The sequence below is a fragment of the Papio anubis genome, chromosome 12 (genome assembly GCF_008728515.1).
Source record: "Papio anubis isolate 15944 chromosome 12, Panubis1.0, whole genome shotgun sequence".
NCBI lineage: Eukaryota > Metazoa > Chordata > Mammalia > Primates > Cercopithecidae > Papio > Papio anubis.
Window position 1 is genome coordinate 79,919,274 of NC_044987.1, and position 144,179 is coordinate 80,063,452.

General features: G+C 43.1%; 2 protein-coding genes across 4 annotated transcripts in view; both read left to right on the plus strand.

Annotated features, from left to right (window-relative positions):
• Positions 1-6,088: 6,088 nt before the first annotated feature.
• SLC6A5 (solute carrier family 6 member 5) lies at positions 6,089-64,092 on the plus strand. The gene is made up of 16 exons (XM_031653968.1): positions 6,089-6,286; positions 7,227-7,898; positions 10,496-10,634; positions 13,221-13,352; positions 13,693-13,866; positions 20,800-20,941; positions 23,860-23,992; positions 33,149-33,283; positions 34,422-34,525; positions 37,132-37,256; positions 42,771-42,883; positions 43,638-43,769; positions 44,940-45,039; positions 52,365-52,465; positions 57,101-57,268; positions 59,530-64,092. Exons 1-16 carry the CDS (start codon positions 6,089-6,091, stop codon positions 59,683-59,685), a joined length of 2,724 nt encoding a protein of 907 aa, XP_031509828.1. The 3' UTR covers positions 59,686-64,092.
• Positions 64,093-74,305: 10,213 nt separating this feature from the next.
• NELL1 (neural EGFL like 1) overlaps positions 74,306-144,179 on the plus strand; it is a 960,090-nt gene continuing 890,216 nt past the window's right edge. For 2 of the 3 annotated variants that reach the window (XM_017948552.3, XM_009186422.4), the window contains exons 1-2: positions 74,306-74,532; positions 82,789-82,917. In XM_017948552.3, coding sequence (XP_017804041.2) covers positions 74,478-74,532; positions 82,789-82,917 — 184 coding nt within the window. In that variant the 5' untranslated portion in view covers positions 74,306-74,477. Of the gene's footprint in view, positions 74,533-79,318; positions 79,403-82,788; positions 82,918-144,179 lie in introns of all 3 variants that reach the window. The other variant, XM_021926833.2, reaches the window with a different exon arrangement.

Below are 144,179 nucleotides of genomic sequence, written 5' to 3' on the forward strand. Positions count from 1 at the left end.
GGAAAGACATTAATGTTATCATTATGGAAAAAATAGAAATCAGGAATTTTCAGTTTGGTGTGATTTTAATGTAAATTACTTTATAGTTTAGTGTACATTATAAGGATAAGGGTAGGGGTAGGAGAGCAGCATCATATTTTCCAAGACTGTGTCCTCTGAAGGTCTTAATTATGCCCTGGTTCTACCCCAGCAGAGCTAAGAGATAGAAACATGAGGACCTGAGGAAGGAGGATTAGCCAAATATTGGTAGCTGGGATCCTTAATTAGTTGAATTCATTTTTCTGAGCTCTACTCTTCAGAGAAAGACAATAAAATAGGTGTAGGGGTAATACTTCCTATTGAAAGTAGCCTTCTTGGTGAATATCCTCATTAATTAAAGCAATAGCTTCTAGTGCTGAATTCTTTTCTTAAACTTTTTTATACATATTTTACATAAATTTATAAGTATGACTAGTAGAACTATTTTTGTTTAAGTCAATGTTTCTCACCCTCCCTCCACTTTTTCTACTTGGCTCTTCCCTTGTCTCCTGAGCTCACATCAATGCCCACATTTTCTGCCAGTAATCTTATTTACTAACTTATGTGTGTGCATTCACATTTTACTAGAACACATGTGTGTTCTAGTACACATACACACACACACGGAGAGACAGAGAGAGAGACCAACAGACATGGCATTTTAGTTACTGTTTATTTTATATAAGTAAGATTCTATTATACACACTTTAATGTATCTGGCTTTTCTCAATACGTCATGAAAATCTCTCCAATCTCTGTATGGTTCTAATTCAATTTTTTTAACAGCTACAAATCATTCCACACTGCAGATACTCTAATGATCTAATATGGCTATTTCTTTTTTCCGCAGGCTTTCACTTTATCAACTATGGTATAATAAACGCTCTGGCACTATGGTTTTTTATTTCTCTGGGATAGATTCCTAAGAGTGAGACTGCTGGATCAAAGGATAATATAGTTCTTTTTTCTTTCTTTCTTTTTTAAAGATATGCCGCTAGACTTTATTTCTAATTTGTCAAATGACCTTGAGTGCTCACTTTTCCTCCCTGGACCTGGAACTCTGCTTTCTCACTGGTAAGGCAGGCATGTGGGACTACAGATGACCTTGAACATCCTTTTCATCTTGTCATATACTTCTCTGCTTCTGCGCTAGCACCCACTGCCCTGTGTTTTGCTGCAGTGAAGTGAGAATCATCATTACTGCTGACTCAGGAACAAGCATCCTGCCTGTCTGAGTCTTGGAATTTTGGACCTACATTTTGCACAGACTGATTATTTAGCTGAACCACTGATTTCCAAGTATGAGCTCTTCTGAAATGCTATGATGAGGGATGCTTGCTTTGTTTAACTTGTGTTTCCCTGGCACCCCTGGGTTCAGATGAGAACTGAACGGTGAGGCTGATTATGAAACTTCAAGCTTCTGCCCTTTCTTTTTATTGAAATTTACCTTCATCTAAACAAAAGGTGCCTCAGGAAAAACTCCTAGCAGCTTCTGTATTTGAGCACTTTTCCAGGATGCTCCTAATTTTCATTTAGTAAAGGTAAATGCTTGATTATTGGGCGACCAAACACTGAATGAGGGAGAAATGTTGCACAATCATTACATATTTTGTAAGGTTTTCTATTCTGTGTAAGTCTACCCATATTAAACCTTCTGGCCCAGGAAGAGGGATTTGTCTTATTTGCTAATTCTGAGGGGCTTCAAACCTATGTTTCCTTTAGATTGAATGATATTAATAACAATAGTTTATTGAAAGTATGCCGGTAGCCAATCTCAATCTAGGCACTTTGCATGCATTCTTTCGTTTAATTCTCAGGCTACCCTTGAGGTTAGGTTAATTCTTTTCTTTTCTTTTCTTTTTTTTTTTTCTGAGACGAGTCTCGCTCTGTCGCCCAGGCTGGAGTGCAATGGTGCCATCTTGGCTCACTGCAACCTCCGCCTCCCAGGTTCAAGCTGTTCTCCTGCCTCAGCCTCCTAAGTAGCTGGGACTACAGGCGCGTGCCACCACACCCAGCCAATTTTTTGTATTTTTAGTAGAGATGGGGTTTCACCGTGTTAGCCAGGATGGTCTCGATCTCCTGACCTCATGATCCGCCCACCTCAGCCTCCCAAAGTGCTGGGATTACAGGCGTGAACCACTGCACCGGCCGAGGTAGGTTAATTTTTATTATGCTCATTTTGCTGATGGGGAATTTCCCCCTCGAGGTCACAGAGCTAGGAGGTGGTGCAGTGTATCTGCGGAGCCCACATTCTTAGCACAGAACAACACTGCAATGGAGCTGGGCAGTAGTAGACAAGTGGGACAAAAATACGGCGGCTTCTTGACTATCGGCCATGTCACCTGAAACCCACACTGAGCCCTCACATCCATCATCTGTGGAAGTTGTATGTGTTAACGACTCCCATGTTAAAATCACATAAACATAGACATAGGGGCTCATACTCTATCCCTCATGTGGCGGATGGAGAGGAGCCAACACAGACCCGGGCTCAAAGCTAGGCTCTGCCCGCTGACCCTGGACGCGTTTCTTCTCCTGTCAGTCGCGCTGGCAGCTCTTTCTCGCATGCTGCCCTGAGGACCAAAGAAGGCTGGTGCCACAGTGCCCTGCTAACGCCAGAGCAAGCGCTTGTAAAACACCGGTACCTTTCCCTCCTCTCTCCTTCCTTAGTGAGAAGGAGGGCAGCGACTTGAATGCCCTAGGCCGCCCTCTGGGCCCTCTCCTGTCTGGGTTGCAGCTCACTTTTCGGGTCTTGGCAGTAACACTGGCGTCAGGACTGTCACCGGATGGCCTGTTTTTCAGTAGGCTACCCCCATACAACCTAGTGGACACGAGTTTTCAAAAATATTTATTTGCTTATCTGCAAGGCAGGAGGGGAGGGAACAAAGTGATCGAGGACAAAATCAATTACTATTTTTCATCTTTGACAAAGTAATTAAGGCCGTAGTGACTGGCTAATTCAGACCGAATGGCTGCGCGGTGATGGATGCGGATTTACGACCTCCTTGGCTGCGGCGCACTGGGCCAGATTATCACTACAAACAGGCGTCCGCGGAGGGCGGGGGCGGAGGCCCGCGTCTAGAGGACTTGCGGCTGGCCTTTTTTTTTTTTTTTTTTTTTTTTTTAATACTGCAGTTCCATCCTCTGCGCTTCGTAGGCGCTGACACACACCCATACGCACCACCTGCTGCCCCAGAGCCTGGCTTCCTGCCTCAGCACGCTCTCTCCCGCCCCTGAACCCCAACCTTTAAGCCGGGCTTGTGCCCGCCCCTCCGCCCCCGCTTTGGCCGCATAGCGACACCTCCAGGCCTCTCCGCTCCAGACCCTCCCTCCGTTCTCCACGCAGCCCCTCCCTTCTAGAATTTTGCGGCTGAAAGTGGGGGGAGGCCTAGAGCCCTAATAGCACCTCTGCCAAACCCCGTAGCAGTTGCTGCGCGTCACCCGCCTCTGCAGAGCCTGACGCGCGGCAGGCCCCACGCAGGAACCCAAGTGTTCACTGGGCCGGGGAGGGCCAGCGGGCAAAACGTCAGGCCTGGGGGCCAAAGGGCGGCGCTGGGCGTCACTCAGGCCCAGGGCCGCAGCTGGCGGAAGTGAGAAGGCCGGCAGGATTCTGCCGCCTCTGCGCAGTTCTCCCCCTTCCTCCCGGGGCAGCCAAGTCTGTGCGCCCTGGAACGTCCGGGCGCCGCGTGGACGCTCCATTCTCACCTGGCCCTTTGCGGGGACTGCTCAAATGCAAATTGGGAAACTGGCCAGAACCTTCCAAAGTCGTGACTGTCCCTCGGGGAAGTCGGCCGGGGAACTGCAGAGGGAGGCCTACACCGATCTTTGGGCCCGCCTCTTGGTACCGCTCTGGCCGATCGCTCTCTGAGCCCGAGCCTGCCTGCCAGGCCTGCCTTTACAATTCTCGCATTCATTCGTCTTGAGCCCTCTCGGAAACTGGGGACTGTTTAGGCAGAAACACCCTTAGGTTCTCTTGGCCTCCCCCAAGATGCCAAGAGCCTGCGGGCTGCTTCTCAGCGCCAGCTGGAACTTGAGCAGGCACCCCTGCGGAATTCTCAGTCCCACCCACTCAGAAGACCCTCCTCCACCCAGAGTCCACCACAGCCCACCCCACCTCACCCTCTTAACCCTAATTCCCGACCTCGCCCTACGAGCTGGCCCCGGGGAGAGCGCGACTGACCCCAGAGACAGCCCCGCGGGAGGTGGTTGGGGATCTTCTCCAGGATTCAAAAACGACTTTCTGAGCCCCAGTTTCCTCAGCTTTGCAATTGTATAGTTTCTGAAAGGCCATTGCCAAATCTAACCGGGATAATTCATGGATAGCCCTTGCACAATGGTTGAGTATTGAGATCTCAATAGACGTTAGCTCAAAACTGCAATAAAAAGCGACCTGAAATCCTCAAGGCGTCTCAAAAGAAAGATCTCCTACTCCTGCCCCCACCAAAAGCAATGCAGACCGTGTGTCCCCAGCCAGTTGCCCTTTAGAGGGGCTAGGCGGGAGAGCCAACCAGCGGAGGCATCCAAACACTCTCGGGCTCTCCAGAGGGACAGGAGGGCGCCCCTCAGTGCCCCCGGCGCCCGCCGCAATCTGCCACTGCAGCCTACGCCTGCGGCCGCCGCCGCCCCGGCATTGTCCTCCTGCCGCGCGGGGACGGCCCAGCCGCTTGCGACGGCGCGCACCCTGAGGCAGTGGGCTGGGCTGTTGGCAGTGGGGAAAGGAAAACGTGCTGTCTGTGGCTCCTCATCCCCGAGGCCAGGGGTTCCCCAAGCTAGACCGGCAAGTAAGGAGAGGACGGAAGCATTTTGCTGATAATCCCCTTCTAGTCTCCAAACTACACTTTCTTTGTAAAGGCGTTTTCTCCTCTCCTGATTATAGCTATTGCATTGTACCAACAAGAAAGTTCATCTTTTTATCGCCACTGCCACCCCCAATCCCATCCCCGCCACAGTATTGTTGAACTTCCTGGTGCGGCTCCCCCCGCCCCCCCCGCACACCCCGTCCCCCCCGCCCATTGCTGGGCGTCTCGATTTGGACGGTCTCTAAGGTCTCACGCTGCCAAATCAGGCCTGGCTCTGGTAGGATTTTATTGAAAGGACTACAAAGAAAGAATGGGTTTCCCTTGACTTTGAAAGTGACCTAAGAACTAGGTCTGTGTTGGAAAATCTTCATTTTCATTTCTCTAAAACGTCTTCAAAAGAGCTTAAAAATGCAATGAGAACGGTCAGTTATACTCAGAATTTTCTCCTGATTGTGTTAACAGAAATAGGAACGGAAATACTAGATCCCAATTTTTAAGCAAAAAACCCAGGATTCGTCCAAGACTGACTGTCCGGAAGGGTAGGGATGTGAGAATCTAAAGTCCACACACATGCTAGGTAGGTACACCTTGATAAATGCAGGACCCATGCCTGCTGCAGCCATCGCAGAGCTGTGGGGCTATGCGCAGACCCTCAGTCTCTTTCGGAGTAATATTTTCGGCATCCCTGAAGATTGGGGGAGAGAGCAATGGAATATAGTGAAAGGGAAAGAGAAGACAGTGGTTTAGCTCCCTCCCCCTACCTCTACATCCCGATCCACTCTGCTGGCGACTGCGCCTTGCCTTGGGTGCAGTGGGACGTGTCCCTCCCATGTTTCCCTTAATTAGGAGGAGTCAAACTTCTGTCTTCCCCTCCTGCCGGTTTCGGTTTAGTAATCAGACCCACATGAGTCACGCCAAACACGCAGCCCCCTCCCGCTGGAGCGACAACTGGCCAGCATACTCTAGGCTGTTGTCCCTTTAAAACTTGAATCCAAGGGGGTAATGATTTATCAAACTTGTATTATCAAGAAAATGTCAAACCAAGGGCACCTTGCTTTGCACTGACGCAAACCCGGCCTTTCCCAAGGAGATATAGAAAGCGCCTCTCCTGTCGGAGCCAAACCCAGTCTTGTCAATAGCGGGTTTCACCCTCCACCAGTTCAATCTGTTGCCTGTGTCAGACATGGTGAGTGTTTGCTTTTGTTCTTTCAAGAGGAAAAGGGGCTGAGGGGATAGGAAAAGCAGATTCGTTTTGGCTATTTCTTTTGGAGATGTCTGTGCATTGGGTGGGGGAAAAGGGGGCGAGGAGGAGAATAATTCTCACAGCCCTAGGTATTTGTACTTGTGAGCGTCACCTGAGGTCGCAAAGAGGTTTCCTAGGTTGTAGAGCTGAGAGGTTGACTGTGGCTCCTAAAGACCCGATCCCGGGCACTGTCCTCGGTGCTGAAAAGCCAGACGCCGGTACAGAGGCGAGTTGCTCTGGGTCCTAGAGGCTATTGAGACAAATGCTGGCTGAAGCCGAGGTATTCAGATTTGTGGAAATTGAGGAGTTCTATTTTGCGTGCTTGTGAAAGGGGGTTAGACTATAAGAGTGCAGTGGAGGTGAAGATAATAGGATTATTACAGTGTAATAATAATTATTGGTGCTAATGTTTAGGAAGCCCTGAAAGATAACACGAGGGGAGAAAGTGGCTAGGAAAACCACCGCTGGCAGTTATTTTCATTTGAAAGTGAATTGGGAAAGAGAATAAAAATTAGCCATGAGTTTTGGTACTCAAGCCAGCGTAGGGTTGTGAAGGATATTAGACTCCTGTGAAGAGTTACGCAAAAACAAATAAACAAACAAAAGAACCAAAAAACTTTGCATATTATTTTACATGTCTGGGAATCTGGAAGTGAATACAAGTTGTGTAAGATAACAAACCTAGTTACTACTCTGTGTCTTAAATTTATAATCGTTGTAGGATTTTTTGTGGTTATTTTGATCGTGATTCTTAACATTTCTTTGCTACCTGGCGGGAGGAGGTGGGTTGTGGAGCGCTGGGACTCAACCAATTTGGCCTCAAGCACTCGCAGGTGCCAGGGCATCAGCTTTGTGGCCACAGCTTGTCTATGGGGGAAAAAGGCAATGTGCATTGTTGAATGACAAAGGAAATGGGGCGGAAAATTAAAGAATCTTTCTACAATGGTGATGGGGATGCGGGCACCCACAGCTGTGATGTGAAATCCAAAGAGGGAGGAGAGCTCATGACTCTAGGGCTATTTCCCCCCCTTTCCCCTTACAAAATTCCATTTCTGCCTCTTTTCTTAGTTCATCCTCCACTAGGGAGGAAATATTAGCTTCTTTGTCATCTGGTTATTGATGAAGCGGGCAAATTGAGAAATACTGATTGCAGTCTTTCTTAACAGAAAAAATTCAGATTCCAATTTGCTTCCCCAGATATTGTGTCTGGACCTGAGTTGCGAACGTCTCCATATGTAGATACAGGTATTTTTAATGCTGTTGTGACTTTGTTTTGCACGAACTTGACATTGTGTTTGCAGGATTGCAGTGCTCCCAAGGAAATGAATAAACAGCCAGCCAACAGCCCGGAGGCGGCGGCGGCGCAGGGCCACCTGGATGGCCCATGCGCTCCCAGGACGAGCCCGGAGCAGGAGCTTCCCGCGGCTGCTGCCCCGCCGCCGCCACGTGTGCCCAGGTCCGCTTCCACCGGCGCCCAAACTTTCCAGTCAGCGGACGCGCGAGCCTGCGAGGCTGAGCGGCCAGGAGTGGGGTCTTGCAAACTCAGTAGCCCGCGGGCGCAGGCGGCCTCGGCAGCTCTGCGGGACTTGAGAGAGGCGCAAGGCGCGCAGGCCGTCCCCCTTCCTGGGAGCTCCGGGCCCAGCAACGCGCTGCACTGTAAGATCCATGCTCTGCGAGGCCCGGAAGGGGATGCGAACGTGAGTGTGGGCAAGGGCACTCTGGAGCGGAACAATACCCCTGCCGTGGGCTGGGTGAACATGAGCCAGAGTACCGTGGTGCTGGGCACGGATGGAATCACGTCCGTGCTCCCGGGCAGCGTGGCCACCGTTGCCACTCAGGTAAGCGGTTGCATTCGGCCCGCACAGTGTCCTGCTCTCCAGCTGCGCGAGAGAGGCCAGCCGGGCCGTGGCGGGTGCACGTGTGCTGATGGGGAAACCGGTTGGCAGTGCCAGGTGATGGATGCGGGAGGCGGCTTGGGGCTTCGGAAGCTCGCACTGCGCTGGGGTCGGCAGTTTAGGGCGCGAGGGCTGCAGTGACCCTGCCAGAGGGGCCACGACCTGCCCCTTCCCAGCCTTGGCTGTAGTGGGAATCCAGGTCCGGATTCACAAAGCAATTGAGGCAGATAGATCCCACCCTTTTATGCAGACAGACTCCCTCTCCTGCCAATGACTGTCTTTTCTTTTCAAAAGTACTTTCTTAATTAAATAAAAAGAGGGAGAAAATTCAGAACAAAGCCAGGTGGTCGTGGCTGGGGGTGGAGGGGTAGGAGGATAATAGTTTAAGTTTTGTAGCCTTTACACTGCCAGTAATGCTTATTACATGAGAACTCATTTGATGCCAGGTGGGTTTACCTGAGGCTACTGAAGCTTAAGCTTTGGGGCCTGTCCTTTGCCTGGGTCCTTCCAAAACCTGGTGTCTACTTTTGCCAAAATTTTCTATTTTTTTCCCTAAAGTAACCTCCCTCAATTGTATAAGCTTCAGGCTCCACTAATCTGAATCTCCTCTTGCATTTGATCCTTTACCACTTAATTAGAGGCGTGAAAAACCCACAGAGCAAATCCCAATCCTTGGGTTATGAATAAAGGCAACTTTTGCTGGTGGCCCGCTGTCTCATACAGGCTTTTGTTCTCTTCCATTTCCCTCTGTCTCTCTCCTTCCTTCTCTGATCTCTTCTTTCTTCTGTCCTTTTTCATCCACTTCAGCTCTTCCCTTCTCACTGCCTGCCTTTCTGCTATCTTCTCTCCTTTCCTGGCCTCAGGGACTAGGCATATATCCAGCAGTGGGGCCTGGACCAAAATTTATGCCTGTGTGAGGTTTAGGATTTATACAGCCCTTCTGTCTTTAGTTACTCTAGTGTTTGCACACACACACACACACACTCACACTTATCCACAGGCCCACATAGCAGGAGCTTGTGGTGTCAGAACTAGAAATAAACATAGAATTTCCCACTTGCCTTTCCTTTTGGGGTCCACATCTGGAGAGTTTTTCTATGTGTATTATCTGCCTCTGACAGCATGTATCCCACAGTGTGACCCCAGGTGGAGCAGAATATTTGTTTCACTTGTCTTGCTTAACCTCCGCACTGCGGCAGAAGGAGCTGGAACTCCCACCCTTTGCAGCTCTGGAAGGATTGAAGGGTGGGATTAGGCGTGGAGGTGGTCTGTGTGTGGGAGGATGAGAGGGAGGATGTTAAAGATGTTTGGTTTCTGAAAGTACTTATTTTCAGCCCTGCCCATCTTTCTGATTGTGCCTTTCTGACACTCACCCTGGCTCTTTCTCCCTCCCCAAGACTTCTCCTGACAGCTGCTGCTGTGTCCCCCACAGCCTGTAGAAAAGTACGAGACCTAGCAAGTTACTACAATAGGAGGTGAAGGGTGACTGAGGAGGTGGAAACTGTGCAGTGGCCTGAGTCCCTGGAAAGCTTTGTGCAGTGTCTAGGTGTCCCGAACATTTTCAGAGTTTATTTGGGGTGGTCTCCCCCAATTTTTCCTGAGTATTAGTGAGGCATTCCATGACCAGGCACTGCCCCAAGAAAGCGTCTTAGTGTGAGCTTGAAGAAATGAGTCTCAAAGATTCATAGACTGCTGGGGCTGGCAAGGGCTTCAGGGGACAGTTATTCTAAGCTTCTTTTACAGATGAGACATGGAGGTTCAGAGAGAGCAAGTGGCTTGCCTGGGGTTGTCCAGCTGGTTAGTAGTAAAATTTAGACCAGAACTCAAGGTTGTAGATGGCTTGTGTCTTCCCATATCAATCTTTTTTTGTTTGTTTGTTTTCCCTCTTGTTTCATCTTCAAATCTGCCTCCTGCCCATCTCCCTTGCATTAGTCTTGAAGGATGCCTTCTTAAATTAGTTGACCAGGCAGGTTCTGTTTGGTCAAGAAAGTAAGGCAGGGGCTCCGGCTGGCTTCGGCATTGCAGCTCTCTTTCTGGTCTTGTCACACACTCTAAAGGAAGAAAGGGCTGAGGAGGGGGTGTGGTGAAGGCTTTTTTGTGGGAGAGGATTAATTAGGAACCTGCTTGCTGGGAACTCCAGGCATGATGCTTGCCAAATAAATTCTTGGTGAAGGGTTGGGGATGGAGGGACCTGCTTGCAATCACCTTACAGGTTCAAGGTTTGGGGAGAGCTGCTTGCTGGTGTGCCCTGACTGTATGATCTGGGAAAGAGGGGGTTTTGGGTCTGTTTAAGATGGATCTTCAGATCAGAATTGGGGACCTGCTTGCTGATTGACTCTCAGTGCAGGGTTGAGGGGTGTGGTCCCTGCTTGTAGATGCATCCTTTCTTTACATTTGGGGTCCTGCTTGCCGATGCATCCTCAGTTGAAAAGTGGGAGCCTGCTTGCTGGGAAGGACCCCTAGCCGGGGGGAGGGGTGGAAGGGGCCTGTTTGTGGACCTACTCGGGGCTGTTATCGACAATGTGCTTTTCCGCCCCCAGGAGGACGAGCAAGGGGATGAGAATAAGGCCCGAGGGAACTGGTCCAGCAAACTGGACTTCATCCTGTCCATGGTGGGGTACGCAGTGGGGCTGGGCAATGTCTGGAGGTTTCCCTACCTGGCCTTCCAGAACGGGGGAGGTATGGCTTTTCCGCTCTTTCCGCCTGCTGCGGGGCGGGGCGGGCACCTGAGGGTTGGGTGGGACAGGAGCCCTCAGGCAGGGTCGCAGGGCGGGGAGGCTCAGAGCAGCCTCCGCAGGCTCCAGCCCTACACCTCGTAGGCGTGAGTGCATAACCTGAGGGCGGGGACGACCATAATCGTTCGGCATTAGATCCCAGAGTCTCTTTTCTAGAGAGGGGCGCAGGGGAGGAATGAGGCCCCACAAACCCCCACTGACCCAGTTTTGGGGCCTGGGTCCAGAGCCACGTAAGCACGGGTGCTAGCGGTCAAGTGTTCAGAGAGCGGCGGCACTTCGGGCACCCAACAAGGTTACAGCCAGCAGCTGTACGGTTCTGGAGCCCTGATTCAGGGTTATATCCTGCCTTCCTAGGGCACTCCTTAGGTGAGCTGGAGGTGAGGGGCAAGGGGTGGGGGATGTGCTGTCAAAAACCTCTCAGAAGTGCCCGCCACCTCCGCCTTCTTGTTCTGCTTCTTGAAGCAGAACATATTTTGATTTTAGTAAAATCGTACAGCGAAAACAGGTTTCTTTCATCAGCCCTAAATGGGAGGAAGGTGCTGGTTTTGAAGGAAAGCCCTTTCAGAGATGGGGAGGACACTAGTTAGGCTTGCATCGGCTGCTGGGCCACTGTGCTCCCTTGTACCTCTTCTGTACCCACCGAGGAGGGACCTGGTACATTCACGATCCCTTTGGCCCTCCCGACGTTTAGGTGTCGCGGGGCCGGCCGCTCTCTAGCAATAGGAATTTGAACCTAGAGCCCCCTCCCACATCTTCTCAACTGGACGGAAGGGACAAACAATGCATTCCTTCAGCCCATAGGTCAGGCAGTTTGAGGGTTTTTGTTCTTTTGTTTTGCCTCTTGGGTCCGCTTCAGGCGGAATTTGGTGCAGCGGAACGGACAGGGGCTGCATCACCGGACGGCTAAAGCGCAAAACATAGGCCACTACTCCCCTCCTCTCCAGTTCCAAATTAGGACACTCTGACAAGTACTTATGAGAACCGCAGAGCATTTGCCATCTGGGGTGCCCTGAAAACAGACCAGGTACCGGCCACACTAATAGAGGCACCCAGATAGGTTCCCGTTTGGTTTTCCACAGGGCGCCCTCAGGCCAGGATGCTACAACAAGGCTTCCAGTGAATAGAAGGGAAGTGGGTACTCAGGGTAGAGGATGGGGAGGGAGTTCCAGCAAAAGGAGGTTGGCCCGCGCAAGTGCCCGCGCTCTGCTCGCCCGGGATCTGCGAAGAGCGGCGGAGCAGATCTCAGCGCTCCCGAGGAGCCAGGGGCTGCGATGGGAGGCAGCCTGTTCCGCACTGCGGCTCGGGGCCCCGCAGCCCTCAGCGTGGGGTGGAGGGCTCGCCGCTCCTTTTCAGGAGCTGAGGAGGACTGCACAATCCCCGTCTTGAGAGGATAAAGCAGGACCCCGGTTTTACTGCCCAGCAGCCCGTGGCTGCTCCTGGGCCTTCCTGGCTTGGAAAGCCCCGGGCAGGAAAGGCCCTGCCATCAAACAGGAAGTGCAGAGGGGCGGGAGCATGAAGAGTAGACTAGAGAAAGATTAGTTTTCCCTCCGCTAAGGCCACTGTTCTGCGCTCGCGCATCTCCAGTACCCTGGCCCTTGACTCTGGCCCATGCAGCAGCACGTTCTGGTCAAAACCTTTTTCAAAACTCATGACCATTCCCCAAGTCCCTCCCAAACAACCTCAAAGAACGTTGAAGGGAAAGAACCCTACAGAAGTCTCAGCGACTCTATGGAGACCTGCCAGACACTATTGCCCTAGACGGGGCATTTTGAGGAGTAAAGAGATGAAGCGCAAACAACATTAGGGGCTCACAGGCTGAATAAGACATTTACATAAAAATTAACAAGTGATTGGTGCCTGGAGCAAGGTACTGTGGGAGGACACAGATGGGAGACTTCTTGGAAGAGGAAGCATTTGAGTTGACCTTGAAGGATGGAAGGAACTTCTCACATGGAGGAGGGCATTGAGAAGTGTGTGATGCGGTGGGGATGGGTTTAGGAAGAAGGATGGGTATCCCCCAATGGCTTTCTGGCAGAGCCTGCCCAGCCCTGGTTGGTAGAAGCTGTTCAGGTAACTTACTGTAGAGGAGGGCTCCTGGAGTTTAGCTTAGAAGCTTTTAGGTCCTGGGAGGGCTGAGGCTCCGATAAGATTTCACCAATCTGAATCCAGTAGTGAGTCAAAGGCATGGACTGGTTGAGCTCTGCAGGGGCTTAATTTTGGGAAATTGAAGTGCTATAATAAAAAAAGAAAAGAATAAAACCCCATCAGCACATATCCCTAGCCATCTGCCAGTGGAGAATTGAAATAAGGAGTGTATTTGCAGCAGTACCCTTATACTTTTTGGAGGAGGGCTCTTAAATATCTGTGGGTGACTGTTGCTGAGACAGGACATCAAAGGGCTTCTTCAGGAATGGAGCTAAATTGTCCTTTAGTTCTTTGAGAGGGAGCCCAGCCCCCAACCCGGAAGGTGAAGGAGGGCAGCAGCCTGCTTTTGCCTCCCAGGGCTCTCACTCCCCACTCTCTTTCCAAGGTGCTTTCCTCATCCCTTACCTGATGATGCTGGCTCTGGCTGGATTACCCATCTTCTTCTTGGAGGTGTCGCTGGGCCAGTTTGCCAGCCAGGGGCCAGTGTCTGTGTGGAAGGCCATCCCAGCTCTACAAGGTGAGTCCAGCCTGCCTCCCAGCCTCCTCAGGCCCTTTCTGACTCTGTCCCCTCTGGCACCATGCAGCCCCAGGGAGGGAGACCTGCCTTTGTGGTTAATAGAACTAACTCTTTCCATCCTTTATTTCGTCCTTCTGAATAATAGCCCAAGATCACCTCTGGCATTGTTGAGTTCCCAGCAGAATGCCTTCATATCCCTGGTAGACATACAGTCCACTCTGCTATTAGTGCATCCATTCTGTACAAGAGAGCCCAGACCTAGGTCCCTACCCTATGCCTAACTCTAAGAATTCCATAGCATTTAAGAAGGAATGAACCCCTGGAATTTTTGCTTCTGCAGGCTGTGGCATCGCGATGCTGATCATCTCTGTCCTAATAGCCATATACTACAATGTGATTATTTGCTATACACTTTTCTACCTGTTTGCCTCCTTTGTGTCTGTACTACCCTGGGGCTCCTGCAACAACCCTTGGAATACGCCAGAATGCAAAGATAAAACCAAACTTTTATTAGGTAAGTTTGGAAATATCTGCTTTAGGTGTGTGTATTCTGAACTATCCATTTATTCAACAAAATAACTGAACATATATTATGCATGCTAGGACCTATACTATGTTCTGGGAACACAGAGATTACATTGAGCTATCAAATATACTTAATTCTAACATTTAAGGAGTTCCTGGCCCAGAGAAGGGCGTAATCAAGTTTTTGTTTGCTCACGAATAGCTAGAATCTTTGTTAAAAATGCAGGTTCACAGGCCCACAAGATAGTCTGATTTATAGATTTGGTTGGGTTCAGAAAATTTGCATTTAAACACGTCCTTGTAGAATCTTATTTTGTTTTATAGTGTTTCTTAGACTAGCAGCATTACCTGGATGGTGGTTAGAAGCCCCCCTCTAGCCTTTCTGAATAAGACTTGCATTTTAACTAGGTTCCCAAGTGACTTATCTTCATGGTACAATTTGAAAAGTGATGGTCTAATTCCTAGAGTCCAGGTGAGCGATCCTGGGGCCAGACTTCACAAGATACTGCTCAGTGCATGGGGTGAATATGAGAGTGAACCCTTAGACCACTCTGATAAAAATGTAGTGTCTAGAAGAGGGCAAGCTACTGGGGAGTCAGGGAGTGTTCCTGGAAGATGTTTCAGAGTGAAATAGATTGGGCCTTGAGGCCTTGGGGAAAAGGGTCAGCTTCTTGGGTCAAGGGCAAGAGAGTGAATATGAGGAGAAGTAGGGCAGCTATGTCAGGAAGTCTTTCTGGTCTATATCTCTGTCACTGACTATGTATGTCTGGGTCAGTTAACTTCTCTCTGGATCTGTTTTCCTTCTCTGAAAAATAGAAATAAAAATGTTCTTCCACTACCTACCTTATGGGGATTGCTATAAGGAGAAAAGAAATGAGGGGTGTGATACAGTTGCAGAAGTATACAACTCTACAGATAAAAGGTGCTAGTAGTAGTCACTTTGGAAGCTCTGGTCATTTAAAAGGGGACCTAGAAACAAGTAATTTCTTCTTTCCCCAGTAGATCTGTTAATTCTCCTCAGCTAGGTCTGTGCCAAGACCAGCTTTCTGTGATCTCTGTATGATTGGCTCTTAGTGTTGCCCTCCAAAACCAGCTTTTTTCATGATGGAAAGCACATTATTTAACCCTTCAAGTAGATTAAGGGCAAAAAGATGAATTCTTCCCTCTCGCAGACCCAGAGAGATGCCATTCTTTTCTGCCTTTTCTGCCATGAACATGTGTTTATTTTATAGTCTCTCTCGCTCTCTCTGTGGGGGGTGTGTGTGTGTCTGTGTGTGTGTGTGTGTTTAAAGCAGGCTGAGCATGTTGACTGGATCAGGCACATGGATGGAGGCCCAAGAGGCACAGAAGCCCCTGCCCCTGGCTTCCAGTTTGGCTCACCATCACCTGGGAGACATGAAAGGCAGAGCAAAGACATGACACAGCTCAGCTCCTACTCAACTGGTACAAAACCATTAAAACTATCCTAGCTCTGAGCGCAAGGAGACAATGCACATTTTTCACTCTGTTTCCTGCGAGTATATGACCAGGCTGAGCAGATCCTATTTCATTCTTACTCAGTGTTTTAATTTTTTTTTTTTTTTGGTGGAAAGAAAAACAAGGTGTCAGTCCGCACTCTTTCTTTGTGCAGCCCCTCCATCTGTCGTTCTCTGTGTTATCAGCACATGAGTGTGTTCTGTTCCTCGGGCCAGGCTATCCCTTCCTTGCAGGGGTATCGGTCCTTTGGAATTCGGGGGTGACTTAGAAAAGGTGATAGTGGCCTGATTTGCAGAGCCCCACGCTCTGCTGTACAAATCAGGAGTCTAGACAACGGATATTCCCAGGCTGTTTCGCAAATGGTCATATTGAGCAAGGCTTCCTTAAGAGATGGACAAACTCTTTCCCCCAGCATTTCCCATCAGTTGCCTTCCAGTTTCACCTTCTCTCTCGCAACCCCACAACTACCCACACCCTGTGACTGCTGGGCAAAAGGACTCACCCCAGGAGAAAGGGACTGAATGGCTAGCTATTGTGACCTTCATGTGCAGCTCGGAGCTGCCCCATGACGCTCTCAGTGCTGCAAGGGACACATTCCATGGAGATACCAGGCAATCATACCCACTCCCGCCCCAGAGGAAAGCCCTGGATCTGTGCGTGGGGAGAGGCAGCGTTTGTCACGTCTTTCTCTGATGCAGGTTGTAAGAGAGGCTGCTGTCTTTAGGGTGACTCAACTCTCCAAGTATCTGTAATGGAGAATGACTAATCTGTGCCCTGTCAAGTGAGACCAGCGGCTTTATGTGAAAATAGGAGCTAGCTGGGTCACGTAAAATAGGAACAACATAAATACCATTTCTATTTCCGGAATGGCTTCATTTTCATTAGAACTTTAATTAAATGATTCCTTTTCTCCCTGGTCTTTCATGTGCTTTCATTTATTAATAATTGCCCGAGTAAAGAGAATCCCATTCCACAGCTTCCAATTTAGCACGATCATTATCTCTGTTCTTTGTTCGGGGTTGCTGGGCCGCAGAGCTCTCTGATGAGATGGCCCATCATTCCTTCGCCGGTGGACCCGAAGGCGCCGGGCGCTGGGAAGTATGCTCCTGCCGCCCAGTGGTGGGAGGGGATATTGCAGGAGGCTTGAGACTGCGGAGCGAGCGAGTAGAGATCCTGGGAACCCTGCTGCATTGCTGCAGGAACGGTGACCTTGTGCTGCTGCGGCGGCAGTGATCTGCAGACATCCAGAGACGCTCTCTAGGGAGGCTGCCTGCGTGCTTCAACAATTGCAACTTGGGAAGCAAGAGATTTGGTGTTTGCCCTCGTGTTAGTGATCGCTCCAGTCTTGCGTGGATATAATGTTTGGCAGGAGGGCGAGAAATAACTTACATGCTTATTTACAGAACAGAGATATGGAGGGTTCTTTAATTGTCTTCATTCATGTCATCGCTGGGGGAAACAAAAGCTTTCCTGGTAAATGATTAGGTGGGAATCTTCCTGGAACTGTTATTCGATTAGACTAAAGAAGATACTTTGAACAGGAAGATATTTTTAGGCCCTGAAGTGGAGATTCTCAACAAGGGGAGATTTTGCAGGGGACATCTGGCAATGTTCAGAGACATTCTTGGTTGTTGCAGCTGGATGGGCTCCTGGCATTTAGTAGGTGGAGGCCAGGGATTCTGCTAAATATCCTGCAATGCACAGGACGGTCCCAGAGCCAATAATTATTAAAGTTGTCCTTGCAGGGTTAACAAGAATTCTAGACAGAAGTATTGTGATAATTAGCATTAATCAGGCTGTGCTTTGACTCACTTCCTTGAAACCAAAAGTTGAGTAACACTACATACATTTGCATCCCCGTTGTTCCTATAGATAAGATTTCTGATGTTAGAATCATAAGGCTTTTGTTTAAGAATTGCTTAAGCAGATCCTGAATTCCAGCAAAACAGCTGATGCCAACCAGTTTAAAGACTCCTACCAGCTTTAAGCAGTGGTTCATGCCTGTAATCCCAGCACTTTGGGAAGCCAAGGTGGATGTATCACTTGAGGCCAGGAGTTTGAGACCAGTCTGGGCAACATGGCAAAACCCTGTCTCTACTAAAAACACAAGAATTAGCTGGGAGTGTTGGCGCACACCTGTAATCCCAGCTACTTTGGAGGCTGAGACATGAGAATCGCTTGAACCTTGGAGGTAGACATTGCAGTGAGCAGACATCATGCCACTGCACTCCAGCCTGGGTGACAACTGTCTCAAAAACCAAAAAACAAATGAAAAAAGTTTCCCACAGAGGAACTGAATCAGTGTGAGAATACATTTCTTCATCTCTCTGTTCCATGACTTCACCCTGCACTCTTCAACCTACTCCAAAACCCTAGCCCCAAACTCTTTGGGGAGATGGATTTGAGGTTTCCTCTTATCTCCTTGTTCAGTGGCTCTTATGATTAAAGCTCTTTCTCTGCTGCAACCCAGGAAACTCTATTTGTTTCCTGCGAGTGTATGATCAGGCTGAGAGATCCTGTCTCATTTTTAGCCAGTGCTTTATTTTTTAATTTATTTTGGTGAAAAAAAAAAACAAGGTGTCAATCCCCAGTCTTTCTTTGTGCAGCCCCTCCATCTGTCATTCTCTGTGTTACCAGCACATGAGTGTGTTCTGTTCCTGGGACCAGGCTATCCCTTGCAGGGTATTGGTCCTTTGGAATTCTGGGGTGACTTAGAAAAGGTCCTCCTCTCTTAATTAAACCTCTTTCTCTGCTGCAATGCAGTGTCTTGGTGGTGTATTGACTCACTGTGCCCATTGGGCAGTGGACCTATTGCGGTTACTTTATCTGACCCCAAATGCCATTAGCCCAGCTATTGAGAAACCTTGGTCTAAAGAACTACTGAAAGGGAAGGGATTCTTATTATTGTTTCCATTTTTTACCCAACATTCTAAGAAACTCTGCAGTGTGTATGGGAAGCGGTAGGCAATTTATGGCAGGCAAGTGGCCTTGTGGGAGATGATGTTGAAGACTAGAGATACTCTCTCCAGAAAAAGCTATGACAATGATGATTGAGTTATAGCTAAAATTTATTGAGTGCCAGCTGTGTGCCAGGCATCGTGGGAAGATTTTTCATTTGTGATCTCTCTTCATTTAGTCCTTACTGCAACCCTGAACAACAATGTCCAGAAAATGGAGGCTTGGATAAATGGAACTCATTCAAGCTCTCAGTAGTAGTGGAACGCCTGAACTCACATTCTTGCCCACTTTGCTCTTCCACACACAGCATAAATTGGGAATCAAGCCTGCTTCTTAAAATTATTTATTTATTTTAGAGAAAAGGTCTCATTCTGTTGCCCAGGCTGGAGTGCAGTGGTGCGATCACAGCTCACGGCAACCTTGAACTCCTGGGCTTACGCAATCCTTCTCCCTCAGCCTCCTGGGTGGTTAGGACTATAGATGTGCAGTACTGCACCTGGCTAATTTTTAAAATGTTTTGTACAGATAGAGGTCTCGTTATGTTGTCTAGGCTGGTCTTGAAGTCTTGGGCTCAAGCCATCCTCCTGCCTTGGCTTCCCAAAGTGCTGGGATTATAGGTGTAAGCCACCCTGCCTGGCCACTTTTTGTTATTGTTGCTCATGGTATTTAAAGACAATTTTAACACATTCAGTATTTTTAAATGGAGAGATTTCATGTAAGTTTATAGATTTTCTGCATCTTTTGCCGCAACATCTGGAAAAGCTTGGCACTGATTGGCTGGAGTGCTCTCTGGTTGGCCACAGTCCCCACCTCTCTATTATTTTCCAATTTTATGCCTTCCTTATTTGAGTCATCATCCTGGCTTCTGTAGGTGTTTGAATTTATAATCCCTGCTCCCTATTCACATTGGAGTGCCTAAGTCGTTGACTCCAAAGAGAAAGCTTGTTTACATCCTGGCTTGATGTATGACCTTGGCCAGCCACTGCATCCCTCTGTGCCCCCGTTTTCCTTATCTGTAACATAGAGATAATAACAGTACCTTCTCATAGGGGGTAGTGTGAGGCTTAAACTAGTCAATGCATGTAAAGTACTTAAAACAGTGCTGTAAACGTGGTAACTGCCATATGAGTGTAAGTTGTTGTTATTGTTACTATGTGCTCCTTCGCAAAATAATGTCCTTTGGGATTAGTCCTGGTGGATTCTTTATTTAAGGTATTTGTCAGTTGATCTGTATTTTAAAATCTGTTAGAGAGGCATTGTAAAATGGTCAGAAAGACTTCAGATTCTTCCTATTTAAAATGACAATAATAATATATACCTCCTGGATTTTATGAGGATTTCATGAGATAATCATTAAAGTGTTCAACACAGAGCCTGACATACCAAGACTCACATGGTTAATTTCCTTTCTCCATCCCTGCCTAGATCAGGCCTTCTCAACCTTGGTACTACTGATGTTTTGGACTAAATAATTCTTTTTTCTTTTTTTTTTAAGAGACAGGGTCTTGCTTCATCACCCAGGCTGGGAATGCAGTGGCATGATCATGTCTCACTGCAGTGTTGCATTTCTGGGCTCAAGCAATCCTCCTGCCTCAGCTTCCCAAGTATTTAGGACTATGGGTGTGTGCCATCATGCCTGACTAAAGGACTGAATAATTTTTTGTTGTGGGGACTGTAGGATATTTAGTATTAGCATCCCTGGCCTCTACTTATTAGATACCAGTAAGCACCAGGTCCCCAAGGTGTGACAACTAAAAATGTCTCCAGACTTGCCAAATGTTTCCTGGGGAGAAAACTCATCCCTAGTTGAGCACCACACTGTTAGGTCCTGTCACAGGCTCCCCGGTAGACGGTGTGGTTGCTGCCTCTGCCTACCCATGTGAGAGTAGAAAGTACACAGCACGTGTATCCTAGAGTGCTTACTGAATGTGGTGCCAGGCAGCGGGTCCAAGGCGAACTTCTTAGAAAGCCTTCTGTAGCAGTACCCTTCAGGAGGTCTGTTTATTTTCCAATTAAATTCGTTTCAGCAATTTATTTGTTTTCTGCAGAGTCATAAGGATCTGGGTTCAAATCCTGATTCTCTTCCTCATAAGCTGTGTGGCTTCAGTAGAGTTACCTACCTCTTTAAGCCTGTTTCCTTATTTTGAAAATGGAAGATTATAGTACCTCGTGCATAGGCTCTTGTGAGGATTAAATGAGATAATGCACACAAAATGCTTGCCCACCACATAGAGAGTGCTCTGTATACAAATGCCTTTGTCATCAATACGAGGTGCAGTTGTGGGGACTGGGGGCTCTGATGGAGAAAACATAATTCTTTGGTTCTTTTATTAATATATCTGGCTTTGCCCAGTTAATACTTTCCTGAAGTTACTTTCTAATATTTGGCAAATGTTTTTGGCATTTGTTTTTAAACTGCTGCAGAGAGATGCATCTCTGTTTTCTGTACAGATTTCACTGTGTTTCTATTCTGTCCTCTCCTAAACAGATTCCTGTGTTATCAGTGACCATCCCAAAATACAGATCAAGAACTCGACTTTCTGCATGACTGCCTATCCCAACTTGACAATGGTTAATTTCACCAGCCAGGCCAATAAGACATTTGTCAGTGGAAGTGAAGAGTATTTTAAGTAAGATGACTCTCTTTTTCTTTTTTTACCTTCTAAGAGAAACCCAATGAATTAATAAATATTCAATTTGCAGACCAGAGGTGTGGGTGGTCCAAGGGATGAGACCAGAGAGGAAGGTTTTTTCCCTGGTTTGGCTTCCTAGAGCAGATTGTTGTGTCTAGTGAGCCTGGAAAGCAGAGCTGGATGAACGATGGCAGTAGGAGCAGAATCAGTGTGGCTATAATTCATGATGTTGATGAAAAGCCCATTGCAAAACCTTGATCCAGTGTAATCTAAGTGGACTGTCAGTTAACCAGATTAGTTTTTCTTCCATCTGCACTTGGCTTCAGGGAAGAGAGGCAAAAAGAAAACAAGTCATGTTCAAAGTTTTAGTTTAAATAAGAAGAAATTCCTTTTTTTCCTTTTTTCAGAGCTTTGCCTTAGTTTTGTATTTTTCAATGTCGGTTTTGCTAGACATTGGAGATTGAGGTTCAGGGATACTTGAAGATCCTTAGCTACCACTGGAAGATTTAGTGAAGTTCATAGAATTATTTTTTTATTTTCTTTCTTTTTTTTTTTTTTTGATATGGAGTCTCGCTCTGTCGCCCAGGCTGGAGTGTAGTGGCGCGATCTCGGCTCACTGCAACCTCCGCCTCTGGGTTCAAGTGATTCTCATGCCTCAGCCTCCTGAGTAGCTGGGACTACAGGCACGTGCCACCATGCCTGGCTAATTTTTTGTATTTTTAGTAGAAACAGGGTTTCACTGTGTTAGCCAGGATGGCCTCGATCTCCTGACCTTGTGATCTGCCCACCTTGGTCTCCCAAAGTGCTGGGATTACAGGCGTGAGCCACTGCGCCCAGCCATGAAATTATATCTTACGGGAGATAAATGTAGACAGAGTTCATCATAGGGTATGTAAAAAGTGTTCTCTAGCTAAACTTTAACTCAGAGGTTGTACATTCAAATGCACTCAGGCATGGCAGAATTATAAATGAGTAAAGTGAAAATAAGTGAGATGATAGGGAGGGGTGGGGACTGTGGCAAACCAAAGAGGCTGCCTGTCACAGGTAAGGGAGGCCACTGGTGCTCAGCTCCTCTGATCACTGCCTTGTGAAACTGTGGGGCAGTGCTGCCAGAGCTTCTATCTTACAATCAAAGATGGAAATAAAATCTGGATTTTTATGTATCTCTCCTATTTTAAATGGCAGCAAAATAATTCAAATAGAACACGGGGATCAAATAAAATGCATTAATCAATGAGCTTCCAGTTTGTGGCTTTCACTTAGATGGTAAGTGGTTGCTAATACCTCGACTCTTCTCTCAGTTGTCATTAATTCCTATTCCTGTTTTTTTTCCCCTGTAGACTCAGAGTGTACATGGTTGTTCCTTGTAGAACAAAAGGGAAAGTTACCTAATTGAGTAAATAGTCCCCTTTGACCATAATTATCATGGTATTGGGGTGGGCCTTTAATTATCCCTGAGCACTGAGCAACTGCGTCTGACCTGGTATATGATGAAATCTGAAAGACTGCCAAAAGCAGGTTTGCAAATCATTTGCCAGTACACCTAATCCATGCAGTCACGTGTACTAGAAAGTGATTTGCAAGCCTGCTTTTGGTGGCCTTTACTAATCCTTTGGGGCCAGTCTTTATTTCTAAGAAGAAATGTCATCAGGAGTTTCTTGGGACTTGTTTGAGGTCCTACAATTGAAGTGTGGAGCAGTTGAGACGGCTAAGTCGTGGAATTGTTGACTATGTGGTTTACCTATTTTGGGGATGGGACATGGGGAAGGTCCTTTTCCTCACTTGGCAAATATGGTCCTCAGGGTTTTGCCTTGGAACCAAGTTTAGTTCCAGCCTTGGTCTGCCCTAGTCAACTCTGAGCCCAGGTTCTGCCAGGGTTTGGGCCTGAAAGAGGCTCTGTCTGCACAGAGTTGGCCATCCCTGTTATGAAAAACATGGCTGTGTGTTGCCAAAGAGCCTCTCAAGCTAGCCGGCTGGACCAGGAGTCGGGCTGCTGCCTACATTTCCCTCGGCAGGTCAGAACATTCTGGGCCATCATTCCCACAGTCCTGCGAGCCTGGATGCTGGCTTGCCTGTTCTTTAGGTCACAGAAAAATGTCAACCTACAAACACAGCAGTTTCACAGAGGATGTATGTCTAGATGGTTGTGGAGTAGAAGGAATTGTCTGAATCTGTTATCAGGCACTGTCCCTGAAGCTGCCTCCTGTCCTCAGGGGTGAGGCTGCCCTGCTAGCCATTTGGCCAGGCAGGCCATGATGTCTTCATTTTCTATACAAGTTGCCAGCAGCAGCTACAGCTGACCAGTGGCCTCTTCTGTCGGCAGCTGCTCATCTGTCTTAGAATGTTTTGCTTGAGCAAGATCTAGGCAGCCCTGCTTTTATAATTAAGCCAACCTTAGCCTCAGGAAATGCCCAACACAACTTGAACTACAATCCAGGGCCACATTTTTAGTCATTTAGCATGTGCAGTTTCCACTATGTACTAATTTTAAAAATTTAAAACCACACAAATACTATCAGAATAAATTCTCATAAGAGAGTAGAGCAATAGAGAAAACACAAAAATCACCCTCGACGGTTCAGAGTTTCTGTTGCACTCCTCCTGGGGATGTGCTAGTGAGAATGGAACTGACAGCCTTGTCCTGAAGCCTGCCCAGGGCCATGAGTGGCCTCCTAGCACATAATCAAGAGCAGGGTAAATCCAGCTGGAGTCTCTGCAGATGGCTGTGGGCAAGAGCCCAGACCAGCAAGTTCCCCACAGCCTGATGTGATTAAGTCTGCGATGGTGGGGCGGGTGGAGGATGCTGGGGTTTTGTGCAAGGCTCCTGGCTCTACTGGAGGCTTAAAGCCTGCTGCCTGTCACCTCCCTCTCTCCTCCTTTCTATCACTTCCCCCATCCCTCCCTCCAATTCTTAGGTACTTTGTGCTGAAGATTTCTGCAGGGATTGAATATCCTGGCGAGATCCGGTGGCCACTAGCTTTCTGCCTCTTCCTGGCTTGGGTCATTGTGTATGCATCCTTGGCTAAAGGAATCAAGACTTCAGGAAAAGTAAGCACTTGGATTTATCTAAGTAAGAGAAAGCTGTGGGACGCCCAGGGGTGGTTGCTTTAGGGAGCAGGCAGAGCACTGGGAAGAGAGTCAGGAGCTGTGGATGCTGATTCTGACTCTGCCCTGGAGCAGCTGAGGGGCTGTAGGCAAGTGACTTCACTTTCGTCTGCAAAATGGGGATAATAATACCTTTCTTGCAGGGCTGTTTTAAGGGTTAAATGAGACACATATATACAGAGCTCCCAAGGGATGGTGGGGGTACTCTGATTAGGATTTCCTTCCTTTCCTCTCAGGGGCGGCCACTCATTCAGCAGAAGGAACCTCCCTGATATCATTCAGTCACTTCCCCTAAACTCTAGAATTTGTGCTGCTGGCCTTTTGCCTCTTAGTCTGGCTGCCAAGTTAGTTATTGCTTCTGCCAAGAAGCTGGCTGAAGATCAAGACTGTGTAGTAGATTCCCTCTCCTCACTCCTGGCCACCATGTTCGTGGCCTTCCTTGCCTTTCTTTCAACCCTAAGCTTGACACTCTTCTACCCCACGTGCCCCTAGCACTAAAGGAAGATGGTTCTGGCCGTGGAATTTTGGCTGAGCAATTACTTGGTAAGGGTCACTTAGTGATCGCTTGGCTGGGCCCTTTGGAGATGACGAAACTCCCACCCAAGCTCAGTTCCAAGCCACAGAAAGAGAGGAGCCCATGGAACCTCAGGCCACAGTGGGCATTGTTGTAGGGTTCATGGTAACATTTCTTCATCTCCTTGCAGCCTTAGAAAAACCTACTGAAGGCTGGGCGCAGTGGCTGTAATCCCAGCACTTTGGGAGGCTGAGGCAGGTAGATCATCTGAGGTCTGGAGTTCGAGACCACCCTGGCTAACATGGTGAAACCCTGTCTCTATGAAAAATACAAAAATTAGCTGAGCATGATGGGGGGCACCTGTAATCCTAGCTACTCGGGAGGCTGAGGCAGGAGAATCACTTGAACCCAGGAGGCAGAGATTGCGGTGAGCCAAGATGGCATCACTGCACTTCAGTCTGGGTGACAGAGTGAGATTCTGTCCCGCCGGACACACACACACACACACAAAAAAAAAAAAAAAAAAAAAGAAAGAAAGAAAGAAAAGAAAAGAAAAATCTACTGAAGAGTTAACCAGTTATTCCAATACCATGCAATAATATTTAATTACCCCAGGAGGTATTTGCATGTTTTAGGATGAAACAAAAATGTCTTTAAGCCCCAAGGAATGAGGATGTAATGGGGGATTCTGAGACCACAGGTTATGGCGTTGAGATTTGGTCTGTTATCCAGGCCAAGGATTTCTGCGATTGTGTTTCAATCAACCAACTTCTGAAGGATCGGGTCTCATCGGGAGGGTAATCAGTGCCATCTTTCACCCCCAGGCATGCTTCGCACCCCCCACTAGACACCCAATCCTGGCACCTATTAGCCACATAGACCAAACTGTCTTCTCCCTGGGGACATGGACATTTTTTGATTATGGCTCTTATTAGTGCTTGCTTTTCATGTCATCTAATTCCACAGTGACTGGAGTGGTAGATTCTGGCAGGTTTGTCAGGGTTACCTGAGGCAGGTGGTACACCTAAAATCACAGAGTGTGGGGAGAATCAGGCCAGCTAGAGAACCAGCCCGGGAGTGAGGAGACCTGGGCCCTTGACCTTGGGGACTGCTCATGGTGTTTGCTGTGTAGGGGTATCCCTACTTGGGCGGTGAAACGTGGCTGAGCTTCTGATTTTGCTCTTAGCTTTAATTTCTTTTTCTTTTGGCCAATAAATGAAAAGCACATTTTCCTAGCTGTTTTAGAAGTTCTGTTTCCTCATTTCTAAGGTGAGGGCAATTGGACTGGGTGATGTCTAAGGCCCTCTAGTTCTAAGATTATTCTGTCAGACACTTGCTGGGTGACTTGGAGGTTTGGGGGCACTTTTACTCTGTGACCTCAGTTTCCCCTTCTGTAAAATGAGAACTGGGATTCAGTGACCCCTGAGGAACCTGCTGGCTTTGAGTGAGTACCACGAGACTGGATTGATTGTTTTTCTAAGGTTACAGGGAGATGGGAAATGTTAACTTGACCCTTATGACAATACCCAGCCTGGCCTGAAGTTTCCCGGACCCCTCACTTTCTGTAGCTTGGAGCTGAGCTTGGGTGGGGTTTCCATAAACGACAAAGGGCCCAGCCAAGCGATTGCTCAGTGAGACTAGCCAAGTATCTGCTCAATCAACATCCCTTGGGCAAGACTGTCACTTCTGTAAGTGGCCAGATAGGTGTCTGTAGTATAGGCTGGAAGGTGAGACTGCAGGAGGAGAGGTGATAGGTGAGGAGGGTGAGAACAGCACCTTTTAATGATATGAGGAAGAATGGCCTGTGGCTCCAGAGTCAGACCAATCTTAGTTCAAATCCTGGCTCTATCACTTTCTAGTTGTATGACTCCGGACAAGCTATTTAACCTTCGAAACCTATTTCCTTCTCTGTAAATTGGGGATAATAGTGCATAATACTTAGGGTTGCTATAAGGATTAAGTGAGATATGCATGTTACTACCTGGTGTATGGCCAGTTATTAATTAACGTTATCTCCTTTCATGTTTATTATTCTGAATGGCTGCTGTATCGACTGCGTATTGTGCCACTTTGACATCTCCAGAGCAGAGGCTTTGTTGGGGAGATGGGAAGAGAAAGAGAGCTTTGTTGAACACTGTATGCCAGGCACTGTGCTGGCTGCTTCACATGCGTTAGAAGCACATTGATTCCCACTTTGTAGAGAGAGACTGAGGCTTGTCAAGGTAGAGTAAATTGCCTGAAGTCATAGAGTTTTTAAGTGGCAGTAGTGGGATTTGAATCCAGGTCTATCTGGCTTTGAAGCCGAGACACTTTTTATTTTTTTTTATTGAGATGGAGTCTCACTTTGTCACCAGGCTGGAGTGCAGTGGCGCCATCTTGGCTCACTGCAACCTCCGCCTCCTGGGTTCAAGTGATTGTCCTGCCTCAGACTCGCGAGTAGCTGGGACTACAGGTGCCCACCACCATGCCCGGCTAATTTTTTTGTATTTTTAGTAGAGACAGGATTGCACCATGTTGGCCAGGCTGGTCTTGACCTCCTGATCTCAGGTGATCCCCCTGCCTTAGCCTCCCAAGGTGCTGGGATTACAGGCGTGAGCCATCGCGCCCAGCCGGCCTAGACTTTTTCTAATACAAGACATTCTCTCCCAAGAAGGGGTTATTAAGAATAGATAGTAAATGAGGAATTCTGGAGCCATCATTTTCATATAGTGGGGAAAAAAATCTCCCCACAGTGAATCAGAATCTGCATTTCTACCCAGTCTCTGCTGTGTTGCTGTGTGACTTTGGGCAAGTCACAGGATATATTACAGCTTCATTTCTAGCAAAATCAACAGTTAGAATATTCTCTAGGATTCTTTTTATCTTATTAGTCTGTGTTCTTTTGGAATGGCATGGCAGCCAGTTCTTTCCACTGATTTAGAATTTAATTCTTGGTGATAGATTTCATAGGCTTTCTGGAATAGGAAGTTTTGAGCAGGTATGTTTTTCTTTCAGATCTGCCAACTTATCTCTCTGTTTGATTGAGAAAAGTTTCCAACCAGAGATCAATGATCAATTTCTATTTTAAATGAAGAATACCACCAGAAATAATGAATCACAATTTACTATCCTGCCCTGGGCTGTGCAGACATTAATCATAGAGCATTATTTGGGAGCCAAGGTGGATGCACAGCTGAAGCTGCTTTATGATGAACTCCTTTGTGATTGAAATCCCAGGAACACTGTCATTTTTATGCAAAAGAGATGTCATCCTCCTGCAGCCAGATAAGCTCAGTTCCTCCGGTTTAGGGCCTTAGGAGACAGGACTAGCAGTTTGCTTCCTCTGAGACAGGTCTTCCTATTTCACTGTTGGAGACTTTTCCAGCAGCTAGAATTTCAGAGGCATGGGCGACCAGCACGCAGCCTGAAGGTCAAATGCAGCCCACCTGCCCTCAGGGGCGCCTCTGCTTGAGAGTTGTGGCAGCGAAGCAAAGCTAACCTAATTAGCTCGTACGGGCTGGTGGGCTTTTACCACCTGTTCGGGGTCCCATGGTGAGAAGGATGCCTGGAGGTGTCAGGCCAACAGGCTCAGATGGGCGAGTCAGTGTCACTCCTGCCAAGTGTAATTCATTACTGTTCAAGTTTAATTCCTCTGACAATACAATGTGGAAACAAGTGCCTTCTAAATCTCCCCTGACACAGAGGAACTAGCTGTGCAGAAAGCCTCCATGCCCACCTGACTCACATTTGAGGTATTCCCAGGATTTGTAAACCAAACTGTTGGCCCCCTCAGTTCACCATGATCACCATCTAAAAATGAATGCATCACCTGGGCGAGGTGAGCAAGTGTCTAGAGTGCAAAATTGAGAGGCACTCACTCTCAGGTTCCCGAAGTGCAGGGCCAGCACCTGACAGTGAATTCCTCTGTAAATTTTGCACCCTAGATGCCTCCTGTCTCACTTGCCTCCCCCTAGTCCTGGCCCTGCCATACACACTTCTGATCGTGTGGCCCACAGAATGGCGTTCATGGAAAGAGTGGCTTTGGAGTGGGGAAGCTTTGGGCTTAAATCCTGTCTGAAGACTTTGAACGAGATATTTAATCCCTTGTGAGAGGCTTAACCTGAACCTCAGTTAACTTCTCTGCAAAATGGGAGAAATATACCTGGCCACAGAGGGAACTCAGGAATGATGGTGTCTAAACAGCCTCCAACAGTGAAATGGGAACAGTTGTATCTTAAACTCATGCCAGCCTTGGAGATTTCCTCCTATAAGCCACCGCCATCTAGGTCATGTCCTCTCCCTCACCTCTTCCTTCCATCCTCACTTCCCACTAGCCCCAGGTGGTCAGGGGATGGAAAGGATACTCCTTAGCTGTGTTGCATCCCATCCCCGTGCTGTTTTGGGGGCAGGAAAGTCAGGCTGGTCAGGGCCTGCCCTTGTAGCATCTCCTCTTCCCAGTCCCACCTGACAGCTGTGAGGCCAGCCCTGAGATGTCAGATGCCCTTGGATTTCCTAACATCCACATGTGGAAGGGCTTCACTTCTTAGACTTCAAGGGGAGGGAAGGAGAGAAGCAGGTTTGGTAGAAATAGAGAGGAGCTGGCTGCTGCCCCTCCCTGCCATCCCTAGCACTACAAGTTCTTTGAGACAAGGAGGGAGGAGAGACTGCTGTTCTGTGGGGCAGGGAAAAGGTATCCCCGGTGTCACAGTAGAGAGAAAAGGAGGGTAGCCCATCCCTGGCAGCTCTGAACCTGCAGCCAGGAAGAAGGAGTTTGGCCTTGAGTAATTGGGTTTAGAGACAGAAGTAATTTCCCCATTTCAGTTCATGGCAACTCCACCCTTTCAGTTGCTGAGGCCAAAACACTTGGGAGTCACTCTGACTCTTCTGTTTCTCTCACACTCCCCATTAAGTCTGGTGGCTCCTCTCGAAAATGTATCTGGCAACTGTTTCTCACCAGCTCCATTGACAACACCCTGGCTGGAGCTAGCCCCATTCTTTGTCCCTTGCCTGCTGGCTGCTGCGGCTTCCTTACTGTTATCCCTGCCGTATTCTTGCTACATAGCAACTGGGAGATTCTGTGGAAAGGTTAGATCCTGTTACCCCTGTGCCTGAGTCCCTGCCATAGCCCTGTTGCCCACAGAGTAAGAGCTCTGCCTGGCCCCACCTAGTCTGCCCCTCCCTACTCCCACTTTGCCCATCTCTCCCACCTGTGCCCCATCTCTTGCCACACTGGCCTCTTTGCTGTTCCTAGGAGTCAGGCACACTCCCTTCTTAGGGCCATGATTCCAACTGTTCCCTTCATCTAAAATGTTCTCCCAGACATCCAGTTGGCTCACCCTGACTTTCTTCCTTGACCAACTTCTCCCTGAAGCCTTCCCAACCATCCTCCCCACACCCCACCCCACTTACCCAGCTCTAATTTTTCATTTTTTCAATCCACATATCACCTTCTAATATACCACAAATAATACTTACCACGATTATTGTTGATTGATGATCTCCCCAGCTAGAACGGAAGCTATTCAGGGCAGAAATCTTTGCTTTGTTTACTGATAGGTCCTGAACATTTAACTGTCCCTGGCACATATGAGTTGCTCTAAATATATATATATAAGTATATATGTTCATTTGAACAAGTGGAGTGATCCCAAGAGTTATAGAGTTACATCTTTTTTTTTTTTTTTTTGAGGCAGAGTCTCACTCTGTCACTCAGGCTGGAGTATAGTGGTGTGATACTGGCTCACTGCAGTCTCTGCCTCCCGACTTCAAGTGATTTGCCTGCTTCAGCCTCCTGAGTAGCTGGGACTACAGGCGCATACCACCAGGCCCAGCTAATGTTTGTATTTTTGTATTTTTATAGAGATGGGGTTTCACTCTGTTGGCCAGGCTGGTCTCTATCTCCTGACCTCAAGTGAGCCGCCTGCCTCGGCCTCCCAAACTACTGGATTACCGCGCCTGGCCTCCAAGAGTTATTTCTTCATCTCAGCTCTAAACTTCCCCAACTCATCTCCCCCTGTGAGTCCTTGAATCTGTCCTCACCTCCCGAAATCCCACTTACTACCATGCTGGAGCCCCTACCAGGTACTCAAGTCTGTGCAGGCAGCGTGTGGCGGGGCCCTGTGTCCCTCTCATGGGGCAGGTATTCCAGTTGCCCTCAGAGGGAGGACTGCAGGTGGGAATGGAGGTGGCCCTGAACCAACAGCCATCACCCCATGGATCAGAGAGCCCAGAGTGGGCCTGGATGGAAGCTTAACCTCAGCCTCTCAAGTGTCTTTTTTTTTTTTTTTTTTTGAGACAGAGTCTCGCTCTATCACCCAGGCTGGAGTGCAGTGGCACGATCTTGGCTCACTGCAAGCTCCACCTCCCAGGTTCATGCCATTCTCCTGCCTCAGCCTCTGTGGAAGGGCCTGCCCTTGTAGCATCTCCTCTTCCCAGCCCCACCTGACAGCCTATAGTCCCAGCAACTGGGACTATAGGCGCCTGCCACCATGTCTGGCTAATTTTTTTTTTTTTGTATTTTTAGTAGAGATGGGGTTTCACCATGTTAGCCAGGATGGTCTCGATCTCATGACCTTGTGATCTGCCTGCCTCGGCCTCCCAAAGTGCTGGGATTACAGGTGTGAGCCACCGCGCCCGGCCTCAAGTGTCTTTTAATGCACTTTTTGGACTGTAACCTACCTGTAAGCCGAGCATTGTCAATGCTATTAAGTTGAGGACTGGTGAGTCCTAGGCCAGACTGTGAAATGGTACTTCTGTTTCCAGTGCCCTGGGCCGGTTCCACTTTGTGTGTATTGTAACACTGTACTCTTCCAACAGCCCCGTGAAGAATCTACTGTTGCTGCCACTTTGCAGGTGTGGGCACTGAGGGTCAGAGACTCAGAGAGGTTAAGTTGCTCCTCAAGGTGATCCAGTTTGTAAGTGCTGGAGTCAGGATTTGGACCCAGGCTCGTGGGACTGCAGAGGCTGAGCTCTCACACTGTTCCTTCCACTTCTGCCAAATCCTGGTCCCAAGCCCTCACCTTGAGGTTTGATGGACAGGTATGGAAGGAAAGGTCCCCCCACCTACCACGTTCAACTAACCCCAAGTTCTGCTAATGTTACCTCCCAAATATTTCTCTTTTTCTTTTCTTTTCTTTCTCTTTTTGACATGGAGTTTTGCTCTTGTCACCCAGTCTGGAGTGCAAGGACGTGGTCTCTGCTCACTGCAAACTCCGCCTCCTAGGTTCAAGCAATTCTCCTGCCTCAGCCTCCTGAGTAGCTGGGATTACAGGTGCCCGCCACCACGCCTGGCTAATTTTTGTATTTTTAGTAGAGATGGGGTTTTGCCACGCTGGCCAGGCTGGTCTCAAACTTCTGACCTCAGGTGATCCACCCGCCTTGGCCTCCCAAAGTGTTGGAATTATAGGCATAAGCCACCGTGCCCGGCCTCCCAAATGTTTGTTGATGCTGGTCCCTCCCTCTCTTCCGCATCCAGGAGTACCCTTTGGCTGGCATTCAGGACCTCCTATGACATGATCTCCTCCAATGTCTCTAGTCCTCCACCACCCCCACTCTTAGCCTCAAGTTTATGCTGTGCTGATAGTGAGTAGGGCTTTGCCTCACACGCCTGCCTTGCCCATGTGCTTCCTTCACCTTCCCACCTTGCCTCTCCTCCTCTAAGCTGCACTTGTCCAGCTCAGTGTCATCTCCATGAACCTCTTAGTAGACTTCTAGGTTGAGCACAATGCCCTTCCCTGAACTTCCATAGTGCCCTGTGTGTAATTCTCTAGCTCATTATTCAGACATTGTCTTTGTGTCTTCTAGGTTAGGAGTCCCTTCACCTTCGTGCAGCTGATGCCTGGCACAGTGGCCAGCTCATAGGAGGCCCTCAATAAATATTTGTTGAACTTAATGGCATTTAATAACCCGCTGTTATAAATCAGGCACCACGCTAAGTCCTATCCATGCATTAGCTCATTGAATCCTCACGATTGTCTGTAAGAAGGGCGCTATTATCCCTAATTTACAGATTCAGAAACTAAGATTCAGAGAGCGTAATACATTGTCTAAGGTCACACAGCTACTCAGTGCCAGAGGTACAATTTCATTTGAACCTAAATGCGTCTAATTCTAAGATCACGTTCTTTTCACCTTACAGGACTGCCCCACTTATGTGTATAAACAGGGACGGAAAGCTTAAGCTAATAGGATTCATCTTTAATGGTGGAATTTTGGTGCTCTACCAGGGGTGGAGTAGGAGTTGGGGAGGAGGTAGGCACAGAGCCCCCCTCCCTCCTTCCCTCTGTGGTTCCCTAAGGAGTTGTGTACTCATCAGCTGGGCTGGGTGACATCTACCCCAGCCTTCTGGCTGTAGGCCGACTCATCCCACAGCCTCAGGTCTCTCCTAAGAGGCTTTATTTCTAGCTCTCTCTGACTCACCTTTGGTCCCAATGCCTTCCCTGCTTCCCCAGCCCTGTCTGCGTTTGGGGAGAACTACCCTGATGTGCTCTCTGTCACCCGCTTGTGCCGGGGTGGCAGCCCTACTCCTTCCCCGAGCAACACTCCTTCTGCACAGGTGCACTCTGGAGGGCTGCTCCTTCCAGCCCCTCTGCCCATGGCTTTTCTAGGTGGTGTACTTCACGGCCACGTTCCCGTATGTTGTGCTGGTGATCCTCCTCATCCGCGGAGTCACCCTGCCTGGAGCTGGAGCTGGGATCTGGTACTTCATCACACCCAAGTGGGAGAAACTCACAGATGCCACGGTGGGCTTCTAATTTTATTTATAACCGGCCCGGGGGGGAGTGGTCCTCTGGGATGCTTGGGCAAAAAGGATTAGACGTCCTCCCCCAGGGAATCCCAGTGTGTGCTTTTATAAGAGCCTGATGATCTTGGTATATTATGCACTCAGGAAATATTTAATGAGAAGTGGACAACTGAGGGTTTTTAGATTCCTGGAATAGTTGTCCTACATCTGGGGTTATAGTAGAGGCCGAAAATGAATAATGAAATCCCCTTAATAGCTTTGGGCCAACTCACACCGCTTATCTGTTACTAATTATAGAGTGTCAGAGCGTAGTTTTGCTGGTGGGAAAATAACAGCATCTAGTGTAAACCACAAGCGATTCTATTTTTAAAATATTTTTACCTGAACCTTTGAAGGGCTCAGACACGTCTGAATACTTTTATACACCCACACAGGGCCAGGACAAGCTGAACTTTCTCTTTGCATATTCTGTACAGGCACATCTAACTCTAAAATTTCCAACTCAAAAACTACAAATGAGGGGGTGATTGTTGAAGGGGAACTGACTTTTCTCACCTTAAAGAAAATTCTGCTTTTCCAGGGTGTGTTAAGAACGCATAGCTAGGATTGAGTTTGATTGCACGTAACAGAAAGTCTCCACTTAATGGCAGGTAGGACGTGACACTATAAAGTCTACAGCGGCATAGAGGTTGCTTTACTAAGATTGGGGCTACAGAGTTTCAGAAATTTAATAGCAGTTGTAATCCACAGAAATGTCAGTTAAAAAGGGTTTTGATTTTGCATCCGTTAATATATTTTGCTGTTGTAAATTATTATTTTCTGAGAGTGTATTGACCTAAAGGAAGGACTCTCCCTTCCGTTTAGCTTTACGGGACAGAAAAGATGAGCATGGCATGTAGTGTAGTTTATTGAGTTCCTCACCTTTGATACAGGAAGTTAAAATCTCCCAGGTAATTTACTGTGCCTTTGGTTTCCAGCACAAGTGATTTATGTTCTCATTGATGTTGATGTCAGAAGTCATCTTGTCCCTGATGTTTCCCCTGGAAACATGATATGGCACTGGGTGTGTGAGACTCCCCTCCCCTGGGGCCAGTCTTCTTTATGGATCTTGAATCTCTTTCCCTTTTGCCTCTCAGGTATGGAAAGATGCTGCCACTCAGATTTTCTTCTCTTTATCTGCTGCATGGGGAGGCCTGATTACTCTCTCTTCTTACAACAAATTCCACAACAACTGCTACAGGTATGTAGAGGTGCTACAAGATCTGGGCATAGCTGGTGAGTGGGACAGAAGAATGGACTGAGTTATCAGACACCTGAGGCCACATCCTCACATTTCATCTTAGGGAGAGCTAGAGATTTGCCTCTGGCCTAGGACAAAACACATGCTAAGGCCTAGGCACTGTCTTTTGAAGGCCTAGATCCTCACTTACACACCTGGCTCTGATACATGGTGGAGGCTCAAGTGGCTATTTATAGGATGGAAGCAAGTTTCTCTGGAGGTCATGTGCAGCCAGCTGTGTTCTGTGATAGTCATTTGTGAGCTACCTAATCTGTGGATACAGTGGACTGTGCCTTCAGATGGTCTTCCCTCTGTGTGGGGCTGTGACCTAATCTCTTCTTATAAAGACACCAGTCATATCAGTCACATTGGATCAGGGACCACTCTAATGACCTCATTTAGCTTAATTACCTCTTTAAAGACCCTCTCTCCAAATACAGTCACATTCTGAGATACTAGGGATTAGGATGACAAAATATGAATTTGGTAAGGGTGGGGGAGCGATAGGAAGATACAATTCAGTTCATAATGGCCTCGAGTAACAGACTATGGTATTTGAACTTCTTTGGTCACAACTGCTCATTAACCATTGACCCAAGTTAGTCTGAACACCATTAAAGAGTGAAGCATTGCTATCTTCTTTATTAGAAATGAGGCTGCGTGGTGTGCCAGAAATAACCCAGGCTGAAAGCCTAGATTCACATCCTGGCCCACACTATTAATTAGTCCATTACCTTCCCTGGACCTCAATTTCCTCATCAGTAAACTAAGGGGTCAGTCAAGGTGGATCATTTGCTGCACACTTCTAGGCTTTGCATGGTACAGGCATCATCTCATTCTGTCCTGGCAACAGCCTATGACAGCACCATTGCTGCCATTTCAAATCAGAGTGGAAAGGAAGTGGATTGCTCAAGGTCATGCCACTAAAAGGCAGGAGAACCAAGATTTCAGTGTAGCCCTGGGTTACAGTGTAACCCATCTAGCCGTGACCTCAAATTTGAGAACAGGATGACTGAAGGTAAGCTGGGAAACCCTGGCTGTCTTACCAGCAGCAGGCTCTGCGATGAAGGTAGAGTTGCTGGGCTCTCTTCCCTCCCCTGCCCCTTTGTCCTTCTCAACCCTGTGTGTCCCAACTCCAGGCTACCCTCACATTTTAGGGTCATTTGACTTTCCCACTGCCTTCTCTTCCCTCACACATAGTTCCCGTCCTGGAGCCGACCAAGGCCCTATCTCCTCAATTTCTGTTCTGATGGACAGATTTACCCCTGCCCCTGGAATAATGTCTTAGTTTGTTCATATTGCTCTAACGAAATGCCATAGACTGAGTAATATGTTTTTCTTTCTTTATACATTTTTTGCTTTTATTATTTTAAAATGACACATAGTAATTATGCATATCTATGGAGTACAGTGTGATATTTCAGTACAAGTATACAATGTGCAATGATCAAATCAGGGTAATTAGCGTATCCACTACCTCAAATAATTAGCATATCTACCACCTCAAACATTGATCATTTCTTTGTATTGGGAACATTCAAAATTCGTTCTTCTAGCTGTTTGAAAACATATAATAAATTGTTGTTAATATAGTCATTTTATAGTGCTATAGGATGATTTTTTTTTTTTTAAGATGGAGTTTTGCTCTTGTTGCCCAGGCTGGAGTGCAATGACCAATCTCGGCTCACTGCAACATCCACCTCCCAGGTTCAAGCTATTCTCCTGCCTCAGCCTCCCAAGTAGCTGTGATTACAGGCATATGCCACCATGCCCCACTAATTTTTTTTTGTGTGTGTATGTGTGTGTATTTAGTAGAGACGGGGTTTCACTATGTTGGTTAGGCTGATCTCAAACTCCTGACCTCAGGTGATCCACCTGCCTTGGCCTTCCAAAGTGCTGGGATTATAGGCGTGAGCCACCGTGCCCAGCTGGGATGGTTGTTAATATAGTCATCCTACAGTGCTGTAGAGCACTATACTTTATTTCTCCTATCTACCTATATTTTTGTATCTTTAACTGACTTTTGGCTATAAACAACAGACATTTATTGCTCACAGTTCTGGAGGCTGGGAAGTCCAAGTTCAAGGTGCCAGAATATTCAGTGTCTGGAGGGCTGCTCTCTGTTTCAAAGACGGCACCTTGTTGCTGTGTCCTCATATGGTGGAAGAGGCAGACGCATTCCCTTCAGCCTGTTTTATAAGGGCACTAATCCTATGAGTTGGCTCTGCCTTCCTGACTTAATCACTTTTCTAAAGCCCCACCTCTTAATACTATCAAATTGTGGATTAAGATTCAGCCCATAGCAGATGAGTTGAGACCCTTTATATAGAATGTGGAGTCAGAGCTTTGGCCCAGAGGCCCTGAATCAGGGCTATTAGGGGATATCTTTTGAGCCTTTTGGTGCTTTTTAAATGAGTCCAAGGGAGCCTGTGGTTAGGACATGAACATACATGTATATGAAACACATGTGCAAGCAAACACGTGGGCACACATTTATGTGTCCTTCCCCTTGTCCCTTTCCACTCACCAAGCACATCTAATGGAAAACTCTGGTCTCTTCTTTCCAGGGACACTCTAATTGTAACCTGCACCAACAGTGCCACGAGCATCTTTGCCGGCTTCGTCATCTTCTCCGTTATTGGCTTTATGGCCAATGAACGCAAAGTCAACATTGAGAATGTGGCAGACCAAGGTACAGGACAGTTGTTACCCTGCTGTTGCAGGGCGGGTCCCAGGCCCATGTCACAAGCTCTTAATTTATACTATGCTGGGAAGGTGGCCTTCTGGAACAGGATAGAGGGTGGAGGAGCCCAGGTCCTTCTGTACAGTGGGACTGAGGAAGGCTCAAGTAGGAAGCTCACTACAGAGTCAGAACTGGCTTGTCTCTGACTAGAGGGATTGCTTTAAAAGCCCTCTTTCCTTCTCATCTCCTCCCCTTCCTCTTACCTTGCCCCTCTTAATTTAGCTCCAGCCCATAGAAGTGAGGGTTATACCTGTTAGGTATGAGTAGTGAATTTATTAGGCCAACCATTGCCTCAGGAGCTGATGTGGGCACAGGCTGCTGTAGGATGACATTCCTTGCAGAGGGCCCTGTCGAAACCAAGGCTTAGTGAGAGAACTGACTTCAGAGGACCATTTTCCTTACAAAGCACTTTTCTGATTGTTAGGTCAAATGTGCTTTCAGGGCCTTCTGCTTAGTTAGCAATGCAGACCTGCAATTTTTTCCCCAGTGGGTAGAAAGGTTGGATCGTGCTGGGTGGGTGGAGAGGCATGTGGAATAAATGTTTACTCTCTATCCAAATGATCTTTTTATTAATGGCTAACATTTGTATGATGTTTTCAAGTTTACAAAGAGCTTTCATTTTTATTTCATTTAATCCATATTACTAGGACAGCATTTTGCAGAGAGAGCGTTCAAGATTTTAGTTTAACTCTTCATTTTCACCCAGCCTGAATCCACAAAGGATTTGGATATTTAGTAGGTTTCAGTGATCAAGGGATTTCATTGTGTTTATTGTTTACCATTATGATCTCATTCTCAATTCAGACATTTATTGGATGCCTAGTGTGTTGGTCCTGTGCCTCATGCTGTGGGGCATGACTATGGCCCTGGACAACCAAGGGGTGTACCTGTGAGAGGCTTGTCTGGGCAGTTATCTTCCTTCAAGCAGCTGACTGCCATTCTCAGATAATGTTTCAGATGTGGTGAGAGAACCAAGCCCTGGAAATGTCACCTTTTTGGATACTAAGATTTCTTCTGGTTCCCTAAGGATAATTCATTACTATACCAGTTCATGCTGATAGTACACCCAGGGCCTCAAAGAGTTAAAGAGCCAGCACGTTCCAGGGGTGCAATTATCTCTCCCTGGAGAGGCTGTGAAACCCTGAGGGGTGTTTGGTTCTGCAGCAATGCACTAAATTAGAGGGGCCCCAGGAGATAAGCAATGGCTCTGGCTGGTTGAGAATTCTCAGATACCCTGGGAGGCAGGGAGGGAAAGTGAGAGGGTAAACAGGTTTTGTACTTAGAGGTACTGGAGTCACTTCCAGCTGTCCTGTAACCTCATTTCCTCCTAGCAGAGTGGTTGGAGCAGATAGGTTCTGTCCCATTTTCTAGAAGATCTTAGGCATTTTACTTTCTGTGACATTACTGAGTTCTTTTGGAACCAGTGGCCAACCTGCTAGAGACTATGAATCCTGAGATGTGGGCCAGGTTAGTAAACGATTCTGAACTCTTTTCTGCTCCAGGAAAGGGATTTCTGGGGAGATATTGCAAAACCTCAAATAGAATGTTGTTTATCTGGTATGTAAAATGCAGCCAACAAATTGCCCATGTTTTCCTCTGAAATTTCTCCTTGCCAGTGTTTTTTCACTTCCTTTGATTTGAACAAGGATAAGGGCACTTCTAACAGGTTCTAACCTGTTGTGTTAATACTTGTCTCTGGCACAGGGACAGTGGGCCTCATCTCCCACGGGAGAGGGTCCATGAGATCTTCTCCCAGACCCACTGGGGAAGCTTTCCTGCTCATCTGAACCTGCATGTATTTTTATATGTGCTTTACAGGCTTGTCTTACTTGCCTCGATATGATGGAGGCTCTGCAGAATATAGGACAGAAATTTGGGGTCAGGTCTGCATTAAACCCGAGCCCCATTTCATCCTTGCTGGGCAACACTGGCATATAGACATTCAGGCCATTTTTGCTGACCCAACTTTGGTAACTAGGTTCTGACCTTTAGTCAAATAGAGGTTCTCCTGAATGACCTAACACTATTCGATTTAGTTTATCACTCCCTTCTAAAAGAGGCATTTCTACCAAAATGATCATCCGAAATCTTGGTCTTATCAAAATTTTGAGGGGCTGAGGATGGGTAGGATTGGTGAAGAGACCAGCCTGTCTTTTGCTTTTGTGATAGACATAGGGAAGGGGGCATGTTCTTCTTGGGGATCTGCTCTAGAAAAGCAGCTTCCAGGGAAGTTAGGCCTTCAGAGCCATCTCCCCACCATATGCATTGCCACCTATGGAGCGGTGACTCATGTTCAGAATCTATCCTGAAGCCAAACAAAGATGCTTATCCAGCAGCAGAAAAACTCAGACCAGAGTAGATAAGCAGAAATGTGCATATTTATTTAGCATTCCCAGGTGTAGGTAACTCTCAGCTAAACAGAGCACTAGAAATACTACCTTGGTTCCCTTGCCCCTTAATAGTTCAGATACCTTACTGATCAAAACGAGCATTCTCAAACGGCACTGACGCCCCAGTTCCATGCAGCCATCTGCCTATCACCTGTATCCCAATCCTTCTGCCCACAGGCACAGAAGTCCAGCTGGCATATCCTCAGAGAGCTCATTCAATTTGTAATAGTTATCACAGCAGAGTGGCTACCCAAGCTGTGCTATGGGCCTTGATGCATTGCATTGACCAGAGCCCCTTGCTGTGTCTTTAGTGGCGCTCTAGGATAAAGGAGGCTCTCATGGTAGGATCTCTGGGGACTCTGCTCAAGTTCCTGAAATGTGGAGCCCCTTTGATCCCCTTTCACAAGACCAATAATAGTCTATGTTTTCTGAGTTCCTAGTATGTCCAGGCATTGTTCTAAGCTTTTTACTTGTGTTGATGCATTTAATTCTCACAGAAGCTCTATAAAGGTAGGTACTATTATTATTTCCATTGTGTGGATAAAGAAACTAAAATTTGTCTAGAAAGAACAAGTGACTCCCCTAAGTCCTCTGCCAGTAAGAGATACAGCCAGTTTTTTTGTTTTTGTTCTTTTTTGAGATGGAGTCTTGCTCCGTCACCCAGGCTAGAGTGCAGTGGTGCCATCTTGGCTCACTGAACAACTTCCGCCTCCCCTGTTCACACCATTCTCCCGCCTCAGCCTCCTGAGTAGCTGGGACTACAGGCGCCTGCCACCATGCCCGGTTAAATTTTGTATTTTTAGAAGAGACTGGGTTTCACTATATTGGCCAGGCTAGTCTTGAACTCCTGACCTTGTGATCCGCCCGCCTTGGCCTCCCAAAGTGTTGGGATTATAGGCGTGAGCCACCGAACCCCGCCACCAGTTTTTTAATCCATGAGGAAGAGAGCCTGTACTCCAGTCACTGGGCTCTACTGCCACCTAGTGGGAGAGGAGAGAGGCAGAACCTGGCCTCCATCAGACTGGCCATATACTTTTTAACATCTAATGATGTTACTGCCTAGATGACTCTGCTCGCCATCAGCCTTGGGTAAGTGGAGTCTGCTGTAATTTAGCTTGCACATTCCGCCTTCACCTGGGTGCTTTAGGGAGGCAGCTGAAATGGAAGCAGGCTGAATATTTTGAAATCACTTCCTTCCTCTAAAAAAGCTGTAAAGCCCAAAGGGTGGAATCCTGTTAAAGTAAGCCGCTGAGGACCTCTGGTAGTGGCCATTGAAGACCTTCTTGTCGGCTTTATGGGCATGACTGTCGTGAGAGCATTAAACTGACTTCCTTGTTGTTCTGCATTTGAGACCTATTTTGAACTTTAGTTTAATACAGACTTTTCTTTTATGGTTCACATAGGGAGCCTTCAGAGACTGGCTCTACAGTCTGTTCAATAAATGCATACAGTGGGGAAATCTCAGGCATTTGAGGCTTTATATTTTAAATACACCAAGGCCCTAGGCAACATCAGGAACAAACAACCTGATAAATTCCAGTTTAAAAAAGTGCTGTTATGCTTGCGTTATAAACATTCTAGGTGCTGTGACTTCTGGCCGCGGATGTGTGCTGCCTGTGGATTATCCCGGTGCCCACATTCACTTGTCTCTGCCCATTATCGTTTAGTTTTCTACTTACAGGGAAATTCACAACTGCTGTGTCTTTAGCCACCTTTGGTTACAGTAATCTTCCCAGTGAGGCCGTGAGGCAGGGAGAATGACTGGCAGGGTTTTATGATAGCAGAGAAAACTGCCGCTCAGACATCCCCAGCAAGACCCACATGAAGTGTTCTAGAGTAAACCTGAATCAGAACCGCTAACTTCCAAGTTCATAGTCCACTCATAGTAGAAGATAATAATCTGTGGGTGTTGATGATGTAGGGGGTACTGGGCTCAGTGTTTTATCTGCGTTTTCTCATTTGTTCATTGTAGCCACCTTGTGAGGTCCTATTTTTATCCCCATTTTACAGATGGACAAAATTGAGGCTTACAGAAATTAAATAATTTGTCTAGGGTTGCACAGATGGTAAGTCATGGAATATGGATTTGGACCAGATCTGACCCTTAGAGACCGAACCCTCTTAATCCTTACATGATGTTTCATGCACCGCCCCACCAACCCAACTAACTACTAGGACTGACACCATTTATACCAATAGTGCAAGATCCTGAAAGTGTTAGATTCATATTTTATGTGAATGTTTTCTCCTGGAGGACTAAATAGGAGGAAGGGTAGTTAAAGGAAGAAATACTAATGCATTTCTTCCTAGACTTAATACTTAGGTGATGGGCTGATCTGTGCAGCACACCACCATGGCACATGTTTACCTGTGTAACAAACCTGCACGTCCTGCACACGCACCCCAAAACTTCATAAAATAATTAAAGGAAGAAATAATGTCATTCTGGTCATGTTCCAACTTTTAGAGCAGGGATTCTCAAACCTCAGCACTACTGACATTTGAGACAGGATAATTCTTTGTTGGCAAGAAGCTCTCTTGTGCACTGTAAGATGCTTAGCAGCATCCCTTGCCTCCACCCACTAGATGCCAGTAGTTATCCTACCCCTACCCCCGGCTCACCCCTGAGAATAAAAAATGCCTGCAGACATTGCCAAATATCCCCTGGGGTGCAAAATCACTGCTGGTTGAGTACTACTGCTCTAACGGGTAATTAATTACATTTTCCCTTAATTCATCCAATACGAAGATGGAGTTTCTCATCCTATGTACATGGTACACAGCCTAGCCATGGAGTCCAGTAGAGTTGCCTCTGAGTCTCTGCTTAGACACTATTTTTAGGCCTCTCCTGTGAGTTCTCCTAGCTGTTGACCTAATTCCCTTGGTCTTTTTCTTCAAGAAGCCTATGGTCTAATTGAGGAAATGGATAGAGATGAGTGAAAAATAACAAACAGTGGAAGCAGCATATAAGAAGTAATAAATGAGGATCTCAGCAGAGAGAAGGCCCTCTGGGCTCCAGGAAGAGCGGCCTTGAGTAGGGCCTGCCTGCAATCATCTGTCTCGTTCCTTACAGGGCCAGGCATTGCATTTGTGGTTTACCCGGAAGCCTTAACCAGGCTGCCTCTCTCTCCGTTCTGGGCCATCATCTTTTTCCTGATGCTCCTCACTCTTGGACTTGACACTATGGTGAGCCCCTTTGCCATCAGTCTCTATCCCAGACTTCTCTTGAAGACTCCCCCTCTTCTGGGTCCTGGGTTCACCCTTCAGGAGAGCGGTAGGCTTAGGGGTGTCTGAATGCTTCTCCCGAGAGATCTGGAGATGTTGAAGTGCCTGCGTAGGGCTCAGGATCACCTTGTATTTTGGGTACTCACGTAATGGTGCAAGAGAGTCGTCCTCTCTCTTTCCTTCTCCCTCTGTTCTATGTGGCAATTTTTAGTCTGTGTGCTTCCTGCCTTCGTGTCATTTTGCCAAAGCAAATTCTGTAGGGCTGGATGAGAAATAAAGTGAAGTCAATTTTAGGGGAATTGCTGTGGGGCTGAGACAACCACAGATCATGCTGACAGGTGCTCAGAGTTTAGTCCTTGGGTGCAAAGAGGGTTTTTCCTCAAGTAGAAGAGCAAATGCAAGGTAAACTGGAGGACAGGAATTTACATCTCATGAATACAAAATGAAACTTAAAATGTCCTAATGGGTGAATATGAATGCAAGTCTCTGGGGGTTGGAAGTACAATTTTTAAAGCTCACATCCTGCTTGGGTTCTCTTGGTTGCCCTTGTGGGTTGGACCCCAAGGAGGCTTTTTAGACCCATTGAGGGAATGCCATCCTAAAAACCAAACCTAACACAAATACAGCTTTCCTGGATGGGACATGCAAAGGGCTTGGGGGTACCTCCTGGGTGGTACAATTTGACTCAGATGTTCATTTCCTGACACGGTTTCAGTTTGCCACAATCGAGACCATAGTGACCTCCATCTCAGACGAGTTCCCCAAGTACCTGCGCACACACAAGCCAGTGTTTACTCTGGGCTGCTGTATTTGTTTCTTCATCATGGGTTTTCCAATGATCACTCAGGTAAGCTGCCTCCTGGGCACAGGCTTGCGGTGGGGATAGGTGGGTGGGGGAGCCAATGGCTATCTGTCCTTCAACCCTTAGCAGCTCTCAGACCTTATAATCAAAGGCAAATCACTGCCATTTCCATGTAGATGGCACCAGTTCATTAGGGATTCTGACTGTAGAGGGAAATATGTCATCTTGGCTACCAGTGATGCTTCTAGTATCTCATAATTGAGATGTAGCCTTATTGAGCCAACAAGGCAGGTGTGTCCTACTTTAAGAAAATAGAATACGTGGCTTGGTGCAGTGGTGCGTGTCTCTATTCCCAGCTACTTGGGAGGCTGAGGCAGAAGGATTGCTTGAGGCCAGGAGTTCAAGGTTGCAGTGTGCTCTGATTGCATCTGTGAACAACCACTATACTCCTGCCCGGGCAACATTGTGGGACCCCGCCTCTAAAAAAGTAAATAAAAAATTAGGAAAAAGAAAACAGAATACATAAAAATCTTTATTTACCAACCAGGTACATTTTCTGATGATTACTGTCATGTATGAGTCAACAGGCACTTCAGTTTCTTCTAGTCCTGAGTGTCTTGGTAAATTGTGTTAACTCACTCAGTATATATATTGCTTTTGTTGTCTCTGTGGCCTTGAGCAATCTAACTACCAGGGCTTTAATTTCTTCCTCTGTAAAATAATGGATTGGAATGTGAAGGTCTCTGCACCTTATTTATCGTTGGGAGACTTAAAGAGTGAGGTAGAGATTCATGGGGATGTGTGAGAAATACCCAGAGACACCTAAAGGTCATCGGAGGGTCAATTGAATGCAGATACATAGGTGGATATGATCAATTGCTTAAAGCAAAAATAAAGCAATCTGGCTGCTTTCACATATACTTCTTCAGAGGTTGACCTTTGCCTTCCAAGAATAAGATGTTAAATCGCTTGTTTTGGTGCTTGTTATATTGATTAGCTCGGAGCCTGCTGAGGAACTGCTTTGCTGACACAGCAAGGCCTCCAGCTTACATGCTGGACCAGGTGTAGGTTACTACTATTGAAAGGAGGGGAGATACGTGGACTCCTGTTTGCACCTGACTCTTCTTAGGATTGAGATAACTGGCTGTAAAACGTGGGAAGAGATAGCCTGGCTCCAGGACGTATTTGATATTGGTTGTTTCTCTCTCCTGTTAGGGTGGAATTTACATGTTTCAGCTTGTGGACACCTATGCTGCCTCCTATGCCCTTGTCATCATTGCCATTTTTGAGCTCGTGGGGATCTCTTATGTGTATGGTAAGGAAATCACTGTGCCTGTTGCTGAAGTAGAGCTTGAGTGTCGGTAAGGCATTCATGGCAAGCAGATTTTCCATACTTAATAAGACAATACAAGGCTTAAATTGCAACTATTTAGGAAACCTAAGAGAGCTGCACCTTTGTTTCCAAACTTGCCTCAAGACCACTGTGATCCAAATTTAATAGGGAAACAAGAGGTGGCTGAAGATGAAACTTAAAAATCTTTGTATCAGAAATTCCTAGGACTCAGATACCCCTTTGGGTGTGGTCTGGCATGTGAACAGTTAATTGAACAATGGCCAGATCAGGGAGAAGGAGGCTACTTTGCAGGCATGAAATTATTTCCTGATCTTCAGTGCCCATGCAGCTTGAATTGAGGGATAACTTTGTAGCTGGTCCCTGGGTACTGTAGTGAGAAGAGACCACTCAGCTCACAGATCCTTAGGAAACTTTATTAGCATCATAGGTGCCTGTGATGCAATATCTCAATCTCAGATTTTTCCAGGAATACACTTCCAGTTGTCTTACAGTTTATCCTTCTTACTATCACAATAGCAACCAGCTCGCCATATCAGTGGGGCCATTATCAAGAACAGAAATGGTGAGCTTGGCCGGGCGCGGTGGCTCAAGCCTGTAATCCCAGCACTTTGGGAGGCCGAGACGGGCGGATCACGAGGTCAGGAGATCGAGACCATCCTGGCTAACACGGTGAAACCCTGTCTCTACTAAAAAATACGAAAAAACTATCCAGGCGAGGTGGCGGGTGCCTGTAGTCCCAGCTACTCGGGAGGCTGAGGCAGGAGAATGGCGTAAACCCGGGAGGCGGAGCTTGCAGTGAGCTGAGATCCAGCCCCTGCAGTCCAGCCTGGGCGACAGAGCGAGACTCCGTCTCAAAAAAAAAAAAAAAAAAAGAAATGGTGAGCTATCAGATGTCATCTTTGCCCTTTGTGTGGAAGTGTTTGTCCTCGGGTTTCAAGGGTATCTCCTGGTCCCTTGTATGCACTGTCAGTTAAAGAAAGTCCTATTTGATTCAAGGCCCTACTGACTTCTTTCTGCTTGGAAGCCTGCTCAGAACTGTCCCGAGGCCTCATATATATATATATGAGAGAGAGAGAGAGAGAGAGAGAGAGTGCCACCATAGCAAATATCTGGAAGGTGAACATTTCCAGTTCAGATTATCTAACTGTACTTCAGAGCTCAAAAGAGACAGCAACATATTCTAAGCCAAAAGGAAGTAAAAGATATTATTTGGAATGCAGGATATGCTCGAGGGACAAATGTACCATCTGGAGCCCAAAGGAAGAGGGGTCTAGGCCAGAGGGGTCTGCAGAGCTCTGCAGGTATCCCCGTTACGAGCATCTTATTTTTAAAGTAATTGTTAGCCTCCACCCAACACGTGCTTAACAGCGTCTTGCTTTTCTGGAAAGCTCATTAAAATAAAGGGGGTGGAGTGGGAATCCAGATGGAAAAAAGAAACCTCCTGTGTAAACATCCTGGTACTCACTCCAGAAACAGGATGATACTTGCAGTCAGTTTTGGACATTGGTAGAAGGGGAATTTATCTCAGACTAGAGACTACATCCCCACTGCAGGGAGAGTTTAGTTCCTGGCAAGAGAGGTGCGCAGGCATGCCAGCTGTCCTGATGAGATCAGAGACCAAGCTGCCAGCACTTTTGGCTGATAAGACAGCCTGGATCCTGCAGTGATGGCGTGATTGAAGACCTGCTGTCGGAGTTAGGGTGAGGCTTCAAAGTGCTTTCTAGCTGAGCAGAGAGTGGTAGAAACCCAGTGAAATCCACCACAGGCAATCATAACTTTCTGCCCAGAAACTAAAGACCTTGCCAGGAGAGGCAAGAAGAAGCCTCCAAGGTCCTTCTTTGGCAACTCAGCCCCTTATGGGTCCACATGTAAGCTGAGGTCACCAGATGATCAGTTGGCAAAGTCAGGAAAGCTCTTTATTTGCAGCACTGGCCCAAGTGCAAGTAACTATCTCATTTCCATCTTCTGTTACCTGTACCCTAACTGCTGATTGCCACAAAGGGCACGTCTGCACAGCTCTTCCCTATAAAACAGGGCTGTTCAGGATGGTTTAAAACATCATTAAAATAGGAACCTCTTAATATTTCTGTTTTTTGGAATCAAATAGCTTGTCCCCCACCCCCATACAAATCTAGTCATAGGTTTCTTAGTTCTGAAGGAAAAAATAAATCCTGAGTGCTTTAGTCCCTGGGCTATGTTAATTTTCCTTGGGACCACCCAGGGAATCCCCTGGTTTCTAAGTAAGAGTGCTGGTGGTGGGTTTGCCTCCAGAATCAGGTTGCCTCTGTGCTGGGCTCAGGTTGAACCTGACTTCTGCAGTGTCAGATGTGGCTGTACGCCTCTGATTAGGATCTGGATGGAATTCTAAGAAGTGAAGCTCAGGAAGAAAAATAAGCTAACATGACTGTTTGAGGTTAAAAAAAAACAAACAAACAGAAACCTGCACAAATCTGTAATTTATATCCCAGAAGACAGTGTATTCTTTATTGAGATCATGAGGCCTCAAACCAGTGCAGAGTTCATTTAAAATAGTAGAACATAAACCTGTGAAGGGTTAAAATGAACCTGACTCACCTGGTGTACTACCTTCCTAGCCAGAATTTTAAAAAGCCAGTGAATTGAAGAGATTTGTGTTTTCTTCTTGTTTCTAATAATCTCTAGATTCTAGAGGATATCATCCAAACGTCTGAAATATGGCAGGTACAATTTTCAAGTTTTATTAGATTGAAACAGTTGTTTGACGTTCTCAAGTCAACATGCCTCAATGGCCAATAGCTGGCTTCGAGGTATCCAGGTTTAAAGGTAAAACTCCCTGAGTTTTGTGTAGAAGTGGTCCCTTCAGCAGACTTTTATCTAAGTAGAGTCATTTTGAAAAAATGATTTGCATTTTTCTGGAGCCAGTACAGTGGTCTTTTGGCTGGAGGAACAATGTGATTGAACAGCCACCACCTGTGCTCGCAGAGGAACCACACCTGGCCACCCAGGAGGGCAAGCAGCCCCTATGAACAATATCCAGGCCAAGGGCACGGGTGTGGTTTAGAGAGGCAAAAGCCACAAAGGTGCATGGGGGAAAGTGACTGACTGGTTGAAGCAAGTCCTTGACATCTCAGTTCAGGATCTTTTGGTTGTATGCAGTTTGTCATGGACTGATTTCTGAGCCTCATATCTGTTTGAGTCTAAAATAATAGCCACAGGTTCACCACCTTTTTGTTTCCCCTGCTGTTTTTCTACTAATTCAGACTCATTTTTGAGAAGCAGCTGCTCAGACCCCTTTTGGGGCCTGACTACTTGCCCTCTTACCCCTCCAGGCTCGAGGTCATGTAGCAGGCAAGTCCCTCTTGCCCATGCTCAAGGCTCCATGAACAATTCCTTTATCATGAGTTAGGCCTTGAAGGCAAGATGGATGTGGATTAGGGGAAAGGAGAAAGCAGGCAGAGGAAGCCATATAAACAGAGGCCTAAGATGAAAATAGCTGTTGACTCAGTGAAGGACTCAGGTGGGGACTTGAATGTGGGCCAAAGTCTGGGTGCCGTGAGCAAGGCAGAGGCTGGAGGAACTGGAGAGCTTGACTCGGGAATGGGCACGGTGCAGGAGGGTTGCATAAGGGGGGAAATGACTTTCCAGGCTTCAAACTGGCCCTGGAACCCAAGCCTTTTCACTCTTGGTCCCAGGACTGCTCCTCTTCATTAAGTTGTCTCTTGCTGAAAACTGAGCACCCATGATCCACCCCTTCCTACAACCTGGGGTCCAGATCTTTATTCTCTCTTGGGGGGCTTGGGCACTTCTACCATGACACCCTCCTCTTATAGGAGGCTACTTATGTGTATTCCTTAGGTCTAACCTTGAGCCCTATCATAACAGTGTCCCCAGTCAAGCCACATGCCACCATCTCTTGGGGATGGTTTCATGAAGGGGAAAAACATGGCAATAGGATTGATGCTAATAATAGAAATTTCTAGAATCTCTCTCTCTCTCTTTTTTTTTTTTTTTTTTTTTTTTAAGAAAAAGAACTGAGGCCTGCTGTTGGTGCTTTATATATATTTTTCAGGGCCTCAGCTTTGACTTCTATTTATTTTATTCTCTCCCCTCACTTATGCTCAGAGGGCCTAGTGTTCAGAGGCCACTCATTTGAAGGTGTGTAATAAAAACTAAAGAAGACTAACAAATCCAAAGGTGATCAGGTCAGCTGCTCAAAGCATGCAGTTCTCACCTGTAGACCCAAGAAAGCAACCTGGAGTGTCCTTGCATCATGGATTGACCTCTCTGGAAAAGCCTTAAGAGCTCATTCGGCTCAGTCTCCCCAATGAACAACAGCTTGGGCAGGGAGACTGTTTCACCTAAGGTCACACAGTGAGTCAGTAGCAGAACTGGGTATCAACTCTTGGACCTTAACTCCCAGTCCAGTGCTCTTTCCACTGTACCATGTTCGTGACTGACCGCTGTCAGACTTGCCTTAAAGTAGGGTGGGAAGCTCAGCTGCAACCTAAGGCATTTTAGAGTGAATTGGGAAAAGGTGCCTTGGATGAGTCCTCATACTGTTCCCAGCACAGGCTCCTCTACAGCAGTCCTGACGCTTGGCGGCCCTCCATGATGGCTGTTGTCAGGGGGCCTGGAGACTCGCTGTCCTGAGGGGTGGCTGACTTCCTCAATCTGAGCTTGGTAGGAAGTAAAAGCAAATGTTAGGAGCGGAGGGCTGTGAAGGGTCTCAGGATCCATTATTTTGATAGTGGTGTTTGGAGTGGAGTTTTTTGGGTTAATTTTAAGATTAAAGTATAATGTACATACATGATATATTTTTCATTTATGTATTTTTATTAGATATTGACAAATTATAATTGTAGATATTTACTAGGTACAAAAGTGATGCTATGTGTTATACAATGTGGAACGATTGAATCAAGCTAATTGACATATCTATCACCTCAAATACTTACAATTTATTCCTCCTGTCTAACTGAAACACTGTATCCTTGACCAAGATCCACCCATTTTCCCCATTCCCCAACCTCTGGTTACTACCATTCTGCTGTCTCCTTCTATGTGTTCAATTTTTTTTTTTAGATTCCACACATAAGTGAGAACATGCAGTGTTTGTCTTTCTGTGCCTGGCGTATTTTACTTAGCATAATGTCCTCCAGGTTCATCCATGTTATCACTCATGACATCATTTCCTCTTTTTCAAAAGGCTGAATAGTACACCATTGTGTATGTACACCACCTCTTTTTTATCCATTCATCATCAGTTGATGTACACTTACGTTGATTCCATTGATGCTGCAATACACATGAGAATGCAGGTATCTTTTGGACATACTGATGTCAAATCCTTTGGATATACACCCAGTAGCTGGATTGCTGGATCATATGGTAATGCGATTTTTAGTTTTCGGAGGAATGTCCACAATGTTTTCCATAGTGGCTGTACTAATTTACATTCCTACCAACAGTGTACTAGGGTTCCTTTTTCTCCACAAGAGTATGTATCTTGAGTGTACAGCTCAATGAATTTTCACTCCAATGTAACCAGCACCCAAATCAAGATATAGAACAGCAGGGCCATTCTTTTTCTTTTTCTTTCCTTCTTTCTTTTTTTTTTTTGAGACAGAGTTTTGCTCTGGTTGCCCAGGCTGGAGTGCAGTGGTGTGATCTTGGCTCACTGCAACCTCTGCCTCCCGAGTTCAAATGGTTCTCCTGCCTTGGGCTCCCAAGTAGCTGGGATTACAGGCATGTGCCACCATACCCAGCTAATTTTTTGTATTTTTAGTAGAGATGGGTTGTCACCAAGTTGGCCAGGCTGGTCTTGAACTCCTGGCCTCAAGTGATCCACCCACCTTGGCCTCCCAGAGTGCTGGGATTACAGGCTAGAGCCATCATGCCTGGCCCAGCGGGGCCATTTTTTAAGGGTCTGAATTGAACTATTCCATTCTGCAGAAGGAAAACTCCAGTCACTTTTCTAGCCCAGCAAGACACTGTCTTCTCACATCACATTTATCCTTCCCCACTTCCAAGTAGCAGAGAGCAGGCATTGAAAATACAGGACCAGGAAGGATAAGTGGGGACTGAGATGGGGGTGGTGGGGGGCACTGATCAGATGAGGGCAGATGAGGTGGTGGACAGGGAAGTGATGGCAGAAGGGGGAGAGGTGGCCAGTGAAGGCAGGAAGAGGAGCACCCAGAGACTGAATTCACCTGCTCTCATGGAGCTCAGGGCAAAAGACCCAGACATCTGAGGAGGCTGGGAAATCCTGAGAACAGGAGGAGCAAGGGACCAAGGTCTAGAAAGAAGGCCTGACAATGTGCAAGGAGTATTCTTGATGGGAGGAGTTGTTGGTAAGTCTCTCTTGACCTGCAGGTACTCACTTTTCATGAAAATGATGGAGGCTGAAGGAATGATGAGTTTTTAAGCTGAGGCCATACTGAAGTCAGAGTTGCTGACTATGAAGGAGCTTGAACTTGGAGACTGTACAGGTCCCTTCAACATCTCGGTCCCACAGTTCAGGGAAGGCCATACTTCTGATGAGGTTGGGAAAGAATGCAAGAAACTGCCCAATTCTAAAATATTTCTCAACGCCTTTTTCTTTTGAGGAGTGGTTTTAAAAACCTTCGTAAACCAAGAGGGAGTAGGGATGGCAATTGTCTAGGGCCATGAGAGTAACCATCTCCTCTGTTTTTACTTTAGTGAGGTTGATGAATGACCAAGAAGACAGCAGTCCTTTGAGTTCCAACAAAGTGGGTGAAGGACACTTGGAATTTACGTTGGTTTTTGTGTGCTATTATCATCTTGCATGGCACAAAGATAAATGACTCATTGGAATAGTGTCCTTGGGAGGGTGGAAGATAAAAGCCAGTGTGCAGTGATTTTCTCTCTAAATTCCAAGGTTTTCAGAATATACTCTGCTTATTGACCACAATCTTCACCGATCTTGCCAGAGTTGTCACCAAGCACCTCAGAAAACAGCCGCATGTGTGAGATGTCAGCTTGTGACAATGCTGATAGCCTGGGCCAGGCTGGAACTGAGCTTTTTAGATGTTACCATGGGCTGACATTTTTGAACCTCACCACAGAGCATATTTAATATCTATTTAAGTGTCCAATTTGCCTTAATCTTCCTGGCAGCGTGTCATTTGTCTGACGGTTCCCTGCATAATAGGGGTCATATGTTGATACCAGGCTGGGGCCAGCCCTAGCCAATGGTGCTTGAGTGAGGGGCTCTAGTGCCTGCCCTGCCCCCATCTCGCCCTCCTGCTACTGTGCCTTATACCTGTTTTCTGCTTGTCTATTTGCAGGCTTGCAAAGATTCTGTGAGGATATAGAGATGATGATCGGATTCCAGCCCAACATCTTCTGGAAAGTCTGCTGGGCATTTGTAACCCCAACCATTTTAACTGTAAGGATTTTGCATGTTTTCTTGTGCAGACAGCACCTTGCATACATATGTGGTGTTTTACATTTGAGCAGTGTGTGCCTGCGTGTGAGCCTGGGAGTTGGTGTATTGGGTGGTGGTCTTGTCTTTCAAATGAGAAGACTGAAGTTCAGAGAGTTTAAAAGACTTGCCTAAAGGTGCCTAGCAGGTCAGGTGCAGAGCTGGGACTCATGCACAGGTCTTTGGAGCACCCCTATGGCACATTTCCCATCATATCAGTCTGCTTTATGTACTAATAATGGATTACAATCACAGCCACGTTTTCCACGTGATAACCACGTGGTAGGCTTTGTTCACAGTGCTTCCTATGTATAGCCTCATCTCTCCCTCACAGCAGCTCTTCAAGGGTGGCATTATAATTATCTCCACTTTACAGATGAGGAAACGGAAGCCCAGAGTTGATGTGACTTGCCTTGCATTGCACATCTAGTAATTATCAACAGCTTGGATTTGAATTCAGGTGGTCTGACTCTAGAATTCATGCTTTTAATCATGGTTCAACACAGCTGCTCTACAACTAATATAGCATTAAACTTTTATGCTAATTTTTATTGCTTTTGAGAACTACCTTGTCATCTTCAAGTGGGATGATGACATTTTGGGATCATCTGACATTCACCTTCTTAAAGATCAGAGCCTTTCATGTTTCAGAAAATCTGCAATTCATGGACTTACATTCTCATTTTGTCACCTTTGTTATTGTGCTATAAGCTGCCAGCTTTGCCCCACTTTGCACTGCAAACACAGCAATTGACAGAGATCTTTTCCCCTCCTCCTCTCTAGCTTATATAGGTGTAATTTTGGGAACGCTGGAGGATGTTGGCTGTAATTCCCAATGAATCCAGTAGGTGACACTAGAAACCAGATTAAGACCTTTGTTTTACTATTACACATGGTACCAGTTTCGCTAAAGGAAGCAAGACAGGATGAAAGTATAATTGTAAAGGGAATGCATTTTTTGTCTTTCTTCTTTCCTTCCCTCCCTCTCTCACCTTCCTTCATAAAATGAGTTTTAATTAAAACATCTCAATTTTTTTCTGAAAAGCTAGAAATGTAGACAGAAAAATCATTCAGCATTGATCTCCCTCTGCGTTGACACGAATGTGATACTGAGGCTGACATCTGTACCCATATTTTAGAGTATGCAATTTGTCTGAAAAGTCCCACCAGATTTGGAGCATGACAGTTGAAAAGGATAGGCTTTCTGTCTCTTGAATTCAAGACTGGAATGTATATGAAGAACTCGAATTTACCTAACTGGTGGGAAGAGAACATCTGTGAACAGACTCGCAGGCCTCCGGTGTTCCCATCTCCAGTGTGCTTGCCCTCTTCCCTGGATCCTACCACTCATGATTTATGCTTGGCTAAAATCAAAGTTAGAACCTGTTCTAGATTCACTCTTGCTTTTCTTCCCACCCCAAACATACTGTGCTTCAGAGGATTTTATTATACCCTGGAACAACATTTCACATAGTAACAATCAGCGCTGCTGTTTGTTGTGGTCTATGTGAGGCAGGCACTTTATAAGCATTGTTTCTAAAGCTTAGGACCACTTTGCCTGCTGGGTGATTCCTCTCTCATTTTACATATGTGTGCACTGAGGCTTGGAGAGGTCAAGGAACTTGCCCAAGGCCACTAGATTTGGAGGTGACAAAGCCAAGAATTGAATCCAGGGCTGTCTAAGCTTCAAGCCTATACCTATATATTATTTCTAAAAACCTAGTACTTTCATCTTTCATTAGAGTTTGGCCAGTTTGGATTAAAATAGTTCGAATCATTTTTGTGAGCAGAATGTCAGAGAGGAGGAATTTTAGGGACTTGCTGTTTTTTGAGAAAGTTCCTCAACTATGTTGTGCTTTACTTAGTTTCTAATAAAAATCTTATGCCAGAAAGTTGTGGAGAGGTCCCAGAAAATATTCTGAACCAGATTCCCCTTCTGTGTTGGCTGGGAACTAGGGACAATGAGAAGGGGTCAATTCCATCATCATTGTCAACTGATGAGTCTCCCTCTAGCACCTTCTTTGGTTGCCATCACAAAAAGGTCAGGGTGTACCTGACTCAGTGGCTAAATTATGATCTCTCATGGCCAGTCCCAGCCAAGGACAGCATTTCATCAAAATTAACTTGGCAGAGGGAAATTCATGGCAAAGGACAAATTTGCACACGTAAGTTTGATATGATATGTGTGCAACTGGAAATGAGTATCAGAGGACCAAGCCCAACACTTATTTTTTGCCATTTGCCCTTCTATAAAATGGATATTTGTGGTGTGCTGGAATAGGCTAAGATTATGGGTTTAAATTACTTTGGAGCCCCTAAAATGAAATTGATCATTTTTATACATGCCTTCACGGATTTATAGAGCTATAAATATTCTCCATGCAATTATTGTATACATAGTCAGATCATGTTACTGAGTTATGTGTGCACATAAGCAGATGTATTGCTATTTATATAGTAAATGAAATGGAGCAGCTTACAATAATTACATTAGACCATACTTCCAATACTCTGGTTAATAAAGCTTATAACTCTAGGGACAAATGTTTAAAAAGGGGCCTAGAGTAGACATCTCTTTCCATAGAAGATTCTTTTCCAACAGTTGTCTTCGGGCTCGTGTTGCTTTGAATCAATATATTGAATTATTGTTGTACTGAAATAATCACTCGTCCCAGCTGCTTGGGCTTTGCGGTAATAATACAGATGCCTTACATCCATCTCGCACTTCACACTTTTCTAAAACACTTTCATACATTATCTTTCCTAGCAAAATTCCTTCCAATCACTTTTGGGCAGTTATTTTGTGGTTTAAGTTAGGAAGAGAGGGGTGGGGAGAGGAGCAGAGGACTTATATGGGTACATTATTCTAGATTGATGTTGCTATAGGCAGGGTGAATACAGGGAGCCATACACCGTTCAGGGAAATTTTCCCCCAAAGGCTTGAGTAGTGAAGTTAGAACCTTGGCTCCACTTTTTAAAGATGCCTCTATTTTTAGCACTTGAATTCCCTTCTTTCTCTTTAGCTGCGCTGGCCGAGTCTTCAGAGGGTTCTCATGGCTGTTGCTAGCCCAAGTGTGCAGTGATAGGAGTTAATGGGCAGAAAACACATCATGACCCCTCTTAAAATCGAGGGGGAACTCATGAGTAAATACCAAACTATCATTTCCAGAAAACCCCTGTGTTGTATACACAGAGTGAGACATATCCATTTTATAGCAGGGAAGTCTGAGACATAAAGGTCCCTCAGCTAATCAGTGGTTGGGCCAAGATGAGCCTACTGGTCTCTGGGCTCACGGCTCACCACTTGGTGATGACGCCTGTTCTCCTTGAGTCATTTAAGGGGAGCTGTGCATCCCTTCTGTTTGTCCCACAGTTTATCATAGGACTAAGCTTCCGGCTCAGTCACTGCCTGGGGACCAATCTGGGTCTCACTCAACCAGCATTAGAGGCAGCTCCTGGATGTGGGCCATTAAGCAAAGTAGATTCAATTTTTTAAAAGTAAAAAGACATAAACATAATGGAATTCCCCTCCCCCTCCTTCTCTCCCCTTCCCTCCTCCCCCAATCCCTCCTGCCCCCTCCCCTCCCATCCCCTTCTCTTTTTCTTGAGACTGAGACTCGCCCAATTGCCCAGGCTGGGGTGCAGTGGCATGATCTTGGCTCACTGCAGCCTCTGCCTCCCATGTTCAAGCAATTCTTCTGCCTCAGCCTCCTGAGTAGCTGGGATTACAGGTGCCCGCCACCATGCCTGGCTAATTTTTATATTTTTAGTCGAGATGGGGTTTCATCATGTTGGCTAGGCTGGTCTCAAACTCCTGACCTCAGATGATCCGCCACCTCGGCCTCCCTAAGTGCTGGGATTACAGATGTGAGCCACTGCGCCTGGCCTGGGTTTCTTTCTTATAACAAAAGCTTGATTATTACCCATTATAAAAAATACAGGCTGGGCACAGTGGCTCACACTCGTAATCCCAGTACTTTAGGAGGCTGAGGTGGGCAGATCACCGGAGGTCAGGAGTTTGAGATCAGCCTGGCCAACATGGTGAAATCCCGTCTCTACTAAAAATACAAAAATTAGCCGGCCGTGATGGCGCATGCCTGTAATCCCAGCTATTTGGGAGGCTGAGGCAGGAGAATTGCTTGAACCTGGGAGGCAGAGGTTGCAGTAACTGAGATCGCACTATTGCACTCCAGCCTGGGTGACAGAGTGAGACTTTGTCTCAAAAAAAAAAAAAAAAAAAGAAAATACAGACAACTCCTTAAAAACACCCACTATCATCCCCGCCCACCTCTGCCCACTTGTCACCTTAGTATATACCCTTTAAACTTGTCTTCTCTGTCTGTCTGTATGTATACACATGCACATATATTGCTCCGCTCCCATGGTTTGGCAAATGCAGGGTCAGCAGCTCAGTACATGTCATTTCCATCTCTTTGAAATTTAGTTTCTTCATTTGAAAAATGGATTAATAATACTACTCTTTCGTGGGTATAAAATATTAGAGATGAAAGCATCAAACTCATAACAGGGGTTTAATAGTGTTGAGTGCATGAATAATTCATGCCACCACCCTAACACATGTGTCACTTCTCTTTCCAGTTTATCCTTTGCTTCAGCTTTTACCAGTGGGAACCCATGACCTACGGCTCTTACCGCTATCCTAACTGGTCCATGGTGCTTGGATGGCTAATGCTCGCCTGTTCCGTCATCTGGATCCCGATTATGTTTGTGATAAAAATGCATCTGGCCCCTGGAAGATTTATCGAGGTAATTCTGTCTACTTCTTTCCCTCCCAATTCCTCCCAAGGGAAAGCCCCTGAAAGCTCTGCACGTTAAAAAACAAAAGATTCGGTAAACTTATTCAAGAGGGAGACTTGGTGATGAAGCAATTACGATTGCTACCGTTTCTATTAAACCCATTTTTATTATGTATGATTCCTCTAATGGAGGGGCTCAGCCAATCTGCAAGCAGAACTGTTATTATGCTAGTCCTCAGTGTGGTGACAGCTCTGGGGAATAAATGATCGAGGGTCTCCTTTTTCCTGGAGTTTCCTCCTCCTCTCCCCTCATCCACAGTTTAAATCTCAGTGTTTTGTTTTTAACCACACATCAGATTCCCCCTTCCCTGATGCTCCTCTCTGTCTAAGGCTTCTTCTTCCCAAACATCTATTACCATTAAACTTAAAATCACTACCCCCTCCTGTTGTGCCTCTGTTAGGGATGGTTGAGGGTCTCAGCTGATTAAAATGCCACTGTTCCCACAGAATGTAGTGAGAATTTCAGGACATGGCTGGTATGAGGTGAGACTTGTCTTTCTTTGTCAATTGATCCCTTGCTGGACCCATTTCCCATCTCTAATGCGAAGAATCCCCACTGTCACTCCAGAGTGAATGGGACGGGGACTGCCTCTGGTGCCACCAGTGAAGTGTGGTCAGGCTTTTGTTATTTATGAGGAGTCACTTGCTCAGGTGTGCTAGGAATCACCCAGCCCTGCCTCGGTCTTGAGGATCCAGGAATCTGGCATTTTGGACTAGATCAGGGCTACTTAGGGTTTGCTCCAGCAACCAGCAGCATCCTTCTCACCTGAGAACTTGTTGGAAATGCACATGATCAGAATCCAGGCAGAAGACTCCTACTGAACCAGAGTCTTGGGGAAATGGGACCCTGGCATCTACAGTTTAACAAGCCCCCCTGTTAGCGAAGTATTGGACTAGACTCGGGTGATAGAAGGCAGAGAATAACAGTTTGGGCTTTGCTGTTGGTCTGCTGGGTTGAAAAAGGAATGAAGAAGGAACAGGCCTCTGGGGTATCCCATTGAGGCTCTGGAGGGGAGACAGAGGATGGGAATCAGGCATGTGGTACGTGCACAACACAAAAGTCCACTGGGTTTGGGGGTAGCTTTTGTCTTCATTGGACTAACGGTGGAGACAGAATTAGCAAAAGGATGTATAGGAATCTTTTTACTGCAGCCGTATTCCAGTTTCCAACCTCAGGAAATTCTGTTATTCCCTTGAGGTAAATGAGGTAAGTGACTGGCCCCATGGGCCTCCAGAGATGGTTCACTCCTGCCCCACATAAGCCTCCCCACCAACTGACCCAGAAATCTCTTTCCCTCTGAATGGAACCTGGTTTAGCCTCTGCTACTTTTGTCTTAGGCTAAAATTCTCTAAACTGATTGAGTTGACTATATAAATTTATTATGGTGGATTTGGGACACAAAGGTTGCAAACTGATGATTAAGGAGAGATTAAACCAACAGCTCTAAGTACCAGCTTCACTTTAAAAGGTAATAAACATATAATTGTTCCCTCTTATGTAGTCAGAAATATGTTTTCTTTCCTTTTTCTGGAAAATGTTCCAGTCAAGTTATGTTTTCCATAAAAATTTCAGCTGAAGGATTAGAGACATTCCTATTATTTTTAGCTTGCCTGCAAGAACCCACACTGCTGAACCAAGTCAGAAGCGTGTATTTTGTCAACAGATAATTAAAATCTTTGCTCACTCTTGGCGATGTATCTTTGGGGTTGGATTTTTTTTTTTTCCTCTGGTCATTTATATCCTTCTGGGAAATATGCTAAACAAAATCCAATTATTTAAATGTAGCAACCCACTGTTGAGACTACAGAACGAAAGTAATCAAGCACATGTCTTTTGCAGACTGTGTTTGGCAGTGAAGAGAGAAGTTTGAGGATTCCCTTCATTTGGAGGGAAAAATGTATAATTAAAATCTGGGCCCTTTATCCTCTATTAATCTTGTGCAAGGCAAACACAGAGCAATTGCAATACTGCTTGCAGGGTGATGTAAATAATTTCAAGTGAACCAAACTAAGTATCCTCTTTAATGTCTCTGGCCTAGTTAATTAATGAAGGCTGATCTTCCTAACTGCCTCTCTTGGTAGAGGGCCTCCTTGGCTCAAGCAAGGACTCTGGCCAAAGTGGTCATAAGCAGTTTGGGAATGGGTGGGTCATCTCCAGATGAGGAAGGTACATTACCTCTGTGACCCTGTCTGTCTTTGGCTTCTTTGCAGAGGCTGAAGTTGGTGTGCTCGCCACAGCCGGACTGGGGCCCATTCTTAGCTCAACACCGCGGGGAGCGTTACAAGAACATGATCGACCCCTTGGGAACCTCTTCCCTGGGACTCAAACTGCCAGTGAAGGATCTGGAACTGGGCACTCAGTGCTAATCCAGTGGTGTGGGATGGTCCAGACTTGATCCTTTTTTTCCTCTCTGCCTCCTCCTAATGTTTTCCATAGCTCTCCTCCCATCTTTCTTCATCTTTCTTCCTACATCTTGGCTCATATCCATGCCTGAGTGTGATTATGTAGAAAAGCAGGCGTAATGTCGCATGCTGTAGTAAAGAGCTACACAGACCACCTGGAGTGCTGTTTGCCTGTGCCCATGGTGACTGTTTCTGGTCAGGTTTGTCCCCTGACCACACATTTTACCCTACAGGGGAGGATCAGTTAGATGAGCGCTGGTATGTATGCGTGGTTTGGTCAATAGACGTATCCACCGTGTGATGTCATGGGGGTGCCAGCAAGGCATATATAGAATGACTGAATTATAAGACTTAATTTGGACTTGAACAGAACTGAGCAATGTAGTGATCTTGTTCAGACACACAAAGTTCAAGACAGGTTTTTTTTTTTTTTTTTTTTTTTTTCAGAGAGTCAGCAGTGGTCAGAAAATGTTTTGGATGTAAGACAAGACCATTCAATTTGGACACCACTGCGGCGGTTAAGTTTGTATTTCCAGTCACCACTGGGGATCTGTTTCCTTCCTGTGGATCAGCCATCTCCAGTTACCACTAACTCAGACGCTACAGTCTGCACATTGTGACTTAGATTGAACTGTCAGTTTTCTTCCCTCAACTGTCTGGTTTTGTTTTAAATAACCACATTTGTGAGTTCTTTTGGCCATTTCCTCCACCTCTGCCCAAGAAGCCATCATATAAGTTGTGCCTCATTTTGTACATTCATAGTAGAGCTCCATGCTGGTTTCTACGTGATATTTACCACCATGGTTCAATGTCACGATCCCGTGTTTCTTCTCTAAATGTCTCTCTGTAAGCTGTAGATACCTTGTCTTTTGACCTCTGGGAAAACAAGACTTACCCTGGTTCTGTCTATATATTATATATATAGGACACAAGCTCTTAAAAGACAGATAACTTCTTAATTTTTACTCTTAACTTTTACATTCACAGTAAAAGGCAATTGTGGTCATAGAGAAATCAAAGAAATGGAGAGTTTAATAGAAAGCAACCACAATATTCACTGCACTGGTAGTATATTTTAGGACATGGTATTTATAGAACTTTCTGATAAATACAGCTTAGGCAAGTAGCGAGTGAGCCAATTAAGACTATAGCTTTTAAGACTACATTTAGCCGATTCAATTTTAAGAGTTCCCTATTCACAGTATTCATTTTAACTGCACTCTAATGAGAGGGGATCATATGTCTGCAGAAATTGGCCAAGTGTAAACTTTATTATCTTCTTGTATCCTGAACATGCATATATGAAATTTTTAAAACGTGACATGTGTTCATGTAGTGTGTACTTGTAGTGGTGTTTTCTGTCCTTATAAATATCCTATGAATTCTGTAGAGATGGTGAGTTTAGTGTAGTGTAGTCTGGGGATTTTATTTTCCTTACAGTAATAATATCTAAACCTAAAATTGTTTCCTTTAGGGGAGATCATTTCAATCATTTTCTTCATTTATCTTCATAGTACAGGGTCTCAGGCAAAGTTTTCAGTTCAAATCTTGTATATTGTGACATTTTCATCCTGTTTAACAGAAATGAAACCCAACAACAGACTTTAATGTACATTTTTTTAAAAAAAGATTTCATTTGTTAAAAAAAAAGTCTCAACTCATTTTACTGAGCTCTTCCTTTTCTAGGGCAAGTATCATTGCCATTTGCCAACATCAATATGAACTTCCAGTTTTTAAGAGGAGCTTGTGAAATGTTTTAGCAAAGGAAACAAAGATGGGTTTTGAACTTTAGATTTTCATGTCTTTTGTCTGCAGTGTATATTTGTTCTCCCCTCTCCTTCTCCTCCTTTCCCCTCTTGTCTCCCAAAGCTCAAACTTGCTTGAGTCTATCACAGAGACTACACCCTGAGCTTCCCCTAAACTTAGCTTTAGGAAGCTGAGCTGTCGCCTCACCTGTCTGCCATGAACACAGGTTTCTCTAAGAAAGCCATATTGATGAGAAGCCCCCAGTTACTGTAGCAGATGTCGCACAATGGTACCAAAAATGAGCCTCTCCAATTGATACCTTGTAGAGTGAGAGGAGCCGGGAGGAATAACTTAGGCCTGGAAATTATCTGCAGGCTTTCCAATTTGAAGGTTGAGAAAAAGAGCTTAAATCAATTAGCATTCTCTCATGGGACTGGTATGTTTGTGTCAGGGTGAATGGTTTTTGGCTCTCCTCTTGCCTCTTGGCTAAAACTCGAGTCTGATGCTGTACGCCAACCCAATTTCTGCTAATTGCTGCTTTTGTGATTAAAAGGTGTGTGTGTGTGGGTGGGGTGGTTCCCACAGATGCTGCCAGGTTTGTTTTGTACAAACTGAAAGTTAACTTAATTGTGAGAACGGAGACCTCATCACTAGCTGCATGTTTTGGATTTGGGGGCATTTACATTTGTGTTAATTATGATTTGTCCATGTAAGACACAGTAGCTGGTCCCGGAGCAGCTGTTTCCTCCTGATCCCACTTCACTATAGTTTCCAAGATTTATTTCCCTTTGTTTAAAGGGACAAGCTTAGCTGAAAGGTTCCAAATTTACCTGGAAATGGTTACGTTGTAAATTTAGCTTGTCTAATGGACTGTTTCCATGATATTAAAATGTACAGTCAATTGGAAGAAAAAAATGAATGGATAAAAATAAAATGAATAACATTGTTAGAAACTGCCACCTGAAAACTTCCCTTCAAACTAGGGAAAAAACCAAGTAGCTGAAGAAAGACTTTTATTAGTTCACTGTATAGAATAGTGGAGCATTTTCCACTTGTGAGATTATTTCATAACACCAACAAAGGCCAGAAACTCATTCAGAGAAAAAAAGCCATATGTGAAACACATTAACCCTGTCATATCCTCAGAGGAGAAAAAATGTGTATTTCTTAACAATTGGTGTTGTGACTTCTTATGCAAATGTCTTGCATATTAGTAACTTATTATCTTTAGGACTATGTTTATCAGGTACAAATATGTCCAGTTCTGTTTTATTGTTTTTCCTTTATATTTATGTATTGCATGAGGTCTGTGGTCAAATGCAAAATCATGATGACCTCAATGTTTTTGAAATTTCCAATGCATTTTTAATATGTAAGAAATGTAATCAAGTTGTATTTCAGTAAGCAGCACTTTAAAAAGAGTTTAACACGATGACTTTTAAATGGATAGGACTTGGGTGGTTTTTATGGTAATGTTGCATTGGAGTTGAGTTTTCCTTTAATTAAGTTCTTGTTTCCTTATCTACGTGTCTCTCAGTGCTTCCTGTCCACCTTTGCTGTCAGCATGGTTTTCCCATGCCTAAAAGTAAGATTTTCTTTTCTCTTTGTTCCCTTGGCCGTAGGTCATTGTCCTCTTCCCAGAGGCTAGCACAATAACTGTTGCTCAACGTAAGGTGAGATGGCAAGATCATACTACTGTTGTTGCACCTGGATTTGAGTTGGGACGTGCTTCTTTGAGGCAGGTGACTCGAGAGAGGACGTGCTGTGTGGCAGGGTGTTTTGCAGGACCAAAAGGTCAAGGCCAACAGAGGAGCATTTCCTTCTCTTTCACAATGGGTATCATATAGAAAACTTCCAGGTTGGGAGCAAATGTGTGGGTGATTCAGCCTTGATACTCATTTCCCCACTAAGTGGCCCTAGGATTTGTGAAAGTGAAGCTTCCTATCTTTCCCAGATTTTGCTTTAATTGTTCAGAAAGGCCAAGTAGTTTCGAAATGTGGTCTTTGCTCAGGTCATCTCTGAGCAGCCTGCAGCCAAAGAGAAAGTGTTTTCAGATTGGGTATTCATCACCTCTGAAAAGCAAGCAGTGGTTTGACTTGCCTGCCGTGGATTAAATACATCTTCAGGTAACCATTTGCCTTATAGGTGTATTTTACTGTTAGGATGATTCTTAGTAATTGACTAAAAACTGTTTTGTCTCTCATTTGTTCGTGTTTTTTTGCACTTTATTATGGACCTGTAAAGGAATAGGTTAATTCTTACATTGTGTACTTGGCTAACGTCCTAAACGCAGGCACCTTTTGTGGGTACTGTTGCCCACGAATAAATATATGTTCCCTAATCAGGTCCTTATATTTTTTCATTAACTATACATGAAGAAGATATATTATGTTATAAATGATGCATCATATATATATATATCTTATAGAGTACATATTATATACTGCACATTATTCATTTAAGAAGTCATTATTCTTGAGGCCCTACCTCAAATTTTGTATTTATGTATAAAAATGCAATTTATTGTATTATATATTTGCCTATTATATAATAATATAAATTAGAATTTATCCTAATAATGTATGAGTTCACAAAACCCTAAATAAATGTCAGTGTTTAAAACATAATGATTATAGTATTGTGTCTCTTACAAAGCCATTACCCATCATCTTTCTTTCTTAATAAATAGCCTTTAGGTATCCCCAAGATTGATCTATTTTGTTGTGCAAAACCTGGGACGGTCATGGAAAACTGCCCTCCTGGGAAAACGAGATACTGTGCTGCTGCAGAAACAAATATCAATTCAGTTATTATGTTTTTAACCATCAGAAGACACTATTGTTTGCTGAATTATTAATCACCCTCATGGGGGGAGAGAGATTGGAGTAGGAGAAAGAGAAGGAAGAAAAAGAGAGAAAGAGAATCTGAGTAGATCTGAGATCTGAACAGAGAGACTGGACAAGTTAAAACACTATGTATGTTTTCATGATCATTTTGTCAGTCTTCAACTATATTTCAATTTAGCAAACATTTTATGTAATTCCTGCATTGTGCTAGGCTCCAGGCAAAATGGAATAAAACGGTCTCAAATCTTAAGGAACTCAAATTATAGTAGAAGGAAAACCTATTTCTAAAAAACAAATAAATGCCATTTCTCTCCTTTTGAGTGGGTGGAGCCCTCATGTTCCTTACTCAGAGATGTGGCCCCAGGGTTCGGTGTCATGTTCTCTGCTGTCTGATCAGCTTAATCCAGAGGCTCTGTTCTCCTCAAATGAGCACAGCATACTCATGCTCTGCCTCCATCTTCAGCTTCAGTGCTGGAAGGCTACAGAGATGATCTAGGCTGTCCTCACTAGGAAAGAAATGCCCTTAAAAGCTGATGCTGAAATCCACATGCCAAGTGCACAGGTGTCCAGCCTGCAGTCAAGCTCTAGACTGGGAAGAGTCTATGATAATAAGAGCTCCATATAATACATTCAGGGACTGGCCTTAAAACTGTACTTTGGCAGGTGCACAGTGCTGTTAACACTAAACTTAGTGTAATGTCTTATCTTCCCAGCAACGGTGCTCCTGAAAGGGCAAGAAGTGCACTCTGTGGCATCAGAGCTTGGTGCTGACTCATCACCTTCTATGTCCTTCCTGAGATTCCTTTGATCATTGTGTGTGTGTGTTTGTTTTTAACATTTTATCTTGAAATTTCAGGTATACATAAAATTGGAGAGAACAGAATAATGAACTCCTATGTCCACATCATACACTCTCAGCAATTACCAACTCATGTCCAGGTTTATTTCATGATCCGTCTCCCCACCCTGAAACCCTGTTTCCCTAGAGTATTTCAAAGCAGATCCCAGGTACCATGGAATTTCAGTGAGAAATGCTCTGTTTTTATAACCCTTCTAAATATGTTTTTCCTTAATTGGGGATAAAGAGAAATAGGGGAAACTTAGAGTTAATTTTTTATTTTTAGAAGAAGAGTCACCAGTCGGGTACTTCAGTCTCACTGGTGACTCTTCTTCTCCCAGGATTTGTCATGTGACTTGCTGGATCATGGCGAAGTCTGGGAGTCCAGGGGAGATGCTGGGGTATGTGGGGTCTTGGACGTGGGCTCAGGGGTCTCAGGATAGCCCAGGTATTTTTATTCCATAACAAAATTTGGAAAATTTTGATTCCTCTTGCCTCCTCCTTTCAATCACGAAACAAAGGCAGAGGCATTCTGCAATTATGTGGTATATTCACTTGCATGATTTGCCTCCAGGCTTCCAGCCATCTCCATCATGTGGCACTCACTGCCGGTGTTCAGGAAAGATGCACAGAGAGAGGTTTGGGTCTTACCTGCTAAGGTTGCATGAATTTAATCTTTTGGGCTTAGGGCTTTGAGATAAAACACATTTTAAAAAAATCACTCTGTCTCACCTACTCAAAAGTGGAGAGCACTGGTAGGTGCAGACCCATGACAATCTCACTGTGAACCTCTTTTTTTTCTTTTTGGCTTTCTTGTGAGTGCTTATTTCTACACAGGCCTTCTTGTGAGTGCTTATTTCTATACATAGTCTTGAGGTGAGGGCAAGAATGACAGAAAATTTGCACTAGGCCAGTACTGATATTTTATAAAGTTGGTACAATGTGAGGGAGTGTGGGGGAGAAACTGGTAACTGCCTTTGAATTTCTGTTCTTCCCTTTTTCAGTAACATCTCTGACGTTAGCCAGGCTTGTTGCCACCCAGCCAAAGCATGAAGTTTCCTGATTCCCTTGCAGCAAAGTACAGTAGATTGACCTGGCTTCACTTCTTTATGCCCCGCACCCTGCGAACCACACCCTTGCTAAGTCCTTATTGTGGGTGGATTGTACTTCTTGCCCTTGACTTGGGGCTTGGTAATGCATCTGTGCTTTGGCTAATAGCGTGTGAACAGACGTGGCGGTGTGCCAGTTTTGAGTCTAGACCTTAAGAGGCCTCACCTATTTCTACCTGCTCTTTGGTGTCTCTTTGGGCCATGAGGAACCGATCTGGCTAGCCCATCAACCCAAGGAAGATGAAAGGCACATGGGACAGTCACTCAACTGAAACACAGACCTGCAGTGAGAAATGGAATCAGCCCAGCCACTGTAACCTGAAGCAGAACTGCCTGTCTGAGACCAGCACAGATGAACTGAACCCTAGCCAACCTGCAGATATCTGTTTAGTGTTGTATGACATGGAAATTTTGTGGTTGTTACATAGCAGTATCTAACAGATACATATGGAGTGGCCCTGTGACTAGGTTCTGCCCAAATATATATGGAAAAAATACATGGGACTCCTAGGCATGCTCTTCTTCTCTTCATTTTTTTCCATATTTTGCTGTCTGGAATGTGGCTGTAATGGATGGAGTACCAGCAGCTATAATGGACCATGAGGACAAGAACTCCATTCTAGGAATGGTGGACTCTCCAACTCTAGAATTCTTTTACTGAAGAGAGTATTAAAGACTTAAGTTACTATCATTTGGGAGTTTTCCTGTTATATGAAGCCAGATAGAATCTTTACTGATATAGGAAATAAAATAAACACTCTTGGCCTTTTATCCCACTCCCTATTCTCCCATCCCTTGTGGAGGAAGGTGTCAGCCATTGGTCCTCATTTCTCAACGGGGTCTCCTTAGCTTTCTCTTTTCATCCAGATCAGTGGGAGCAGATGGCTGTGGCAAGGTCCAGCCTGGAGGAAAGGTGGATGGCCAGTCTATTTTGGCTTTCACATAGGCTATGCTCTTCCAGCATTGTCTCTACATTAATAAAAGTGATGTTTTAGCCTCCTGCTAACTGTTATCTTATGTCTCAATTGGTTCAGAACTCAAGTAGGGAATTGGACTGTTATGAAACTGACTTCACAGGTTTAAACCCAGGAGAAACAATAAAGTTCATATGGCCTGGGTTTGAGTCTCACTCAGCCACTTGCTTGGTCAATGGCTCACTTTCCACATTTGTAAGGTAGGTATAATAATGCTACCTACCTAATTGGGTTGTTTTGAAGAATAAGTGAGTTAATCCTTGGATAGTACTTAGAGCAGTAACCACTCATAGCTACACTTAAGAAATGTAGCCAATACCATTCTGGCCAGGGCTGGGGTGAGGCCTGTTTCTAGGGCCTCTTTGAAGATAGTGTGCCAAATTTTTAATGGTCTATTGGAATGGACATGTGATTGCTTAACATTTAATAAAGCGTAGATATGTGCATACCTTGGTTTCTGTCATCAGAAACTTGAAACTCATCCAAGATTATTGATGTTATGGATTAGAATAGTTTCATCCAAAGAATTATGAGATGCCTTTATCTATAGGTCTATATATTTTTCTATCTATTTTCCTACAGATCTGTACCTAGCTTTGTTCTAAACATGTTTGAAGCTATGAGACAAAAGGACACTAGTTAATTTAGCAAAATATGGATCCCTCTAATTTGGATGTCATTGAAGTGGATTGTGGTAATTAGAGAATGAAGTTTTCGTATAGAGTTTATATATCCATATGGAAACAGAGGTTCACACATAAATACATTCATTCAGCCTCTTTTTATAAGTGCACGTGCATTTCAGGAAATGAAAACATCCGCACAAGTCAGGCTTGCACAGTTGCAGAGAGTACTGGGGCTGTTAGGTTTGTGAAGGAAACTTGGGTGCTTGTGCACTTTCCTCGACTCTGGCAGCAGATTGGCACTTGTGTTAATTTCCTACTGCTGCCATAACAAAGCACTACAAACTGAAAGATGTAAGACAGCAGAAATTTAATCTCTCACAGTTCTGGAGATTAGGAATCTGAAATCAAGGGTTGGCAGGACAAGTCTTTAGGGGATAATCCTTCCTTGCCTCTTCCAGCCTCTGGAAGACACCCCTTGGCTTGTAGCTTGTCTTCATTTTCTGCTGCTCTTTTTTTTTTTTTTTTTGAGATGGAGTCTCATTCTGTTGCCCAGGCTAGAGTGCAGTGGCACGATCTCGGCTCACTGCAACCTCCACCTCCTGGGTTCAAGCAATTCTCCTACCTTAGTCTCCCGAGTAGCTGGGACTACAGGTGCATGTTGCCATGCCCAGCTAACTTTTTGTATTTTAGTAGAGATGGGGTTTCCCCGTGTTGCCCAGGCTGGTCGTGAACTCCTGAGCTCAGGCAATCCGCCCGCCTCAGCCTCCCAAAGTGCTGGGATTACAGGCATGAGCCACAGCGCCTGGCCTTCTGTTGCTTATAACAGAATACCTGAAACTGTAATTTCTAAAGAAAAAAAAAATCTCTTTCTTACAGTGATGGAGATTGAAAGGTCCCAGGTCGAGGGTCTGCATCTGGTGAAAACCTTCTTGCTAGTGGGGACTCTGTAGAATAGAGAGGCACAGGGTGTCATGGTGAGGGGGGCTGAGCATGCTAACATGTTCACTCAGGTCTTTCTTCCCCTCCCATGATAATCCATTGATCCATTAACCCATTAATTTCTGCCCTCATGAGCTGATCACCTCTTAGAGGCTTTCAATACTGCCACATGGGGGTTAAACTTCAACATAATTTTTGGAGGGGACAAATAGTCAAACCATAGCACAGCTACTAAAACACTTGAATCTCTGCATCCATGGTCACATGGCATTCTCTCTGTCTTCCCACGGTATTTTTCTCTTCTTATAAGGATATCAGTCATACTGCATTAGGGCCTATACTAACGACCTCATCTTAAGTTATTACATCTGCAAAAACCCAATTTCCAAATAAGCTCACATTCACAGGTACCAGGGGTTAGAACTTCAACTTATTTTTTAGGGTAGAGGGAAGGTATAGAATCCAATCTGTAACAGTGCTACTTTCTCATTTTCTTTTGTTTTATAAGGCAACTCGTTATGTGTCCACAATGTGAAGATAGTTGAAAGGCTGTTTGGACAAAGAAGAGTGGCTTCGGGAGGGGAATTCGTAAGGCAGTAAATAGAAGGTTTCTCATGCTTGGAACTGCTTTTAGCTTGCACGTTTAGTTTGGATACTAAAAAGGAGTCCTTCTTACTCTTCCTCTATGGGATCTGCTGCCCCACATAGAGTCAGCCGTGGAGCAACTCTGGGGGAGGGAGAGAGAAGGCCTTCTGACTGTTGCCATGCTGACAGCCGATGAGAAGAGTTCATTCTCCATGCTGCTTCCTGGCAGAACATGCATTGATTCATTCATTCAACAACATTTAATGAGCTCCTAAAATGTGCTAGGCACTGTTCTAGGTGGGAAGATACATTGGTGAACAAGAAAGACTAAATTCCTATTCTTGTGGAGCTTGAGTTATATTGGGGAAGACAGAGAACAAATAAGTAAACATATAAATCATCTTAGACAATAACAAGCACTCTAAAAAATAAAGCAGGGTAAGAAGGCAGAGGATGCTGGGAGTAAAGTGAGAAGCTTCATTAGGCAAGGTCTCCTCAAAGAGCTGACATGTGAGACGAGATTTGAGTCAGTTATAAGTGAACATTCCAGGTAGAGGGGACAGCAAGTGCAAAGATCATAAGGATGGTGTGAATTTGGAATGTTTAAGGAAGAAGAAAGCCCACCTGGAGTGAGTGAGGGGGAGAATAGGGAGAGAGGGACCTGGGAAGAGAAGCAGGTGTGATATAAGATGTTTGGATTTTTCTAAAATATGATGGAAGGCTCCAGGAGGAGTTTTGAGCAAGGGAGTGTGATCTGATACATGTTACAAAACACAGACTACGACTGCTGAAGGCGGAGGTGACTGAATTATACGGGGCAAGAATGGAGGCAGAGAGAACCATTGAGAGTCTATAGCTGTAGCCTGTGGGAGAGCTAATGATGGGCTAGAGGAAGGTGGGAGAAGGTGACCTGGTGAGAAGGGAAATTTGACTTGGGATTTTTCTTTAAGGTATACTCACAGGGCTTGATGGCTTGTGTGTGGGGGCATAGGGCAAGCAAGTCAAGGATGACCTTGGGTTATGTAGTTGGAGCACTTAGTGAAGGTTCATGCCATGTCCTTAGAAGTCAGCAGTGAGAAATTTAAGAGAAGGGAAAAGTCAAAAGTCCTCATTTGGCCATATTACAATTTTTTGTCATGATCATTAAAATATTTTTAAAAACAGCTTTATTGAGATATAATTCACATACCATACAATCCACCCACTTAAAGTATACAATTCAATGGTTTTTACTACATTGTGAATATCTGTGAGAGTTTTACATCCATCACCACAATCAAATTTAGAGCTTTTTCATTACCTCAAAAACAGCCCCTACACTTTTTAGCCATTACCCTCTAATCTTACCTCCCTAACCCCAAGTCCTAGACAACCACTAATCAGATGTTTTGTCTCTATAGATTTGCCTATTCCTGACTTTTCATAAAAATGAAATTGTATAATATACGGTCCTTTTTGACAGGCTTTTTTCACTTAGTATGATGTTTTCAAGGTCTGTCAATGTTGTAGTATGTGTCAATGCTTCATGTCTTTTTATTGCTGAATAATATTCCATTATATAGGCATACCACATTTCATTTATCCACTTATTTGTCAATGGACATTTAGGTTGTTGCTACTTTTTGGCTATTTTGAATAATGCTCTAGACATTTATGTATAAGTTAGTACATGGACATATGTTTTCATTTACCTTGTGTGGATACTAGGGATAGAGTTGCTGTACAGCAACTCTGTTTAACTGTTGAAAGAACACTTTACATTCTAACTAGCAGTATATGAGAGTTCCAATTTCTCCACATCCTCATCAACATTTATTATCTATTTTATTCTAGCCATCCTCGTGGGTGTGAAGTGATACCTCACTGTAGTTTTGACTTGCATTTCCCAGATGGCTAATGATGTTGAACATCTTCTCATGTGTTTATTGGCCACTTGTATATATACTTTGGAGTAATATCTATTCAGATCCTTTGCCCATTTGCAAATTGGACCTTTTATTGTCTTGTATTATTTAGTTGTAATAGTTTTTTAGTAGATACAAGTTCCAACCAGATATGTCTTGCAAAGATACTTTTTCATTTCATCGGTTTTTACTTCATTGATAGTGTACTTTGAAGTGCAAATGTTTCTAATTTTGATGATGTGGCCATATTATATTCAAGATGTCTAACAGGTAGTTAGACATGTAGGCCTGGGGTTCAAAATAGAGGCTGGGGATAGAGATGCATCCCTGTATAGATATTATTAAATCCAGGAGGTGGGATGAGCTTAATAGGGAGGGAGTGTGGCTGGAAGGGAAGGGTTGAGGAGTGAGTCCTGGGGCTCTCTAACATTTAGAGGTCAGGAAGAAGAGGCAGAGGGATAATCAAAGACAACGACTGGCTCCTGAAGAGCCCACGAAGGTAGGCCATCCTGAAGGGGAGGGTGGACTTGGGATCTGGCATCGGGTAAGATGTTCCAGTGTGGCTTTCACTGAGCACAAGTCTCACTGTAACATTCCGCCATCAAGTACGTACATAGCCATGTGTCCCTTCATTGTCACTATAGAAACTTGCTGGGCCCATTCTATGAAGGTCACCTTAGCTTAATGGGCCTACACACTCAAAATCCCCACTCAAGGACTGCACTTATAGGAGATTGCAGTACTTAGTTATCTAGAAAAGATTTATGACCTTATTGAGATTAACTCTTGTTACTGTTAATGGATGTTATGTTGCAAAGCTATGACAGAACATATGTCTTGCTTTATTTTTTAATGGAACAAGCTAAAAGTCCCATCCCACAGGACCGGCTAATTACACAGAGACTTTAATAAAGATAGAGAACTCTGAAGATCTTACCCAGACCACCTTTTCCCCTTGCTGGGGTCACTGTACTTTTAAGGATTCTGGGCTTTCTGAAATCAATAAAAGGGCCTTGGAAACAACAGTCCAAAGCAACTCAAGGCTGTTCCTGCTGAGGTGTATTTAAGACTGCAGAGGAGAGACAGGAAATGGCTCTTACAATACAACATGGTGTATGGTGTCCTTGTCCACAAGGCCCAACAAGACTTGGGAAATCCTATTATCTTCAAGATGTGTGATTTTAACGTTAGCTTTAAATGCAACACGCTCCAGGTGGAAGGAAAAACACGTGGACTCTGTTAGTGAAAATACAGAGTCAAGGCAGACAGATTTCCTTTGGGCCTTAGCTGAATCTAAGTTGGAGTCAGCTGATATCAGTTTACCTCTTAATCATTCGGCTCAACTTCTGGATTGCACAGCAGACTTCTTGAGCTGGAATTTACCTGCTTGTTCACTTTCTTTTTCATCTGCCAAAGGACCACAACAAAAAGGGCCAAGTGGGACAGTGGCTTGCACACAGAAATATCCAGAAAAATAAGGCAGAGACCAGAAGAGCATGCTAGTAAAGCCTTGTCTCTTAATAAGCTGCACTAATTTGGTGAACTTCACTGGGGATCCTGGGGTCAGAGCTGTGTAGGGGTTAAGGATATAGGTAGTGAAAGTGGGTGCAAGAAGTGAGAAGGGCACGTTCTTATTAGTGAAGAGGATTCTGAAAGGTTGGAATTGGTTTCCAGGAAATGAGGGAGGGCTGTTCTGAGGTTTCCTTGGACTCCTCTGGAATCCCTGTTGTGAATATCAAAGGGGTACTAGTGGTGAGGGGCAGTAGTTTGTGAATATCAAAGGGGTACTGGTGGTGAGGGGCAGTAGTTGGGGGGGTCAGAAAGAGTGGGAAGACTGAACAAGCTGGGTAACTTGAAATTATGTGGGGTTCATTTGCTGTAAATCAGAGGCTGTCATTTCAGATTTCATGACTTTACATGTCCAGTTGTAAATAAGATTCCTAGGTGTTAGTGGGACAAATACGAAGTGGGACAGCAGTCTCAAATTTGGGAGATCTTCACAGGGAAGGTCGCCAGGTCCTGAAAGGGTCGCATAGAGGGGAAAGAACCCATTCTCTTCTTGCCAAGTAGAAAACAAAGCCTAGCTTTTCTCTCCAGAGAATGTTGTGGTGGTGGGGGAGGGAAAAGAAGGTGGAGGTCCCGGAGAAATTGCAAATGGGGCCAAAATGTGACTATGAAAGAAGAGTGAGCTTTTGATAATACCATTAAGAAAATCACGCAAGAAAAAAAAAAAAAGATGGTTAGGTATTACCCCTATGTGGCAGCATCTGCCCTGCAGAACGAGAAGGTTTGCAAACAGACTTCCCAAACCCCAACCACAGCTCGCTCTGCCTCGAGGACCCCTTTTCTGCACCCCCACCTCAGCGCCCTCTTCCTGCACCCACAAAGAGAGTACTCAGTCATAGGGGTTCACCAGGAGAGAGGAGACAGAAGGTACAGGCGGTGAGTGGGAACTCAGCCATCATCTCACTCAGGTCTCTCCCCACCCAGCTAGCTGATAGAGCGAATCCCGAGTAATTGTTTTCCGAGGGGGTCCGTGCGCGCTCGGTGGCGCCGCCTCGGTCTGGGTTCCCCGGAGGAAAAATACCCACCCGCTAGGACACAGCGGCTTTTCGACTCGGCGGGGATGAACTGTGGCAACTTCTGCAGCCCCCACCGCGGTGCGGAAGCAGAGGCTGCAACATTGGCGACGGCGGCTCGGTGGGGCTGGAGCACGTGAAGACCTGGGGGCGCCGTGCGCCTCCCGCTTTCTGGTTTCGGCCGCGAGTCCCGGGACTCCGACTTCGGTGCTCCGGGTGGTAGCGGCTGCGGCGCCTGCAGTCCAGATCCTCGCAGTTCCGGGGGCGAAGAAGGCGAACGGAATCGTCCCCCAGTGGGGAGCGCAACAAGCCACAGTAGCCAAGCCCCTCGCTCCTGCCCCGGCTCCCAGGCGAACGCAGCCGCAGCGGGGGCCGGGCCCCGAGCCCCACGTCGCCGCCGCCGCCCGTGGTGAGGGGCGGGCTGGGGGCGGGGCGGCCGGGGCTGCCTTCCCGGGCGCATCCCCGAGCGCAGCACCGGCGCTGCCGAGCCACCTCCCCCGCCGCCCGCTAGCAAGTTTGGCGGCTCCAAGCCAGGCGCGCCTCAGGATCCAGGCTCATTTGTTTCCACCTAGCTTCGGTGCGCCCTGCTAGGCGGGGACCCTCGGGAGCGATGCCGGTGGATGTGATTTTAGTTGTGTGGTTCTGTGTGTGCACTGCCAGGACAGGTAAGCATGACGGTGGCGGTTAGAGGGATCCGGGAAACGGGGGTGCCCACAGCCCACGGTGGCGTGGGGAGACCTGGAGCCGAGCTCTGCGCTGGTCTGGGGAACGGCGGTAGTGTGGATCGGTTCCTGGGATCTCTTTGCCCTGCTGGGAGTGACAGGGTGAGAAGAGGGACTCACGGGCTTGAAGATGTCCCCGTTGAGTGCCTGTTCTCAGGGGACCCGGCCTCTGGGGCGCAGGAGTGAGGGGCGCGGCCGAGCGGACGCACCCTCGTGCGGCTAGTAACCAGCTTTCTGTGCCAGGGAGTCGAAACCCGCAGCAGGGCGGGCCCGCGTGCCCCGTGTTCCCGAACTTGAAAGGTGCTGTGGAAACCGCTCTCGCCGACCCCCGCCAGGCTGGGAAGGGGTAGCTGCGGGAGTCGCACCCGCGGAGGGAGCGCTTCCGGCTGGCGGGTGCGGCCGGGGCCCAGGAGGGCGCGGTGCGGCGAGGGGAGAGAACTGCGGGAGAACCCTGGGATCCCGCGATCTCCTCCTGTCCCTTTCTGACTACCCAGGAGAACTCCAGGAGTATTCTCCTCCGCCCCGCTTTGCTCCCAAGGGTTGGGCGAACAATTATCTAAGGGAAATAGACCTGTGGAGACAATCCGGGGAGATTTTCTCAAGCTCAAACCAGTTTTCTCTTGTCATAATCGCAGGGTTCGGGGTGGGGAGGGGGAGCAAGGATGATGCATGATTGTCTGAAGTCCCCACTTCGTTCTGCCTCCGGAGACGCAGTTGTGAGGACTCTCAGCGCATCTTCTTCCTTCTGCTTCCACCGGCTCCCTTGCCCGAAAGTCCCCTGGGGTTCGGAGACTGGCTTGCAGCCGCCGCCTTCAAAGACCTAGTAGTAGATGCGAGGAGACTGGGGTGAGGTGAGGTGGGGTGAGATGTGGTAGGAAATTGGCAAAAATAGGGCCTGTCAACTAGGGGGGAGTGTCGGAGGTTTGCAATCCTACCCAGCCATCCCTCCGTACGCGCTGCCGACTTTGCACCCTAAAATCTGTGTGGTCATTCCCTCTGCCTTTATTCTCCCCGCTTTACCACCTTATTTCCTTCTCTATAGGCGTGGCCTTCTCTCTAGGCCAAAGAGCAAGTTCACCTGGAGAGGGCTGAGGGGGCGTCTGCCTTTGGTTGGCTCAAAAGTTCCCTCCGCTTGCGCCCAGGCGCCCCTCTTTGGCAATTAGCCCGCCAAAAGATCTAGCATCTAGGAGCTTTCAGAGGACCCTTCCCACTTCCCCAGGACTGAGCAGGCAGCGGCTTTCGTCTGGTTAAGAGTATTGAGTATGGATTTCTCCAGGGACAAAAGAAACCTCCCATTCCGTTCCTTACCTGGGAAGTTCCGAGCTTCCCAGGCTGCGGAGACGCCAAGGCTCAGTCTAGCTTAGAATAGTTACTTCTTGAGTTCAGGCCCATCAGAACGAGTTAGTCTTTTGAAACCGGAAAACGCTGAAGGAGTGCGCGCACCCCAGGAAGATCAGGACAGGCAAGACTAGTGCAGAGCGTGGGCTACCTGCTCTGAGCGCGAGAGTGCTGGTGGACATCTTGCAGAGGAACCGCAGACAGGGAGAAGCTTGAGAGGGAGGGGGCAACCCATTAGTCAGTTCACATCCCTAAGTGCACATCACTACGGAATATGCCTAAATCCTTTGTTCTCATTATTCCTTTGAAAAGTCGCCAAAGTACCCTTATCACGGAATGCAAGGTGTTACAGGGTTCATTGCTTGTGGAGGGGATCTTTAAGAGCAGGTATTTTCCCCCTTTCCACTTCCAATCCCCTTTAAATCATGTAAAAATTTGGTTGTAGGGGAAAATTCATTCATGTATTTATTCATTCAACAAACGATGTCTTGCTGGGTGCCAGGATTTCTTATGCAAAGAGGAAATGACTTAGTCCTTGACTTCTAGGAACTTACAGCTTAGCTGAGAATCTAGATAGGAACTGACAGGCATTTTAATTTTACAGATTGATGGGGGGTGGTGAAGAGGTAGGAGTATAAGTTTGTATTAAGGAAATATGGAGGAGGGACAGTTTGAATTAATTCTAGGGAGGAGTGGTGGTCAGGGATTTGAGAGTTGTGCCTTCAAGGCTTTGTAGGGAGTTTTCCAGGTGGACAAAGTGGTAAGGCATTCTTGGCAGAGGGAACAGATTGAGCAAAGGCAGGGAAGCATGGAAGAATCTGACCCATTGGTTGTGACTGTTGCCTAGGGAGCTTGGGTTTTCAATGCCCCTTGGCACTATTTGAACACTAGAGGCCACATATTTCTTCTACACACATTATCAGAAGAATCAGAGAGACAGGGGGAGTTACCTCTCAATTTGTACACTTAAAATATCTTGTAGTTTAAGAGGGTATAAGCAGTAGCTTTCTGGGGGCAGCCGTCTGATTTTGTGCAGGAATCACCATTACCACACCATCCATCCACCTCTTAGGTAACAAAGGCTGGCTGGTGATTAGTTTATCAGCATCCAAACAGCTGCATGGAAAGTTTCTTTGTCAAGTGGGACAATTGTTGTCTGGGCTGTTAACAGTCCTAGATGAAATAAACATGTGGTTCACTTAGTGAGCTGCTCAGATATCACCGCCTTTTAAAGGAACTGAGTAGATGATTATCAGGCACATTTTAATTAAAGAAAGACTGCAGTGCAGACACAGTTGCATATGAAAAGATCTAATGATAGGTGTCACGAGGAGCTGCTTAAATCTGCCTTGTTCAGAGAACTTGTTTTAGAGTGCAAAGTGGAGTCAAGACGGGAGGTGCCATTCTCCAGTTCTTGTTATTTCTGGTTGAGAAATAATTCAGAGATTTTCAGGTACATCACTCATAATGAAAATTTAGAAGGCTACAATAACAGCAGTAATAACACTATCTCTATGAGTTTTCGCCAATGCTTTGGCAGTGTGAATAATTGAAAACTCGATAATTATTCTCATTGCTTTCCAGTTTGTTTTGGTCACCAGGGTAGAGGGTGAAGGGAGTACCTACACCTTCAAAGCCCCTACTGACTAAGTGAATGTCTTTTGCTGCCACCTGCTGGAAAGGAGAGATTTTTTTTTTTTTTTTTTTAGTTGGAGTTTTGCTCTTGTTGCCCAGGCTGGAGTGCAACGACGTGATCTCGGCTCACCGCAACCTCTGCCTCCTGGGTTCAAGTGATTCTCCTGCCTCAGCCCCCCAAGTAGCTGGGATTACAGGCATGCATCATCACACCTGGCTAATTTTGTATTTTTAGTAGAGACGAGGGTTTCTTTATGTTGGTCAGGCTGGTCTCGAACTCCTGACCTCAGGTGATCTGCCAGCCTCAGCCTCCCAAAGTGCTGAGATTACAGGTGTGAGTCACCGCACCCGGCTGAGAGATTTTCTTTTGGAAGGAACTCTCAGGTGCATCATTAATTATGAATTGAATAATGGAACTGTGAACATGAGCCCCCAGCCTCCAAGGATCAGGGAAAATATTGGCTAGCTTGGAACAGGCATACAGCATATTCTTCAAGAAATTGCTTTTGGGGTATTAAGGACCTTTGTAGGTGCCCAGGGGCCCAAACCTGATTAAGTGGTTGTGAAATTCTGTGGTTAAATGAGCTCCTGGAGCATCATTCTAGCATTATTTTAGTCTGCATGGTCCAGAGGAAAACAACTTCCACCATGGACAATGAGCAGGAGTAAATTTAAAGTCAGCCAGACGCAGGAGGATTTGCTGGAAAGCCTATGTCTGGGACCCCAAAGATGAACTGAGTGGACTGTGGGCCCGAACATTCCCTGGGTGGGGGTGAGGAGGAGCCAATAGCAGCAGCAGCAGCAGGAGGAGGAGGAGCAGGTATCTTTGTTAGGGTAGAGGTTCTGAATTCTAGAGTCAGGCCTCAAGTGCCTCTGTGACATTGACATGCTGCCTTCCACGTTTTTAAAATATTTCTTCCCCAGGAGCTTTTTATCTTGCTTAATTGTAATTCACAATTTCAGCCATTTGTAGAGCCGTTATGTCCAAAGTAGAAAACTTTAATAGAGTTTCCTAGGAAAGGGCAGGAGCTCCATGCTTGGACAAGAAGCAGAAACATTAAAATTTTTTTTTTTTTTTTATGAGACCACACTCACACTACATAAGGTTCAAGAGAGCCCATGTAAGTGCTGCCTTATTAATAGCTTTTCTCATTCCCTAGGCAGTATGCAAAGTGCTATCCTTTACACATCCTGCTATGGGCACGAGGCATTTTCATCCTGGTGGGGACTAATTAAAGGGAGAGAAGAAAACTGTATCCAGAAGCCTAATTTATTTCTCTTTTTTGACTCTGTTTTTATGAGGTGTTTTATTTTATTTTATTTTAATTTTTTTATTATGAGGTGTTTTCATAATAAAAGCAATACATTTATCTTAAAGCCAGAGAAGCTCCTTCACTTCTGAGTTGTGGGCAGGGAGTTGGGGAGCGAATATAGATTTCATATATGGATTTTACAAACAAACCCAGGGTGAGAGGCCCTTCTAGGTCAATTGGGTATGGAGAGGGGCTGGGAGGAAAGGGGCCATCTGTACCTTTTGTGTGATTCCAGTGGAGTTGAGGACCAGGGAGCTGCGGTGGTCTGGAGAATTGGTCTTTAATTAAAGACAGATGAAACAACCCCCAGCTGGGCACCACTTATGTGCCAGACTGAGCTGCTGAAGTGTGAATATAGTTTCCCCTGAGACCTCATGAGTCTGGTGTAACAGGTACCAGTATATTTTTACACATGGTAACCCAAAACATGAAATTTCCTATAGCAGAAGATATGAAGCCACCTGTGTTATCGCTGATGTGGAGTACTAGAGTTCTGAAGTCTCTGCTTCAGCAATTCCTTCAGGGAGGCAGGTATTAACATTCCTATTTTATGGATGAGGAAACTGAGGCCTGATAAATGAATGCTTTTTTTAAGGGCACAGAGTTAGTAGAGGGAAGAGACTGGGCTGAAACTGGCTCTCACTTCAGTGTTGGTTCCACGGTACTTTCTGGATTGAGGGCACTGTGTTCTCATTTGGGGGTGGGGATTCAAGGACACCATTGGGGTGTTCTGCTAGTTCTACAGGGTTTGTTTGGGTGATTTGAAGCCTTGCCCAATTAATTGCAGGGCTCTTAGTCTGGAAGATTTGAGCATCTTAAGGATGCCATCGTAGAAGGATTTTTGTCCCTGTATCGTCAATATTGCCATAATAATTTTGTATAACAAATAACCCAAAACTCAGTAGCTTGAAGCAAACCATTGATTTTAGTTCACATATCTGTAAATTGTGTTTGGTGTTGGCTTATCTAGGCTGCATTTGGCTGGGCTTGGTTTCAAACTCAGGTAGGCTGCTTGCTCCACACTTCTAGGTCTCCTTGGACCAGTGGGCCAGCAGGGACATATTCTTATCATGATGAGGAAGTAGACGAGAACAAACCCCACTGCGCAAGCGTATTCAAACCTGCATAATGTTACTAACATCCCAATGGCCAATACAAGTTATGTGGCTGGCCTCAAAGTCAAGAGATGGTGAGGTTTACTCCCGTTCTAGTGGAAGGAACTGCAAAGCCACACAGTAAAGGCTGTGGATATGAGATGGGTAAAGATTTGAGGCCAATATTCAGTCAACCACTGTCCTTTTAGAAAGTTTCCCTGGCTTGCATGTCATCCGTCATCTCATACTATCCCAAGATATGCTTATTGCTCAGAGGTCATTGCACCCGAAGTATTGATCATGCACCGACTCATTAGATAATTAATCAGGTCTTAAGTTCAGAGCCTGCCTGCCATCTGTCCAGGCCTGTGAAAGGCACTTGGGCAACAGGGGTGCTTCCTTCTTCTTGCATCTGGTGAAGGGCACATTCCCCAGACCACTTTCCAAATTCCTGGCTAGAGAAACACCAATTTGGAGGTCCTTCGAAATTTAATTTCTGCCCTTAAACATAAACCTTAAAACCCTCCAATTGTATCTCAGAATTAGAATAACATCCAAGCTCCTTGTGGGTCACAGGCCTTATATGATCTGGCCCTTCTCTCTCTCCCTCTTTGGCTTCTTTTCTTTTCTTTCTTTCTTTTTTATTTTTTGAGACAGAGTTTCACTCTGGCACCCAGGCTAGAGTGCAGCGGTGCTGCAGGATCTGCTTCCTGGGTGCAAGCGATCCTCCTAAGTAGCTGGGACCATAGGTGTACGCTACCACGCCCGGCTAATTTTTTGATCTTTTTGTAGAGATATGGTCTCCCTATGTTGCCCAGTCTGGCCTCAAACTCCTGAGCTCACACAATCCTCCTGCCTCAGCCTCCCAAAGTGTTAGAGTTACAGGTGTGAGCCACTGTGCCTGGTTGGCCTCATTTTCTACTTCTCTACCCCTGGCCCATTCAGTTTCAGCCATGCTGGCCTTTTTTCTGTTCTTAGGACACTCCCAGTTTGTTCCTCATTTGCATGCACCGTTCTCTGCATGTGGAAAGCTTCCTCCCATCTTGCCTTTTCTAGTCATTTAAGTTTTAGCTCAAAAGAACCTTTTCCAACCCGCCTTTCTAAAGTAGGGCCCCCATCCAAGTTGTTTTTTATCCCGTTACTCTATTTTATTTTCTTCATGGCATTTATTGCCATCTCAGATTATCTTATTAATTGGTTTATTTTTTGCCCTCCCCTCACCTAACCCACAGGAAAGCGAGCTCCATGAGCACATCACCAGTGACTAGCAATGTGTGTGCTATATAGTACACACTCAGTAATACCTGTTGAAAACATTATGAAATGAATGAATGCAGAGTGAATGGAAGGAAGACATCTTTGGGTCAGCTGGAAGGGGAAAACTTAAATCTTCAGTTCAGGGGACAAGGGGAAGCCTGACAGAAACTGAGAAGGCAGCTAATAGACATTTTGTTTTCCTTGGCAATAATGGGTTTCAGCTCTAAAGAGGCCTTCCTGATCGACCATCTGTCGACAGAAGCCTAGCAGGTCCTGTTTCCTAACAGGGAAAGAATAAGGAAAGAGTAGATTTCCTTCTCCAAGCCTATAGATCCAGGGGTTAAGGTGGGAGGACAGGTGAGGTTGTGATAGCTTTTGATGTCCCAGTGAACATTCACGCAGTGGGTGCAAGCCTTCCAAATCTTGTCTCAATGACTGCATTACCATCAGTTGAGAGTTGACAGCTGTTGCTGATTAAAACATTTCCAACAGCACAGTCAAAATTGCACGATTGAAATGATGAGTGTAGATGGACACAGCCTTTATGAATGGCTTAAACACAGCCCCTTAGAGTGATCACTAGCCTTATTAATACATATAGTTGGAAATCACTTTGCAATCATGAATGAATCATTCCTCAGAGCACCCCCTGGGTGAGAGGCATCTTTAGGGGTTTGTCTTAGACAAGGGAAGAGGAGGCTCAGGGCTGTGTTTCTCTGCACTAAGGTTCTCTAAAAAGAGTTATCAGGGTATCTGACTTTCCAACCAGGAATCCCCTTGGATGGAAATATATATCCATTATTGAGGGATTCTCCTTCCTGGGCAGTCCCTCTGCCACCCTTCTTCAACAGGAACAGGGTCCTTTTCCACTTTTTTCCTCCTTAGCACAGGTGATTGTGCCTGATTAGTTAGGGAACACTTTGTGGAGGTGTTTACTGGTGGTGGTGGTGTCAGATTTTGCTGCTGCATCTGTCTCTGAGGCAGGTGGATCAGGGCCACAATCTTGTATCCACAGTCACCACCTCTATAAAGCTTGGAAACTCAGTTTTTTCATAACTCACCTGACTGCAAAACCTATCCTGAGTTGAACTCATTTCATGGCAAGACTTGATCTAAACTGATATCAACCTATTTATAATCTTTATTTACGCCAATTGGAGAAGTATGTCATACTTTTTGCTTCAGAAATACTGTATTTGATTATGGGGTGCTGAGTTAGATTTTGCTAAAAATGTTACATAAAATGTAGTATATAGGTCATATTACCTTTCTAACATATGGCACCTTCTGAATTCTGGATATTTAACCTCAGGAGTTTTGGATAAGAAATTATCAATCTATAATGTGGGGTAGGATTGGGGGAAGGAACAAAGAAACTACAGTATTAGCAGGGTAAGGGAGCAAAGATTTGCTTTTCTTTTCCCTCCATAGACAAAGACTTTCCAAGCACTCATCATTGGCTTCCTTGTATTACCTGCCACTCCCTGACTCTGTAACCTCTGCTCTGTAATGCTACTAACAGTCTGCATTTTAAGCCCAAACAACTCTTTGTTCCTTTACAGTGGTGGGCTTTGGGATGGACCCTGACCTTCAGATGGATATCGTCACCGAGCTTGACCTTGTGAACACCACCCTTGGAGTGGCTCAGGTGTCTGGAATGCACAATGCCAGCAAAGCATTTTTATTTCAAGGTAAAGGCACCTCCTTTCCTGCATGGTGGCAGAGGTTGGGGAGGAGGGTCTGCCTGGGGGGTGCTCATCTGGTGTGTGTTTGTCTGGAGATCACCTTTGCTATTTCTCTTGTGTTGCTGTCCTGAGTGCTTAGATATGCAGGGGGTATTATTCTGAGGGCAGGAGGGAGGCATTAGAGATCATGGTGGTGAAATATTTGGTTTGGCAGTGAAATATTTCCTTGATTTTGGTGAGGATCTAAAGTGGAATGAATTTATAAAATACTTGAAAGTCATTGACCAGCCATATTATTTTTACAGGATATTTCTCTAGCTGTTACCAATTGCCTTTGCCTGTACTTATACCTATACCTATATTTACATCTTTCATCTAGTGGCTAGGCCATAAGGACAGAGGAAAACTTATGGCTGCATTCTCCTTGGGGTAGAACTTACTCAGTTCTGCCCACTATAAGCTGGACTACAATTCATTAAATCATTCAGCAAGCATTTATAGAGAAAACATGGTGTGGTTCTTAGAAGCATGGTGTTTCTCACCATTTTGGAGGCTGTGAAATCCAAGAATAAGGCATCAGCAGATTTGGTACCTTGTGGGGGCTGGCTCTGTCTGCTTCCAAGATGATGCCTTGTTACTGTGTCCTGTGGAATGCTGTGTCCTCATATGGTGGAAGGGATGGAAAGGCAGAAAAATAACTAGCTAGTTTCCTTTCTAAAGACACTAATCCGTTCATGAGGGCAAAGACCTCATAATTTAATCACTGCCTAAAGGCCCCACCTCTTAGTACTAATGCACTGGGAATTAAGTTTTAATATGAATTTTGGTGAGACACAAATATTCAAATCAGCAAAGTGATATGTCAACAGATAGTTAAAAAATGGATAGAAAGCCTGGTATAGGAAGGGGTGGGGTCTCAGAGCATTCTGAATAGAGGGAATAGTATGTGTAAAGGTAAGGCAAAAGCATGGCGGAAGGGTGGTGAACGTCTGGAGGGGTAGACAGGGACTAGGTTACATGGGACCCTGTTGGCAGAGCTGACATTCTGCTGATGGGTGTGGGTTTGGGTGTACTGATGATTTATGGCTGGTGTCCATTTTGATAGGTGGGACGCTATGTACTTTTTGTTGCCTGTTTTAAGTATTACCCTTGCCTGTAGGCCAGTTAATGGCTTTGTGCTTTACTCTCAGAGAAGTGGGGCCTTTGTAGAGGTTTAAACGGGGAAATGAACTGACCAGATACCATAGTAAGGCAGCCTGGATATTCCTCTATGAAAATGTCTGGCAGGGTTCTTTTAACTGAGCCTTTTATGATGATAATAAAAGGATTATTTTAGCATGGCTGAACCAACATAATAGAATGAGATTTACATATTTACAGTGCAGATAACTTAAGATGTTAATGATATATAGCAAATCTACAGTCATTATGTAATATATAACAAGAATATGGACATACTAATTTTCACTTGCTCCTTACTAATGAACTGGTGAAGTATGTAAGCTGGGTATGATTTTTTTTTTTTGAGACGGAGTCTCGCTGTGTCTCCCAGGCTGGAGTGCAGTGGCGTGATCTCGGCTCACTGCAAGCTCTGCCTCCCGGGTTCACGCCATTCTCCCACCTCAGCCTCCCAAGTAGCTGGGACTACAGGCGCCCGCCACCACGCCCGGCTAGTTTTTTGTATTTTTTTTTTTTAGTAGAGATGGGGTTTCACCATGTTAGCCAGGATAGTCTCGATCTCCTGACCTCGTGATCCACCCACCTCGGCCTCCCAAAGTGCTGGGATTACAGGCTTGAGCCACCGCGCCCGGCCTAAGCTGGGTATGATTAAAAGAGTAGACTGAATTACTTTGTTTTTGCATTGTGCGAGATCTGCCCAGTCACTGTTGAGAGTCCATAACTTTCTTGATCTGAGCAAGGCTGCTGACACTTTGTAAACAAAGTTGCTATGGAAACCTGACTGGTCTGTAAGCTTGAAGAAGGCAAGAGTCCTGCAGATCTAGATACTCCTAGATCCTCAGGGCCAACTATTGTGCATGAAGCATAGTAGGTGATTAATAAACATTTTGAATGGAATTAAAATTTCTTTTGTACTATGTACCTTATAAAAAAGCTTTCTGCTTGCTTTAGTCACTACTATTCATTCATTCCACAAGTGTAGGTCCCCTGGGCTGGAACTCTACTCTCTAATCTGTGTAATCTCTGTTTTGGCAACTGTCTCTGTGATGTGTGTCCAGCTACAACAACTGGGAGGAATTTTCAGCTTCTTCAAGGGGAAGAGTAACTTCTTTATGGAACTTTGACAAAGAAGGCCTTTCTCTTATATCCCCTGTGATTATATTGGGCTCACCTAGAAAATTCAGGATAATCTCCCCCGTCTCAAGACCAGTAACTTAATCACATCTGCAAATCCCTTCTGTCATGTAAGGTAACATAATCATAGATTCTGTCAATTGACACCTGGACATTTTTGGGGAGCCATTATTTTGTTTATCACAAAGTCTGCCCTCTAGATCCAGAAGATTCATGTCTGTCCCACATGCAAAATACATTCACCCCATCCGAGTACCTCAAAAAGTCTTAATCCATCATAGCAACAACTCAAAGATTGAAATCTCCCCTAATCTCAGCTGAAAAATTCTACCTCTCATTAAGTAATCTAAATCAGATATGGGAGAGACAGTGGGTATAATCCATTTTGGGGAAAAAATTTCTCTCTATTGTGGTCCTATGAAACTGAAAAACAGGTAATCTGCTTCCAAAATACAATGGCAGGATAGACATAAGATACCAGTTATAGATATTTCTGTTCCAAAGGAAGGAAATGGAAAGAAGAAAGGAGTCACTGGTCCCAGACTCTTGTGAAAATCAGCAGTGCAAACTCCACTGGGTTCAAGTCTTAGAAATAATCCTCTTTGGTTTTGGCTCTGTCTTCTGGCTTGTGGCTCATTCCTCTGAGACATTGTTCGTTTTTCATGAATAATAGCATTTGTTTGCAGTTGAGTAGTTTTATCAGCTTGTTTCCTGCCTGTAAAGTTTTGGGGGTTTGTCAGACATCTTTCATGGTGTCCTCTCTCAGTCGTCTTCAGTACAAATTGGCAGGGTTTCTGTTGGTATAATATTGTCAAGAAACTTGAAGGTCTCCTGTCCACTAGACAAGCAGCTTATCCACAGATCTGTCCTGGATAATGCTGTCTCTATTCCTGACTACTTCTGAGATGACTGAAGGGAATCCATGACTCACATACTGATCTCTACAAAGAGGCCTCTAGGTGATTGAATATTTTGACCTTTTGATCCTTCCAAGGCACTATCAAAAAGTTGTTTAGCCACAACTTGGCTCTAGAGCAGGCTTTCCTGATAGTGTATCTCCTTTTATTGTCTTCTGCAATCTGGATAGGCTGAGAACTCCCTGAATTATCAAGTCCTGACTCCTTTTTGCCTAACAGCTCTTCTCTCAATCTCTCACTTTTCTCTCACATTTTGCCAGAAACAGCAAGAAGAAATCAGACTGTACCTTCAACACTTTGCTTGGAAATCTCCTCACCTAAATATCCAAGTTTATTTTTCTTTCCACCTAACTACAGGACAAAATGCAGATAAGCCTTCTGGCATCAGGTAACAAGGATCCCCCATCTTTGGGTATTCATTCAGTAGTATGTCCCTCATTTCCTTTTAAGCCTTTGCTGGGACCACTTTTAACATCTATATTTATTTTTAACTCCCTGTTGAAGGCAATTGGCCTTTTCTACCATGCTCATTAAAAATTTTCCAGGCTCTACCCTATTACCCAATGCCAAAGCCTCTTCCACATTTTTAGGTATTTGTTACAGCAGCACCCCACTTCCAGTTACCTAAAGTTTGCATTGGTTTCTAACTGGTGCTGTAACAAATTACTACAAATGTAGTGACTTAAAATAAATTTATTATACTTCTAGAGGTTATAAATTCAAAAAGAGATTTATGGGTTTAAAACTAAGGTGTTAGGCATGTTCTCACTCATAGGTGGGAACTGAACAATGAGATCACTTGGGAAGGGGGACATCACACACCGGGGCCTATCATGGGGAGGGGGGAGGGGGGAGGGATTGCATTGGGAGTTATACCTGATGTAAATGACGAGTTGATGGGTGCTGACGAGTTGATGGGTGCAGCACACCAACATGGCACAAGTATACATATGTAACAAACCTGCACGTTATGCACATGTACCCTAGAACTTAAAGTATAATAATAATAAAAAATGAATAACTAAAAATAAAAACAAAAACAAAAACTAAGGTGTTAGTAGAGCTGTGTTCTTTCTGGAAGCTCTACTGAATATTCATTCAGTTCATTGCCTGTTGCAGCTTCCAGAAATTGCCATATTCCTTGGCTTGTGGCTGCATCAGTCCAAGGTCGACTTCTGTTGTCACATTTCCTTCTCTCTGATTCTGTCGTCATATTGTCTTCTCTGATACTGACCTTCTGCCTTCCATTTTCCCTTATAAGAACTCTTGTGATTATGTTGGAACCACCCAGATAATCTAAGTATTCTCAAGATTCATAATTTAATCACATCTGCAAAATCTTTTTTTGCTGTATAAGATGACATAGTTACAGGTTCTGGGGATTAAAATATGAATATCTTTTGGGGCCCATTATTCTATCATAGAATGGCTAAGCATTGTTGGCCATAAATATGAACATAATGATGTTTCCTGAGCACTACAATTAAATCTTCCTTTTTCTAGTTCAGTACTGTTCAATCAAAATGTATTGTAAGCTCCATCTTTAATTTTAAAATCTGTAAGAGCCACATTAAAAAAGTAAAAAGAAACAGGTAAAATTAATTATATATTTTATTTAACCCAATATATAAAAAATATTATTTAGACATATGGTCAACACAAAAATATATTAATAAAATATTTTACTTTTTTTTAAAAAAAAAAGTCTTCAAAATTAATTGGTATTTTACACTTAAAACACATTCCAATTTGCATGCTAAATTTTTAATCTGTAGTAACTGATATGTATTTTGATTTCATAAAATTTATAGTTAAAAAAGTAGATTCGTCAAATTATTCTGTACAGAATTATTAGATTAAAAAATTAAACAGGTTTATTGAGGTATAATTACACTATAATAAACTGTGGGTATTCAAAATATACAACTTGGTTATTTTAATATACAAATATACCTGTGCAACTATCATCACAATCAAGAAAAATGAACATACTTATCACCCAAAAAGTTTACCTTTTTTCTTATATAATTGCTCCCACCTACCTCTCCCAACCTCCACTTCTAGGCAACTATTGATCTGCTTTCTGTCACTATACACTAATTTGCATTTTCTAGAATTTTATATAAATAGAATCATACAATATGTGCTTTTTTGGTCTGGATTCTTTTACTCATTATGGGTATTTTGAGATTTATACGTATTGCAGCATGTAAAGTGCTTTTCTTACAGGCAGTGTATAGTTGGGGGCTTAACTTTTTTTTGAACCAATAAAATAAATTTGTGTTTTTTCGTCAGGGTATTTATTTACATTTAATGTGATTATTGACATGATTGTATTTAAGTTTATCTTCTTGTTATTTGCTTCCTACCTGTTCCATGTATTTGTTCCCTTTCCCCTCTTTATGTCTTCCTTCGGATTAATCGAATATTTTTTACAATTTTGTTTTATCTTTGTTGCCTTATTAGCTGTAACTCTTTGTTTTGCTATTTAGTTTATAAACTCCAGACTACATTGTTATTTTTTATTTAATGAGTCAATGATCTTTTAAACAGATTTAGATAATAAAATCAATTATACGTTTAACTCATGTAGTTTCTTTTTTTCCCCAAGTTTTGTTTTAGGTTCAGGGGGTACCTGTCCAGATTGGTTATATGGGTAAAGTACGTGTTGCTGAGGTTTGGTATACAAACGATCCCATCACCCATGTGGTGAGCATCATTCCCTATAGGTAGTGTTTCAGCCCACAGGCTGCCTCCCACTCTCCCACCCGAAGTCGTCCCCAGTGTCTGTTTTTCCCAGCTGTGTCTGTACTCTTGCAGTTTGTTTTCCGTGTTCTTCATTCTCTTGTGTAACTTTATATTTCCACCTGATACTATTTTCATCCTGCCTGAAGGACTTTCTCTAACATTTAACATTTCTTTCTTCACTAATATTTCTTATAGTGCAGGGCTGCTGGTGATAAATTCTTTGAGATTTCCTATGTCTGCAAAAGTCTTTATTTTGCTTTTATTTTTGAAATATATCTTTGCTAAGTATAACATTCTGGGTCAACAGGTTTTTGTCCCCATTCTTTAAAGATGCCTTTTCACTTATATTTTTTCTAAAAAGAAGTCTGTTGTTACCATATTTTTGTTCTCTGGAGACAGTTATTTTTCCCTGCTTTTAAGACTTTATCACTGATTTTGAGCAATTTTATTACGATGTCCCTGGTGTGTTTTTTGTCATGTTTCTTGCATATGAGATCTATTGGACTTGGGCAAAATTTGACCATTATGTCTTCAAATATTTTTTCTGTTCCTTCTTTTTTTCTTCTATAGGGACTACAGTTACATGTATATATTTGACTGCTTGAAGTTGTTCCATAACTAATTGATGTTATATTTATTTAAAATATTTACTTAGGCCAGGCACTGTGGCTCACACCCATAATCCCAACACTTTGGGAGGTTGAGGCAGGAGGATTGCTTGAGCCCAGGAATTCAAGACGAGCCGGGGCAATACAGTGTGACCCCATCTCTACAAAATATAAAACAAAAATTATTTTAAAAAGATGTAAAAATTAAATTAAAAAATTTTAAAACATTATTATTCCTTTTTCTCTCTGTGTATAATTTTTGATCATTTCCATTGTTATACCTTCAAGGTTACTAAACTTCTATATTATCTGTCATTAATATCACTCAGCGTATTTTTTACCTCATATATTGTAGTTTTAACTGTAAGTTCAGTTTGACTGTGTACAAAATCTTGCATGTCTCTACCTAACTCTTTGAATATATGAAATACAGTTGTAATAACTGTTTTAATGTTGTTGAAAATTCTAATAATTGTATCAGTGCGGGGCCAATTTTGATTGATTTTTCTCTTCATTACTTCTTCCTTGCATGCCTCTTAATTTTTGATTTAATGGCCAGTCATTGTGAATTGTATCTTCTTTGGTACTGAGTTGTGTATTCTTATAAATACTTTTGAGTTTTGTTATAGTTACTGGGAAACAATTCAATTCTTTTAGATCCTACTTTAAAGGGTTTGTTAGATGGGCCCAGAGAAGTGCTAGTGCTAATAGCTAGGGTAGAACTAATTATTTACCATCACTGAGGCAAGATCCTTCAGCGTACTCTACCCAATGACTCATAAGTCATAGGATTTTCCAGTTTGACTGGTGGGAATAGGTAGTATTTCTGGCCCTTGTGTATGCTGGATACTGCTGCCTTTTGGGTGGGTCTTTCCTGTCCTTGGGTAATTTTCTCACATGCATGCGCAAGTTAGTACTCAGCTGAGTACTGATTCTGGGTAGATCTGTGTTTCTGTCTTTGTGATGTTGTCTTCTCTCGTGTAGACTGTCCTGTGAAATCTAGGTGCCTTGGTCTCCCCAGACTCTCAGCTTTCTCTCCTCAACTCAAGGAGATTGCCTGAGTTCTGCCTTCCTATGCTACAGCCTGGAAACTCCCTCAGAGCAGTAAGCTATGGTAATTATAGGGCTCATCTCTTTTGTATCCCATCTCTGAAGGATCACTGCCCTTCACTGACTGATGGCTAGTGTCTTGAAAACTGTAGTTTCATCAAATATTCACTATAAATCTAAATTAAAATTAATTAAAATTATGCAAAATTGAAAATTCATTTCCTCAGTCACACTAGCTATATTTCATGTGCTCAATTGCTTTATGTGGCTACGGGTTACCATATTAGACAGTACAGATCTGGAGATGCTCAGAAATTTTACTGTTTTGCCACAGCTCTGTTAATATAGGCAGGCTTCAAAAACCCTGTGTTTTAAGGTTAATGTATGATAGCAACTATCAAGCTACTTAAGCTCTATATCTCAAAGTACTTCCATTTACTCATTGATATAGTGGAGGTAATAATAGTACCTACTCTATCTGGTTGTAGTGAGGGTGAAATCATATATATAAAGTGCTCGAACAGTAATTGGTGGTGAGCTCTCATTAAACTTGAGTCTATACATTTTAAAGTAATAGGGTATAGCTTTGGCTTTTTTCCCCTCATGTGTATCATCTGCCTTATGTGTTATTGATGGCAGATTTTAACCCAGAGGTAGATTAGGATAGTGGAAAAAGCAGAAGATTGGGGAAGGGCAGAAGATTAAAATTAGCATTTTTTTTTGTTTTAATTTATTTCATCCTCACTACACTGATATAAAATAGGTACTATTATTACCCCCTTTTGTCAATGAGTAAATGGAAGTATATTGAGGCAGAATTTAAGGGTGTCCGTGGATACGTCTCTTAATGTTTTCAAGCGTCAGTTTCCTTGTCTGGAAATGGGACAAATAAAGAGACTGATGAGAATTCGATGACTACATATGGGAAAGCACTTTCAAAGGTACAAAGTGTAAAAAACCAGTTCATTATTCTTTCCTTCATTTATTTTTATTTCTCCTAATATTTCACCATCTGATGTCCAGCTGTGAATTGTGTGTTAAGAGAATGAAAACCTTCATTTCAACGCTAGCCTATTAATAATATCGATACATTTAAATAGAAACCTCACTTAACTGGGAACATTTCTACAGTACCAATTCCAAAGCCTGGTAGGATTTATTTTGGGGCTAGCCAGCTTTTGAGTTATCTTTGTTACTGCTGTCTTTGTAGAGCGCAAAGAATTGAGTAAGTAAGATTTTTATTTTCTTCTTGCTTGAAATAAATTTTTTTTAGGGTGTTAAAAGAAAAACTTTAGACAAATTAAATTTAACAGAATTTAACTGAGCAAAGAATGATTCGTGAATCAGGCAGCCCCCGGTACCAGAATAGGTTCAGAGAGACTCTCACTGCTGCGTGGTTGGAGAGGATTTACGGACAGAAAAAGGAAAGTGATGTACAAAAAATGGAAGGAAGTGTGGTACAGAAACAGCTGAATTTGTTATAGCTTGGCATTTGCCTTGTTGGAACATTTGGCCACTGTGGCTGAAACTTGGTGATCAATGTGAGTAGGTTACAGTCTGTTTACACACCCAGTTAGGTTACAGTTCACTATGTATGGAGAAACTTTCAGGTGGAATTTACAAGGAGGGAGCTTTAGGCTAAACTTAATTTGACAATTTTCCCCTTTCAGTGCCCTCTCCAAATTGAGAAGCTCACCAAAACTCTAGGCATTGAAGTGACTCTGTCATTATTGTAAATATATTTAGTTGGTCTCTAATATCACTGGGAAATAGCGGAACATGTGGTTATAGGGACTTCAGTTTTTTTTGTTTGTTTGTTTGTTTTACATAGAGGTTAGAGTAGAAGGGGCCTTTTTATGTTGGAATTTCTTGTTTTCAGGAGAAAAAAATACCTGGTCTGTTTTGGGATCTCTCTCTCTCTCTATTTTTTAATTTTTAGTTTGATTATGTTATATTTAATTTGAGTGACTTTATTTTGGTTTGATCTGATCTTGTCTGTTGGGGACTAGTATATGAATTTAGTCTAAAAGAAGGTCTGTCATAATTTTGTTTAATAATTCTTTTAGTAAGATTTTTTCTTTTTATTTAATTTTTATGAGTACATGATTACATATGGTATTGAAATATTTTGATACAGGCATACAATATGTAATAATGGTCAGGTATTAATGTAGATGAGTGTGACCAAAACTTAGGACTTTAGTGCTATTTTTAGTTATTATTTTGAACTTTTGGTCTCAGTATGTCATTTGTAGGTTGTGGTGTCTTTATGACTATGTATTTTTGTTTTTTGAGTTTTTGTAGTTTCAGTAGAAGACAATTTGACATTTTATGAATGGCTATGTGTAAACATTTAAAATTTCTGAAAGAATGTAGTATGCCAGGGAGACTATTATGAATATTAGGAAGATAATGTTAAGCATATGGAGTATGTTTTTTAGTTAGGGTCTTTATAAACTAAACTAATTTTTTTTTTTTTTTTTTTTGAGACAGTCTCCCTGTGTCGCCCACGCTGTAGTGCAGTGGCGCAATCTTTGCTCACTGCAACCTCTGCCTCCTGGGTTCAAACGATTCTCCCACCTCAGCCTCCCGAGTAGCTGGGATTACAGGTGCCCACCACCACTCCCAGCTAGATTTTTGTATTTTAAGTAAAGAGGGGATTTCACCATGTTGGCCAGACTGGTCTCGGACTCCTGACCTCAACTGATCTGCCCACCTTGGCCTCCCAGAGTGTTGGGATTACAGGCATGAGCCACCATGCCTGGCCTACTCTAACTAAAATTAAATAGGTCAAAGAATGAGTTGGACAGACTATTTGTTTTAACTACGTAGTCTGTTTTATTAATCTCATATAATTGAATCCCTATAATGCTCAATGTATTTTTTAATGTGTAACAAGAAGTGTCACTAACTGTATAGATTTTCTTCTGTTTAATTAGTATGCAATTTAAAGTACATTATTTATTTTACTTAGTATACTTGTGGTAAGAAAATTTAAAGAAGTCCGTTGTGTAACTATGGTTTTTGTAGTAGAATTTGTTATAGAGGCTATAATGAGAGATAACATTTTTTTATTTTTAAAATTTAAACGTTTTGTTTTGTCTTTGCTTTTAAAAATAATTTCAAGTTTTATTTTAGATTCAGAGGGTACATATGCACATTTGTTACTTGGGTGTATTGTGTGATGCTGAGGTTTGGTGTATAATTGATCTGGTTACCCAGGTAGTAAGCATAGTACCCAGTGGTTTTTCAACCCTTACCCATCAATCTCTTCCCCCTCTAGTAGTCCCCAGTGTCTGTAGTTGCCATTTTATGTTCATGTTTATCCAATATTTAGCTCCCACTTATAAGAACATGTAGTATTTGATTTTCTGTTTCTGCATTAATTTGCTTAGGATAATAGCCTCCAGCTGCATCCATGTTGCTGCAAAGGACATGATTTCATTCTTTTTTTTATGGCTGTGTGATATTCCGTAGTATATACATATATACCACATTTCTTTATCCAGTCCACCATTGATGGGCACCTAGACTGATTCCATGTCTTTGCTATTGTGAATAGTGCTGCAACAAACATATGAGTGCACGTGTTTTTTGGTAGAATGATTTATTTGCTTTTGGATATGTATATATACACACACACATATATATTATATACCCAGTGACAGGATTGGTGAGTCAAATGGTAGTTCTGTTTCAGTTCTTTGAGAAATCTCCAAACTGGTTTCCAGAGTAGCTGCACTAAATTACACTCCCACCAACAGTGTATAAGTGTTTCCTTTTCTCTGCACCCTCACGAACATCTGTTGTATTTTGACTCTTTAGTAATAGCCATTCTGACAGGTGTGAGATGGTATCTCTTTGTGGTTTGGATTTGCGTCTCTCTAATGATGAGTGATGTGGAGCGTTTTTTCATATGCTTATTGGAAGCTTATATGTCTTCTTTCTTCTTTTGAAAAGTGTCTGTTCATGTCCTCTGCTGTCTTTTTAGTATTATTATTTGTTTTTTGCTTGTTCAATTGTTTAAGTTCCTGATGGATTCTGGATCGTACACCTTTGTTGGATGCGTAGTTTGCAAATATTTTCTCTCATTGTGTATGCTGTCTATTTACTCTGTTGATAGTTTTTTTAAAAAAATTTTTTATTTTGCTATGCAGAAGCTCTTTAATTAGGTCCCACTTGTTAATTTTTGTTTTTGTTGTGATTGCTTTTGATGTATTAGCCATAAATTCTTTGTCAAGGCTGATGTCCAGAATGGTATTTTCTAGGTTTTCTTCTGGGATTTTTATAGTTTGAGGTCTTACATTTCAATTTTTAATCCATCTTGAGTTAATTTTTGTATATGGTGAAAAACAGGAGTCTATTTTCATTCTTCTGTATATGGCAGGTCAGTTATCCCAGCACCATTTATTGAATAGGGAGTCCTTTCCCCATCACTTATCTTTGTCCACTTAGTAGAGATCAGATGGTTGTAGGTGTGTGGTTTCATTTCTGGATTTTCTATTCTGTTCTATTGGTCTATGTGCTTGTTTTTGTATTAATACCATGCTGTTTACTGTAGGTTGATGTAGCCTTATAGTATAGTTTGGTAACAGAAAATATAGAAGTGGGATAATGTGATGTTTCTGGCTTTACTCTTTCTGCTTAAGATTGTTTTGGTTATGTCAGCTCTTCTTTGGATCCATATACATTTTAGTGTAGGTTTTTAAAATTAATTCTGTGAAAAATGACATTGGTAGTTTTATAGGAATTGTGTTGAATCCATAGATTGCTTTGGATTGCATGGTCATTTTAATGATAGTGATTCTTCTAATCCATGAACATGGAATGTTTTTTCATTCGTTTGTATCATCTATAATTTCTTTTAGCAGTGTTTTATAGTTCTCCTTGTAGAGAGCTTTCACCTCTGTTGTTAGGTGTATTTCTAGGTATTTTATTTTTGTGTGTGTATATTATAAATGGGACTGTGTTCTTGATTTGGCTCTGAGCTTGAACGTTATTGTTATATAAAAATGTTACTGATTTTTGTACATTGATTTTCTATCCTGAAAGTTTACTGAAGTCGTTTATCAGTTCCAGAACCTTTTGGCGTAGTCTTCAGGGTTTTCTAGCTATAGAATCATATCATCAGTGAAGAGGGATATTTTGACTTTTTCTTTTCCTATTTGGATGCCTTTAATGTCTTACTCTTGCCTAATTGGTCTGACTAGCACTTCTAGTACTGTGTTAAATAGGAGTGGTGAAAGCAGACATCTCTGCTTGTTCCAGTTCTCAAAGGGAATGCTCCCAGTTTTTGCCTGTCCAATATGATGGTGGCTGTGGGTTTGCATAGATGGCTTTTATTATTTTGAGATATGTTCCTTGGGTGTCTAGTTTCTTGAGGGTTTTTATCATAAAGAGATGTTGGATTTTACCAAAAGCTTTTTCTGTGCCTATTTAGATGATCATATGGTTTCTGTTTTAGTTTTCTTTATGTGGTGAATCACATTTATTGATTTGTGTGTGTTGATGGCATCCCTACTTGGTCGTGATGAATTAACTTTTTGATGTGCTACTGGATTCTGTTTTCTAGTATTTTGCTGAAGAATTTTGTGTCTATGTTCATTAGGGTAGGGATATTGGCCTATAGTTTTAGTTTTTCATTGTGTCTTTGTTTTGGATAACAGGGTGATGCTGGCTTCGTAGAATGAGTTAGGAAGGAGTCCTCCTTCCTTGATTTTCTGGAATAGTTTCAGTGGAATTGGTACCAGCTTTTCTTTGTACATGTGGTAGAATTTGGCTGTGAATCCATCTGTCCTGGGCTTTTTTTTGGTAGATAGGATTTTTTAAAATTACTTATTCAATCTCGGAACTTGATATTGGTTTGTTCAGGGGTTCAGTTCCTTCTTGGTTCAGTCATGGGAAGTTACATGTTTCCAGGAATTTATCCATTTCTAGATAGATTTTCTGGTTTGTGTGCATAGAGATGTGTATAGTAGTCTCTGAGGATCTTTTGTATTTCTGGGGGATTGGTTGAAATGTTACCTTTGTTGTTTCTGATTGTGCTTTTTTGGATATTCTTTTTTCTTTGTTAATCTAGCCAGTGCTCTATTGATCTTGTTTATCCTTTCAAATACCAACTTTTGGTTTCATTGATTCTTTGGATGGACTTTTGAGTCTTAATTTCTTTCAGTTCTGCCCTTATTTTAGTTATTTATTATCTTCTGCTAGCTTTGGGGTTAGTTTTTTCTTGTTTTTCTAGGGGTGAAAAACACTAGCTTTGGGGTCATTTTTTTCTTGTTTTTCTGGGTGTGTTGTTAGACCAGTGATGTGAGATCTTTCTAACTGTTTGAGGTAGGCCTTTAGTGCTATAAGCCTTCCTCTTAACACGGCTTTTGCTGCAGAGGGATATATTTAACATTATTGCCATATTTATTTTAAACTATGCCAAAAGGGACCTAATAAATGATGTCTATCTAGAAGAGGGAAAGCCTTTGGTAATGTTTTCCATTTTTTAAACTATTATAGGTTATAAGGAGTGGACTAATGTTTTATTTGTGCCTGATAATGAAGTAATAAAAATACTATTTAATTTTTTTTGGTCCACATCTCACCGTTTATTTTTTATCATCTGACACTGTCATAATAACTTTAGAAAAATTACATTTAACAAAGTTTAATTAAGCAGAGAATAATTTGTGAATTGAACAACCACACTCCCCTACTCCAACCAGAATAAGTCTAGTACTGTTATGATTGGAGAGGATTTACAGACAGAAAAAAGAAAGTGGTATACATAAAACAAAAGTGAGGTATGGAAATAGTTGAATTGTTTACTGCTTGGCATTTGCTTTATTTAAACACTGTTTAAATAGTTGGCTGCCTTTGGTTGGCTAAAACTCAATGATTGGTGTAAGAGTATGTTACTGTCTGTTTACATATCCAGTTAGGTTTCAGTTCACTATGTGTAGAAAAACTTCTAGGCCAAACTTACAAGGAGGCAACTTTAGACCAAATTTAGCAACAAATTAGGGATGGTGTGGGGAAAAGAATGAGTGTCTATGGGTAAGGCTGGCACAGATGTTTAAGCTGAAAACCTTCCTAAATTCCAGCATTAGATTTTCAAAAATCATTTTGGAATACCTCTGCTTTGCTTTGAGTGGTACTTGGAGAAGATCTGAGAGTTTGAAACTATACTTCTCCTTGACTGACAGTGTCTTAGTGTTAAGTTGTTGGGAGGATGTGTCATTGGTGGTTCATTTATAAAAGCGAATTAGAATATGCATGAGTGCAAATTCTTTAATATGTTGCTTTTTTTTTTTTTCCTGCCAGGAAAGTGCTACCTTTCAGGAGTTCTGCTTCAAAAGAGTTTCTAAAGGAAGAATAGATAGTATCTTTCAAGTAGCTTGTTTTATGTGACAAGATAGAACAAAGGCTAATGTACCTGCTTCTAGGGGAAGATTCAGGAATTTAGCACCTATTTGCATTCTAGGCTTTGAGCTACATGTTGTGGAAGACCTAGATGAATAAGGTAAAGATCTCAGCCTCAACTAGGTTACAGTTGAGAAGGGTAAATATGACCCCTGGCAGCCTAACTCAGAATAAAAGAGAACTGGCTTGCCATCAAGTGTGAATAAAGTAAGAATATTCAAGAAAGGAACTTCTTCTTATTGCGTAACCTGGGAAATGGTCTTTTGGGGAACAGACCTTGGAAGATGTACAGGAGTTAAATATGTGGTTTCTTTTTCATAGGAACACTGCCCATGTCTAATCATTTTCACAAAACGGTGCTTGAGGCTTGAGCTATAGCTGTTAATGCTCAGAAATATCTGAGTAAGATGGAATTACCCAAAGGGTTTGTTTAATGCCGATCTTCCAGATTTCCTGCCACCCACTGTTGCCCAAGTCTGAATTGTTTTTTCTGTTGATTGGATGAGCCTAGTCACTAATTACCTCTGGGAGCATTTACTAGTCAACCTCACTTTGAGTGGAGTGATTTAGTATAACTTTGCATTTAATCAATTAGCCGAGTGATTCAATTCTCATACCACTGTCTCCCAAATATAGGTGTTTTTGCTCTTGCCAAATAAAAGCCCAAGCTAGCTGTGAGAGTGGAGTGTTTTTTCAAATCCCTCTCTGGGGCAAATTAACACCTGCACTGGCTTATTCTGGAAAATCATTAAATGGCTTTGTGATTATCATAGAGCAAATAAACTCTGTGTTTATTCTCCAAATCTGTCCACATCTACTGTCTGCACTAAAATCTATTCTCTCAGTCATGCTCCTTCTGCCATCAAATAGTATGTTAAGGAAAGCAGAGTTGGAGAGAGACAGCAGAGAATGCAAAATTATAAGAATTACTTTAGAAACTATTTAGCTATATGGGCCAATTTCATCTGAACAAATTAACCTTGGACAAATTGCTTTATCTCTTGAAATTTGTTGCCTCTTCAGACATTTAATAATAATGATAATGTCCAAGGTAGAAGATATTTTTAAGGATTAGTTTAGATAAATTCATCGTGTGAGAAAAAGACATTTATTTAATATTAAAATTTCTTTCAATAGTTTTTGGGGAACAGGTGGTTTTTGGCTACATGGATAAATTATTTACTGGTGCTTTTTGAGGTTTTGGTGCACCCATGACCTGGGCAGTGTACACTGTACCCAATGTGTAGTTTTTTTTATCCCTCACCCCATTCCTACCCTTCCCGACAAGTCCCCAAAGTCCATTATAAGTTACACAGTATTTGGTTTTCCACTCCTGAGTTACAGTTACTTCATTTAGAATAACGGTCTCCAGGCTGGGCGTGGTGGCTCATGCCTGTAATCCCAGTACTTTGGGAGGCCGAGGTGGGCAGATCACCTGAGGTCAGGAGTTTGAGACCAGCCTGGCCAACATGGTGAAACCCTGTCTCTGCTAAAAATAGAAAAGTTAGCTGGGCATGGTGGCGCACACCTGTAGCCCCAGCTACTTGGGAGACTGAGGCAGGAGAATTGCTTGAACACAGGAGGTGAAGGTTGCAGTGAGTGGAGATCGCAGCACTGCACTCCAGCCTAGGCAACAGACCAAGACTCTGTCTCAAAAAAAAAAAAAAAGAAAAAAAAAAGAATAATGGTCTCCAACTCCATCCATGTTGCTGTGAATGCCATTACTTCTTTCCTCTTTATGGCTGAGTAGTATTCCATGGTATATATATACCACATTTTCTTTTTTTTTTTTTTTTTTTTTGAGACGGAGTCTCGTTCTGTCGCTCAGGCTGGAGTGCAGTGGCGCGATCTCCGCTCACTGCAACCTCCACTTCCTGGGTTCAAGTGACTCCTCTACCTTAGCCTCCCCAGCAGCTGGGACCACAGGTGCATGCCACCATGCCCGGCTAATTTTTGTATTTTAGTAGAGATGGGGTTTCACCATATTGGCCAGGCTGATCTCAAACTCCTGACCTCATGATCTGCCTGCCTTGGCCTCCCAAAGTGCTGGGATTACAGGCGTGAGCCACTGTGCCCAGCCACACGTTTTCTTTATCTACTCATTGGTCAATGGGCATTTTGGCTGGTTCCATATTTTTGCAATTGCTAATTGTGCTACTATAAACATGCATGTGTAAGTTTCTTTTTTGTATAATGACTTTTCCTCTGGGTAGATACCCAGTAGTGGAATTGCTGGATCAGATGGTTCTACTTTAGTTCTTTAAGGAATCTTCATACTGTTTTCCATAGTGGTTATACTGGTTTACATTCTCACCAGCAGTGTAAAAGTGTTCCCTTTTTTATCACATCCATGCCAACATCTATTATTTTTTAGTTTTTAAATTATGGCCATTCTTGTAGGAGTAAGGTGGTATCTCATTGTGGTTTTAATTTGCATTTCCCTGATAATTGGTGATGTTGAACTTTTTTTTTTAATAAAATGATACTTTTATTATCAGTCAACATAGTCCTTGACAAAGCGAGCTTCATTATAGAAATGTTTTTAGAAAAAAAACAGAGCTTAAAAAACAAAATATATGTTAACTGGATAATATGTATTTCAATAGGCCAGGTGGAGTGGCTCATGCCTGTAATCCCAGCACTTTGGGAGGTCGAGGCAGGTGGATCATGAGGTTAGGAGTTTGAGACCAGCCTGGCCAATATAGTGAAACCCCATCTCTACTAAAAATACAGAAATTAGCCGGGCATGGTGGCATATGCTTGTAGTCCCAGCTACTCGGGAGGCTGAGGCAGGAGAATCGCTTGAACCTGGGAGGCAGAGGTTGTAGTGAGCCAAAGTAGTGCCACTGCATTCCAGCCTGGGCAACAGAGGGAGACTCCATCTCAGACAAGAAAAAGAAAAAAATATATATTTCAATAAAATATTTATTTATTTATTTTTTATACTTTAAGTTCTAGGTACATGTGCACAATGTGCAGGTTTGTTACATAGGTATACATGTGCCATGTTGGTGTGCTGCACCCGTTAACTCATCATTTACATTAGGTGTATCTCCTAATGCTATCCCTCCCGCCTCCCCCCACCCCACTACAGGCCCCGGTGTGTGATGTTCCCACCCAGTGTCCAAGTGTTCTTATTGTTCAATTACCACCTATGAGTGAGAGCATATGGTGTTTGGTTTTCTGTCCTTGCGATGGTTTGCTCAGAATGATGGTTTCCAGCTTCATCCATCTCCCTACAAAGGACATGAACTCATCCTTTTTTGTGGCTGCATAGAATTCCATGGTGTATATGTGCCAATTTTTTTTAATCCAGTCTATCATTGATGGACATCTGGGTTGGTTCCAAGTCTTTGCTATTGTGAATAGCGCCACAATAAACATATGTGTGCATGTGTCTTCATAGCAGCATGATTTATAATCCTTTGGGTATATGCCCAGTAATAGGATGGCTGGGTCAAATGGTATTTTCTAGTTCTAGATCCTTGAGGAATTCCCACATTGTCTTCCACAATGGTTGAACTAGTTTACAGTCCCACCAACAGTGTAAAAGTGTTCCTATTTCTCCACATCCTCTCTAGCACCTGTTGTTTCCTGACTTTTTAATAATTGCCATTCTAACTGGTGTGAGATGGTATCTCATTGTGGTTTTGATTTGCATTTCTCTGATAACCAGTGATGGTGAGCATTTTTTCATGTGTCTGTTGGTTGCATAAATGTCTTCTTTTGAGAAATGTCTGTTCATATCCTTCACCCACTTTTTGATGGGGTTGTTTGATTTTTCTTGTAAATTTGTTTGAGTTCTTTTTGTCAGATGGGGAGATTGTAAAATTGCTATCCCATTCTGTAGGTTGCTGTTCACTCTGATGGTAGTTTCTTTTGCTGCACAAAAGCTCTTTAGTTTAATTAGATCCCATTTGTTAATTTCGGCTTTTGTTGCCATTGCTTTTGGTGTTTTAGTCATGAAGTCTTTGCCCATGCCTATGTCCTGAATGGTATTGCCTAGGTTTTCTTCTAGGGTTTTTATGGTTTTAGGTCTAACATTTAAGTCTTTAATCCACGTTGAATTAATTTTTGTATAAGGTGTAAGGAAGGGATCCAGTTTCAGCTTTCTAAATATGGCTAACCCAGTTTTCCCAGCACCATTTATTAAATAGGGAATGCTTTCCCCATTTCTTGTTTTTGTCAGGTTTGTCAAAGATCAGATGGTTGTAGATGTGTGGTATTATTTCCAAGGGCTGTATTCTATTCCATTGGTCTATATATCTATTTTGTTACCAGTACCATGCTGTTTTGGTCACTGTAGCCTTATAGTATAGTTTGAAGTCAGGTAGCTGATGCCTCCAGCTTTGTTCTTTTGGCTTAGGATTGTCTTGGCAATGTGGGCTCTTTTTTGGTTCCATACAAACTTTAAAGTAGTTTTTTCCAATTCTGTGAAGAAAGTCATTAGTAGCTTGATTGGGATGGCATTGAATCTATAAATTATTTTGGGCATTAGGGCCATTTTTATGATACTGATTCTTCCTATCCATGAGCATGGAATGTTCTTGCCATTTGTTTGTGTCCTCTTTTATTTCATTGAGTAGTGGTTTGTAGTTCTCCTTGAAGAGGTCCTTCACATCCCGTGTAAGTTAGATTCCTAGGTATTTTATTCTCTTTGAAGCAATTGTGAATGGGAGTTCACTCATGATTTGGCTCTCTGTGTGTTTATTGTGTATAGGAATGTTTGTGTTTTGCACATTGATTTTGTATCATGAGACTTTGCTGAAGTTGCTTATCATCTTAAGGAGATTTTGGGCTGAGACGATGGAGTTTTCTAAATATATAATCATGTCATCTGCAAACAGGGACAATTTGACTTCCTCTTTTCCTAACTGAATACCCTTTATTTCTTTCTCCTGCCTGATTGCCCTGGCCAGAACTTCCAACACTATGTTGAATAGGAGTGGTGAGAGAGGGCATCCCTGTCTTGTGTCAGTTTTCAAAGGGAATGCTTCCAGTTTTTACCCATTCAGTATGATATTGGCTGTGGGTCTGTCATAAATAGCTCTTATTATTTTGAGATACATCCCATGAATACCTAGTTTATGGAGAGTTTTTAGTATGAAGGGCTGTTGAATTTTGTCAAAGACCTTTTCCTCATCTATTAAGATAATCATGTGGTTTTTGTCTTTGGTTCTGTTTATATGATGGATTATGTTTATTGATTTGTGTATATTGAACCAGCCTTGCATCCCAGGGATGAAGCCAACTTGATCGTGGTGGATTAGCTTTTTGATGGGCTGCTTGACTCAGTTTTATTGAGGATTTTTGCATCGATGTTCATCAGGGATGTTGGTCTAAAATTTTCTTTTTTTGTTGTGTGTATGCCAGGCTTTGGTATCAGGATGATACTGGCCTCATATAATGAGTTAAGTAGGATTCCCTCTTTTTCTATTGATTGGAATAGTTTTGGAAGGAATGGTACAAGCTCCCCTTTGCACATCCGGTAGAATTTGGCTGTGAATCTGTCTGGTCCTGGACTTTTTTTGGTTGGTAGGCTATTAATTATTGCCTCAATTTCAGAGCCTGCTATGGGTCTATTCAGGGATTCAACTTCTCCCTGGTTTAGTCTTGGGAGGGTGTATGTGTCCAGGAATTTATCCATTTCTTCTAGATTTTCTAGTTTATTTGCGTAGAGGTTTTCATAGTATTATCTGCTGGTAGTTTGTATTTCTGTGGGATCGGTGGTGATATCCCCTGTATCATTTTTTGTTGCATCTATTTAATTCTTCTCTCTTTTCTTCTTTATTAGTCTTGCTAGCGGTCTATGAATTTTGTTGATCTTTTCAAAAAACCAACTCCTGGATTCATCGATTTTTTTGAAGGTTTTTTTGTGTCTCTATCTCCTTCAGTTCTGCTCTGATCTTAGTTATTTCTTGTCTTCTGCGAGCTTTTGGATGTGTTTGCTCTTGCTTCTCTAGTTCTTTTAATTGTAATATTAGGGTGTCAATTTTAGATCTTTCCAGCTTTCTCTTGTGGGCATTTAGTGCTATATATTTCCCTTTACACACCGCTTTAAATGTGTCCCAGAGATTCTGGTATGTTGTATCTTTGTTCTCATTGGTTTCAAAGAACATCTTTATATCTGCCTTCATTTTGTTATGTACCCAGTAGTCATTCAGGAGCAGGTTGTTCAGTTTCCATGTAGTTGAGCGGTTTTGAGTGAGTTTCTTAGTCCTGAGTTCTAGTTTGATTGCACTGTGGTCTGAGACACAGTTTGTTATAATTTCTGTTCTTTTACATTTGCTGAAGAGTGCTTTACTTCTAAATATGTGGTCAATTTTGGAATAAGTGTGATGTGGTGCTGAGAAGAATTTATATTCTGTAGATTTGGGGTGGAGAGTTCTGTAGATGTCTATTAGGTCTGCTTGGTGCAGAGGTGAGTTCAATTCCTGGATATCGTTGTTAACTTTCGGTCTCATTGATCTGTCTAATGTTGACAGTGGGCTGTTAAAGTCTCCCATTATTATGTGTCGGAGTCTAAGTCTCTTTGTAAGTCTCTAAGGACTTGGTTTATGAATCTGGGTGTTCCTGTATTGGGTGCATAAATATTTAGGATAGTTGGCTCTTCTTGGTGAATTGATCCCTTTACCTTTATGTAATGACCTTCTTTGTCTCTTTTGATCTTTGTTGGTTTAAAGTCTGTTTTATCAGAGACTAGGATTGCAACCCCTGCTTTTTTTGTCTTCCATTTGCTTGGTAGATCTTCCTCCATCCTTTTATTTTGAGCCTATATGTGTCTCTGCACGTGAGATGGGTCTCCTGAATACAGCATACTGATGGGTCTTGACTCTTTATCCAATTTGCCAGTCTGTGTCTTTTAATTGGAACATTTAGCCCATTTGCATTTAAGGTTAATATTGTTATGTGTGAATTTAATCCTGTCATTATGATGCCAGCAGGTTAATTTTGCTTGTTAGTTGATGCAGTTTCTTCCTAGCATCGATGGTCTTTACAATTTGGCATGTTTTTGCAGTGGCTTGTACCCGTTGTTCCTTTCCATGTTTAGTGCTTCCTTCAGGAGCTCTTATAACTCAGGCCTGGTGGTGACAAAATCTCTCAGCATTTGTTTGTCTGTAAAGGATTTTATTTCTCCTTCACTTATGAAGCTTAGTTTGGCTGGATATGAAATTCTGGGTTGAAAATTCTTTTCTTTAAGAGCGTTGTATGTTGTCCTGCACTCTCTTCTGGCTTGTAGAGTTTCTGCTGAGAGACCCGCTGTTAGTCTGATGGGCTTCACTTTGTGGGTAACCCAACCTTTCTCTCTGGCTGCTTTTATATTTTTTCCTTCGTTTCAACCTTGGTGAATCTGATGATTTTGTGTTTTGGGATTGCTCTTATCGAGGAGTATCTTTGTGATGTTCTCTGTATTTCCTGAATCTGAATGTTGCCCTGCCTTGCTAGGTTGGGGAAGTTCTCTTGGATAATATCCTGCAGAGTGTTTTCCAGCTTGGTTCCATTCTCCCTGTCACTTTCAGGTACACCAATCAGATGTAGATTTGGTCTTTTGACATAGTCCCATATTTCTTGGAGGTTTTGTTCATTTCTTTCTACTCTTTTTCTCCAAACCTCTCTTCTTGCTTCATTTCATTTATTTGATCTTCAGTCACTGATACCGTTTCTTCCACTTGATTGAATCAGCTACTGAAGCTTGTGCCTGTGTCGCGTAGTTCTTATATCATGGTTTTCAGCTCCATCAGGTCATTTAAGGTCTTCTCTATGCTGTTTATTCTAGTTAGCCATTCATCTAATCTTTTTTCATGGTTTTTAGCTTCTTTGCGATGGGTTCGAACATCCTCCTTTAGCTCGGAGAAGTTTGTTATTACCAGTTATCTGAAGCCTTCTCTCAACTCATCAAAGTCATTCTCCGTCCAGCTTTGTTCCATTGCTGGCGAGGAGCTGCATTCGTTTCGAGGAGAAGAGGTGCTCTGATTTTTAGAATTTTCAGCTTTTCTGCTCTGGTTTCGCTGGAGATCCACTCCAGATGTTGTTTGCCTGGATATCACCAGTGGAGGCTGCAGAACAGCAAATATTGCAGAACGGAAAATGTTGCTGCCTGATCCTTCCGCTAGAAGCTTCGTCTCAGAGGGGCACCCGGTTGTATGAGGTGTCAGTCGGCCCCTACTGGAAGATGTCTCCCAGTTAGGCTACTCAGGGGTTAGGGACCCACTTGATGAGGCAGTCTGTCCATTCTCAGATCTCAAACTCCATGCTGGGTGAAGCACTACTCTCTTCAAAGCTGTCAGACAGGGACGTTTAAGTCTGCAGAAGTTTCTGCTGCCTGTTGTTCAGCTATGCCCTGCCCCTAGAGGTGGAGTCTATAGTGGCAGGCAGGCCTCCTTGAGCTGTGGTAGGCTCCACCCAATTTGAGCTTCCCGGCTACTTTGTATATCTACTCAAGCCTCAGCAATGGAGGACGCCCCTTGCCCAGCTGTGCTGCCACCTTGTGGTTCGATCTCAGAGTGCTGTGCTAGCAGTGAGTGAGGCTCCATGGGCATGGTACTCTCTGAGCCAGGCACGGGATATAATCTCCTGGTGTGCCATTTGCTAAAATCATTGGAAAACCACAGTATTAGGGTGGGAGTGTCCTGATTTTCCAGGTGCTGTCTGTCATGGCTTCCCTTGGCTAGGAAAGGGAATTCCCTCAGCCCTTGTGCTTCCCGGGTGAGGCGATGCCCTGCCCTGCTTCGGCTCACACTCCATGGGTTGCACCCACTGGCCGACAAGCCCTGGTGAGATGAACGCGGTACTTCAGTTGCAGAAATCACTCGTCTTCTGCTTCGCTCATGCTGGGAGCTGTAGACTGGAGGTGTTCCTGTTCAGCCATCTTGGAACCTGCAGAACATTTTTTTTAAAAATATGTTTCTTGGCCATTTGTATATCTTCTTTTGAGAATTGTCTATTCATGTCCTTTGCTTACTTTTTGATGGTATTATTTCCTTTTTTTCTTGCTGATTTGCTTGAGTTCCTTGTAGGGTCTGGATATTAGTCCTTTGTCAGATGCATAATTCGTGAATATTTTCTTCCACTCTGTTTACTCCGCTGGTTATTTCTTTTGCTGTGCAGAAGTTTTTTTAGTTTAATTAGGTCACATCTATTTATTTTTTGTTGCTTTTGCTTTCAGGTTGTTGGTCATGAGTCTTTGTCTAAGCTAATGTCTAGAACAACAGTGGTCCCCAAACTTTTTGACACCAGGGACCAGTTGCAAGGAAGACAATATTTCCATGGACTGTGGTTGGAGCAGAGGATTTTTTCAGGATGAAGCTGTTTCACCTCAGATCATCAGGCATTAGATTCTCATAAGGAGCACACAACCTAGATTCCTTGCATGCACAGTTCACTATACAGGTCATCTTCCTATGATAATCTAATGCTGCTGCTGATCTGATAGTAGCCAGAATTCAGGTAGTAATGCTTGCTTCTCCACCTCTCACCTGCTGCTGTGTGGCCCAGTTCCTGACAGGGAGTTGGGGATGCCTTGTCTAGAAGAGTTTTTCTGATGTTGTCTTCTAGAATTTTTATGGTTTCCAGTCTTAGATTTAAGTCTGATCTGTCTTGAGTTGATTTTTGTATAAGGAGAGAGATGAGGATCCAATTTCATTCTTCGACATGTGGCTTGCCGGTTATCCCAGCACTATTTGTTGAATAGGGTGTCCTTTCCATACTTTATATTTTTGTTTGCTTTGTTGAATGTTAGTTGGCTGTAAGTATGTGGGTTTAATTTCTGGGTTCTCTATTCTGTTCCTTTGGTCTATGTAACTATTTTTATACCAGTACCATGCTGTTTTGTTAACTGTAGCCTTGTAGTACAGCTTGAAGTTGGGTAATATGATGCCTCCAAATTTGTTCTTTTTGTTTAGTCTTGCTTTGGCTGCATGGAGTATTTCTTGGTTCCATAGGAATTTTAGGATTATTTTTTCTAGTTCTGTGAAGAATTATGATGGTATTTTGATGGGAATTGCATTGAATCAGTAGATTGCTTTTGACATTATGGTCATTTTCACAATATTGATTCTACCCATCCATAAGTGTGGTATGTATTTCCACTTGTTTGTGTTATCAATAATTTCTTTCAATAGTGTTTTGTAGTTTTCCTCATATAGATCTTTCACTTCACTGGTTAGGTATATTCTTAAGTATTTTATTTTATTTTATTTTTTGCTGCTGTTGTAAAAGGGATTTTGAATTCTTGATTTGATTCTTGGCTTGGTCATTGTTGGTGTATGTCAGTGCTACTGATTTGTGTACGTTGATTTTGTACCCTGAATCTTTGCAAAATTCATTTATAAGATTTAGGAGATTTTTGGATGAGTATTTAGGGTTCCCTAGATATATGATCATATCATCAGTGAACAGCAACAGTTTGTCTTCCTCTTTACTGATTTGGATGCCCTTTATTTCTTTCTCTTGTGTGATTGCTCTGGCTAGGACTTCCAGTATTATGTTGCATAGAAGTGATGAAAGTGAGCATCCTTGTCTTGTTCCAGATCTTAGGGGGAAATGCTTTCGACTTTCCCCCCATTCAGTATAATGTAGGCGGTGGGTGTGTCATAGAAGGCTTTTATTACCTTGAGGTATGACCCTTCTATGCCAATTTTGCTGAGGGTTTTTAATCATAAAGGGATGCTGGCTTTTGTCAAATGCTTTTTCTACATGTATTCAGGATGATCATATGATATTTGTTTTTAGTTGTCTATGTGACGTATCATATTTGTTGACTTGCATATGTGAAACCATCCCTCCATCCCTGGTATGAAACCCAATTGAACTTGGCGTGATATCTTTTTGATATGCTGTTGGATTCAATTAGCCAGTATTTTGTTGAGGATTTTTGCATCTGTGTTAATCAGGGATACTGGTCTGTAGTTTTCTTTTTTGTTATGTCCTTTCCTTGTTTTGGTATTAGGGTGATACTGGTTTTATAGAATGATTTAGGGAGAATGCTAATTTAGGGAGAACTCTTTTGGAATAGTTTTAGTAAGATGAATATTAATTCTTTGAATGTTTGATAGAATTTAGCTGTGAATACATCTGGTCCTGGAGTGTTTTTTGTTGGCAGTTTTTAAAAATTATTATTACTGTTTCAATCTGGCTACTTGTTATTGGTCTCTTCAGAGTTTCTATTTCTCCCTGATTTAATCTAGGAGAGTTGGATTTTATCCGTCTCCTCTAGATTTTCTAGTTTGTGTGTGTAAAGGTGTTCATAGTAGCCTTGAATGATCTTTTGAATTTCTGTGGTATCAGTTGTAATATCTCCTGTTTAATTTCTAATTGAGCTTATTTGGATCTTCTCTCTTCTTTCCTTGGTTAACCTTACTAATGGTTTACTTATTATGTTTGTCTTTTCAAAGAATCAGCTTCATATTTTATTTGTTTTTTGTGTTTTTTGTTTCAATTTCTGTTAGTTCTACTCTGATCTTTGTTACTTATTTTCTTTTTCTGAGTTTAGGTTTGGCTTGTTCTTGTTTCTCTAGTTCCTTGGAGTATGACCTTAGATAATCTATTTGTGTTCTTTCAGACTTTTTGATATAGGCATTTAATTCTATGAACTTTCCTCCTAGCACCACTTTTGCCATATCCTAGAGGTTTTGATAAGTTGTGTCCCTATTATGAGCTTTTTCCACCCTTTTACCTTAAGTTAATGTGAGTCCTTAGGTGTTAGATGAGTTGCTCGAACAGTGGACACGTGGTTGGTAGATTTTTATTCATTCTGTCATTCTGTATTTTTTAAGTAGAGCATTTAAATTCAGTGTTAGTTTTGAGATGTGAGGTACTGTTCTATTCATCATGTTGTTCCCTAAGTACCTAGTTTTTTTTTCTCATTGTGTTATTGTTTTATAGGCCCTGTGAGATTCATGTTTCACAGAGGGTCTATTTTGGTATATTTTTGAGGTTTTGTTTCAAGATTTAGAACTCCTTTTAGCATTTCTTGTAGTGCTGGCTTGGTACTGGCAAATTCTCTAAGCATTTTTTTTTTGGTTTTGTCTGAAAAAGACTTTATCTCTTCTTCATTTATGAAGCTTAGTTTTGCTGGAAAATTCTTGGCTGATAATTATTATTTTTTTTCAGTAGACTAAAGGTGGGACCCCAACCCCTTCTGGCTTGTAAAGTTTCTGCTGAGAAATCTGCTGTTAATCTGATAAGTTTTCCTTTATAGGTTACTTGATGCTTTTGTCTCACAGCTCTTAGGATTCTTTCCTTCATCTTAACTTTAGATGACCTGATAACTATGTACCTAGGTGAGATCTTTTTGCAGTGAATTTCCCAAGTGTTCTTTGAGCTTCTTGTCTAGATGTCTAGATCTTTAATTAGATGCCTAGATCTAGATGTCTAGATCTTTAGTTCTTTGAGCTTCTTATCTAGCTGTTTAGATCTTTAGTAAGGCCAGTGAGGTTTTCCTTAATTATTCCCTCAGATACGTTTTCCAAACTTTTAGATTTTTCTTCTTCCTTAGGAACACCAATTATTCTTAGATTTGGTCATATAACATATTCCCATATATCTTAGAAGCTTTGTTAATTTCCTTAAAATTCTTTTTTCTTTGTCTTTGTCTTATTGGGTTAATTCAAAAGCCTTGTCTTTGAACTCTGAAATTCTTGTTTCTACTTGTTCCAGTCTATTGTTGAAACTTTCCCATGTGTTTTGTATTACTTTGTGTGTCTTTCATTTCCAGATATTATGATTGATTTTTTCTTTATGATACCTATTTCTCTGGATAATTTTTCATCCATATCCTGCATTGTTTTTTAAAATTTCTTTAACTTGGTTTTCACCTTTCTCTGGCATCTCCTTCAGTAGCTTAATAATCAACCTTCTGAATTTATCTGACAATTCAGAGATTTCTTCTTGGTTTGGATCCATTGCTGGGGAGCTAGTGTGATCTTTTGGGGGTGTTATAGAGCCTGTTTTTTTCATGTTATCAGAATTACTTTTGGTTCCTTCTTATTTGGAACCAAATGAAGTAATCCAGTGGAGAGGTCTGCAACTAAAGGCCTGCTGTTCAGATTCTCTTGTCGCGTGGGGTGATCCCTTGATGTGGTGCTCTCCCACTTTCACTAAGGGTGGGACTTACTGAGAGCTAGACTACAGTGACTGTTATTGCTCTTTGGGTTTTAGCCACCCACCAGGGCTACCAGGCTCTAGGCTGGTGCTGGAGAATGTTTGCAACGAGTCCTGTGATGTGATCCGTCTTCAGGTCTCCCATCTGTGGATAGCAGCAGCTGCTCTGGTGGAGGTGGCAGGGGAGTGAAATAGACTCTATGAGAGTCCTTGGTTGTAGATATGTTTAGTGTGCTGACTTTCTTGAATGCTACTGATGTTAACAGTGAAGCTGTCACATGGAGAGACAGGACCTCTGGTTAGCTAGGATGTTGTAGGCCATGGAATTACCTGTTGTTTTCTCTTTCCGGGGAGCAGTATTATTCTGTCACAAGTTGCTTTAATGGCCTGAGTTGGTTGGCCTCCAGCCAGCAGGTGGCACTTTCGAGAGAGCAGCAGCTGTGGCAGTAGGGGGATCTAAGCTTGCCCTAAGTTGGCCAGGGTAAGTATTCTGGTTTCTCAGGTGATGGGCAGGGTTACAAGACTCCCAAGAGTTTCTGTCTTTTGTGTTCGGCTACCAGGGTTGGTAGAGAAATACCAGCAGGTCGGGGAAGGTTTAGGCAGGTCTGGGCTCAGACTCTCCTTGGGTGGGGCTTGCTGCAGCCACTGTGAGGGCTGGTGTGTGTTGGGGGGTGGGGGGCAGTGGTTCTCAGGCCAATGGGGTTATGTTTCAGAGGGGATTATGGCTGCCTCTTCTGTGTCACGCAGTTCACTGGGGAAGTGGGGGATAACTGGTAGTGAAAGGCCTTACCCAGCTCCCACACAGTTGGTGAGGCTGGTCTTGCTCCTGCAGTGCCCCCTGTTCAGATCTTGCCCAGGTCATAAGCTTCCCACTGAGAAAGAAAACATGGCTTTCAGGCCTCACCCCCTGCCTGTCTGCCCACACTGTGGTCAGCAGCTCCTGTGCTCATATCTGCAGCAGTTCCTGGCCACCCCCCAGATTTTGCTCCAGAAAATTTGTGCCCAGTTGAAATTATTATAGATTTCATTTGGAAGCTTTGTTCACCTTGTGACCCCTCCCCGATTCTACTCATTGCCTTCTCTGAGGATGCCTATGAGTATAGAAAGGGATGGTTTTCCTGGGCTCGAGCTGGAGATTGGGAGTGCCTAGAAGGCTCTTCCCACTGCTTCTTCTACTTTTTTATTTTGTGCAGCTCCCTAAATTTGTGTCATCTCTAGGTAAGGTTAAATCTTTCTCCTGAGATCTGGATATTCAGATTCCTCAGTTTGCGTGTGGAGGCTGGTTTTTTCCCTCTCATACTTTGGGAACTCAGTTTTTTGTCTGTCTCCCAGAGTTTGCTTCAGTGTGCCACTTCTTTCAAAAGATCAATGAATTCTCTCTTTTTTTTTTCTGGTATGTTTCTGTGGTGGTTCCTCAAGTGAAAGTTCATGGTGTGAGTCTCCCCACACTGTTCTGTCAGTCGAAGTGGGAGCTTACCTCCCCTGTCTCCTATCTGCCATCTCCATGATGTGTTTTTCTTTTTTTTTGTTTGTTTTTTTTGTTTGTTTTTGAGATGGAGTTTTGCTCTTGTCACCCAGGTTGGAGTTTAATGGTGCCTTGTCAGTTCACTGCAACCTCTACCTCCCAGGCGCAAGCACTTCTCCTGCTTCAGCCTCCTGAGTAGCTGAAACTACAGGATCATGCCACCATGCCCAGCTTATTTTTTTTTAGTTTTAGTAGAGATGGAGTTTCACCATGTTGGCCAGGCTGGTCTCAAATTCCTGACCTCAGGTGACCTGCCTGCCTCAGCCTCCCTAAGTGCTGGAATTATAGCTGTGAACCAGCATGACTGACCTTGATGTGTTTTTTTTAAAATTTTTTATTTTTTGAGGCAGGGTCTCACTCTCTCACCCAAGCTGGAATGCAGTGGCATGACTCCAGCTCACTGCAGCCTCGACCTCTCAGGCTCAGGTGATCCTTCCACCTCAGTCTCCTGAGTAGCTAGGACCCACAGGCGTGTGCCACCATACCTGGCTAATGAGAAAAAGAAAATTAAATGTTAATTGATGTTATTATTAAGAGTATTTATTAGAAAATATACTTTTTTATTAAATAAATATCTAGCACTTTCCTACCATGTGCTATGCACTTTTTAAAGCATGAGGGATTTAACAGTGAACAAAGCAAAGACAAAAGGCAAATAAGTAAGTGTAGAGTATGTTCACTTTATGTAACTTAAGAAAATTCGTGCATTTAAATCAGGAAAATATTTCTGCTTTGTTTTCTCTCAAGAAGTATATATTTGAAATTATATATTGTGCTTAATTCCTAGTGAGGATGGATAAACTGTCATTTGAACTGGCTTTTTTTTTTTTTTAAAGAATGATTTCAAATACCTAAAATTTGTAATTTAATCCTTCTGTCAGCCTTCCTATACAGGTACTATTTTTATATTTTTAATCCAAATGAGGAAATCGAGACCCAGGAGATTCCAGTAACTCTTTTGTGATCACGGATTAGCTGTTATGGCAGACATAGGATTTAACTCCGGAGATTATGCCTGCCGGAGCCTGTGGCTTAGACTCACTCCACCTTATGCATGTTTTCCCTACTTCATGAAAGTGGAAAGGAAGAAATAAGTGCAACCTGATAGAGACACAGCTTCTCTTAAGAGACACCAAAGGACATCTGCCCATATGTCTTTTGACAGGTATTTTAAATTGACCAGGACAGATGGTTGTCCTGTCAGTCGCTGAATTCCATTTAATGGAATTCTGATGATCCTTTCACTTGGAGGAGCCTGCTGAATACTTAGAGTTAAATATCTGGTAGGTTTTTTGGCTACTTAAAGAGAATGTGCAAGAACATCTGAATTAACCATGGGGCCACAATTTAATAGGCAGCTATTTCAGTGTAGCCTTTGTGGTTGTTTGACATGGGCTTTCTTGAGAAAGCACTGTGGGAGAATTAGATCTGTATTGACTACACTGTCTTTCATGAATGTTCTGATTCTAATTAGGATTTATCTTTACATATTGGGGCTAAATTATTTTCTGTGGGAACACATCTCTAAAATTAAAATTTAAGTCAGTGGAAAAAAATGATTCGACATGCAAATATTTTACTTAAATACAACTTTCCATGAATGCAGCCAATGTATGAAATAAAGCACATGTAGTGATAAGCTAGGCTGGCTCCTTCTCATGCTTACAGTCTGTTAAAAAATAAGTCACACGAACTTCCTGGCAGCATGAGCTAGCAGAGCAGGCATGGGGCCATGTGCCTGGGGACCCAAGCTCTAGCCTTCACTATTGACCCCTGGGCATATCGCTTAACTTTTCCTGGCCTTAGCTCTCAGTCAAAGGGCTGTATGACTTGACAAGGAACTATTTTACAAAACAAAATAAAAATACACCCAAGCCCAAAGGATGCTATTGGCAACAACGCTGTAGCTGTCTTTCAGAATCAATACATCTTCACATTTTGCCATATTTGCCTCGAACTTTAACAAAAAATAATTGCAGAATAAATGGAAGTTCCCCTCCTGGTTCCTTTCCTTTATCAACCTTGCCAGAGGTCACTACTAATGTGATTGATAGCATTCGATCCATGTCCATGTACGTGTGCATGTATGTGTGCATGCTTACATATTACCACGTTTATATGCGTCCATATACAAGATAGATAATAGAGAGGGCTTATGTCTAGTGGCAAAATATGCAACCTTTGGGGACAGACTGCCTAAGTTCAAATCCTAGCTATGACTCTTACTAGCTGGGTAATCTTGGGCAAGTTCCTTAACTTCTTCACTTCATTTTTACCATTTGTAAATAGAATGTCTATTTCGTAGTATTATTCTGTGGATTAAGCAAATTAGTTTAAATAATGTATTAGAACATCATTGGGTATGTAGCACTCAGTGAGTGTTAACTGTTGCCTTGTGCGGTTTACAAAATTATCTAAATGGCATAATACAATATGGATTATTGTGAAACTTATCATTTAACTCTCCATTTTTCTTTTGAACACATTTAGATCTAGTTCATTAGTTTGAACTACTGCATAATACCACAACATATTCATCCATTTGCTATTGATGAAAAGTTGGCTTGGTTCAGATTTTTGACAAAAAATACTGCAATATACATCTTCATGCATACCTCCTTATTCATGGCTTTTAAATTCTTATGGCACATACCTCACCATAGAGAGAATTCTTTAGGAAATCCTTAATTATCCAACAACTCATTAGTGCAGTCCTATGCCTGGTCATCCCAATGATGGAGATAATACTACATTGTGAGGCAGCAAATAATATTTTTGAACTACTCTGTTAGAAGTAATCTGAAGGAAGACTAATTTTGGTTTAATGCAATGGTCTTATGTTTGTCCCACCTAAATCACTTCAGTCATGCCAGCCACATTTTGGTTCCTTTAATACTCCCAAGATTTTCCCTGACTCATACTACCATTTGTGCTTGCTTTTGCCTGGAAGACCTTTTTGTCTTTACACAGTTCCTTTACACAAGGAACTTTACAAAAATAGTTTCTGTTCCTTGTAAATAGAGGTTCTATTTACAAATGGGAAAAACGAAGTGAAGAAGTTAAACACTTTGCCCAAGATTACACAGCTAGTCAGAGTCTTAACTGGAGTTTGAACTTAGGCAGCTTGTTTGTTTATCTATGTCTGACTCTTACTCATCATCTCTTTTTAACTTAAATGTTACTTTCTTAAGGACCTTTGAGGGTTCCCCATTTTGTTATCAATCACTACTTCCTGTTTAGTCCTTCAGAGTTCTTTGCATAAATTGAAATTACGTATTTTTTTGGTCTCCTTTAATTTTCATCCCCCAGTAAATAATAATAACTCCATAAACTCTACTTGTTTTGTTTTCCATCATCAGTCAGTACCCAGCACGATGTGTGACACTCAGTGCAAGTGCGTATGTTGGTGTAAGTGTAGCCCCTGTCACAATATTAATTTGTAGTAAACTTATTGTGGACCAAAACCCCAAAGAGGTTTGTTTTTCACTTGTTCCTGCTAATCTCTGACTTCTCCTTCTTGAGCTCATGCAGTTAGTTTTTTAGATTCACATTTATGTCCTTATGTTCATTACCATTAAATTTCATTACTATCTATAAAAGGAGAGCATTGAATTAAGTAACCAAGGTCACTTTCTGCTTCTAAAAATGAAATTGGTTATTCCAGAGCAGCACTATCCAATAGAACTTTCTGTGATGGTGGAAAAGATCTATAGCTACACTGCGCAATCCTACAGTCACAAGCCACACATGGCTATTGAGTAGTTAGAATGTGACTAGTGCAACTGAGAAACTGGATTTTAAATTTAAATTTAAGTAGCCACATGTGGCCAGTGGCTGCTGTATTGGGCAGTGTCATTCTAGAGAAACAGTATCAGAATTTTAAAAGATGAAATGGCATGTATAGCATATGGGGAGAAATCAACAAGCAGATAGGATGGCCTGTTTAGGGTCAGGGTTTGTTTATTCATTGTTCTTTTATCTATTTAATAGATTAAAATATTTTTTTCTTTCACTGAGCATCAGCTATGTGCTAGGCACAGTACTGGGTACTGGGATATAGCTTTGAAGAAGGCAGTCATGACCCTTGCTCTCAAGGGTCTTCCTGTTTTAGGTGTCAAACCTAAAGCATTTCTTCAAGGTAAGCTATTAGTTCCTGGCAAAATGTATTGCTAGTCTTCAAACTGGATTTCTGTGCATAGTGTTTTTTATATCTGTAATCTTGGTTAGTCTGGATTCTAGAACTTAAGGCTCTAGAACTCGCCTCAGTACGATGAGGAGAACGAGGAGCCAAATGTTTATGAGGCAGAAGGAATATCGGCTTGGATCTTTCAAAGAGGAGGCAATTTATGGTTGTGTCTTTCAATATAGGCTGGATTGCACTGTAGTTAGTACCAAGGGCTGATTTTTTTACATGTTCATTATAGGACATCTGGGACTCCTGGAGCAAGCTGACAGGGCAGCCTTTATGTAGAACATTGCTGGTGTTCTGACAGAAGGAAAAGAGCATGATGGAGTAGGAGCTGGCCTTGAAAGCATCTTCTAGAAGTGTATCCCTTTTGCTCAAAGCAAGTTCCATGGCCAAGCAAGGAAGTGGTCTCCCCTAGGAAAAGGCAACAAATATTTGTGAATGGTAATGAAATTTATTGTAGTCTTTTCTTCTCATCACAAATATTTGGTTCAATCTCTTTTTGATTGAGAAAATACACTCTCTTCCGGCCTTTCTCTTGGGAGGCCAAACAAATGTCCCACTAATCATGGCAATAGGATCATAGCCCAGGATCCTGTGATGTGTCTTTCTCTAGGTATTTGATTCTCTTGCTTCAGGTATCCATGAAGGAAAAAAGCAAATTAGCTGCTTCTCATATTAAATATTCATTGTTAGAACAAGGCCAGAATATTTAAATATGCTATTACACACACACACACACACACACACACACACACACACACACACAGTTTTGGAAAAAGGAAGAATGGAGGATACACAATAGTTACTTCTAGAAAAATTTTGGAATTTAATGGAACAGATATTACAAGGATCCTTACCTTAGAAATTGAGCATGTTCTTTAGCTCCCTGGAAACAGATCTCTAGTTCATTGTTTTCTGTGGCTTATGGTTTCACTTTCTTGGGGTCCTTCTTTTATCATTATAGTCTTGAAAAACTCTGTGAGTCCACTCTTTACCCATAGAGGTTGGAAGCATAAGGATTATTTTATTTCCTAAACAATCATAGACTCTTTTAGTCTAAGATAGTGTGACTCTTTGGCTATGAAACAAGAGTGAAACTTGGTCATTTTTATCATCTATTTAATTCCAATCAGCCATGGTATGTACCAGGGGCCATACTCACAATTAATATTGAGTACCACGAACCTATCAGGATTTCATGGAAAAGCCAGACTGTTAGCCACTTTTCTTTATCTCATCCAACTGAAAAGATTCACTGATATTGCCTTAATTTGTTCAGATGCCTTAGCAATGGGTGGGACATCTATTTCCTTGACTTCATCCTTGCCTCAAGGCTGAGTTTTTGTTTGTTTATTTTCTTTTCAAGGCCGAGATTTAATTGGCCTGCCCAAAGCCTTTTTCAGGTTTATCTTTTATTGTTGGAGATGAGAAGAAGTTGTTGCTTTCAATACTACAAGTTCTGGAATTTCTGGACTCTATCTCCTTTCATTTTCATGTATAAGGTGGCCAGTTCGTTCCTGTTATTTATTTATTTATTTATTTATTTATTTATTTATTTATTTATTTGAGATGGAGTCTTGCTCTGTCACCTAGGCTGGAGTGAGTGCAGTGGTGCGATCTCAGCTCACTGCAACCTCCGCCTGCAGGGTTCAAGCAATTCTCCTGCCTTAGCCTCCCGAGTAGCTGGGACTAGAGGCATGTGCCACCATACACGGCTAATTTTTTTGTATTTTTAGTAGAGATGGGGTTTCACCATGCTGGCCAGGCTGGTCTTGAACTCCTGACCTTGTGATCCACCTGCCTCGGCCTCCCAAAGTGCTGGGATTACAGGCATGAGCCACTGTGCCCAGCCTCTTTTCTGTTCTTATCTTGTATTAGTTTGCAAGGGCTGCTGAAGCAAAGTACTGTTGACTAGGTGGCTTAGAAAACAGAATTTTTTTCTCTCTATTTTTGGATGCTAGAAGTCCAAAATCAAGGTGTTAGTGGAGTTGGTTCCTTCTGAGGGCTGTGAGGGAGGGGTCTGTTATGGGGCTCTCTCCTTGGCTTGTAGATGGCTATCTTCTCTCTATGTCTCTTCAAATCATTTTCCCTCTAAGTGGATCTCTATGTTCAAATTTCTTCTTTTTATAAGGACACCAGTCATACTGGATTAGAGCTCACCCTACCAACTTCATTTTAGCTTCATTACCTCTGTAAGGCCCTTCCTCTGAACAAAGTAACATTCTGAGGTATTGGAGGTTAGGACTTCAACATATGAATTTAAGGGGGGACACAGTTCAGTGCATAACACATCTTTTTCTTCTAGTCTTTGTCTGATGCAGCCAACAGTAACCAAGACACACTACTAACTTTCTGTTTTCCAAGCTCATCAGGTACATTTTTCTCTTCCAGTTTATTTTGGATGACAGCTTTAGCAAATGTTTCATCCTTGTGAAGTATGAATCAAAATCAGTCTGGCTTCCAGTCTCCTTTCTGCCCACTGTGTGGCTCCAGAAACCAATGCTATATATATATATATATATATATATATGTAAAAAAATATAAAAAATATATATATATGAAATATATAAAAATATATATGAAATATATATAAAATATAATATATAAAAATATGTATATTTGTTTATTTGTTGTTGTTGTGTTGTTATGGTAGCACCACACTTCCTGTACCGATTTTGTATCGACAGGAAGACTGGATGTTGTTGCAACAAACTTCAAATCTCAGTGGCCTACAGTATCAAGAGTTTATTTCTTGCTTGTAATACATGTTCATCATGAATTGCCTACCTTTCTCCTTCACATTTTCCCCCCCCCTGGGATTCTTGCAACTGCTATTAGGAGGCTTTCTGTTGCTGTGGCAAATTGTGGGAAAATAAGAAAGGTGAAGCATCCACTGGCATTTAAAGCTACTGCTCAGAAATGATATGTGTCAATTCTGCTCAAATTTCATTGGCCAAAGTAAGTCTTATCGCCAAGGCTTCAGTTAAAGGAGGTGGAAAGTACAGTTCTCTAGGGAGGGGCAGCAAATATTTGTGAGTGCTGTTAGTCACAGTCTAGCATAACATAATATTTTAATATTTTTAGAAAAGTTTGGGGAGATAGTAGACAGAGTTTAACGACTTGACACTAGGTGAGTGGGAAGACCAGGGCAAAGGGTAAAGAGAAGGACTTTGGCTTTGGCACAGAGATCTTAACTGTAGTTAACACCAGAAGAATCTATCCTTTATCAGATGCTTAACAGGTTAACATGTCAGGGCTTGAAGAGTTCTTGGCAGTGGGGGAGGGGAAATAGTTGGTGCAGGCTTTGTATTCCAGGACTTCAAGTTGCAGCTCTGCCACTTAGTAGCTGTGTAAAGTTTGTTATGTTACTTGACCTTTCTGAGTCTTCATTTTTTTTTTTTTTTAAGAGAAAGTCTTGCTCCATCAGACAGGCTGGAGTGCAGTGGTATGGATGTCAACTCACTGCACCTCCATCTCCCGAGTTCAAGCGATCCTCCCTCCTCAGCCTCCTGAGTAGCTGGGATTACAGGTGTGTGCCGCGACACCCAGCTAATTTTTGTATTTTTAGTAGAGAGGTGATTTTGCCATATTGGCCAGGCTGGTCTTGAACTCCTGAGCTCAAGTGATCTGCTTGCCTCAGCCTTCCAAAGTGCTGGGATTACAGGCATGAGTCACCATGCCCGGCCCTGAGTCTCCATTCCTCACCTCTCAAAGGGAACAGCAGTATCATCCACCTTATAGTACTATTTTGAGTAATATCTCTTTATGCAGTAGTTGTATGACATTGGGCAAGTTGCTTATGTATACTTCAGTTTCGTATCTGTCACATTGAGATAATACTAGTACATATTTTGTAGGGTTTAGTGATTTAAAACATTTAAGCCAATGCTTGTGGTAAATCCTCAGTAAATGGTAATTATTCTCATTGTAGTTAGCTGAGTTGATACATATAAAGCTTTTAGCACAGTGCCAGGCTCACAGTAAAAACACAGTAAATATGAGGCAATCATTTTCTGCACTAACCCTTATTAAGAAGTGCAAGCCTAAGAAGCCAGAGTCAGAGAAATGAAACAGAGAAGGAGGGAGAACAAATACAAGAGAGTTCATTACCAAGCAAGCCATAGTTGCTTGGCAAATTGATTACTCAGTCTCTGTATCAGTCTGTTCTCACACTGCTATAAAGATACTACCTGAGACTGGGTAATTTATAAAGAAAGGAGGTTTAATTGACTCAGAGTTTTGCATGGCTGGGGTGGCCTCAGGAAACTTACAATTATGGTGGAAGGTAAAGGGGAAGCAAGGCACATCTTACATGACAGCAGGAGAGAGAGAGAATGAGGAAATACCACACTTTAAAACTATCAGTTCTCATAAGAACTCACTCATTATCATGAGAACAGCATGGGGGAAACTGCCCCCATGATCCAATCACCTCTCCTGACATGTGGGGTTTATAATTCAAGTTGAGATTTGGGTGAGAATACAGAACCAAACCATATCATTCTGCCCCTGGCCCCTCCCAAATCTCATGCCCTTTTCACATTTCAAAATCAATCATGCCTTCCCAACTGTTCTGCGAAGTCTTAACTCAGTCCAGCATTAAATCAAAAGTCTAAGTCCAAAGTATCTGAGATAAGCCAAGTCCCTTCTGCCTATGAGCCTGTAAAATAAAAAAACAAATTAGTTACTTCCAAGATACAATGGGGGTGCAGGTATTGGGTAAATGTTCCCATTCCAAATGGGAGAAATTGGCCAAAACACAGGGGCCACAGGCCCCATCCAAGTCCAGAATCTTAAAGGGCACTCAGTAAATCTTAAAGCTCCAAAATAATCTCCTTTGACTCCATGTCGCACATTCATGGCATGCTGATGCAAGAGGCGGTTTCACAAGGCCCTGGGCAGCTGCACCCCTGAAGCTCTGGAGGGTACAGCCCCTAGAGCTGCTTTCATAGGTTGGTGTTGAGTGCCTGCAGTTTTCCCAAGCACACAGTGGTAAGCTGTTGCTTGATCTATTATTCTGTGGTCTAGAGAATGGTGGCCCTCTTCTCATAGCTCCATTAGGCAGTGCCCCAGTGAGGACTCTGTGTGGGGCTCCAACCCCACATTTACCTTCCACACTGACCTAGCAGAGGTTTTCCATGAGGGCTCTGCCCCTGCAGTAGAATTCTACCTGGACATCTAGGTGTTTCCATACATCCTGTGAAATCTAGGTAGAGGTTCCCAAACCTCAACTTTTGGCTTCTGCACACCCACATGCCCAACACCACATGTAAACTGCCAAGGCTTGGGGCTTACACCCTCTGAGGCCACAGCCCAAGCTGTACCTTGGTCCCTTTTAGCCACTGCTGGAGCTGGAGCAGCTGGAAGGCAGGGTGCCATGTCCTGAGGCTCCACAGAGCCGCTGGGCCCTGAGCCTAGTCTATGAAGCCATTTTTCCCTCCTAGGCCTTGGGCCTGTGATGGGAGGGGTTGCCTTGAAGATCTCTGAAATGCCCTGGAGACCTTTTCCCCATTGTCTTGGTACTTAACATTCAGTTCCTTGTTACTTATGCAAATTTCTGTGGCCAGCTTGAACTTCTCCCCAGAAAATGGGTTTTTCTTTTCTACCACATGGTCAGGCTGCAAATTTTCCAAACTTATATGGTCTGCTTCCATTTTAAATGTAAGTTCCAATTTCAGACCATCTCTTTGTGAACATATATGCTTTCAGAATAAGCCAGGTCACCTCTCAAATGCTTTGCTGGTTAGAAATTTCTTCCACCAGGTACCCTAAATCATTTCTCTCAAGCTGGATGTCCCATAGATTCCTAGGGCAGGGGAAAATGCCATCAGTCTCTTTGCTAAAGCATAACATGAGTGACTTTTATTCCAGTTCACAGCAAGTTCTTCATCTCCATCTGAGACCACCTCAGCCTGGACTTCATTGTCCATATCATTTTCAGCATTTTGGTCAAAACCATTCAACAAGTCTTCAGGACATTCCAAACTTTCCCACATCATCTTTTTTTCTTGTGAGCCCTCTAAACTGTTCCAACCTTTTCCCATTACCAGTTCTAAAGTCACTTCCACATTTTCAGTTTATTTTTATAGCAGTACCCCACTCTGCAAGTACCAATGATCTGTATTAGTCCATTCTCACACTGTTACAAAGATACTACCTGACACTGGGTGATTTATAAAGGTTTAATTGACTCACAGTTCTGAATGGCTGGGGAAGACTCAGGAAACTTACAATCATAGCAGAAGGCAAAGGGGAAGCAAGGCACGTCTTACATGGGGCAGGAGAGAGAAAGAATGAGGAGGTGCCACACTTTAAAACCATCAGCTCTCATAAGAACTCACTCACTCTCATGAGAACAGCATGGGGGAAACTGCCCACATGATCCAATCACCTCCCTCAACATGTGGGGATTATAATTTGAGATGAGATTTGGGTGAGGTCACAGAGCCAAATTATATCTGTCTCCAGGATGTTTTTAAAGACACCGTATATAGTCACTGCATCTCCAAACAGTTCATGCAGTAAGGGAGGAAGGAAGGAAAAATTCATCTGTTGACTCCCAACTACTATTGTTCCAAATTCCCTACATGAAACATCGACTTCCCCAGACTTCCAGGTTGCATGCGCCTGAATGCCATATGAGTTCTGAGATACTTCCTGTGTCAGTGGCATCAGGGAAGCCCCAGAGATGGCATGAAGGTAGGTGAGGAACCGCCAGAGCAGGTATGTGAGCAACAGGAATATCTGAGTACAGTCTCCAAGGCAGGCTGTAAGTCTGTGGTGATGTGGTGGCAGCAGCAATCTGCTGGATCACTGTGGGAGTTGTGTAAGTTAATGAGAGGTTTCTCTCTGGCTTGAAAGCAAAGAAAATGCATGAATCTGGGGTTTTATATAAACATATTCACCTTTTAAGCCCCATTTTCTCACTTTATATGTGAGGAAATGGGTGCTAATTTGGAAAAGGATTTATTTAGAGTTATACAGCTTGTTAATTGCGGAATAAAAATTAGAATCCAGGTCGTACGAAGAGTTAGTTTTGACGTTTTCTGATCTCTAGGTTGCTAGTTTTTATTTATTTTTCCAACTTTTATTTTAGATTCCAGGGGGTACGTGTGCAGGTTTGTTACCTGGGTATATTGTGTGATGCTGATGTTTGGAGTATGAATGATCCCATCACCCAAGTAGTGAGCATAGCATCCAAAAGTTAGTTTTTCAGCTCTTTCTTCCTCCTTCCCCTCTCTAGTAGTCCTCAGTGTCTATTGTTGCCATCTTTATGTCCATGTTTCCCAATGTTTAGCTCCCAGTTGTGAGCGTACAGTATTTTGTTTTCCGTTCCTTTGTTAATATGCGTAGGATAATGGCCTCCAGCTGCATCCATGTTGCTGCAAAGGACATTTTTTCAGTCTTTTTTATGACTGCGTAATATTCCATGGTGCATATATATACCACACTAATTCACCATTGATGGGCACCTAGCTTTAGTTCATGTCTTTGCCATTGGGAATAGCACTGTGATGAACATGTGAGCACATGTGTCTTTTGGCAGAACTTTTTTTTTTTTGGGATATATACCCAGCAATGGGATTGCTGCATCAAATGGTAGTTTTTTTATTAAAAATATTTTATTGAGGCATAACCATCATAAAGAAATGTGTACAAATTATAAGTTTACAACTTGCTGGGTTTTTGCAAAGTGAATACACTTGTATAGTTAGTCTCTGGACTAGGACATAGAATATGCCAGCACCCTAGTCACTCGCACCTGAAAAAAGATAACCACAATCTGACTTCTATCATCATTGATTAGTTTTACATAGTATTGAACTTTACATAAGTTGAACCCCACAGTAGAAAAATCTTTGTTCCTGCTTTTAAAAAAACAAACGCTCAATATTATTTTTATACAATCACGCTTTTTTTTTTCTTTTCTTTTTAATTATACTTTAAGTTCTAGGGTACATGTGCACAATGTGCAGGTTTGTTACATAGGTATACATGTGCCATGTTGGTTTGCTGCACCCATTAACTCATCATTTACATTAGGTATTTCTCCTAATGCTATCCCTCCCCCATATCCCCACCCCACGACAGGCCCCCATGTGTGATGTTCCCTGCCCTGTGTCCAAGTGTTCTCATTGTTCAATTGCCATCTATGAGTGACAACATGAGGTGTTTGGTTTTCTGTCCTTGTGAGAGTTTGCTCAGAATGATGGCTTCCAGCTTCATCCATGCAAGGGACGTGAACTCATCTTTTTTTATGACTACATTAGTATTCCATGGTGTATATGTGCCACATTTTCTTAATCCAGTCTATCATTGATGGACATTTGGGTTGGTTCCAAGTTTTTGCTATTGTGAATAGTGCCACAATAAACATACGTGTGCATGTGTCTTTATAGTAGCATGATTTATAATACTTTGGGTATATACCCAGTAATGGGATCACTGGGTCAAATGGTACTTCTAGTTCTAGATCCTTGAGGAATCGCCAGACTGTCTTCCACAATGCTTGAACTAATTTACACTCCCACCAACAGTGTAAAAGCATTCCTATTTCTCCACATCTTCTCCAGCATCTGTTTCCTGAGTTTTTAATAATCGCCATTCTAACTGGTATGAGATGGCATCTCATTGTAGTTTTGATTTGCATTTCTCTGATGACCAGTGATGATGAGCATTTTTTCATGTGTCTGTTGGCTGCATAAATGTCTTCTTTTGAGAAGTGTCTGTTCATATCCGTTGCACACTTTTTGATGGGGTTGTTTGATTTTTTCCTGTAAATTTAAGTTCTTTGTAGATTCTGGATATTAGCTGTTTGTCAGATGGGTAGATTACAAAGATTTTCTCCCATTCTGTAGGTTGCCTGTTCACTCTGATGGTAGTTTCTTTGGTTGTGCAGAAGCTCTTTAGTTTAATTAGATCCCATTTGTCAATTTTGGCTTTTGTTGCCATTGCTTTTGGTGTGTTAGTCATGAAGTCCTTGCTCATGCCTATGTCCTGAATGGTATTGCCTAGGTTTTCTTCTAGGGTTTTTATGGTTTTAGGTCTAACATTTAAGTCTTTAATCCACCTTGAATTAATTTTTGTATAAGGTGTAAGGAAGGGATCCAGTTTCAGCTTTCTACATATGGCTAACCAGTTTTCCCAGCACCTCAAATGGTAGTTTTGTTTTAAGTTCTTTGAGAAATCTCCTAACTGCTTTCCACAGTGGTTGCACTAATTTACATTCCCACCAATGGTGTATAAGTGTTCTGTTTTTCTCCACAGCCTCACTAGCATTTGTTGTTTTTTGGCTGTTTAATAATAGTTATTCTACCTGGTATGAGATGTTATTTTATTGTGGTTTCGATTTGCATTTATTTAATGGTTAGTCATGCTGAGCATTTTTTCATGTTTGTTGGCCGCTTGTATGTATCTTTTCGAGGAGTGTTTGTTCACATCTTTTGTGCATTTTTAAATGGGGTTATTTGTTTTTTGCCTATTCAATTGTTTAAGTTCCTTATGGATTCTGGATCTTAGACCTTTGTTGGATGCGTAGATTGTGAATGTTGTCTCCTGTTCTAGACATTGTTGTTTACTCTCTTGATAGTTTCTTTTGCTGTGCAGAAACTCTTCAGTTTAATTAGGTTCTACTTGTCAATTTTTGTTTTTGTTGTAATTGCATTTTAGGACTTAGACATAAATTCTTTTTCAAGGTCAATGTTGAGAATGGTGTTTCCTAGATTTTCTTCTACGATTCTTATAGTTTGAGGTCTTACATTTAAATCTTTAGTCAATATTGAGTTAATTTTTGTAAATGGTGAAAGGTAGGTGTCTGATTTCATTCTGCATGTGGCTAGTCAACTATCTCAGCATCATTTATTGAATAGGAAATCCTTTATTGCTTTTTTTTTTTCAACTTTGTTAGTGATTAGATGGCTGTAGATTTGTGGCTTTATTTCTGGGTTCTCTATTCTGTTCTCTTGGTCTATATGTCTGTTTTTGTACCAGTATCATACTGTTTTGGTTACTGTAGTCTTACAGTTTGAAGTGAGGTAATGTGATGTTTCTGTTCTTTTTGCTTAGGATTACTTTGACTATTGGGCTCTATTTTTGGTTCCATGTGAATTTTATCACAGTTTTTACTAATTCTGTGAAAAATGACTTTGGTTATTTGATAGGAATAGTGTTGAATCTGTAGATTGCTCTGGGCAGTATGGCCATGTTAATGATGTTGATTCTTCCAATACAAAAGTATGGAATGCTTTTCCAAATCTTTGTGACATCTATGATTTCCTTTAACTGTTTTGCAATTCTCTTTATGGAAATCTTTCACCTCCTTGGCTAGCTGTATTCCTAGGTATTTTATTTTTTTTATGGCTATTATAAGTGGGATTTCATTCTTGAATTGGCTCTCAGCTTGAACATTATTGGTATATAAAATGCTACTGATTTTTTAAACATTGGTTTTGTGTCATGAAACCTTGCTGAAATAGTTTATCAGCTCTCATATCCTTTTGGCAGTGTCCTTAGATATAGAATCATATTGTCAGTGAAGAGATAGTTTAGTTTCTTTTTTGAGCTATCTAGATGTCTCTTATTTTTCTCTCTTGTCTGATTGCTCTGTCTAGTACTTCCAGTACTGTGTTGAATAGGAGTGGTGAGAGTGAGCATCATTATCTTGTGAAGTTTTCAAGGGGAATGCTTCTAGTTTTTGCCCATTCAGTATGAGGTTGGCTATGGGTTTGTCACAGATGGCTCTTATTATTTTGAGGTATGTCCCCTTAATGCCTAGTTTCTTGAGGGTTTTTATCATAAAGGGATGTTGGATTTTATGGAAAGCTTTTTCTGTATATATTGAGATGATCATATGGTTTTAAAAATTCTGTTTATGTGGTGAATTACATTTATTGATTTAAATATGTTGATAGATTGCTAGTTTAATTCTGTCTCATCTTCATCCATCCATCTTTTCATCTATCCATCCATTCATCCACTCACCTATCTCCATGCTTAAAGACCTCCCTTATATCTAGTGCTGGGCAGGTATTTCCCACACAGTAATGGAACACTAGGAGAGAATAACTGTGAGTCACCTCTTTTGCCTGACTTTATGCTCTCTTCTGCTGTGGTGGTTGGGAAGGCAGGCTGTCTGTGGAGCTGAGCCAATGGGGAGGAAATTGGATGCACTCAGGATGTCTGATAGATGGAATGACTGAGTTTGTCTGGGCCAAGGGAAAGGGAAAGCAGCTGTTCCATCTCTGGCTTCAGCTCCAGTGGATTGGCTGTAGCTTTGAAATGTAGAGAGAAGGTGGATTTCCAAGGAGGACACTTGGCTTCGCTTAATCATATAGGACCTTAGACACAGCTTCCCCATTGAAACAAATCATCAAAGAGGACTGATGGCTCACTAACTGCAAGGCACCGTATAGGAACTGTGAATTACAGGCAGATCCAAGTTTGATTCCTCTCCTTTAAGAAATGAAAGTATAGTTGGAAGATAAGCAAATATGTAAAAGATTATTAATATTATACCATTAAATTAACAGCTAACAGTAATGTGCTTGTTTAAGAGAGACCTGTTGTATGTTAGAGATCTTAACTTAATAGTCTATGGAGAAACATCAGTGAGCCTGTGAACTGCCTGAAATTGCATGTAAATTTTGGTGTGCATTTTACTGGGGAAAGGGTCTATTTTTGCACCATATTCCCAAAGATGTGTGCAGTCTGTCACAAATTTAAGTACTCCATTGTATTTCATTCTCATAACAGTCTTCTTTTTCACACGAGAAAGCCAATACCCAGAGAGGTTAAATGGCAGAATCGGTACTTACACCTAGACCTTGTTGACACCACACTTTGAGCTTGGTTCATCTTGCTATGGCATACTCCTACCATAGTGGAGGAAACAGAGGCAAGCAGTGGTTGGTCCATTCCCCCAGCTTTGATTTGTACCCACGAATGGTGTGTGACTGTGACTGCTGCTTTGAACAGAAGTCTGTGCTTCAGGGTGAAAGCCAGCAAGGCTTGGGATCATTTAACCTTGAGAACAACAGACTGAAGGTGGCATGCTTCCTAGTGGATACCTGAATGTGTAAGATGAAGATGATGGTGGGCAGTTTTCCCTGACTTCACAGAGGCTGGATGAAGAGTATAGTTTATATCCAAGGAAGAACTTCCTGACTTCAAAGTGGCTACTGAGGGAGGGATTACATTTTCAAAGCAGCCAGATTTGGATATGTCTTGAATAGTTTTGTCTAAGATTAGGGGAAGGATCCATAGATCTCTGAAGATTTTCTTTGGTCGTTGCTCTTTTCTGTGATTCTAAATGCACTTTATTTTCCTGATGTCCAGAAGCCAGTGGAGAGTTAATCAGTATGTGTGAGTTGGGATTCTATGATAATTTCAGCTGCAGTCCCAGAAGGGGCATTTGACACCTACTACTTAACTTTGCTATTCACCTTGAGAAACACAGTTCTGCAGACACCTGAGGAGGTCTGCAGTTATATGAGGCACCCAGGGCTTCAGATACTCTGTGAATGTCTTGACACCTTGACAAGCTGCAAGGCTTTAATGGGCTTAAAGCGCTTTGGAAATTACCTGCTGAGGTTCTGTTGCACAAATTAAGACCACATGGGAAATTATTATGTTGGGTTTACTTGGCTGATGCCTGTGGCTGAATGAAAGGGGAGAGAATAGGAACCTTTGCTTCTAGCAATAAAGAACTGGAGCTAGGTTAGGTAGGTTAGGTTAGAGGGGCTATCACTCTGAGTGTGTAGATAAAAGGTATGGGATTGTGTGTGTGAGTGCATGCCTATGGCTCTGTGTGTGTGAATGTGCAGATACCTGATACCCATGTGTCTACATGGGCGTGAGTGTGGGGATGTGCCCAAGCATGAGGCTGTTGGGATTATGTGTGGATAGTAATTAAGACCTGGGTTTGAATTCCAGGCTTACCATTTACAAGCCAGGTAGGTAAGGTGACTTACCTCTCTGCACATCAGTTTTCTTATCTGTCAAGTAAGAATGGTAATAACCACCTCACAGGTTTGCTATAAGGATGAAAATAAAAACCATGTATAAAAAATGCTAAGCGTATGTCTGGGATGAGCAAGTGTTGAGTAAATGGCAGCTGTTGTCATTTGTAGTGGGAGCAGGTGTGCACAGATGCATGTGGTAAGGATATGCATATGTGTGTATACCCACGTTGGCTTTGTCCTCAGCTGTCTTAGAAGACTGAGTAAAGGGCTTCCCTTCGTGCAAAATCGCTGGTGTGCTCTCTAACCCAACATTTCTAGAGAAGCATTTCACAGTGAGGCTCCCCTAATGGAGTCCTCTGGGACCTATCCTTTCTAGGACTTACCTGGCTTTCTGCTGGGTTTGTTCAGGGTTTTCACGCTGCCTTTTGGAGTCTTTTTTTTCTCAGTGGTCATCATTTTCCGAGTCTTTTCCCTCGGTGGAAGGAGGAGGTATCCTGGAGGAATGGGTGATCTGATTTACACTGGGCCCACTTGCTACCACCTGAGACCTAGATAGAACTTTGCCTTTTTTCCTGCCCATTTCCTCTTTGTTCTTATGCTTCGTGGATCTGAGTAAATGGTAGAGAATATTTGAGTTCTTCCTGTGTTAAGCTCCGTCTTTAATCCTCACTTCAGCTTTTCATGGCCTCAGTTGCCTCTTTTACTGCATGGATTTTTGTCCTTTTGTTCTGCACTAATAGTTTGGGGTCTTACTGTTGTTTTCCTGATAAGGTAACTACCAGCAGAGTCTAGCTGGGAAGGAAATACAGATATATGTGTAAAGATAATGAGCATCAATGGTGTTCCTGAATGACTCCCAGGTGGTGAGTGCTATTGGCGGTCTGAGGATTCGGAGATCATTTGGGGCTGGCAGGATCCTGGAGGATTTGCAGCAAGAGGGGAAAAGTGAATATGGCCGAGAAAGACTGAGAAGTAGGGGAAGGCATATGAGGCAGCAGGGGATGTACTGTTACGGGACAGTGTAGATGCCAGTTTGACATAAGTAATGAGTTCATGTGACAAGACAGAAAATCCTGGAAAGTTAGGTTAGAGCGTAGCTGTACAAAGTTTTAAGTATCAGGCTTTGGAGCTTATTGTTGGTGGAAGGCATGGGCTTTTGTATCATTTAGACTTGAGTTCATTCATTAATTCTTTCATAAGTCATTTATTGAAATGCCAGGTACCATTCCAGGTTCTGGTGATACAGTGGGGAACACAAAGGCCAGTCTCTACACTTAAGAACTTACATTCTAGTGGATTCAAACCCTCGCTTTGTTATTTTCCAGCTGGGTAAATGTAAAGAGCTTATTTAACCTTTCTAAGTCTCAGTTTCTTCTATTGTAAAATAGGGATAGTCAGACCTAAATGAAATAATGTAAATCAAAGGGCCTGATACATGGCTGCTATCCAAGTGTGTTAACTCCCCTCTTCCTCTTCTTCCCTGCCATCTCTCTTCCTCCCTGCCATCTCTCTTTCTCTACCTTCCTTCCATAGGTTTTGAGAATCATTGGCTCTCTCCTACATCTGTTGCTCTGACAGAAGAGCACTGCACCTTCTAACATTCAGTTACAATTTAGTGGACTCGTTAGGTACTTGGCCTAATGTATTTGCTTCCTAGAAGTGACATCAAATTGATGTAGATCAAGGCAGTTCATCAGTAGTAGAAATTAATCTATAAGTGCTTGGAATGTTCTCCAGGACAACTGCAAATTAGTCTGAGCTCAAGCTGGACCATGCCTAAAGAGAACCTAGATTAGGAGCTTAGGCTGGGAGAAGCAGGAACAGATGAGGATAGGAAGCAGAATCAGAAGAGGAGAGGATGGGGACAAGAAGAAATATAAAAGGCCCTAGGTCTAGTGGGAGACTCTAATGGGTAAGGGTGCTCCCTATGTAGAAGTTTATTTTTTCCTTATGTATTTGTTGAGTACCTACCACTGTGCAGTTGTTGAGGCTACAGCAATGACTAAGAGAACAAATTCCCTTATGAAGGTTGTATAAAATCAGAAGAGAGAGAAAACAAACACATGAGCAAATAAATTCCAAGATAATTTTGAATGGAGACAAAGGCCATTCGTTCATTTATTCAGTCAACAAAATTTTGAGTGTCTACTCTTTACTAGTTATTGTTCTAGGTGATGGGACTATAACAAGAAAAGGGACAGTCTTTACTCTTATGGACTTTGCATTCTAGTGTAGACACAGTCAATTAACCAGTAGACAAATAAATATATAATAAGACTCTGTTAGTGACAAGTGCTCTGAAGTAAAATAAAGAAAAGCAACAAAGTACAGGTGATAGGGATATTTTTAGATGAAATGCTTAGAAAAGTCCTCAAGAAGGAGTTAATATTAGGGCAGAGACCTACCTGAGGTGATGGAAGAAGCCATTTCCTACCCCAGGGGAAGGACATCCTGGGTAGTTGAAACAGCAAGTATGAAGGCTCCAAGCTTGGTGAGTTTGAGGAAAATGTAGAAGATCATGGTGACTAAAGTAGGGAAGGTGAGAAGGGGGAGTAGCAGGAGTTAATGTCAGAGAGGTAAGCAGGAGACAGATCATATTGGGCCTTGGAGGGAATGGAGAGAAGTTTAGATTTTGTTTTCCATGGGTGGGAAGCAGTTGGAGGATTTTGAGCAGGGCAATGATCTGTGATTAGTGGTTTTGAAATATGACTGGCTGCTTTTGTGTAGAGGGGGAAGAATGTAACTAGAGAGACCAGATAGGAGGAGAGGTGCAGGAATCCAGGTGAGATGATGGCTCTGATGAGGATTATCATGAAGGATACGGTGAGAAGCATTCAGATTTGGGATATATATATTTTATAGATAGAAACAGCAGGGTTTGTGATGGATTGGATATGGAGTATGAGGGATCCTGTGGAATCAAGGCTGTGTTTATGGTATTATCATTGGAAAGACTAGGGGAGGTGCTGGTGTCATTCAGTCATCTAAGGTCATGTTAGATTTGAGAAATCCATTAGATGTCCACAGAGAGATGTCAGGAAGGCATTAGGTCAAACAAGTCCAGGGTTGAGAGGAGAGATTGGACTGGAGGTGTATTTCTGGAATTCATCAGCACAAGTGTGATATTTGAGGCCAAGGTGGTGATGAGATTATTTAGGGCAGCATCTCTCAAAGTGTGGTTTTTGGAGCAACAACAGCAGCAGTGGTCCCTGGGGATTTGTTAGAAATCCAGTTTCTCAGACTTCTCCCTAGAATTACTGAATTAGAAACTTTGGGGGTGGGGTCTAGATAAGTTTTAATAATTCCTCCTACCAATTCTGGTGCTAACTCAAATTAAGTGTTGGGGAGTGACATAGAGAGGAGGCCTAGACTGATCCCAGGATCTCTAGCAATTAGTATTAGGAAGAGAAGAAGGGGCCAGCAAAGGTTATTAAGAACCAACTTGGAACTTCAAAGGAAAACTCAGAAAGTGTTTTGCAATGGATGCTAAGAGTTTAAGGTGGTGAGCGGTCGGGTCAAATGCTGCTGAGGATTGAGGGAGATAAGGACTAAAAATTGTCCAATGGCTTTGGAAAGATGAGGATTTTATTAGTCCATTCTCATGCTACTATAAAGAACTACCCAAGACTGGGTAATTTATAAAGGAAAGAGGTTTAATTGACTCACAGTTTTGCATGGCTGGGAGGCCTCAGGAAACTTACAATCATGACAGAAGGCGAAGCAAACATGTCCTCCTTCACATGATGGCAGGAAGGAGAAGTGCCAAGCAGAGAGGGAAAAGCCCCTTATAAAACTATCAGATCTTCTGAGGACTTACTCACTATCATAAGAACAGCAGCATGGGGGTAACTGCCCCCATGATTAAATTACCTCCAACCAGGTCCCTCCTACAATGTATGGAGATTATGGGAACTACAATTCAAGATGAGATTTGGGTGGGGATACAGCCAAACCATATCAAGGATCTTTTTGTAGCCTTGACTGGAACAGTTTCAATGGAGTGACCAGCATGAAAGTTTGTTTGAAGTAAGGTTAAAAGAGAAAGGATGGTAAAGAAACAGAAACAAGTATAGCCAACTGTTTGTGGGGCTAGATAAAAAGGCATAGTGACAAGGAGCAGCAGCTGAATGCTCACATAGGCTCTGGAGTCTGATAGCCTGGTGTGAATCCTGGCCCCCAGTTTGTTATTTTGGCTCTAATGTTGTTCTCCTTTAAAAAGAACCAGAGCTCCCTGGGCAGAACTGATTACAAATATTATGCAGGACAGGGGTAGCATCAAGATGGCTCTGGGGTATCTGTTTTCAGATATATCTGAGTTAGAGCAAAAAAGGGCCAAGAGGTGAACCGAAGGGGCTTTCATTGATCAACGTGGAGCAATTTAATTATAAAGAAAGGCAATAATTATTATAATTGATAAAAATAACTTGCTACAAAAAAATTCATGAATACATGATAATGCTCAAAAAGAATGTGACCCTGAATCAGTTCTTGAATGTTTTGTGCCTCAGTTTACATGTGTAAAACAGGTAGGTAATAGTAGTGTGTACCACCTCATAGTACTGTGGTAAAGATTAACGTAAATGAGACCATTTGGTTTGCTAGAGCATGCCTCCTCAGCAAGCGATTGAAACACTCACGGTGGGCTGGTAAGATGTCAGCGCATGAGTTAGCAGTTATTAGCTTATTATACATCTTCTACTACTAACATTATTATTAGTAATATTGTTCCATAATGGTACATTGTTGGTTATAGTCTCTTCTATTAACATTATTATTATTTCCACAGAGTATTCTACAAGATTCTATGATAAATATTCCAGGTACAAAAATTTAAAGTGGGGAAAAACTCAAGTATTTACTGAGAGCTACTATTACCTAGGCACTTCGCAATGCTCAGAGTTGGAACAATCAGGAATTATAGTTTATGTTTATATGTGGATTTGTTTAATGTTGTTCTTCCATACTAGATATAAGTGCCCTGAGTCTAGGTTCCTTTAAGTTGTGGTGTTCACTGTTATATCCCAGTTATTGGTATAGTATTCGTTAAGTAAATGAAGTAGTGAAAAACACCCAGAATTATCTACGATGCAGTGTGAGAAAATGTAGTATAGAAGATTGTAAGATCACAGCAAATATTTCTGCTGAGAGTTAGAGGGTGTGTGTGTGTGTGCACACCTGTGCATGTGTGTTTTCCAGGCAAGCGTCCCGGAAGAGGATGCTCCAAGCCCTGGTGGGTGGGGGAATTTTCATCAGGTTGAGAGGCAGGCAGGAGGCATTCTGAGCAGAGATGCAGTGCTTTACAGAGAGCCTGGCACACAGGAGTGCTAGTGCTGAGGGACTGAGTGGATGAATGGAACAGGCACTGAGGTGCTGTCAGGTCACTGGGTTTGCTGGCTTGCTGGGGCACAGGGAGTGCAGATGATGGGGAATCACTGATGGTTTTAAGCAGGAGCGCTTCAGCTTAGATGCAGGGTCCTGGGAGAGACTGGTTTAAGCTACTGTAGATCAAAATCTGGGTCACTTTGCTGTTTGTGTTCATGTTAGAAAATTTGATGTTTTCAAAAAGACTTTTTCTTTCTTTTCTTCATTCGTTTCCGATGAAATTGAATAATAGCCCAGGCTGTGGACTTGGACCTGGATTCAAGTCCCAGCTTAGGCAGGACTGGCTTCATGACCTTGGATCATGTCCCCACATGTAAAGTGTGGGGGGAAATACCTATTTCCCAGTGAATCACCAATGAGGTAATGCCTGGGGAAGAACTTTTCCTGCTAGAGGATGAGAAACCAGATTTGAAAGATGGGACCTATTTCTTTATTCCTCAGAGGTGGCAGTGTGCTTGGTCTTTAACCCCAGGAAGTGGAGTCAGACTTTGCTTAATGTATTTCTTAAAGGTGTATTTCCTATTGGAGGAGCAAGCAAGTCACTGAGGTATTAGAACTGGGAGCAGAGATATAAGTAGGGCTCTTTTAGCACCTTAGAGTTTCCTATATAATTGCTGCAAGCTACATGTGGCTGTTTAAATTGATTAAAATAAAAGTTAAAAATTCAGGTCCTCATTTGCACTAGCTACATTTCAAGTGCTCAGTAATCATGCTGTATTGGCTACTGTGTTGGACAGCACAGCTGTCTTTGTAGAAAGCTCTGTTGGACCCACTGCCTGACAAAGAGCAGGGAACATGGCAATGTTGATCAGCAGAGCTCTGCTAAAATCGTGGTGGTTTGGCAGCATCTTTCAGGGCCCGTTGACATTGTCCAGTGAGGCCTACAGAGGACAGAGCCCTTGAGTGAAAGTGAAATGATGGACCATCAATGTTACTATGTTCTTTGTGCTGTATTTGCAGATGGGCAGGACGCACACCACGTTGTCAGGTTGCATCTTGGGAGCCAAATGCTCAACATAAATGAATACTGTTTCTTGCTTTCCTGCTGTGCTTTGTTGCTCTTTAAATGTTCCCAGCAGACAATAATCCAGCCGCTGTCTGCCTGTATTTACATTTTCTGTCATGATAGAGAGAGTGGGAGCTGTGGCATGTTAAAAGCACTTCACCATTTCTGTCATTGCCTTGACAGTGTCTTCTGAGAAACCCCAGAAAGTGAAAGGGATGGATGTCCTTGCTCAAGTGACGTGCAATGGGATTTGGGTGGGATTCAGCTGGATAAATTGCCAGTCATGTTAATGGACGTGTTCCCGCCCTGCCGTTCCCTGGGCACAGAGAGAAAGTGACCTCTTCTCACTTTCTGCAGGGTTCACAAGAGGGTGTGCTTAATATACTGTAGGGGGTAGCATGAGAAAGGAAGTAGTGAAATGGCCCAGAAAGCTCAAGTGGTCAGGAAGCAGTTTTTAAAGGATTCACTCAGAGACATGGGGCAAAACAGACAGACAATAACCAAGATACTTTACCCTCAAGCACCATCATTATACAGGAGGAAGATTCAGAGAGGGAACTATTTATTCACTCAACAAATATTTATTGAGTCACTACTATTCTAGTGCTTAAGTGATAGTAGTAACAAATAATCAATCTCTGTTCTGGCGGAATTTACATTTCAGTGAGGGAAGAATAGCCAACACTTACTGAGTGCAGACCACATGCTGGGCACTTTTCCAGCCCACTCAATCCTCATAACAACCCCCTGAGATGTACACTATTACTGTCCTCATTTTTCAAAGATCATTTTCTTGGAAGTGGCAGAACTGGTTCTGGCTACCAGGCTTCCTACTCGATGCTGTTGATCGTACCCTGCACTTTACTGCCACTCCTCAAACTAGGAAAGGAGAAGGTCTTCCTGGATGAAGACAGACTGAGCAGTCCCTGCCATCTCTGGGAGCAGGAACCCCATGTTTAGGACAGGGGACTTTGTAATTGGCCTTGCATTTTCCTGGTCCCAGGCTCTTGCTCCTCTCCTTTGGGGCATTTTCCAAACCTGAAGAATCCTGAAGCTTTCTCAGCCTTGTAATACCATTGAGGGTATGGCAACTTCCGTGGTTGCCCCTGGCCCTGGAGTCCCATAGATCTAGGAATCCTTCCCTCCTTAATCCTCGATGGAGAATTCCCTCAACAGATTCCGGCTGATGCTGGTATCCCAAGTTGCAGCTTTTGATTTCTTTAGCCTTAAATAACTTTTCTTAATGTTGTCATGATGATGACAGGAATATTAGTGATGTCAGAAATAATCTTTTTCTAGTACCTCCTTGGTTGCAAAAAAGAAATTCAAATCTACTTTTTCTAATATTTTTTTTTCGTTTTCATTTTATTTTATCTTAATTTTATTTTTTGTAGAGACAGGATCTTGCTATGTTGCCTAGGCTGGATTCAAACTCCTGGGCCCAAGTGATCCTCCTGCCTCAGCCTCCTGAGTAGCTGGTACTACAGTTGTGCACCACCATGCCCAGCTCTAGTGTTTTATTTTCTGTTCCTTTTGATGTTCCCTCCCTGCTTTGTGCAGATTTAACTTTTTTAAAAGGGTTTCAACCTGCTTCTTCAGTTCCTTCTCTGAACTGACACATTTTCTGGTTCTGAGTTTTCTCCTCTCCTTTACTTCTTTCTTTCCCCTCCTCTTCCTGTTTTAGCTTCAAGAACAAAACCAGTTTTTAAGCTGATTCTAATCCTCCCTGGGTTTCTGATGTTCTCATTCTAAAGTTCAAATAGTAACTTTCTGTGCACGTGTTAATTCCTGGAGCCTTCTTGCTCCTCATGGTGTTTTTCCTTCTGCCTTGATGCACGTCTGATTCTTAATCTGTGTTCCAAATATAGATCTTTTAGCTTCCCCTCCCCCCCGGACCCCGGGCTTATGCTATTGCCATTTGTCTTTTCTCCTATCTCAACTTCAGAAAGTGTCATATGGTGTCACCTGGCAGAAGGGCTTCTGTTCATCTCTAACTGCTCACAGATGATGCCCTTTTTCCATTGTGATTAAACTGACTTCCAGGTCTCTGAAGTCTACAAGCGTAATCAGGACTTATTTAATATCCCTGATTAGGATAAAAAGGGCAGAGACATTTTAGAATCTTCCCTGTCAAGCCACCAAGAACATCACGGTGTTTCTTTTCATCTCTGTGAATAATCCTAAGAACTTTTCAGAGATTAGAACTTCCTTCTTTAAAGAGGGATTGCTAGTGGTAGTGGGTACTTCAGAGAAAATGTAGATGAGTCACCCAAACCCACCAAGGTGAATTCTGTGATGGAACACTCCACGTCTTTATAAACTTCTCTCGATTTTCAGAATTCTGGCACTGTGTTTCCACAGAGATTAGATGGGGTATTTGTCAGGGGAACTGATGAATACATAACTCTGTGCTCAATCAGCCACCCCTTCCTGCAAAGTCCCAAGGGAAATATATGATGGAGTCATGCTTCTTAAACTTTAATGTGTATATGAACCCTCTGTGGATCTTGATAACACATGGATTCTAGTTCAGGAGATTTGGCTGTATCCTCACTCAAATCTCATCTTGAATTGTAGCTGTGTCCTCTGCATTTCTACAAGTTCCCAGAAGACACTGATGCTGCAGGTCTGTGGACCATACTTTGAGCAACAAAGGGCTAGAGGATGAGAAACCAGCAAAGGAGCATTGTCGTTATCAGCTAGGGCTTTTCTCCATGCTCTGGTGCATCCCTCTATTGAGGTAGACTTTGTAGTAAGAAGGACTTCTTTTTCCAAGAGGAGACACCTAGGCATCAGCTAGGCTCTTGCTTGGCTCTGTTGGGAATGAAGTGCTGCGGCAGACACATCTCCCAAGCTGGAGAAGGTGCTGGGCTATGTCTTACTTTAATGGTTATAGGTAAGGAGGAGAGTTCAAAGAGGTAGTAGGGGGAAACCAAGAGGAAAATGACTGAAGTCTTTCCAGGCGAGAGCAAAAACTATAATGCCTTTCCTTCAGAGTCGGGGATCTTGGCTCCCATGGGTCTACTCATTACCTTCCCTTATGGCACATTGAAAACTCCATCTGTAGTAGTCTGTTCTCATGCTGCTAATAAATACATATCTGAGACTGGGTAATTTATAAAGCAAAGAGGTTTAATGGACTCACAGTTACACGTGACTGGGAGGCCTCACAATCATGGCAGAAGGTGAATGAGGAGCAAAGTCATGTCTTACATGACAGCAGTCAAGAGAGCATGTGTAGGGGAACTCCTCTTTGTAAGACTATCAGATCTCATGAGACTTATTCACTATCACAAGAACAGCATGGGAAAGACCCACCCCCATTATTCAATGACCTCCTACTGGGTCCCTCCCATGACATGTGGGAATCATGGGCGCTACAATTCAAGATGAGATTTGAGTGAGGACACAGCTAAACCTTATCACCATCCTCTGCCCCTTGATATCCCTAACCCATAGCAGTGCTTTTTGGAGGTGGAAGAGCTGTGGCAGGTGGGGGATGAAAGAGCTCGCTCTTTGTATTCTATTCTTTTCACCTAGAATGTCTCTGTGTGCACATTTTCAATAGATATATACATCAGGTAATCTACACTAAGCTAATGTAGCTTCAAATCAGTCTATTTTCAAAGACCCTAGAAAGCTCAAAGGGCTTGTAGAAACTATTAAATCCAGTGACTCTGGCCGGGCACGGGAGCTCACACCTGTAATCCCAGCACTTTGGGAGGCTGAGGCAAGTGGATCGCTTAAGGTCAGGAGTTTGAGATCAGCCTGGCCAACATGGTGAAACACCGTCTCCACTAAAAATATAAAAATTAGCCAGGTGTGATGGCGCACGCCTGTAATCCTAGTTACTTGGGAGACTGAGGTGGGAGAATCCTTGAACCCCAGGGGTGGTGGCTGCAGTGAGCCAAGATCGTGCCACTGTATTCTAGCCTGTATGATAGAGTGAGACTCTGGCTTAAAAAAAAATCCAGTGACTGAAACTTTTCTGACTAAAACCTATTTGTGCAGGGAACAAGACTCATGGCTTATCTGCCAAACCCAACCCTACTTTCTAGACATGAGTTGTTGTAACAGTGAGATTACTGTTTACTTTTCCTGGTCTTTTCTTCATTTTCTTTTGTAATTAGTTGTATATCTTCTTTAGCCATCACCCAAACCTAGGAATGAATCAAATTTGAGCCTTGAAATCTTCTCTAGGTTTCCTGCTTCAGTCCTTGCCTGCTTTCCTCTTACCCCACAGACCCTTATTTCCCTGTAACCTTGCTGGCTTGTCCTCAGCTTCTATATCTTCAAATATTGTGCTGAGCTCTGTCTCATCTTCTCCACCTCTTCAGGTGCTCTCTGGTCACATGGCTCCAAATATCATCTGTACACTGATGACACTCAGATTTATATTTCTAACTCACACCACTTCCCTGAAAGGCAGAGTTAAATATCTAACTGCCAAGCTAGCATCTCAAACATGGTATGCCAAAACTGTCTACTCTCCTCAACACTCTGGACATCTTCTTGCCCCAATCCCAAGCCTTTTCTGTCTCACTAAACAGCTCCATCATCTACTCACTTACTCAGGCCCAAGATTTGGGGGCCATTCTTGAACACTGTTATCTTTATGTTCCTCATCTAGTCTATTGATTAGTACCATATCCTCTACCTCCCAAAATATATCTTCAATTAGATCACATCCCACCATGTCCACAGCCACAATCTTATTCCAAGCTACTATCGTTTCTTGCTTAGAAAATCACAATAGCCTCCTAACTTGTATCTTGTCCTCCACTTATGCTCTGCTATAGTCCATCCTATAGGCAACACTCTTATGCTGAAAACTCTCCAGTGACTTCCCACTGTGATTAAAACGAAGCCCAAACTAAAGACTTTTCTTGTAAAGTTTTGCCTTATCTGACTCCTTTCTATCTCATCCATATTATTATACTATTTCTCCTCCTTGCTTGCCATAATCAGACCAGTCTTCTCACTGTCTGAACATGCTATATCAGTCAGTTATTGCTATACAGCAAACTACTCCAGAACTCAGGAGCATGCATTGATAAGCATTTATTCTCTCTTTTATAGGACTGCAAGTTGATGGAATCAGCTAATCTAGGCTGAGCTTGACCGGGAGTTCAGCTTCAAGTTGAAAATACAGTTGGGCTTGGCTCTTTACAGTAGTTTAAGCTCAAATCTGCTCCATAGGTGGTCCTTCTGGAGCCCAGAATGATGGGGCAGCATATACTCAGGGCAGACTCTTTGCAAGGCGGTAGCCCAAGAGGGCAAGCCTATTGTACACGCATGTTTTAAGCCTTTGCATATATCACATCTATTTATGCTTCGTCGGCCAAAGCAAATTCATATGGTCAAACTCAACATCGGGGGCCATGGTAATATGTTCTGTCCACAGTGGGAGTAGGGAGGGAATATATTTGCTGAATGACAGTCCAGACCATGATACTCCAAGCTTGGTCCTGCCTCAGAAGCTCTTATCCTTATGGTTCTCTCTTCCTGCAATACAGTTGCCCAGTTCTTCACAAGTCTGCCACTCATTATTTAGTTTATGACTTACGTGTTACCTCCTCAGAGACATCTTTGAGGACCTTTGCCTTGGCAAAGAAGCCTTCTCTCTACCACATTACCATGTTTTATCTTTTCCATCACACTTTTTTGAAACCAGGTATCACTTCATTTACTTGTTTTGTTCATGTGTTTGTTGTCTGTAATCTTCTGCTAGAATGTACAGTTTTGAACGATGGGACATTATCTTGTTCACAGAAGTGTTCCAGTGCCTAGAACAGAACTTGTCACATCATAGGTGATCAGTAAATGTTTGTTGTTTGGCCAGCCATCTAATTTTTATATGCCTTAAAGCCCAACTATTGAAAATTATAGGTCTCACACATTGATCCAAGTATGTATCACCACACATGGTAGAATTAACCAAATGACCCATTACAATCTAAATGGATAATTATGGAAGTTATTAACATCAATTTATAAGCAGTCATAACAGCAATTGAAAGCCATGATCAACTGAAGATAGCGGTGACATTAGTGTGTTCTTCCTCAAAACTGCGGGCTTTACAACCATCTGCACATGTGCATACACAGTAGGAGCTTTGAATGTTGCTACATAGTTGAGTCCTGAATAAACTAAAAGCACATTCATTTTAGTTGACTGTTAACAAATTACAGTAACCTACTTAGTAGGTTATTAGTAAGTAATCTTTGGCTGTATACAAAATAACACCTTGCAATGGGATGCCATTTACTCATGCAATTAATAAAAGGAGCTTTGTTTTTCCATCCAGTTTAGACCCATCAAGACGACCCTTATGGTCTACCACTGGGTGTGGGCCACCTTTGAAGGGTGATTGATCTGGTGCAATGCCATAATCTTCTAGATGAGGACATTGAGGCTCAAAGCAGGGAAATGACTTGTCCAAGAAGTAATGGCTGAACTGTGAAATATTTTATTCTTGTCCTCTGACTCTAAGCTTAGTGTTCCTTCTGCTTCTCTGTGCTGGACTTCCATGTAAAGTGAAAATATCTTCACAAAGAAAAAGAATTTCTTACCTGTCTACAGTCTGTTAACTCTAATTATTTAATAAAGAGATCGTGAGGTGAGCAAGGAGAGAAATTATCCTATTTAAAAGGGAGGAAACTGAGACACTGAGGAGCCAATCAGTGGCAGAGCCCCACTAGCATCCATGTCTTTTGGGTGAGGGAAGACTTCTGTTGTCACCTGGACTTGTGATTGCAGGTATCTTTTGACAGTGTCAGTTGGCACAGGGAGAAGCACAGGGTCTGTTCGACCTTTGACCTTACTTCTTACTATAGTTCATAGGATGAAGTTCTTTGGAATTATTACACAAAAGTCTCCAAGCTTTTCAAGAACTCTAAGGTGACATGGACGAGTGGAAAGATGTGATTTGGAGTCAGACAGATTTGGGTTCAAATCCTTCTAGGTCAGTAATCTTAGGCAAGTAACTTAACCACTCTAACCTCAGACTTCTAATCTGTAAGATGGAGATATTAGTGTTGTCCTCCCTTCACATATGTAGAAGTATGTGGCATATAGAGGCACTTAGTAGATAGTGGTTATGATTATTTAAAGTGGAATTGATTGTGGCAGATTTCACACACACACACAAACACACACACAGACACACACACAGACACACACACACACACACACACACGTGTGGAATTGAACATTGCCCTTTTCTCATCCTGTTGTTTTTGCCAAGTGTGATTTTCAGATAAAGGCCATTGAAGGTGAAATCTTATTTACAAGATATAGTCTAGATCATTTTTAGACTGTTTTCTCGGTACACTAACCAGTTTTTACATTGTATATTTCTCTGCAGTGGTGTCGGTAAGTGGAAATCCAGGATATGTACAATACACAGCTTCCTAGGTGGTTTGTTCCTGGTTCTACACCATTATATCCTGAAGGCTGGAAAGAACCGTGAAAAGACTTTTGTGGCCTCCCCATGGCTGAAGTTAACACCTTGTGCACAGTATTCTAGGCTGATAAAACCCTTTCATTTTCTTTGCCCTCAAAAGGAGAAGTCTCTGGTGGTGACTCCAGTTAGCTGATTATTGGTCTGCTCCCCTTTGGCTCACAGATGTGTCTTATTCACAATTACATGCCTGACTTCCTTTTTATAGAACACCTGGCACATATAATAATTTTTGAGTATTGCCTCAGAGTGATGGGTTGTGCTGACCAGGAAGGCAATTGAATGTATTTAAATAGTGAGAAAATATTAACTAGTCTGTGTGTGCAGTGTATCTATGTATAAAGATATATTAGTGTATGATTTTGCATGTTTGGTAATATTTTGTATGATACGTTTAATTAGCAGAAACAGAATGTGCTGAATCTTTTGAAATGTGCATCTAAACATAATTTCTTCAGCAAGAGGAACATGTCTTGGTCAGCAAGATTCTAGGTCATCTAGGCGTGATGAAAAGGAAGAGCTGTTCAGTTTGGCATCCTTTCATTCAAAAGAGAGAAGGAACTGTGATGGAATTCAGATGTCTTAGTCCATTTTCTC

Excerpts from the sequence above, each read along its gene's own strand:
- SLC6A5 (XM_031653968.1), top strand. The coding sequence starts at position 6,089 with ATGTCTGTGCATTGGGTGGGGGAAAAGGGGGCGAGGAGGAGAATAATT. Across the intron at positions 23,993-33,148 it reads GAATCAAGACTTCAGGAAAA|GTGGTGTACTTCACGGCCAC; the intron begins GTAAGCACTTGG and ends TGGCTTTTCTAG. Across the intron at positions 37,257-42,770 it reads TGAGAATGTGGCAGACCAAG|GGCCAGGCATTGCATTTGTG; the intron begins GTACAGGACAGT and ends CGTTCCTTACAG.